The following is a 101,646-nucleotide window of genomic DNA, read 5'->3' on the forward strand; positions in this document are numbered from 1 at the left end:
CAAGAATTGCTTGCTATCCCAGCTCTAAAATTTTCTTCGGTCCATGCATGACCCTACAAGTTTCTTGGAGTCGCAGCTCTAAAAGTTTCTTGGGTTCATGCTAGCCAGCACTCACCTGCAGGGAAACAGTGCCAATACCTGGTACCTATTTTATGTAGACAATTGGATACCTGTGCTACAGATAACTGATTAATGCTAGTTCCTTACAACATACATATGGCCAAAAAATGCTTATTTTCCTCTTATAATCAATGTTTTACCAAGGAGAGGTACAGCTAACCTGTTTTTCATGTCTATTTCCTATAAACACAAGTTTGCGAAGGCAGGTGTGCTATTCACAAGCCAGACCTCTTTTTTTTTCCGTGCAGCAACAGTGTGAATCACCCCATTGCAGTGGAAGAAGGAGGGTGGAATTGTTTCCACACATTTTCAGAGACAATGCAGGTGATTGATGATGAAGGGCCTTGGCAGGTTGTTCAGTTAATCCCTGGATTGGCTTTTATCCCAAATGAAGATGTAGTTTACTGACATACCTTGCTGTGGAATACTTTCATGAGCTGTATGATGATCTTATCCATATCCTTCAAGCCTTTTATTAAAAGTATTCCCAGGACTCTTCTTCACCACAACATTAACTTGTGAGTTGGCTCTCTCTCCCTCCCTGTCTAAACTCTGCTTTGCACTAAGGCAGGAAGGAAGCATGCAATCTCAGTTTTGTAGGTAAGAAGGAGCATTAAGTAATACCTGAGCTACTCCAGCTGCCAACCTGAGCTCCCTGCACTTAGTCCCTTGTTCCCACAGAAGATAAGCACTGGAACAGGGCTGGCCACACATGAGGATTGTAAGTTTTTTCCAGGAGCCTGGACTTTGGTATCTGTCTGTGCTTACAGGGGTGGCTCCTGTAGATCCTCTCCATTTGTTTAAGGCAGGTAGCTGATAACTTCCAATGCCTGCTTGTCCATTGTTTTGGTCTGGCATCTGCAAGCTTGATTTGTTTGGCATTTGATGGCCTGGGGCAGATGGGATGTGGGGCCAACCTTTCCAAAGCAGAGCTCTGTTTACACACATGGTTCAGGTGTTGTGACATAAGTGTTACATGAAAATGCAAGTGACAGGATTAATGTACATGTTCCAGTGTGCAGATGTGTTTCGTAAGAAATAAAAGGCTTTTTTGAATGCTGGGCACTAATTTAAAATCAGAGCCTCAGAATCACTCTGTACAAGCTCTTTGGCTTTGGGAAAAAGCTTGGTGCTCATTAATTATTTCTGTTTTCCCTTTCTGACTCCTGTAGGCACTAGCATTGAATTGGAGGACCTCAAATGAACCCTTGTAATAGTTTTTAGCTGACAGCTTTGGAAGGTGAGCACACTCAGACTGAGATATCCTTGAAAAGGAGATGTTCCTTGTCATGACATCTGGCCTGCTCCTGGGGCCGAACTTGGCTTGTGCATCAATTCTCACTAGAAATAGTTGCAAGAAGGTGTGGGTATGTGAAGAATGTGAGAACATGCTGTGCATTTAGAGGTCATTGCTGGTGAGGGATGTTCAATATACTGTAGTCTGGCACTATCAGGGGTTCTACTGTTTGGTTTTGTGTTAAAGATGTGCCAGTGAACTGTAAATGGTACTGAATACAACTTACTCCCTTTGTCAGCCAGAAAAGACTGTGATTGGGATATGTTTCAACAGAAGAGATGGTATTTTATTTTTTCATACACTTTGTTTTTTACTTGTAGTCTAAACATAATAAATATTTAACTTCTGAGCTTTCTTGCTCTGATTATTTCTGTGTAATATTTTACTTGACATTCAGTTAAGCAGATGGAACATTATTGTTGGTTCATATTTCAGCAATATAGCTTTATACATTTCAGCATCTGTTCTCAAGTAGTTGTTAGAAGTAAAGAACATAAACTTCATCTCTTTTTTTTTTTTTGTGATGCCTTTAGCCCTCAAAAAGATTGATATACAGAGGAATAGTGATTGGGGAAAAATTTTACAACAAAAAAAGTGAACAAGTTGGCGTGTTCATATTGTGTTGGCATGAAGAACCAGCAGAACATTCTTGTTATGTTTATTGTTTCACTTAAATAACTTTAAAATTTGAAAAGCTTTATGTTGATCATTTTGATGAAGTAAGTAGCAAACTTGCTAGTAAACTTGCACACATGAACAGCTTAGGTGAGGAAGAGTGTGTAAATGTAGCCTATGAACCAAAATTCAGAGAAAGAAGAAGGACTGGTAAATCAACTGGCACAATTTAGTCTGTTGCTGTTTTAGGCTGACTTTTCCAGTCCTGTGTCATTACATAGGCACCTTGTCATTTGAGGAAATAACATTTTTGTTAACCTGGCATAAGCAAGCTGAATCAGCTATGACCAGATTGTCTTGTTTTTACTGGACAGAATACTGTTTCCACAGGACTCCTCTGTCTCCTTCATATCTTCTGGGATTCAAGTGGACACCTTAATGCTGTGTGAAGGGCAGTTCCTGTGTGCTGAGTGTAAACGAAACAGAGACATTTTCCAGTTCATTCAGAAGATCCCAAACCATAAGATACCCATTTATCTTATACAGGGTGGGGAGTAAGAGAAGGAGAAATATTTGAGAGACAGTAAACAGAGACAGTAATAGAAAGTAAAAGGAGTAGTAAACATAGCTGAAAAATCCTTCCTGTATTTTAAAAAAACCCACAAAATCCTCAAAACCCCACAAAGTCATTACATGCTTAAAAACATGGAATTGCTATTTAAATTTGCTTTCTAGGTTTTTTTGCTTCTTTTTTTTTCTGAAAAATCTCTCTAGATACCTTTTTGTATGTGAGTATCTGTGTGTATATATATATATCATGTCTCCTTTCTGGTGCGCCATAGAAATGTTACATCTCTTTTCTCTGTGCCTTTATACAGAGGATTTTGTAAACATTTTATTTTTTTGGTTAGATATCTCAATCAATGTTCAAAAGAATTGTATTTCATGGAACTCAATACAGTCATGACTTCCTTACTTCTGTCTTTCTAAGGTGAAGAACTATTTAAGGCAACATACTGAGGGTGACTGAAGCAAGCTTTAGGCTGGCTTTGCGCAGACATTTATCTAGAGCCCTGCTGGTACGGCTCATTCATTAGCTCAGTTTGTCTGATTTTGTTTTCGTCCATGTGAAAGGAAGGCAGATGACTGTAGTCTGCAGGAATTCCCCTACATATATTTTTTATCTCTGACCTAGGGCAGAGTTTCTTACTTCTGGGCCTCTCTTACCTTTGGGATGTTTGCTGCAGTGACCAATATGATGTGTTTCTTAGATGAAATGCACTTCTATGATGATTACATAAATCAGGGGGGAAAAAAGGCATAGAATAACCAAATTCAGTTGTCCTCAACAAACCAGTTAATCTGTTGCAAGCCTACAATATCTTATTCTAGTATCTTCTTCACACGCTACTTTTTTATCCCAGCTCTAGTTGTCATAGAATCATGGAATCATTTAGTTGGAAAAGACCTCTGAGATTAAATCCAACCATTATGTAACTGTCACATAACGTCAAACTTAGGTCCCCATGTCACCATTGTCTTTCGATATGTGGCAGGAATATGTGCACTTGCAGCCCAGAAAGCTGACCACATCCTGGGCTGCATCAAAAGAAGAGTGGCCAGCACAAGGGAGGTGATGGATGTTCTAGCCTTGTCCTTGGTCATAGTGCTGGCTCCTGCTGTTCCACACCAGGTCTCTGCATGGACCCCAGACCTGACTTGGCACCTCAAATTGCCCAAAGCTATTGGCTAAACTGCTCGGAATCACCTGTCTGGGTGCCCTGGGGAACAGCAGAGCTCCTGGGGAAAAGCATCACTTCTGCTGGAGTTGTCCTCAGGTCCTTCTGGTTGACGACTATGGATGGACCCCACCCCTCCTTCCTGCTGCCTGGAGTTTTGTGTCAGTACTGACATTTCATTTCTCAAGTGTATAAAATTTACAAACGCAAAATGAACATTATTCCATTTCTCACTGGGAATAGGATTGTCAAGACAAAAGTAACTATTCCTGCTTCATGGATCCAGTAGCTCATGGGTTTTAATTCCTATATATGTTATACATTTTGAAGCGCTTATTTACATAACACTTCTTTCTTTTTCTTCTCTTGAGATTGCACACAAGTGTTAGCAGATGCAGATACAGTGTGGTAGAGGGCTAAACAGTCTGTTTTATGTAAAAATTATACACTTGGGATGATTCTGTGATGAGACACTTAGGATTAGCCAATTCAATAGAATGATGTACATACCAGGTAAAGAAAAATAAAAAGAGCACAATTAAATAAAATGAAAACAGCAATGACAACCAGGACATATATGTAAGAACAGTACTCTAATATCAATATTACCAAGAAAATACCAAGAAAAGAAAATACCAAGCTGAAAATTCTATAATGTTCATATGCTGAAATGGAAATCCTTTTTTTTGGGTAATTTCTTTATAGGATAATTGCCCTGTTAACATCATGGTGCTGGAGAGAGGAGGGGTCCAAGAAAAAGGATTGATTTTTTTAAGGATCACCTTCTCCAAGCTCAAGAGTGGTCCATCTCCACATGCCGTCAAGCAGAGATGATCATCCCCGTCTACTCAGCACTGGGGTGGCCACAACTGGAGCAATGTTTCTGCTCTGGTCTTCTCCATACAAAAGCGATACGGTCATACTGGAAAGAGTCCAGTGAAGGGCCATGAACATGGTAAAGGGACTGGAGTTTTTGTTATACGAGGTGAGGTTAAGCCTCAAGAAGGGAAAACTTGAGGCTACGCGAGGATCTTGCTGGTGTGTAAATACCTATTTTGCAGGGAAAGATGGGAGGCAGACACTTTTTGATGGAAGGACAAGTGGCTGTGGACACAGACTGGAATATAGGGAACTCCCTTTTAACAAGAAAGCCAGAATCTCCTTTTGGATGTCTTTATTTACATATTTAGTTTGTCTGATGTACTTAACAAGCAGATTTCCTTCATTAAATGGTTTTAGAGCCTGTATGCCCTGTGCACCAATGAAAAGAGTTGGTGAAACCTCAAATATAGTTAAAATGTGTATGTAGTTGGTAAAGGGTCCTAGACCCATCCTGATCCAAAGGAACATCAGGTTCCTTTGTTCCCCTGTGTAAGACAGTCCAATATTTTCACTGTAGATTTTGTTTATGCTCCTACTTCTGTTTCCCTACACAGTTTGGTTGAAACTGGGTCCCTATCTTTTCTGATCAGCTGGCAAAAAGCTGATTTCAGAGAGTAATGTAGTTCCTGGATGTATAATGTAGTGATCGTCAAGGAGTATCAGAGGAGTGATACCTGGCACCACTATTTAAATATACCTATTTAAATATTGTGTAGCTGGGACTTTTGCAATTTCTTGTTGCTGACAGAATTCATGAAAATGTATGAGACAGACAGAGACTTTTTAGAGACTCTTTCCAGTGAAAGACAAGAGAAAACCAGTTCATTGAAGTTTCTTGGAGAAAACATTAAAATGTGGTTTATGACCTTTAAAAACCCAGATGTGGAGAAACATTTGCTAATAAAGGATTAATTAGCATAGTAGATAAAATAATAATAAGCTTTGGTGTTTGGCAGATGGAACATAAACACATTCAGGACAAAGCATGAAATCACCAGTGCCTGAGATGGTGTATGCAATTCTACCTCACTTGTTTCTTTCATCCAAAATCCTGAACAGAATGCAAAAATCATTTGGCAGAGTCTGGCTGTGTCTACATGAGCACAAAGTGTGGTGCAATAGGAGCGAAGCAGGACAGCCCAGCCATGGCAGAGCAGCTGCTGTCCACACTGCTTGTGCTCTGGGCTTTACTTTAAAGAAGCTTTAGTGTGGTGCTAGAGACTCTGTGCCCATTAACAGCAGCAGTCAGTGAGATGCACTCCTGGATTATGTGCTTCCACATCCTTTCCTGAGAAAGAAATTTATTTTGCATTTCTGAGCCACTCCATAGGGTGAACCCAAGTGCAGTTATGTGGACACTATCAGCAGCTTCACAATTGCCCTCCTCCTTTGAGCTAAAAAGTGAATATAGGCTCCTTCCTTTCTTAAAACACTGTTCTGCAGGAAGTCCTTTGCCTGGTATAAACTGAAGCATTTGGAGACAGCAGTTGCCTTTATATAAAATAAAAGTACCTTCAGTAATTTATAGAATACTATATATATATATATATATATGAAAGTGTACAGCCTTAACACCCCTACACACACCTTAAATAAATAATACCCAGGAAACATAGGGAAGTTATGGCAGTGCAGAATGCGCAACACAGTGGGACTTTGACATGTGAGTTGATGATTTACAGGTCTAATGGACTGATGCAGCACACAGCCAAACCAAAACCAATTGGGATCACTTAACTGCCATCCAGATGGGCTTGGAGGCCCTTGAGAGGTGGAGCCATGAACCTCATAGAGCTCAGCAAGGCCAAGTGCAAGAGAAGGACTTGGCCATGTTGGTTGATGAGAGGCTGGACACGAGCCGGCAAATGTGCACTTGCAGCCTAAACACGCAAGCCAAACATGTCCTGGGCTGCATCCAAAGGAGCATGGCCAGCAGGGTGTGGGACAGGCCTCTGCTCCTGCGCTGCTCTAGATTCCATCTAGAATACTACGTCCAGCTGTGGAGTCCTCAGCACATGAAGGACAGGACTCCCCAGGCAGGTCCAGAGGAGGGCCATGACGATGATCAGGAGCACCTCTCCTGTGAAGACAGCCTGAAGGAGTTGGGGTTGCTTAGCCTAGGGAAGGCTCTGGAGAAACAATATAGCAGCCTTCCATATAGCAGCCTTCCAGTATCTGAAGGGGGGGTATGGGGTCTGCAGGACAGCTGGAGAGGGACTTTTTATCAGGGCATTGATAGGAAAAGAGGTTATGGTTTTAAAATGAAAGAGGGTGGGTTTAGATTAGATCTGAACAAGAAATTCTTTGCTGTGAAAGTTGTGAGACACCAGAACAGGTTGCCTGGTGAATCTGTTCATTCCATGTCTCTGGAAATGTTCGAGGACAGGTTGGATGCTGCTTTGAGCAACCTGGTGCAGCGAAAGGTGTCCCTGCCCATGACAGACGCATTGGAACTAGATGATGATTAAGGTTCCTTCCAACTCAAACCATTCTACGATTCTGTGATAACTATCAGGCGTCCTGATTGTTTTTCACATGATAAAGCTCCAGCCGCCTCAACGTGCCCCTCAAATGCACAGCACCTCACGAAACAAATTTGTTGCAGAGGTAGGCAACAAATTCCAAAAAGGTCGATGTCCTCTTCCAACATTTTCATGCTCACCATACGTCCTTTTAGCATATTTATACCGGATGCAGATGTCCTTTCGGAAGCCGTAAGAAAGCCCTTCCTTGCAAGCTGTCACCGCAGACCTGTAAGGTGGCAGTACTGCCAGTGCTCCCCTCTGCTCCCTGTGCATCTCTGTCATTTGTGCCCGCACAGTACAGAATTTCCACCGCCCTGCCCCCGGGTTTGTGTGAGTTACTGTGGGGAGGGACAGGGGCAAGGAAGGGGGCAGGGACACGGGCAAGGGAAGGGGGAGGGACGGAAGGCAGAACCGCGGAAGGCCGAGTCCCAGCGCCCGCCGGGCGGCGCGGACGGGCGGAGGCGGAGGAGGGAGGCGGAGGCGGAGGCGGGCTCGGCACACGCACACGCCGCTCCCGCCGTGCTCGGCTTAAATAGGGCGGCGGCGGGGAGGCGCGTACAGCCGTGGTCGCTGCTACTGCCGGGAGGTGAGCGGGGTTCGGGGGCACTGCTGCCGTCGGCCCTCAGGGACGCGCCGCCGAGGGAGGCGGCCGGGCCTGCCGGAGCGGCCGCCGCGGGGCTGGGGTGGTCTGCGCGGCCGCTGTCACCGCCAGGCCGGGCGGTCCCGTCCCATCTTGCCGCCGACCCCTGTAGATTGTCTTTGCGGGGCCGCGGGGCTTTCCTTTCCGCCTCGCAGTGGGATCAGCGTCCCCCGGAACCAGCTCGGCTTCCCCTCGCACAAAAGCCTTCAGGAAAGCGTGGCTGTCTGTGTCTGGCCTCCTCCGGCGCTGCGGCAGCTCGAGCCGGCCGGGCATTGTTCGGCGCCGGCGCTGCCCTCCAGCCCGGCTCGGCTCGGCCTGGCGGGGTGAGCAGCTCGGTCGGGCCGAGCAGCAGGTAGCGGGCTGGGCAGCGCGGTGCTGCCTGCTGGTCCTGGGGCTTCGCGTTCCTTTAGCTGCCGGACCTTGTCTTCAAGTAGGTTGTTCTTTTGGGCATGAATGCAGCATGTACTTGATACAGCCTTTTTTTTTTTTTTTTTTTTTTTTTTTTTTTTTTTTTTTTTTTTTTATCTAAAGCAGTTTAGAGTGCGTATTGAAGTACAGCGTGAGCCAAACTGGCCTAAAATAGAAGGTTGAGTGGCTTTGACTTTGCAGGCCTCCTCTGCTGCTAGGTAGGACTTGCAGTGCTACAGCACAGAGATTTAGCCTGGTTACACGACGCTTTTGTTCTAGGATGCATACATTTCTTGTTCCTGTTGAACAGGAACTGCAACACTTGAAGGCTTCTAAATTCCTAAAGGGCATGTCTGTGAGCTGTCTGGAGTATTACGGACACCCTTTTGGACTGTGTAATCTAAACATATGTCTCACTTGGGCTAGTGTCTGAGGTATGATGGTCGGGTTCTGTGATAGGGAAGAACAGATCTCATCCATGCGGTGTTAATAGATTTCCTTCTTCATCCGCATTGCTTTACAGGGCATCATGCACTCTCCTGACCCTGATTGGGAGAGTTTATTATTGCCTTTTTTGCTTTGGGACGTGCTCTCAAACTCACAAGCTGAGATTTCTGAGCCCCAGGATTTGGATCACATTTCTTGGAACAAGGAATTGAGTATAAGCGGTCATTGAGTTTACTGAAAAATACATTTGTCTTCCTCTTGCAACAATAGCAGTATTAATAATGCAAAAACTGATACATGGAGTTCCTCATGGACCCTTGCTGTTGCTGCCTTTTTAAAGTTTAAGGATATGTAGCTTGCTTGGGATAGGGAAATGTTTGAAAGATAGCTAATGGGAAAAATCTAAGCTTGTCATTATAAGCAGCTGTTGTGTGTAGTGTTATCAATTCAAGGTCTTGAGCAGACAGCCTTAGCCTAGTCTGAGGACTGCATGATTACAATGAATTTACAAAGGTAGAATTTGGTAACTAATCTAAATTTGGTAGATGTTGTTTTACAGCTACAATTTGGCCAACACAAGGTTGCAAATAGGCCTTCAGTTTTTGAGAAGAAAACCCCCAAGTAGTCTTTTGCTTGAAGGGACAAGTACAAGGTTGGTATTGGTAGAAAAACAAGCCCATTAATTTAAAATGGAAGGAAAGACAACTTTGAAATACTTTTGCGGGTAAGTGACTTACCACAAAGATTTTTTTGAGCAAAGTCTTTGTAGCTGGTTCTGCTCTCTCATTGCTTCACTGGAAAGGAATATTTCATGGGATTTTTGGGAGGAGGCAGAGGTGGGTTGTACTTTCCCTGTTTTGTGTATGTTGCTCTCCAGTGGGGCAGAGTAAAAGGTTTCTTTTGTCTTTCTTATCCCTCCAAGAAAACAACACTTTTACTAATGTGATCAATAGAAGGTAATAATAGGTTTTTGTGTTTTGTTTTTCTTGATAATATGATTGATGGAATTGGGTAGACTGATGAGAACTAACAGCATGAAATTTTTTGAATGTGCAACAGAGACGAGATAGATGTTCTGGCCCAAGGGATACGTTACTTGATAAATTTGGCTTCAGGTGGTCTTATGAACAGTCTGCCTGCCATATCCTACTTCCCTGCTATGCTGATTACAAGTTCAGATCTGTTAAATATTTCACTGTGGTAAATATAACTAGTGGTAACTCCCTAGAAATCCTCATAAGTAAGAGAAGTGACGGTTTATTCATTGGTGGATGGGTTTGTAGGGGAATTTAAAATGCTGTTTGGCTCAGGGAAGCTCTGCTCTACAGTATTGACCTTTTACAGGCTGTAGACTGAACCCTGTCTCTGGATGTGGGGCTTGCATTTCTGCAGATCCCACCTGACTCCTGAAACAAGGGCACTTGATAGCATAAGGCTTCTGTTGTCTTGCTGCCTTTCATGTTGAGAGTTACTCATCTACACAGAGTAAAATACAATTCCCTGCCCTTGGCAGGGTATTTGGAACTAGATAATCTTTAAGGTCTTTTTCAACTCAAACCATTCCACTTCTTCTTTGATTAGGATTTGAATATTAGTAGTACTGGTAATTTGCTCAAAACTGATTTAAAACATCTTGCATGGCTTTATAGAGATGTAGAGGGAAAATGGATTTTGCTTTTGTAGTTGAACCATTTAAGTGCTATAGCCGAAGTGCATGATGTCCTATTTCCAGAAGGGGATTTCTCCCTTTTTTATAAATTGTTTTTTTAGTTTGATAACTGCATGTGCTGTGTTTTGGGAATTTGGCACCTGCAGCTGGACTGCAATAATAGCCTGGTAAGGTTGAATTAGTTTTCTAGGAAAGCAAGAAGAAAATGCTTACTATCACTGACTCGGAGTAGATGCAGGCATACTTTAATACGTGAGGTCAAAGGGTTGCTCTGTTTGTCATACTATTTTTTTTGGCTGCTGGTATTGGGAGGTCACTCAGTGCACCAATTGCTTCTCATAAGTACTTATTGATCTTCCAGTTTCAGAGTCTTAAGGGTTATGTTTTTTGTAACAACCTGCTGAATATAAACACTGTGTAGTTCAATGCAATGGGTCCTAGTGTGCCTGACCCACATAGCCTTCTGTGAGAGTTCAGGTATCAGAAGTATGAGTGAGTCTTTCTCACAGAGTCTCAAGGGAGCATTTAAAATGTGTGTTAGCTTGATATTGCATACTGGGCTTTCTGAATAGTAGCCTTTTCCTGGGAGCAGTAGAATGAATGAGTTGGTCTGATCTGCTCAAGCTGAGGAGATCATATCACAAGAAAGCTGTTGGCTTCTGTAGGGCGGTTTTCATCTAAACAATGTTTGGAATGACACTAGATTGACAGAGTAGTGCCATGGTGTATTTGCAAATCAGAGTTTCAGGGATACAATTCTAATGGATAGTAGTGTAGGCTGAAAAATAAATATTTGGAGGCATCTTATCTGGCTTTCAGAGATGAGAAACCAGTAAGACTGCTTAGTGCTGTGTTGTGTAGGTATAGGCGTGGGTTAAAGGTTACTTAAATCCATCATTCTCAGAAAGGTTTTAGTGGTAAGTGTTGGTTTTCCTTCATACACAGGATTACCAAATGTTGTTGGAGGACTGTAATTGCACAAAAGGCATTGAGCAGATTCTTGTCACGTGTTTCAACTCCTGAACTTGAATAAACTCCAGTGACTTCACCAGTGTGCACTCAAATTACTTACTGGACGTCACTGAGAGGCAAGAATCCAGGTGGTGTTCCACTTGATTGAAAGGGGACTGAAGCCAAATGTCTGAGGACAAGCCTGTGACTTTCCTTGTTGATGTGAACAGAACCTTGACACACCAGTTTCAGATTTAGTGCTCCTTAAATGTTGCAGCAGAAGCCTTAACTTTGATTGCATTTTATGAAGTAAGTCACTGTGGCCTAACTGATGGCTCTGAATCTAGCTTGCAGGTTGCTTCCCTCCAGTTCTGCCTTGTCACAAGTGCAGGAACAGAAACTGAACCAGTAGAGGCAACCTACACCCCACTGCATGATGCCCCATGTTTGCTGAGAGCCTGATTGAGAGAGCTGAAGAGGATGAATGGATTGAGGTGTGAATATTAAGGACCTGGTGGTTCCTGCTGCCTGGGATGTGTTCGTTATTAACAGTTCTCTAGTTCTTTGATCTTGCAGGAAGGTAAATATGTCAGTTACTGCTTTAAAAGAAAGGTTTATAGCTCTCATGCTAGGCTGGGTGAACTAGGTGATTTCTGGATAAGATAATTTTTTTTTAAGTTGGGGAGGGGCCAGGGGGTGAGGCAGAGGTGGTGGAGGAGGAGGTCACAGTAGTGGATTAGACAGTTCAATGTATTGGTTAGTTCAGACAAATCTTCTCTGGCTGAGGAGTCATATATGACTCCTCACATATAATATGACAGGCTGGACCACAGTAGGCTATCTTGCTGTCCTATTTGTTATACAGGGCTTAAACTAGGATTTCTCCTTCAGGTCTCCAATACCAAAGCTCCTTTGCTGTATCTTGAAGGTGGTTGTGGTTTGCTTGCTGATTAGTTTGGCTACGTCTCAGGTGTTGGCAAGACCTCAGTCATATTCCCCTCTGACTGTAGGACAGACAGAAAATCCTGGGAGGACTTGCTTGCAGTGTTTACAGTTTTGTGCTCAGTGTGTAGTATTACAGTAGTCCACCCTCTTCCCCAGCTGTGCTGTTGTGTTTCCTTCTGATAGCTAATTGGCTATCTGGACATTGAGACAAGAGTTATCTAGCAGAGAACTAGCATCACAAATAATATAGAAATATGGTGATTGCCAGATCACTTCCCTTGTGACTGCCTGGCCAGTGTGGAGAGGGTTGTGGGAGCAGGTGTCAGGTTGGACTGACTCAAATTTAAGGTGACTGTAAATGCACTCAGATTAGGATTACGTATTCTATTCAGACAAAAGGATTTCCCAGGTTAATAGCCAAAGCTATTTGTTCTACCTGGTTTTTTTATACATAATAAAGGGGCTAGAGCATAATTCTGCACTTGTTCATTCAAAGGCTGAGTGGAGAAAGGCTTAAGGAAAAAATGAGATCCATGGGAGCTGTGCAGTGTAACCTGTAAGAGTAAGAAAAAAACAGACTGCAGTGGCAGGTAGCTGTCAGAACAACTCAAAGGTATGTGGGTGGCTGGTTCCCTGTTTCAGCATATCATAATGAAAACATCTTAATGCTACATTGCTTATAATAAGAGGCAACTTGTGTTGTGGATTTCTCCTCCCTGCAAGAGGCTGTAGAAATAGCACAGCCTGTTCTTTTACACCATGTGATGGACCTGCCTTTATGGCAGTGCTAGTGTGTTGTTTATCTAAATATTAGAATAGAGAGAAAGAAAGGCCGTTGGTTCTTGGGGTTGTTTTCTTTGCAACACAGAAGCTGACGGCTGCTCTCCTGTTCTCTTCCGTTGCACTCGAACGATGTCTGGCTATGGATGGACAATGGGCAGGCTGCTGCCCACTGTAAATAGACCATTGTACGCCGAGAGTAGGCGCAGCAAAGAACGGCAGAGCCCTGCCAACTTGGGTCTTTGCCTTGAGATACTGGCTGTGCTGTAAAGAATGAGTCTTGGGTGCTGCAGGGGGTGTATGTGTGTGTTTGTGAGCAGAGAGCTGGCTTTTTCTGAAACTTACAGAACTCCTTAGCCAAATTGATATGGTGAGTTCCGAGGGATGTCTTTTTGGGCTGCACTGGGGGAACTGTTTCTCTGGAGGTGGTCAAGGCAGATAGTTGTCTCTGAAGCAGTTTTGCCTCGTTACCCAAACTGCTTTGCCTCTGGTCTTCTAGAAGAAAGACCAAGGTCTACTGATTGCATTGAGAAAAATGCTTTTGACCTCAAATGTCAATTCTGCTCTTTCCCCCCATATGTAGCAATCTGAGTATTACAGACTGGTATTTTTCATTTGGCATTTCCTTCCGTTTGGTCTTCAGTTGTGTCTCACATTAGGGCTTAGTTTCAGTCTGTTCTTGAGTTCCAGATCCTCCTTGTCAGAAGGAATTGCAGGAGTAGAATTTGTGAAGAGAGCATGGCTTTTTTTACTTGTTTTGAGTGAGCAATCTTAGCTGGGCCCTTCCTTGAGGAAAACAACTGAAAGCCAGATGCAAGCTCCATTGTGAAGGTCTTTGTATCTCAGTGTGAAGGCTGTAAACCATTCTTCTTTGTCATCATAAAAACCGAGTATGTCTGATGTTGGAGTACGAGACAAGTAAATACTGAGATGGCTTGAAGGCTGGAAGACGTTGGAGCCTCTTTTCTTGATGGGGTATATTTGGATGTATATGTTAAGAATGCAAATTTATTGTCTTGGTTACACCTGGCTTTGCCCTGAATGCAGAAGACAAGTGCTTGTAAGACTTAACAGATAGTGTTAAAGCTTGGAATTGCTTAGTCTTGCAGAAAATTGTGTCCTCACCTTGTTTTTTTGTGTCGATGAGGCAGAAGGAAAAATAAGAAGATATTATCTCATTATAAACATAAGCAACAAAATGTATTATTGTGTACCTGGTAACTTGTATAATTGCTCAAGAAGTTTTATGTTGCAGGCTTCACTAGAAACAACTGGTCAAAGAAATGAAAAGCAGAGGTGTGCATCTCTTTGCTTCACCCAGGCTGAAATCATAGCCAATCCTTGAGTATAATGGGACTGTTGTGCGAATTAAATGGTGTTTACTTCAGTTCTTGTTACCTGTAAAGGCATCACAGCCTCTTAAGTAATTCAAATTACATCACATTCCTAAATCACAGTGGGTGTGCAGGACACTTCATGACTAATCCAGACAGAAAAGCGGTTTTAAAAGTCAAAGGTGCTCATTGTGGAGCTTGAGGAAAGAGCTAAGTTTTCTCTTTGCTGTTACACACGTCATAGGCCCCCTTGTCTAGTTTCATAACTTGGTGTCTATGATAAATGTGGAATTAACTTTTAAGTCGAGACTTTCTTGTTGGTGTATAAGGGGTCTTTTATTTTTACTGTTTGACTGTGTGTAGTAAAAATTAAGTAGTTTTCACACTTGCATTGCAAATAAACATGATTAGGTGCATAAAAAGCAACCACATGGTGATCCTAACTATAAAGTCAATAACTGATTCCTTTTTTAAAAATGGACAATGAAGAGCTTGTTTATGTATTCAATTCATCTCTACCTTCTATTAATACAGCCTGATGTGTTGTGGATTTTGATTATATTCTGCTGTATATCACTGTGCAAATAACAAAAAGACATTTCTGTAGTGGCCCTGCACTACACATCTGTCGAGGTGATGCAGCCCTGTGCCCTAAGGTATGCCAGAAAAGTGTGGGGGAGAGAGAGCAGTGCCTGCTGGCTGGGGATTACTCCATGGGTCCAGGACTGTTCCAGAGATGGAATTTGATTCCATCCTGACACTGCCCCCATCCATGACCTTGCTTCAGCCTGTCCTGTTAACATTGTGAAAGCATGGGCCCTTTGAACTGATTTTATTACTATTTTGCTGTCTCTAGCAAATCTCGTCCAAATACTGGTTAGACTTTTTGTGAACTAGACCACGGTTCTGTTGTCTGGCTGAATAACTGATTGTGGCAGTAAAGATTTCAAGGTCAGACTAAACTAGAGATTTACCTGTAGAAATAGGAAATGTTAACCGGATATAGTTGATCTTAAAACTTATAAATGTAATTCTGCCCATTTGGGTTTCAGAGTCTCATATGCCACCATCCTGCAGGGGGGCTCCTTACACAGTATGTTTTAGCTGTTAGCTACCTCTTTTAGCATTTTCTGGGACCTCTGTTTAATTCTGTTGTCCATAGGAAATGGCTAGGACCTAAATAGCCTCAGTAAATACGCCTCTTTGTTCTTCCGGCGAGCGGGGCAGCGTTGCGACCGTCGCTGGGCGCGGGCGGCCGTGCCGGTGTCGGGGCCCACGGCGCCCTTGAGCGCGGTGGGGTGAGCGCTGCGGGCCGAGCGCTGCCGGCTGCCATTGGCCCCGCGCTGCCGGCTGCTCCCGCTCACCTCTCACCTAGTGGGCATCGGCCGGGGCGTTTGGCATGTGACAGACGTCCCGGGAGACCTTGGCTGTAGAGGAGAGCACCAGCTGAGCTGACTGCAATCCCTTTTTTTTTTTTTTTCTGCAGCTGGTTCTTGCTGTGGAATATCCTTGTCAGTGAGTGCTGGCAGGGAGCAGCCTCTTCCAGCTCTTCCTTCTGTGTGAACGTGACAAATCAAATGTGCTTCCTGTGCTTGATTGTATTGCTGCGTGCTGCTGCCTTGGGCCTCAGTTGCCACTGCTTTAGTCTGCCTCATGACCAGAGATAAACTACTGGCATGGTGCTGGGAGAAATAGGAAACTTGCTAACTACCATGGAGGAGCTAGGGGAGGAGATAGGCTTTGAAAGCAGCTTGCTGTACTGACCTTTCTGTGCATGTCTGAAGGAAGAGTAGAAAAGAGTTTATTTTACTGGACTTAAGAAAGGAAAAATTATGCTCCTGCTATGCTCCTGGGATTGGGATGCTCTCTGTTACGTGCAGGCAAGATAACATATGTTCCTGCCCTTCATTTCCCGGACTTCCCTGCTTGATGATTAACTGTTTAAACAATCTTACAGTACATCTACTCTACAAATAACTATTTTACATTCGTGAAATTCTCTTCTTTAACAAAAGGTCTTAATTTTTTTTTTCATTTGAGTGCCGTTTCTGTTGAAAGCAATACTGAAAGCCTGAAGAAATTCCCTCTTCTCAGCCCCACCTATTTTTCTAGAGTATGAACTAATAATTGCTTGCTTACTTAATTGCAGCACAGATATCTAAAGATATTGCCTGCCTAGTGGCAGATCAAGTTATTTTGATAGTGGGAAGCCAGCAGGACAAAGCATACTTTGCTGCCCTACAGCAACAGTGAATCAAAAGCGGATTTCAGATATTTTTGTGCAATTTTTTTTTTCATACCAACAGATTCCAGCATTGGAACAACTGCACTGAACTGCAATGCAAGCACATGAGTTGTTTAGATACCTACGAATGCCAGAACTTGGGGATGTCAGACAGTATGTGCGCACCCTTCCGACAAATACGCTGATGGGCTTTGGTGCTTTTGCAGCTCTCACGACCTACTGGTATGCAACAAGACCAAAAGCACTAAAACCACCATGTGATTTAGCAATGCAGTCTGTGGAAGTAGAGGTAAGTGCCACTTGGTTTATGCTGTAGTTCACTGAAATTTGAACCCTAAATGCAGCATTGAGAGAAAACAAACACTTGATTTACATTAGGGTGTGGGGAGAATACACTTCTGAAATGTGGCTTGAACTCATTATTTTGGCTTTCTGAATTTGAAAACCAGCTTTAGGGCTGAGGAAATAACTGTTGCAGGAGTAAAAGACTACTGAGACAACTGAGCTTCTGATCTCACTAGTGACAAAACTTGTTCATGTTAGAATTGGCACAGTATAGTTTTCAATTGCTGGCCACATGATGACCTGTTAAATTAGGTCTTGGAGTCAGAGTGCATATGCTGGTATATACTGATTAGGCTAATAATCTTCTGTTATTTTTAGTGTATAATAGCTGACACATGAGACTTTATATTGTGTTACAAGCATGAAGAGGGTACTAATTGTCCTCAGATGATCTGTGGAAAGAAATATTAGTCTGCCAAGAGACCCTGGGCACAGAGTAAGTTGAAATTAAACCAGCCACCTGCTAAACTCTGGATATGTTAGCTTAGCTTTTGTCTTATGCTTTTTAGAAGCAGAGTTACTTTTAGGTGGTGGCTTTTTAAAAGTGAAGTCAAATAGAGAAAGAGTCTGCCTGGGAGAAGCAGTAGCAAATATGGACAACTGATTGCAAGGCTGGTGTTTTGGGGGCTGTGGTTGTATTGATTCTCCTGCTTACTACAGAGTCAAATACTTACTATTTCAAGAATGTTCTCTTTTTTCAGGATAGATAAGGTGTTTTCTCCTTTTGAAGGAAGGAGAGTTTTGGAAGGTTGTGATCTTTAAGGGAGATACACAGAAAATGTAGAATTGGAAAGCTGACAGCTTCTTGCCTTACTCATGATAGTCAGAAACTACCACTATAGATTTTTATATATACTTGGATCTGAAGTCTCCCTTTACACTACATTTTTCTGCATGGATAGACTGCATCTAGTTGTCCTGTATCAAATGAATTAACATGACTCTAGTGCTTGAGAACAGATTTGATTACAAATGTGGCAGTTTGAAATTTACAGCAGGTCAACCTCATGAACTTTAGCAAACTCCTATCATTACTTCAAATTGGGCACTTTGTGCAATGTTTATACTATGGAGATTGAAGAATGATACATTAGTTTGCCCCTCCATTCACAGTTTATTTCCTAATCTTCTCAGTAGTGCATAGAGCAAGCTTACTGACACATCATGTTACTGTAGCAAATAGTGATCTGCTACTAGAAGTACACAAAAGGGAAACAAAAGTATGAACTCCCCAATGTAATAATTGCAAAAAAAACAAAACAAAAACAAAGAAAAAACTCCCCTGTGTTCAAGCAACATGTGTAGACTAAGGATCCAGAAGTTAGATCTCACTTCTGACATGTATGCAATGGGTAGAATACTCATGTAAACCAGCACATCTTGGTTGCTGGAATGAGCCTGCAGTGCAAGTTTTCCAGCTGTGGAGTGCCTCATTAGGCAGTGTAGACTTGAGCAGATTTTTGGGGAGCATTGCATTTTAAGATGGTAAGATAGTAGCTTGTAGCTGTCCATAAATTCCATGATGAATGCGTATTTGCTTGAGACTCTTGACAGCAGTCTCAGTTCACTGCCTTTACTTCTTCAAGTTAAATTACTTGTCACTGCTGGATTCTGAGATTGAACGCATTGTTTGGTGGTATGAGACTTCACTAAGCAACTTAATACATCATTGATCCAATTACACTAATTGGCTTTCTGATCAAAGCAAGATAGGTATAACAGCATTATTTTTCAATGCCTCTTTAGAAAATACGCTTTAATGGGAAGGCTGAATAGTAGTAAGACTTAAATGAAAAACACTTAAGCGTGTTAGCACATTGCAGTGATAAGAGCTCAGATTTAGAGAATGTCTTGAAATTGGTAAGATCTGTCCAATTTTGTTTTCATTAAGGGTTCTATCTGAACTATTAATAATGTTTCAAATGGTAATCAAATGAGAATGTTTGTTTTGAATCAAGTTTCAAGCATCTGTTGGAATTGCTACTCCTATAACAGTGACAAGAGTTTAATACAGTGCTCAGGATTTGGATTCTCGCTACATTTTGCTTAAAATTTAACTTCCATTTTCTTATGTATGTGTTAAGATGGGTTGTCACTTCTCCAGGGGGAAAAAATCAAATAATCCTCTGAAAATGTCTTAACACTTTTTTTCTGCCTAAACAATATGATGTTAAAAGGCCTGAGCAGTTGCTCCAAACAAGGCATGGCAGAAGGCATTATTTTACTATCATTTTACTCATTTTACTACATTTATCATTTGCATTTGTCATTTACCTCATTTTACCATCTTATCTACCATTTTACAGTAAGAAGTCTGAACTGGAAATAAGCTTCTACATAATTCTTACTTAAATTTGTTAGACATCAAGGAAATAAGTGAGGTCATTGACTGGAGTAGGGTTTCTACATGTTCTGATAATATATTTTCATAACTTCATATGGGAGAAAGAAGATCCTATTTATTGTTGTTCCAGGTCACTTCCCATCTCTCAAAAGTTTTGATTTGGTAGGCCAGCACCCAGTGAACCATCCTTGGATGATCATAAAGATTGCACATGTAGTTGAAAATGACTGCAGAGAGTTACTGTAGTGGCAGGGATACGTTGCACCAGACCAGGTTGCCCAGAACCCCTATCAGCCTGGCCTTGAAACTTCCAGGGATGTGTCATCTGCATCTGTGTGTTTACAGATTGCTCTTTCTTTCCACTGGTGGCTTACAGCTGAATAACTCTGGATGTTGATTTAATGTGCAGGTTGTCAAATATATTAAATCTTGCATTAAAAACTTTCATTTGTCCCAATTTAAGCTATGTAGAAAAATAGGCTAGAAATAAATATTAAGATGTCAGTATTTTCTAGGAGTAAGAGTGGATTTAACTGGCTTTTTTGTTCCCTTAAGAAAAAATAATCACATATGGAAAGAAGTATTCAACTCATGAAAACTTCTTAAGTCTTCTTACATTCTTCTGATATATTACCCGAATTCTAGCATGCCTTTTCTTTCAAGAATCACTTGGTTACACATGTGCTTATCTCCCTATGAACGATCAGTTTTAGGTGCTGTATGCTTACTTAGGGAGTAGCATGCTTAAAATTACATGGCTGGTTTGAAAACTTTGGTTTATACTACTTGCTGCTCAGAACAAGTATGTTGGTGACCTAAGTACTACTTGCTAGTTTACTTTCCCTCTCAGGTAAAGGGAAATTGCTCTTGTTTCTGAGGCATGGTGGAGCCTACAGTGTGTTTTGACATTACTGCTAATCGTGAGAAGCCTGTGTCAACAAGAAGCAGACCCATGGCTTGAACAAAAGCAGTTACTTTATATGACCTGAATAGGCCTTGATAGAGTAATATATGCTCTGTTGTAGAATAAATCTGTTTCCTTCAGATGCTGCTATTTTTAACTAATGCCAAGGTTTTACTTAATGAGTAGCACTTGATATGCAGTAGGTTAATTCCCTGCAAGTCCCTGAGCTGCTGCAAGGGCTGCTTTACACAAGTACCTAGAATGTGTTCTCAAATCAATTGGATTTTATTGCCTGGCTACTTTAAGAGCACTTATTAAAACTGACAACCCTTTTGACTGCTTATCCTTTCACTGGCCAGATCTATTAGATGCCATTCAACTAACCTGTGTGAAGTCAGCTAAACATTCCAGTCCTGGGATTCAGATACCTGGTAGTAATGGCCAGTGCTTTTTAAACAAGTCTGCTGCAAAGAGAACTTTCCCTGATACTGCACAAACATTCTGGATAAGGACCGTTTGGACTAGGTCTTAAAATAGTAGTTCTTGCTGCTTTCAAGCAAATTGTAGATGAGTTCTACTGCTTAGCAGATGAGTTCGTTTAGACCTTGCATTATGCTCCTGTTTTGACCTTCAACATATCTGGGAGTATTTCAGTGCATCAATAACATTGAACTCCTTATGGCCTTCACACAAGGAGCTCGGTGTTTTTCAGAAAAACTTTTATTCTAAGACTGTTGAAATTCCAGTTATTCTACTTTACTATGGGAAAAAGAACAAAGTAAGCAAAACTGAAAGTTGTTTGTTTCCCCTTAATGAAAACCCGTAAGAACTGATGGGAACATTTCAACAGTAGTCTGTTACAGAGTTTCTCTTTTTTCAGGACAGTGCTATCAGTCTTGTATCTAAGCAGTGTACTTTCTGATAACTCATCTTTAAATTTGGTTAGTGCCTCAGGCCCTGAAAAAATTGCTGTTGTGGTGCTGTGTAATAGGGCATGTAAACAAAACAGTAGTGGCTCACATGAGGAGAAACAAATACTTCTTGACTCTTGCTGAGGAATGGCTTAGGCTATTGTATTTCACCTGATGTAGGAATTATGGCACATCACACATGGTACATGTGATACATTGCACTTGTTGATGTTACCCGTGGCTATGGTAACAAACTGCATTGTGTGATCTTTCTTAGATTAGCTCCAGAGTGGCAACACTGGGAAAATCTGTAAGATGACCTTGATTATCCAAGATCTGAGAAACTAGTGAAATAAAGCAAGCAGTCTTGCTTTTCTTTCCAGGCAGAGACATGTACTAGTGATTCTTAATTTCCTGTAGAGTAGATGTTGGTCTGAGAGCAAGTATACTCTTGAATTTCTAATGTTACGAATTTTTAGAGGTAAGGCACTCATTAACTTGTTCTGGGTCATGTTCACAGGGTATGTTTCTGCTTACTGTCAAAGGAGTGGCAAGCACTGCATTACTCACACTGTTTTGCTAAAACAAGTTAGGCTTGTTTTAGTGTAAAAATATTTTTTCCTCTCTGTGCCTTTAATGTGCTAGCTGATTTCTACAGATGTAGGTAATATGACATCTTCTGTACAAGGTGTACATAAGGTGTACATAAACAGGTGTTTATGTACCTTATACATGGAAGAGGTGATGTCTGGTCCTCTAGGATACTTTGAAAGCAGGAGAAGAACCTGTGACTACATATGAACAGACTTTAGTTGTGAATGATAGACTAACTAAATCTGTGTCTGTATTCTCTAGGGTTTGACTTTCTGAAAGAGCCAGAAATTGATTATGCTGATAGAGAAAAATCTTAAGCAGTGTTTACTCAAGACCCTCTGTTTAACCAGCTGGGCTGTTCCTGATAAGAACTTGCTTGTAGGTGTTATCGTAATAGGACTAATTAACAACTGTGACCTAATAGTAATTGCATAACTGTAGTTTGTGAAACTTGATTGCTCTCTATAAAATGAGATTATTTAATCAGTCACTCTAAAAAATGCAGTGTTAAAACTGAAATATTAAATTCTTTTGTATTGGAAGTATTGACTTCCAACTGTAACTTACCTGAGTGCTAAACAGCTGAAAAATGGGGATTCTAACTTTCAAGATAGTATGGTCTGTACTGTGTTTAAATAAATCAACAGGTAAGTTACATCTTACAAATCTTTTTTGTAAGATGTAACTTTTAATTGGATTAAAGGATTCTCTCTCAAACACAATATTTTGCTTATGCAATGCTTGTTTAGGGTATTGGTGACCATGCTTAAAATCATTTAAGGTTTGAAACCACCTACTGAAATGTGATTATGTTCTGTAATCTTAATTAGAAAAATAAATTGGGATTTCACCACTAATATTCTGTCTAGATAGCTCTGAGTTTGGATTTAGAAAGCTTGATGAAATTTATTATGGTCTATACTGCCCTAATAGAGTAAAATATTTCTTAAGAAAAAGTGGTTTTGACAAAATGCCCTTTGTTAGTCTTTACTATTCTCATTTTTTCTGTGCTATCATTGGTAGTTGAGGAATAAGATTTTGCCTGGCAAGTTTTTGGTAATATAGGGAGCAGTTTGACTCTTGGAACAGTGTCCTGGAAAACCTTGCATAGCTCTCAAGTTCTCTCAAGAAGAATATTCCTTCAAGCAATTCCCATTCATTGATAGCCAACAAGGGTGTCTAACCTTTCCAATTGCTTTTCTTAGGGTGGTGAGCATGCTCGAAGGTCCTCTCTTCTCAAGAGCGACGAACTGTTGTCGTACTACTATGACGATGTGAAAACAGTTTATGATATTTTCCAAAGGGGTTTACGTGTATCAAGTAAGTCTAAAATTAAAGCAAATATTTTAAATATGTCAAGAACTACATACTTGAACTCTTTTGAAATGCAGCTGGACATAGGGATCTCTGTCTAGCAATATGATTAATGTATTGAATGTGAATTTTCTTGAGGACAAATTAAACTGATATTTTGTGAAACAGAATTCTGAGAATAAAGTCAGTGCTGTATTCCTTGGCCTAAACCAACTTTGTTCCCTCTGTCCTTTCTCAGCTTCTTCCCTTGCACCTCTGAAGAAACATGTGAAAGCGTCTCCTGAGAATCTAGGGTCTTAACACCAAGAGTGATGTCAGGATAGAGGAGATGGGGTTAAATTTTGAGTAACTTTTATTTTTTTTTTTTCAGATAATGGTCCATGTCTCGGTTTTAGAAAACCAAACCAGCCATATGAATGGATCTCCTATAAAGAGGTAAGCAGTCTTTCTTAGTGGTAGACTTGCCTTTGTTTGCTGAGACCACTGATACAACATCCAGTAATGTGATATAACAAATTTGAATTATTTATGTTTTAAAGTAGTAGCAAAATATTGCAGAAAGGGTTTAGTTCCTATTAATGTCTTAAAGGAAGAGCCTTAAATATGTGCAAGGGAGAGAAAAAATGGCATCTCCCGTGCTTGGTTCATGAACCCCAAAAAATTCTGAAATAAAACTGTTATCTTGGCATCTCAGTGCTGAATTGTTTAGAATTTGGGTGCAGCAGCTTTGAAGTAGTGTTCAGGTACTCAGACTGTGCTTGCTTCCAAGAGGCTCACTTTACACTAGGAGAAGTTCTATCTATTGGTGTTTGGGCTTCCTGACACCTTGTCTCTGTAGTGCTGAATGATATTGTATAGAGTGCTGGCAGATCTGCTTCTAACTAGCAGCATGCTGCTTCTTGATCCCTGAAAATATCTGTATGCAATTCTCCATTAACAGCTGTGCACACTTCTTATCCAGTTGGTCTTCAAATTTGCATAAACCTTGCCTATTGCGTACTGTTAAGGTCATTGAACACCTTCTGTGTGTAATAGACCTCACTTTTTTCCCAAGGTGACTTTGCTGGGAATTTGTTAGGTGCAACCTCTCTTGTTAAAGCTTTGCTTTTGGGGTCATGTGGGCAACAAGGTTGAAAGTCATGTGCTATATAGAAAGAATTTAGAAAATTGCCTTCCCAAGCTTTTTTAATAGAACTAAGTGGCTTTTGCCTCCTTGTTCTCCTGCTTTTTGAAGGGAGAAATGCCATTCCCATAGGCACTTAATGAAGTAAAAGGATGGTGTATGTAATGTTTGTGATTAAACAGAAATATTATGTTTAATCATTCCAGGGTCACTTCCTGGGTTTAACACAGATACAGCAAACAGCTTTTTTTGTGTATGTGTGCTGAACTGCTAAACTTACATTTAATGCTATCAAGTGTTTTTTCTGCTGCATATTGAGTACAAGTGTAATAATTACAATCAGTGCAATGTAATGGCACTGCAATGTTTAGGTTAGCAAAGTCACAGAGGGCATCCAATATAGCCTAAAAAACTTCTCTCTCATTCATACCAATTAATAACTGTTGAGGTGAGTTTGCAGTTAAGAGCTTGCTCTGACTCTTTTTGTTCTCCCTCTTTTTTTGCTCCTTCAGGTTGCAGACAGAGCTGAATATGTGGGCTCTGCATTACTCCACCGAGGCTTCAAACCATCTCATGTTCAGTATATAGGAATCTTTTCACAAAACAGACCTGAGGTAATTTCACTAATGTGTTGTGTATTTGTGGTCTGTCCATTACTAAAATGGCTTACTCCTTTGTCTCTTGGCAGTGTGCTTCCTTACTGAGAGCCCATTTGGCGTCAGGATAAGCCTAATGACTGACACTGTAGCCTGGTGAGCCATTGTAGACATGGCATCTTTCAGCTAAAAACCCAAACTGGTTGTTAACAGAATAGTTAATGTCAAGTATTATTGTGTTTTGGTTGTTTTGTTGTTGTTGTTTTTTGCCCCCAAAGCTAAATGTAAAAGGCTGGAGAGCAGAAAAAAAAATCAAGGAATTCAGAAGAACTTAACTAATTTATTTTCTGTTTCCAGGTTATAGAGGTGGCTTGTTTAAGTAGTAAAAACACTACTTGGTTTGTCTTAAAAAGTAACACTGAAGATAGTTGAAAGTGACAGGAAGTCTCAGGGAGGTGTTTAAACTTTTAAAACACAAAGAAACACTTAGTGATCAAATATTTGGACAAAAATATGTTAAATAATTCTGTTTCTGCCAGAAGCCCTAGGCACAAGTATTCTGGGAAGGACAAACTGTTGCTGAAGGCAAAAATTGGAAATGAATTTAATAAAAATGGGTAGAAAGACTGAAAGTGGCACAAATTAAGATGAGCTGAGGCAACTATGGGGATATTCAGGTTGATAGTGCCTATCCATTTTAACCCAGAAGTGGTTCTAGATTGCCCTTTCTAAAAACATTATGAAATACTCAGTAAGTATATATTCTTTAGACTTGTTTATTAGATCTGTTTAATATGACTGAATTTCTCTAACCTAGATTTATGTTTAGTAGTTTGAGCTAGTACTTGCTGCATTAAGCTAGTTCAGTGTAAACCTTTATTCAGACTGGGGACTGCATCTTACCCTTTATCCAAAGGATGCTGTCCCTCTTGATTAAATGCTCCCATTTCTGTTTGCCATTATCAAAGGACATGCACAGTTCTGACAGGCTGAGAAGTTCTGTCAGTGTCTTGGTCTCTTCTTGCCACTAAGATGCAAGCTGTATAACAAGTGACTTTGGCTTCCTTCTTTCTCTCTTGACCTACACCCTAAGAAACTCCTGAGCTCTTGGGTTGTCCTGATGGAATTCTATTTCCAAGAGCTATAGATTTATTTCTATAATAAAGAAGGCTGGAATATATTCAGTTAGGAAGCTATTACATAACATGGAGCTACAGACTCTACAATTCAGTTTCCTGGGCATGTGACATGATGAAACAGAAGTAAAACAGGGAGGCAGATGGGGTTTTTTTGTGCCAGTTTGAATTGTTTCTCTATAGATCTTTGCATGCAAGGTCTTTGCTGGGTTAGTGAATTTCTGGAGGAGAGCATGGAATTTTGCTCTTAGATCACAGAGATAAAATGCTTAAATTGCATTGCTTTGAGTTGGGTCAGGAATGAGATGAAAAGATTTGTTTAAACCAGCAATTTGAAATCTGGGATTTTCCCTGCTCAAAACTACTGGATGGGTGTTGTGACATCCCAGTCATAAGCACTTAATCCAGACAGGAGAATATGTGAAGGGTTTTTTGTGTGTGTGAAATGATTCACATTTGTTATTTCAGGGAAAAACTGCTGGGGAAATCCCCTAATGGGAAAAATCCTAGCAAAACCAAAACTTGGATTTGTAAATAAAAGTATTACTTTCTCTTTGAGTTCCTGGAAAACAGTCACCTCTTCTGGAAATGGGGAGGTTTTGTTTTGGATTGAGAAAAAGCACAACAGTGAAGTATGATTTCCCCTAACAGAAGATCAGAGCCACGTAAGAAAAGAAACTGAAAATCTGACTGTTATCTATATTTAGTACTAGTTGCTTGCTTGGGCTTTGAGAGAACTCAACTGTCAGGGCTTGATATTTATACTTACTCATAATTTTAGAAGAAAAATGGAAACAAGTGTTTTGGTATCCCAGAAAATAAAGATGCTGGTTGTACCATTGAGAATGATGTGCAACAGTTGTTGGAGGCTGCAACAGGAAGCTTTTAGCACTGTGTGCAGCTTCTGAAGTCTTTTTGTACTAGACCCCCACCCTATTAAAATAACTTCTAAACTTCTGGCTGCTGAACAGCAGCACAGCTGCCGCCTTGTTACATGTCCTAGAGGAGGCTGTTTAGCAAGAACTATTCAGTGGACCCTTTCATGGCTATTATAAATGTGCCTGCTTAGACTTATCAGTACATGCAATGACTTCATGAAAGTCTAGTTACCTGTTAGCTAGTCTTGTACTAGTTTTATAAGAAGCCTTTTTGGACAAGAGGCATGCAACTTGCCCATGGCATGAATGCTGTCAGAAAAATTTCCTGTGTTTGAGGCAGTCTGAATCTATTAATAGAATACTTTGGGAAACTGGCCCCTAAGAAACAGTTTGTAAAACTGAGATTTGGCAACTTTACATACTCTCTATTAGATGATTTATGGACTAATCAGCTGAGTCATGTTTAAACTTGTCATCATGTGTGGGTGAGGTAGCTGGCTAGTTCTGCAAAAACACTGGAAAGTGTAACAGTTTGGGGGAGGGGAAAGGAAACACGCCTGTTGGTGCCAGTCTTGGTGAATTGTAAGTTTTAAAGGTGCATGCAGTTTTGTTCCTGTCATTGGGACTGACTAAAGGTACTGAGAATTTTTGTCAGTATTTGATGGGAAAACTGGAAATGTTCTAGTTCCACTGGCCCCTTCATGTGTCTGGAGGCTCGTACTTGAGGAGTTGCATGCTATTCTGTGTTTTGGTCTAGCTAGTTGGTTACAAACTACACCCAAGAGTTATAATCAGGAAAAAAAAATTGCATTACTATCTTACCTTGATGATACTGTGGATGAAAACAGGCTGGCTGTAAAGCATAACTCACATAACACATCATAAGGCTGCAATATGCATTATGTTTGAGTACTAGCTAGCAGGTAAATCCTTCTTACTGCAGCTTGCAGGGATGTAGTTCTATTTTTTTATAGAAATCTTCATATTAGATTCCTATAAAGAAGAATGGTTAGTTGAGACATGCTGAGAAACTGTCTGGAGCTGACTTTCCAAAGAACTTTTATTTTAATTACATGTGTTGCCTGTCTGACCATTAAATGAGATGCACATAATGCAGAGGTAAGAATATTGTGTGTGTATAAATTTAACGTGTGGTCAAGACATAAGTGAGTCCTTCACTGATTCATGATAATATGGAACACTGAAAGCTTTGCCTACCTCAATAACATAAAACCAATAAAAAATACTGTAGTCTTGCTCAAAATCTTTCTATTAGTAGGTAAACTAAGGAGACAGTTAGTGTTAACTGCTTTTTTCAAAAGTACTTAATATTACTTTTAAGGATACGGTTAAATTTTATTGGATTGGATTCTTTCCTATAGCTCCTTATTATTTAGGGATTTTTTTTTTCCTCCTTCCACAGATAAAAATTGAGTAGCTCTTCCAAGTGAAAAAACAATACAAACTGCCTCTTACTTTTTAGAAAGACTTGTCCACATGAGCTGTGTCCTATTAGCTTCCTTGTTAGATTTTAAATATGAATCTTTCTTGGAGGTCTGTTACAATAAGCAAAACATAGTGACTTTGATCTCTTCTCTTTGTGCAGTGGGTCATCATTGAACAGGCATGCTATGCATACTCCATGGTGGTGGTGCCACTCTATGATACACTGGGAGCTGAGGCTATTACATACATTGTGAACAAAGGTAGGACACTTTCAGTAGCTCAGCAACTGAAAATATGATGACAGAGCTGAGTGAGGGCAGAGCTGGACCCTTCTTCAGAAAAGCTTTCCATTGCAACATACTGAACCATGTATGGATTTAGTCTAAACTGAACTTGTCATGTTGATAATATAGTTCTTTTTCATCAGCTGACTTGTCATTGGTTTTCTGTGACAAACCTGACAAGGCCAAACTTCTGCTAGCCAGTGTGGAAAAGGGAGAGACTCCAATACTCAACACCATTGTTATCATGGACTCTTTTGGTGTGGATCTTGTGGAACGTGGCAAAAAGTGTGGTGTGGAAGTCTTCAGCATGAGAGAAATAGAGGTGAGAATGCTTAACCTGCTTAACTGCTTTCATCCCATTTACTTGCCATGGATTAGTTTCAAAATGCTTAACTATCTCTTGGATTGAAGTTTACACAAAAATATGAAAAATTATAGAAGGAAAACAACTTGCTAATGGTATTTCACAATGCTCAAAGTATAATAGTGGATATGCCAAGATGACAGAATGAAAGTTTAGTCCTAGACTGAACACTAGATCTGAGTGTTAAGGCTTGCCCATGTGAAGCATAATGTGATAATTATATACTGTGACTAATATTTCAGAAATTCTTATTTCAGTAAGAGCCTGTGTAGGTTTTGGTCTTGTGAAAACTGGTGCTTTTCTGTGTACACTGAATCTACAAGGTTTTTTGGGGGAGGAGGAAAATGTCAGTCAACTTCTTACAGGATAAGGTTTTGGTGATATGGCGGAATGAGCTTCCATTCCAGCTTTCCAAGCAGAAATCATTTTAATTAACTTCCTGATGTCAAGTCTTGGTTTTGCTTGTAGTTTTTGTCTGCATAGATCTCTTATGCAAGTTTATTTCATAACTTCACTCATTTGGAGAACCCTTTCCCAGGATCAGATTGCATGAAGTCCATCTTTACTGTGAGATTATGAAACTGGATTTAGCCTGGTTTCAGCTGTAGTTCTGATGAAGGCTTGGCTCACTAGACTTTGAGGATCTGCAGATAAGTGTGCTTGCCTTGTGCAGGTGTCTGTAACTGGTATGAAATGCCTCATTTCACTGAACTTGCTTTCATAGCAGTGAAGACAGCTATGTTAATAGGGCCACCTTCTGGTAAAGACACAAAAATGTCAGCACACCTTCTTTTAAAAGGAAGATTGACTGACAAACTAGCCTCAGTAAGAGTGCCAGGTTAAAATGGAGTTAAAAGCATGAAATAGGGCTAGAGTCAAGTGATTTGTAGTTCACTGGCCACAGGGTTGAATTAAACTTAGAAAAAGAGTGGCCCAAGTGTAAGTTGTTAGACTAAGATGAGCTTCCTTCCTTGAGCTGAACTGCAGTTTTTGACACAGGAAGATGCTTTCCACTGGATCTTCTAATTAGGGAAAAATAAAACTGAGGCTAAATGTTGTCTTTACATAAGATGTTTGTATGCTTAAGTAGTGATGTTCAGTAGTACTCTATAGCTCTTATTTCATTAATGCAAACATCAGGTTAAGTAATAGGTGTCCCAGGAGCCTTTTGTTTAAATCTCTGAAGAGAAGTTAGAGGCAAACTTCTTATTAAATAATTTTAATAGTCCTTCAGTGAACAGGAAAGTTTTGTCACGTGTTTTTAAGGGGATAGAGACTCACAATATCTTCTAAAAGGTAACAGCTGTTTAGGAGCTTAGATTGGACTAGAATGACTATTTCTAGCTTTGAGTAGTTGTTTTCTGGATTTCTGGCTTGAGCTTATTGCTCAGCTCTGCATGGGTTACGTGAAACATTCCTCCGTGTATCCCCTAGAAGCCATCACCTTGGTTTCTGATGCCCAATATCTATATGTATCATGTGGTTACTTGTAGCTGAGTATCTGAATAAATGCCTCTTTAACAGAACAAGATGGTGGAGTTTTGTTCTAAGAGATCAAAACAAGTGTCTTGGAGATCTTAGCTGTATATTCACCAAATACCAGATTTTACTCAAAGCAGGTTGTAGGGAGTTACTGAGCTTGTGGTGGTACTTGAAATGGAAGTCCTGTTTTGAGCAGACAGCTGTGTTGCCATAGTGGTAAACATTTGCATAATGCACTCTTTCAAAAAGGCAAGCCTACAGGTGTGGGAATGTTAACTGTGTTTCCAGACATTCCCTTTGTCTTAAACTTCTTTGGGTAAATCTAAAAGGTACATGATGCTAAAGTGTAGAGCTCAAAAGAATGCATATGCTATTGTTGTGTACTTGGAATGTAAAGGCAGTGGTGAAGCTGGCGTCTCAAATGGTGCTTCCAAAGCTATGCTTAACAGAAGGTCCTCTTTAACTTGCATAAGCCCTTAAGATAGTATTGTTTCTAGTTTCAAATAGGCATGACAATAGTAAGTCTTGGTTTGAAACTTTGAAGCGTATAGATACTCAACATCAGCTTGCAAATATTTCCTCTTACTCAGTATATCCTTGGTGGTAAAAGGATCATTTTGATATCCTTTTCCTTCTGCCTAAAGAACCCTAACATTAGTGGTCAGGTCTGAGTAACTAAGGAGGAAGGAGGGCTCTGGATGAGAGTTTCTCCTATGTAAAAGGACTTCAAACCAGCAATGAAACTCAGCCTTTCTTGGAGGTGCTTGCTCAGATGAATCTTCCTTAATTTATTCAGTAATTTTTGGTGGCACATGTTCTGCATGAGGTGGCACATCTTCTGCACCAATGAGATTCTGTTGCCTTATCATAACCTTGAGTTTCCCTAGTGAGTGACTTCTGGTTTATTAGGTGGAGAAAGGCCCTGTGAATTTTAGATAAGTTATCTCTTTTGTATTTGTAAAACACAGTAGTTATTCTATGTATTTTTGAAATGTGCTTTAAAGCTTTTGTTGCTCTTATATAACCAGAGAAACACAGAATAGTTTGGGTTGGAAGGAACCTTAAAGATCATCTAGTTCCCATCCACCCTCCAGCCCTGGGCAGGAGGGTTGCTAAACAAGTTAAAATGCCTTAACAGAATCTAAATAATGAAGTATTATGGTGTTTACTAATGTTTGATAATTTTAAAGCAAGAAATCTACACGCTTATGTCTATACTTTCTCTTCTTTCTGCAGGAGCTGGGAAGAGCACACAGGCAAAAACCTGTGGTAAGTGTGAAATTGGTTCAAGTGAAAATGTGAAGCTGGTTAGCATTCTTTAGATCGAACTAGCAAATCCCCCTATCTCCCATAGCTCAGAAATAGGGTCCTGATGTTTTGTCCAGGAAAATATTTTTTCCTGCTATCTTAACCATACTAATACTTTCTTAACTCTCATAGCCTCCAAAGCCAGAAGATCTAGCAGTCATCTGTTTCACCAGTGGAACAACAGGTACACCTTATTACATTATGTAGAATTTATTATTCTGTATGTGCAAAATTAATTCAGAAGTCCTCCTGCTTTTTTTTCTTTTTTCCCAAGATTACCCCCTGCTGCTGCACCTTTTTGGCAAGTAGTAGCTGGGGTGGTGTTACGGTAAAGTTCCATTGGATTTTTAATATTTTTTTCCATTTATTAATACAGAGTTGCAGTATTGGGGGGTGGAGGAGTTATGTTTTTGGGCTTGGAAATCAATAATGAATTTGTGTTTCCATAATAATAAGTGCTCGGCATCAGACTTTAGACTATCAATTCTTCCATAGTTCTTTTTTTTCTTTTACTTTATCAGCAAAATTGTTACATAGGTCTAAGCAAACTTGCTGTAAGACCAAAACAGACTGTCTAGATGTCACTCACTTGATAACTGTGAAGTTCACACCCACTGGCATGGAGCATAAGGAAAGAATACAGCAGCAAGCTACATTTTTTAAGATAGATGTGGGAACAGAAATTAATCTGGATTTGGTAGTTCCATCTTCATGGAAGAGTTGAATTTTGAATGAGAAACATATCAAAAAACATGGTGATTTCTCAAGGCTTTGGGCTCCTTAAGAAGTTATGACTTCATCACAAACTGATTATTTAACTGTTGCCAGCTGTTCTTGACAGTGTTTTGTTTAATTGATACACAAAGAAATGTATTAATATCAAAGAATGCTATCACATTAGTTTTGCCACTGCTGCCTTAAGGATCTAAATTTCACTGTTGAATCCTGATGTCCTTCTTCCTTAGGAAACCCTAAAGGAGCTATGATCACTCATCAAAATGTAGTCAGCAATGCTTCAGCTTTTATGAAAACAACAGAGGTAAACTGAAAAGATAAACATTGTGGATTTGCTTGAAGGGAAATCTCATGAGTAAACAAACATTGAAATCTTTAACTTTGGTCTTAAGCTTTAGTAAGATCCAAGTGAAAATGTAACTTGACAGCATTCTGTGCCCACTTGTCAGAGGTCAATGTTTACTGGTTATTTTGTCAGGGTCAAGAACCCAACAGATTTCCAATCTGTTCTGATTTAAGCAAAGTGACATAATGATCCTGATGTGAATCTACATTGCATTCTGCCATGGGCTTATAGTGTTTCTCATTAGTGCAAGGAGTACTGTTTTTAAATTAAGCAACTGGTGTCACAATTAGCTCATGTAAGGTACCTTTAATATTAGCCTTAGGGTAAATTGGGTAAACAAACTTCCTAATCTAAGATGAAATTGTATTTTTTCAGACCAATAGTATTTGAACTTCTATTGCCTCCCTACCCTCCCAATATATGTAATAGAACTATCAGAATTTATTTCTCTTCAGAAACCTATGCATGATAAATTGTAACAATCTGGTCACTGTACTCAACTCTAAAAGATTATTGTTTCTGCCGTGTCTCTTTACTCATGCTAGAAAGTCATTGCTGAAATCTTTTTAATGAAAGAAAGACAATACAGCTTCATTACAAACAAAACTGAAGCAGGGGCTGTGCTCTGGAGTTCAGATGCTAGATTTTACTGTGTGTAACTCAGGCAAAATAGAAACTCAGTGAGAATTAAACTTTTGCTAACACTTACAGAAATCATTTATACCTTCCACTGAGGATGTTCTGATATCATTCCTGCCCCTGGCTCATATGTTTGAGAGAATCGTTGAGGTAAGCATCTGTTTATTGTACTAAATTACTGAGAAGCTTACTTTTCTTACTGAATGCATCCAGGTGAAATATGCTCTTCCTTCTTATCTCTTGTAAATGCGTGTGAAAGCTTGAAATAAGGTTCAGGAAAACAGTGTCCCATAAACAGTACATAGTGAGCACTAGACAATTGGTTTTCATGCCAATATACAAACATTAACCTTAGAGCTAGGGTTAATAAGAAACTGGTGTACTAGAACATGAGGCAATCCCTTAGCACATATACACTGCCCAGAAATTCCCTCTAATATAATTAGAGCACTATTAAAAATCCACGCCGTTCTTTAGTTTACAAACTTCAAAATTTTATTTTATAAGGAGGCATCCTGTTTGCTTACACAAAATTAATTTTAAGTTAAACTTACCACTGCTTCCAAGAAATTTCTACAGTACAGAAGGAGGGATTTTGTTTCAGTGTAATTTTTAGCCAGGAAATAGAAGTGGCCTTTAAATGCATTTCAGTGACAAACCTTGAAGTTCTGTCAGATCACTTGTTTTAGCATATAGCAAAATCTGAGGCCTAGTTTTTGAGAATGAAATGGCTGTGGTTATCCTAATGCTGGCAGTCTTGAAGTCCCCTGGGCCCATTTTGGGTGCTATGCATTACTGAAAGGATGCAATTCCCTTGTGCCTCTACAGTATGTAAGAAGTTCATTTATTAATTACTGCACTTATTGAAGTTGAATTAACACCTCTTCCTCAGGTGAGATTGCAAATACGTATGTTGAAGGTTTATAGAGGAAGCATCCATGCAAGCATGAAAAGGCATATGAAGCCAGAAATTGTTGTATAACTTCCATTAGGAATCCTAGGTTTTCTACTGAAAGTCTGAGTGTACATATATATATACAAAAATGTGTATATTTGTGTGTGTGTATCTATGCTACAAAGATTTAGAATAGTACACAACTGAGGTCTGCAGGTGCCTCTGGGCATTCAGCACTTTTTCTTCCAGATTACCTTTATCAGTTATAGCTCAGTGTCTGTTTGACTCCCTTGTCTTGCACCAGAACATACAATCTCTGTAGCTAACAGCTCTGCTCTTGATTATGCAGTAGAAACAGGATAGGAACTTGCATTTTAAAAGAAAAAATTAAGAGTGTTCAGATTGCAGTATTCTTCCACCGGTTGAGGCCTGTACAAAATCGGTGATGTAGCTGCATAAGGACATTAACCGAGATGTTACAGGTAGAAAGGAGAAAAGATCTCTTGCTGTTTGGGGTAGATGTGAACACAGGCTCTGTGGGAACCAATTTTACAGTTCTGTTTTGAAGTCCATGTTTCCCTGGTTTTGACATCATATGGAATTTAGAGGGTCAGTGAACTTGACGTGACAAATATGTTCCCACCTAGTAAAGGCAGTTGCTGCTCAGTCCATATGGATTGATATATTTGCTGGTTTTTGCAGATGGAGGCAAAATATAGGTGGAGGGGGAAAGCATGTCTCATGCAGCAAGTAAGAGGTTGGATAGTAAGGAATTAAGGATTAGATGTTACAGAGAATGCAAAAGGAATAAAAGCAGGTGGGTAAAAACTCAAGGAGAGGAGAGATGTTAAAAAGGAAACAAAATAGGAAAATAAAAGTAGGGGTAAGGTAGGTGGTGAAGCTTCTAGGCTTCTAGACAGGAAATACAGAACACAACAGTATTAAGACTGCCTACCTTTGTTTAGGTCTGAAATGACTGAGAAATAAGCTCTGGCTTTGCTAGAATCTTCTTAAGAGGATCTTGATCACATAAGAACAAGTCCTCTGCTCACATCAGTCCTGTGAAATGAGAAGGAAAACCAGAGTGCAAGGAGTGGAAATGAAGTAGCATAAGGTAGAAATCCTCACTGGCCTAGTAAATCACATATGCTGATTATAAATACAGAATTTCTAGGTGTAAAGCAGGGGACAAACAAGTCTAATATTTTTAAATAAGCTTGCTAAATATTTCAAATGGAGAAGTTCTCCTTTTCAGTCTTTTTCTGCCTCTTGAGTCATCGGCATTGCCTTTTGGACACAGGCTTTTGTGCCAAGCTTGAAAGTTTGGTTTATGTACCCCTGATGTGTCTTGCTACTTGGTCTTTCTGTTGCCATCTTAGAGTCTGAGAATGCTGCAAAACCAGTCCAGAAGTTGAGAGAATTTAAGGTCCATCTGCACTGCATAGGACTGTCATACATACAGAGCTGGAACGTGTTGTACTGGCTGCATTTTCAGTGTTTACTTTTTTCTAACAGTGTGTGGTTCTGTGCCATGGAGCCCGGATAGGATTCTTTCAAGGGGATATCAGACTACTCATGGATGACCTGAAAACACTGCAGCCAACTGTATTTCCTGTAGTACCAAGACTGTTGAACAGAATGTTTGACAAGGTAAGTCTACAGGCATGAGCGCAGGCATTTAAGAGACTCCATAAAGCTTGTGCTGACAGAGTAGGAGTACCTGCTGTGCCCTGGGATATTAAATTGGTGTGCTAATAAATGTGTGTATCTCTTTCTAAAAGAGAGCTGAAAGTGCAGGGAATAGTACTGGTTGCATTGAAACACTTTCAGGCAGCAAATACTAAGTGTTGAAAAGTCTGGCTAGGGGACTTGATTCTCACTATCTTGATTAATGTCTTAGTGTTTTGCTCTGAGCAAGCTATTTAAGTCTAGTCTATGACACGAAAATGAGGCTTGGCATCTGCTTGCCACGTTTTTAGCATCTGACTCATGGAGTGGAATTTGCAAAGCAAGGTCAGGTGTTTGCCTCTGTTTGCATGGACACATACAAATTTCCTACATGGCAGCCAGTGTGTCCTAGCTGAGAGAACTGTAAACCAGCCAGCTATGAGTGCTTGGGAGAAGGTGTGTCTGTAGCCCCACTCTCCTGTGTGTGCTGCTTGCCTGCTCAGGGTCATCTGAGATGGGAATTTCAAAGTAGATTCTTTCTTGAACTTCAGATTTTAATTGGTCTTTTGCATGTGAGTGACTGACTCCTTTTAGGGTACAACCAGGGGAGCTAAAGGATATAATAAATCCTGTGATTGCTAAAGAAATGGCAGAGCTGTCTACAATGTCTTAGCCAGGACATTTCTCTGATCATGAGGCTAGAGGAACACCAAGTAACACAAGGTTCTGTTTGACTCAAGAACAAATAGTGCCACTGGAATCCATTTGGAGGGGAGGAAAACCTGGGACCAGTTTTTAGCACTTAAAATGTAGCTCTGTCATTAAATGTTATTCTGCTCACACATTCTCTACTGGAATTTGAGAAGCAAAGTCAAAGCTTGGGACTTAGTTCTCATGATTTCCTCTTGCTTGTTTAGCCTTGTGCCCTGAGGCTTCCACCATTTCAACCTCATCCACCCATGCAGTAACCTAACATGTGAAGCCAGCAAGTTGGGGAATGGGCATGGCAGGGAGGCATAATGATGCAGTCTGCATGCCTCCAGTCATAATGCTGAGTCTTCCTTTTTTCCAAATGAACATACTAATATGTGGGTTGCTATTGAGTCTGTTCTCTGGCTTCCTGAGAACAGCTAGGAGGAGTCTTTGAAAAGTGATCTAAAGTGCAAATTTGTGTACGCAAGACAGATCTCCTTTTGGTGGTTCTGAAGTGACCTGCATCTCCTCACAACACCATGTGTTACATTTATGATAGGGTTCTTTTCAGAAAATGCTGAGGATTATGCTCAATTTGAATTTTGATGATACTAGAATAGAGAAGTAAACCATCCATTTTCATTCATACTTTTTAATGAAGAAATTGTGCATTGAAACAATATCACACAGTTTGATGGATATCAAGAATTAGTTAAGTGCCGATTTCAACTCCTGACCTGAGGTCAAAATAAAAATGTACAAGTATTTCTTACTAGAATTAAGATGCTTATCAATAAAAGTTGTTTTAATTTATTTGGCTTTCACTGTTAAGAGTCTCTATGCATGCATATGTAAGAAAAAGGGAATGGTAGTCTATTAGGATTCTAACCATAGTTCATCTTCCTTAATAGATTTTTGGGCAGGCAGATTCTTCCTTAAAGAGGTGGCTGCTGGATTTTGCTTCCAAGAGGAAAGAAGCAGAACTCAGAAGTGGTATAGTTAGAAATAACAGTTTCTGGGATAAAGTCATCTTCCGTAAAATACAGGTATGCTTGAAAGCCTCTAAGTTGAACTTTGCAATTGTTGAATTTCATACAAATACTTATAATCTGGTATGGCTTTTTCACTGACTTAAGACTACCTGGCTACTCAGAGCAAAAATCAGAGCTATCTTTTTATTTTCAACCTCATTTTTTTCAATTCCCTTAGTTCTCATAGTATCAGCTAACTGTATTAAGGAAGTCACTCTGAAATAGTCTGGTGCTTCTCTCTTACCACTTTGAAAGCAAACATTGTCCTTCTGAAGGAAGAATGCTAAGTATGACACAGTGCCACCTGTAACCCCCACTGTCTTCTCCCTGTCGGTCACTAGTAAGTCATGCCTACTATTACATCTGACACTCACTTGCAATGGCCTTAACCTTGGCTGTACAACATGCCCATGTGGCTGCTTTTTATAGCGTTCAGGATGTATGAGAAACTGATGCAAGGCAGTTAAAAATAAAGCCATCACTGTAAGGCCACGGCTTACGCTCTTTTTTGCAGAGTCTGCATTGCAGTGACACCATGTACAGATACTGTATGTTTGAGATTCTGTATCTTCCAGCTATTAATGAGACTAAAAACACTGCAAGAAAGACAGCTTGCAGTAGCAGACTAAACTTCTATTCTCTAACATTTGTGGGTGGCACTGTAGGTGAACACTGGCTAAGGGTGTTACAGAAGATGACTCTAGAAATACTTCTGAAGTGCTTTTGGTGTCCACAGTATCTTGTGTCTGTTGTAGGCAAGTTTGGGAGGAAAAGTAAAGCTGATGGTTACAGGAGCAGCACCTGTGTCTGCAAGTGTACTGACCTTCCTGAGAACAGCTCTTGGCTGTCAGGTGAGTTGCCTGGCCTTAGTCCTAAACCCTAAATATTTTAACACCTGGCTCCAGCTTTGTTAGAGCTTTTCTAGCTCTAGTTTGATTATATGGATAACTCTTTCTAGTATTCTTGGAAACTATACAAGTGTATGCTCTTTTCCTGAGTTTCTATCAGTCCCCTGAAATTTCCACATTTGTCCCAAAGTCTTAACTGAAGTAACCTGCTGACCTGTCTTAGAGGAAAGATTTTATTCATGGGCTACAGTAAGCAATAAATTACCTGCTTCATTTAATTTCTGGAGTTTGCCTTGCTTACAGAAGTATTTATAACTACTGTAGAAAATCTGATAATCAATGTGGTAATATTGTAGTGTTGCTGTTTTGAAGATGAGGCTGGGATCAATCAAATTGCACACATTGCATTTATTTTCAGAGCCTCTTCAAAGTATATGCTTGTGGGGGTAAAATTTGAACAGCAGTGGCATAGAATAGAACAAATGTGTTGAAATTAAATACATTTCAAGGATAGAAAACAAAAATACTCAAATATCAGGCTTCCATAATTTCTTTAAGTTTTTCAGTGGTGTGCTGAGAACACAGCACTGTTTTTTCATTGTTACAGTGGTGTAACAATGCATTCTGCACAGAAGAGGGAAGCCTGTCTCGTGTACAGTAATTACAGAGTTGTGATGGAGCCTAGGGATTCCATTTCTGGCTGTCTCCTACAAACCTATTTTTAAATTGTGTGAATAAAGTTGCTGCTAGTGCTATGGTTCTTAATTTCTTTCTTGCTTCCTCTGCTGCTTTGTTTTAATCTAAACAGGTGTCACATGCCATGTGAAACTTTTGAATAAATATTGGAACTGAAAGTGGAATATTAGCACTTAAAATTGTGTACTGTGATAAAACTAATATTTCAGGGATTTTTTTAGAAGGTGCTGAGGGGTTTGGTTCAAATCTAAATGATTAGAAGAAAAGAAATAAAATATTAATTGCATTTTAACGAAGAAACTGTGTTGAAAAGTAATGGTCTTAGGTTACATTTTGATTTTACCTTCTAGTTCTATGAAGGTTATGGACAGACTGAATGCACAGCTGGATGCTCCCTGTCATTGCCTGGTGACTGGACAGCAGGTATGATGTTCAGCTGTCTATCTGTCTGTTAAATTTTAGGATTACTGAAATTTTTTAGAGGTCTCCAATCACTTTATTTTATCTTCAATAACACCTATCACAAAGGATAAGATGGATTTTCTTCAAGTGAAATAAAATTCTAAAGGGATCCCTTGACATTTCTACCCCTAAATAGCAATGAATGTTCAGTAATTCAAATTTCTAATAGGATTTGTTCTTGTAAGTTGAAGTAGCTTTAGGAAAGGGGTGGTCATAGTATTAACCTTTGTAGATTCTGTCAAACACAAATCTTCTGTGTATAAAGGCAGTGCTGGAAATGCAAATGGCATTTTTTGGTGTTGGAATCAGGACCCTCAGCTGTTAATCTCCAGCTCCCTAACTGAAATAGTATTGCTAATGGAAACTATAGTGGGACTTCTGCTACTTAAATATGTCTGTAGAGTGAGGATCCTGACTATAAGCAAAAGCAAGCCTGAGTACATGGTTCAGCTTACAACATTCTTAGGGATATCTGAGAATTTAATGTTTCAGTCCTGGCAAATTCAAGCTACTGGAAATCAGTTTTCCATCTTTCTTCAGTGTGTAAGCAGCTTATGTTTTTTTTTCAGAATCTGACTAAAAAGCATCAGGCTATTCAAGTGTTACTCTGTTTAATAGGTCATGTTGGAGCACCAATGCCATGCAATCTCATCAAGCTTGTTGATGTACAAGAAATGAATTACTTGGCTTCCAAAGGAGAGGGTGAGGTAAGTAATTTCAGAAGGTCAAGATGAGCCTCTTGGGAAATTTTGGAATATGTTTTTTTTGTTCCTGAAATAACTGAGTTTAGTAAAAGTGCTAAACATGGCCTGCTACCTAAAATCTAAGATGCCTGCAAGCAATACCAGTTAATGATTCACAGAAGCAAGTCAGGAAATAGTATATGGGAAGGGAGAAATAGTAATCTGTTATCCCACAGGGTAACAGATGGTTAAATGACCATACATAAAGTTGTATGACTGAGGCAACATCTTCCAGCTGTGGAACAGCTGGGAAGTGTGGCCACTTCATACTGCAGCTACCCTTCTGCAGAATGCTGGCAGAGGGCTTCCCTCCCACTCCACTGCCAAGGGCCAGAGAACAGCTGATGCATATAGCCACCTACCCAGCTTGTGATTTGTGAGATTAGGTAATTTAAAGTGGCTGGAAACTTCTAAGAGAAATTGAGATCAAATGCCATGAACGTTGCTGATTATTTGTGATGGCTGCCTGCACATTTTTCTGAACTTTTTGTATGCAGTCTACATACAAATTGAACATACATGTTTTACAAATTGCATTTTGAGGACTCAGCTTTATATGCAATGCTATATGCTGTCTTTTAAAATATTTTTTGAAGTAAAGTATGTACAGATATAACTCTGTATATACTTTGAACAGATGTTCATGTAGCAATTTATTTTCCCCAGGCCCTGAAAACAGATTAACTGTGGTGTCTTTGATATGCTTTCAAGAGGCTGTGGGGGCAGCTGGGGGAGCGAGAAATTAAAAGTAGCTTAAGCAAGTAACTAACTTGTGGCTACAAAGGACTTCTAATATTTTTTGTTTTTTGGTTGTAATTCGTATGAGACTAGAGACAAACCATTGGGCTTTAACTCCCAGAAATACTCAAGTATTTAGTTGACCTTTGTGGTGGGAAACTGCTTGCAAGTGAAGAATAATGTCAAAATTCTTCTGTCTTACATATGACTCCATATTTAGTCTTCATCAGCAAATTTTCCTTCATGTTCAGTATGTTCTTAAAGCTTGGTCTGCTAGAGGAACCAAGTATAAATTCTTATAATGAGAAATAGTTAAATAGGTAAAGAAAAACCTCCTAAAAGTGTTTTGCTTGCATTTAATGTGAAAAAATTGCTGCACTAGGAGTGCCTTTGGACTTGAATAAAAATGATAGCCCCTTTATATATCAAGTGCTATTTTAGTCTTTCAGGCCTAACTTCCTCATTACTGTTCTATTACTATTCTAAATATAACAAAAAGTATTGTAACTTGCTTCACAGGACTCAAAGCCCATGGCTATAGAGTTGGCTTGCCTTATCCATTTGCCTAAAATATACATTCTTACTTATTTTCTTCTTTTCATCTGGGTTAAATATTTCTAGTCCCCTTCTCTGAGAATAAGCTTGCAATAGTCTCTGCTCTATCAGCCTTGCTTTTCACTTTTGCCAGTCAAGAAGAATAAATTTGTGAATAGAATTATATATGAGCATATGCATATGCAGATGAGATCTCAGTTCCAGCTAGCAGGGTACAGATAAATGGTTTGCTGTCTCTACTGGGAAAAACTGTCACCTAGTGCCTTCCTGTGGTCAAAATTAATGTTTGATAGGTCAGTCTTTGACTTGAGTGAGACATGGAAAGTTCTTTCCTTCATACCCTTCCAGATAAGGTCTGCTTTAGAACAGAAGTGACTCGCTTTGTAAAATATGACTCCAGTTTGATCCCAAGTTTGGTACTGTCTCCATAAGGTCATCAGAACCCTTGCTTATACTGTGACCTCCCTCCTACTGAGAACATCTCATGTTCATTGTATTGTCATTCACCAGCATGCTGGGTAGGCACTGAAAATTTTTCAAGAATCAATTGCTGAACTACATTAGTAATTCCTTCTAGCCTAGTTTTTGGATAGCTTTGTGTGCCATTTGCTTGATATACAACTTTTTTTATTCCTCTGCTAGTTTTAGCACAATGCCCATGCTGTTTACCAAAACTGAAATGAACATGTTGACAGGCTGAGAGAGAGTATTTCTGGATATAGCAGAATTTTTTCACATAAATAAATAATACCAAATTTCTTCTGATAGTTTCCAGTTATTCAAGTAGTGGGTAGGAACACTGCTGCTAGACTGGAAGAGAATAGATCCTTCGAATTGCTTCTTGTATTTCATACCAATGGAAAATGTTAGGCCTCCAAAAACCATGAGTAGAAGTTCCTGTACAAACACAAACTTCCTCTTGCCTTTTTAATGGGGGTTAAGAACCATTGGGGAAAGCATTTGTTGATAGTATTGATTGCTAACTTTACTTCATTTTAGCATATATTAACAAATGGTTCTTTTCAGGTGTGTATTAAAGGGGTAAATGTGTTCCGTGGCTATTTAAAAGATCCAGAAAAAACGGCAGAGGCTTTGGATAAAGATGGCTGGCTTCATACAGGAGATATTGGGAAATGGCTACCAGTAAGTTAACTTACATAGCTGGAATCATACTTCTATAGTTATGAGCAGAAATTTAATAAATATATTAGAGAACATTTGGCATTGAATAGAATTAGTTAGGTGAAAGACAAGAATTTGTGGATAATCACTGTTGTAGCTGAATCTGTGTGCATGGGCCTAAAAATGTATTGACAGTGCCAGTCCTGAGGCTTCCCCCAGTTTAGATTAGATAGATACATAACCTGTTTTGTTCTAACATTAGTTTGACAGTTCTCTGGCCCTGGCACAGTTTTACTGTGCCAGTGTGGCATGCCTAAGGTGTGTAGATTGGTTTTTCACTTGAAATGCCTCCTCTGAATGAAAGTTATTTCTGTCAACAGAATGGTACATTAAAGATCATTGACCGGAAAAAACACATATTTAAACTAGCCCAGGGAGAGTACATAGCACCAGAGAAAATAGAGAATGTGTATCTGAGATGTGAAGCTGTTGCACAGGTGTTTGTCCATGGAGAGAGCTTGCAGGTAAGTATTTTTCAGATAATTTAAAAAACTAATGTAAAAGGAGACTGCAGAAAAGTCTTTCTTTCTTCTTTCCCCCCACCCCAAACTTTGTGACTGAAATTTAAATTTTTGTTGTAAACTTTTATCATTATGCATTTTGGTTCTGATTGGATTCCAGCATTACATAGCACGTTGCTGGATTTAGTTTCACACCAGGTAATGAAGCTGAACTAATTTGTGTATTAATGATTGCATATAAATTGCTAACAGCGTGCAGTGGAAAAAACAAAAACCAAAACAGAACACCCCACACACACCAAGCAATATCTTGGGGTATATTCTGGATATCTTGGGGGTTTTCAAGTGTAAAGAGAAATGTGGGTCTTAATTCTTTCAATACAGCTTCTGAACTGCACTTCCCGTGTTCAAGTAGCGGAAAGCTGCTGACTTTACAGCAGGATCAAAAAGGCTGCCCAAAGAAATATGTAGGCACTAAAGTGTTGACTGAGGAATTTTTCTCAAGGTTTTTTCTTTTTTTTAAGGCCTTCTTAGTAGGTGTTGTGATACCTGATCCTGATACTCTGCACAACTGGGCCAAGAAAAAGGGAATTGAAGGCTCCTATCAAGAGCTATGCAGAAACAAGGTAAGGCATATATAACTGAACAGTTAGCTGTTCTGCATCGACTTTTTCAAGTTGCTGCTTATGCAAGCATGAAGCTATACAATGTATTTCTGTATCTACAGGATGTAAAAAAATACATTCTGGAGGACATGGTGAGAATTGGGAAAGAATCTGGTTTGAAGTCATTTGAACAGGTATGATGCTTATGAAAACCAAATACCTAATTCTTTAAATTTCTCAACACTAATATGATCTGATTCTCCAGAAACTGCTTTCAGTTTGTATCTGGAAGACTTCTCAAGTGATGGGCTTTGTTATGATGTCTGGGCGAGTTTTTAATAGTCTTGTCTATTTCAAGGAATACAGCTTCATTAGTAATTTCTTATTTTCCAGGTGAAAGACATTGTCCTGCACACTGAAATGTTTTCTATTGAAAACGGCCTGTTGACACCAACACTGAAGGCGAAGAGACCAGAACTGCGAAAATACTTCCAGTCACAGATAGATGAACTCTATGCTAATGCCAAAATGTAACTGCAAATGGAATGAAGAAAGTGGCACACGTCTGTCTACTGTTGGCCTTCATATCTGTATTTTGACTACAGCAAAAATAGGGAAGGAAACTGTGCAATCATTAACTTGTACAAAAATGGGTACTTGCCATAGGAACATTGAAGAAATGGAACACTGCCTTACTGTCAAGTCGTGTTGCATACTGTTTTTATGGTGACCTACAATTTCCAAAAAGAGCCTTAACTATAAATGGTAACTATATGTAAGTTATTTAATATTTCCTTGGTCAAAAATGGGACTCACCTTCACCAAGGAGCTATGGTTTTATTGCCAGCATGTTTGCTGTCTGCAGTGTGTTTTGCAGTTGTCAATTCCACAAAGGATTTGGCAGCTTTGAAAATGCCTCTAAGTATCTTGCATCCTCAGAAAAATTACTTAATCTGTTCAAAGAAACCCCACCACCCAACCACCAAAAAGCCCAAACCCTTACAGTTTGCATAGCTGGTATCACATCTTCAGTCAGACCCAATATTAACTGGGGCAAGGCATCTGAACTGCATCTCCTCTCTCCATCTGCAGCCAGTTATGGGATGTACTTCTATAAGGTAGGAGTCAGCACTCCACACATAGAAGACTGATGAACCGGCGTTCCTCAGAGTGAGCGTGCATATGGCAGTTTGCACTGTGTGGATGCAGTTCATGCAGTGGGTGTAGCCTCTGCTACGTTAGCGCGATTCTGGAGTGGTGCCAGCCCTGCAAATGAGCAGATCTCAGCTCTGGCGAGAACACTAGAGACCTAAAATCCAAATCAGGGGGCTGGGCAATGCTAACAGTCAGGGTAAATATTACACCTGTACCAGACACTTGTTTCCCTGTAATGAACTTGTATTTCAAATGCATTTGATAAAAATGTGCCAGGCCCTCTGTAAGTGGAAGAGCTTCTGACATAACCTCTCTTTTCTGTGCTTTATGTATGAGCCACTGAGTACTCTTCACTGAATAGCAAAATAGGTCAGGTAGAATGTTTTTGCCTGATGCTTTGAAGCAATTGGAATTATTTATACATGCCAACAGAACTGTGCGTTGGCCCAGGATAGGTATTTGTTCAGGGATAAAAACCTAATTCCCAGATAAATTGCAAAATAATAATTAGTTATCTTTTGTTTGAAAAATCAGCAGAAATAAGCCTTATTACAGCATAGTCTTTTGCTACCCTTAACAGAGTTGGTTTTGCATTAACATTCATTGCTGTTTTTTGAAAACATGGATATATGTAAAATACAAGCACAACAAGGTTTGCACTAAGATTTGTTTGTGACTGTAATGCACTACTCTGTAGCATAATTTCATATGTGTATGCAATTCAGGTACACAAATCCAAGTCAACTGTTAGAGCAGTAGTTTGTTACATTGAAATTCAAATGTTTGCTTAGTGTTGGCTATTTCTATGTTTTATAAAACCAAAACAATTTTCAAAACCAATGAAGGAAACCAAAATAAATATTTCTGCATTTCAATGTTGTGATGTGTTTGTTTATCAAGGAAAAACGCTGCTGACTAAGAAGCCCAGGTGTAATATTCTAACTGACAAGCTGTAAAACTCCACTGCTACAGACATACTAAATACAGTATAAATGCTGGTTGTTTACCCTTTTACTTTTGGGAGTTGACTTTTATGTTTAAGCTGCTGGCAATATTTGTAAGAAAAGGATGCATGTTGTATGTAACTTGCTCTTTCAGTACATTACTAAACAAGCAAATCTTTAGTTTTGCTTGTCTTTTTCCTGACAGTTGTGTCTTACCATCACCTCAAATGACTGAAGTGAAAGGTGGAGTTTTCTAAAACTCTGCCTGTGTTGTTGTGGGTTTCCTTATTCCTGCCCTCACACCATGCATTTGGCTTAAATCAGGGGTATGGTTTGAGAGATTTCAGAGTTACCAGACCAGGGTAGAGGAAGCACCACCACCCGGACACTATTTAAAGGTCCATGTGAATACAGATGTCAGTGCAAGATACTAAGCAAACTTCTGTTCCTACTCACTGTGGAGTTTTTCCTCTTAAGTAATTTTGTATGTTCCTTTATACACTTTTTCCATACTAAAGGAAACCTAAACCTAAAATTTTTTCACATATTGAATAACATACTGAAATCTGTGTGTATGCTGCTTGGAAAGGCAGGGAAGTGTCACCACATGTCTCCTACTGGAGGCAGCTGAGAGATGGATCGGAACTGGATCTGAGGTTTCTGTTCTTAACAACATTCTATTGAAGAAACCTTTCTGGAAAAGCCAGCTGTCGTTACAGAAACAAATTTGAGCTGTCTTATTTGACTCATGGGGGGTGGGTGCTATAGCCAGCAAATCAGAAGCCTAAAGAGAACTTACCACCTCTTAAGCCTAAAATGATTATTTCACTGTCAGAGCTTATTTGTCTGCCTAAAGCCGAAGTGGGAGGTGTGGGTGTCACCACCGGCAGTGGATAAAGAGGTCTGTGGCTTCAACAGGGCCCCTTCAGCTGACGGGGCTTGACAAACTGCTTCATCTTCTCTTAACGATTTGATTGCCAGAGATGGAATTTAAAGTTTTCGAGCTAAAGCCTACTGTTTAGTTTTGTTTAGCACGCTCTTAAAGCAGATTCTGTTTTTGTGCTGTTTAAGTTCTCAACTGTTTCTGACCGTAGCTTTAGCTTTGCAGAAGCGAGCTCTTTCACTTGCTTTTCCAGATGCACAGCGTCAGTTCGGGGGGGGGGGGGAGGGGGAAGAAGAAAGCGGGACGTTCTTGCGGTTTGTATTTAACCGGTCATTAACAGCAAAGTACGGAGCACAGCGGTGGCTAGGGGAATTACTCAGACACTGAACTGCCTCCGGCGCTGTAGCGGGCCTGTAGAGGGCTGTGCCTCTTCCCCTTCCGGCCCGGCGGCTCCGCCCCGCGCCTCCCCTTCCTTCCCGCCCGCGGCGCGCGCGCTTCCAAAGGCGGCGGAGGCTCCCTGAGGGCAGCGGGCTGCGGCACCTGCGGCGGCGGGGCCGAGGTACAGGCGTCCACTGCAGCGTGGCGCTTCGTCTTTTTCCTGTGCCCTGCTCACTTACACGTGCTATGTACATCCATATACATAAGTATATAACGCCTTTCTCGGTCTGCGCTAAAGAAGGGGGCTTTGCCGCTTTTGGAGTGAGCTGAGCATAACAGCTTGAAATAACAAAGAATAGTGTGAACTAACAAAGATTTCCCGTTCTCGCCCAAGCACAGACACAGAGAAAGCTGATTTGTATCGGGGACAATTTTTCACTAACTTCACCCTCGGTTTTATATTCGGCCTCATATACTGAACAGCAGAATGTCCTCAAAGAAGAAAATAAAGACGACTCATACCAGCTATAAGCTAGAGGTAAGTTTCGCTAAGTTGGGCAGAATTCAAACAGCCGATGTTTTGGTTTTGTAAAGAATGTTCAAAGGAGGGCACGGTGAAAGGCCTTGAGGGGAGGCCGTGTGAGGAGTGGCTGAGGTCACTTGGTCTGTTCAGCTGGAGACTGAGGGGAGACCTCACCGTGGGCTCAGCTTCCTCGCCAGGGGGATTGCGGGGCAGACACTGATCTCTCCTTGCTGGCGACCGGTGAGGGGACCGGGGGAGCGGCCTGGGAGGTTGAGGTTGGATTTTAGAAGTTTTTCACCCACAGGGTGGTTGGGCACTGGGCCAGGCTCGCCAGGGCAGTGGTCACAGCACCAGGCCTGACAGAGTTCAAGGCCTGTTTGGACAGTACTCCTGGGCACACGGTGTGACTCTTGGGGTGTCCTGTGCAGGGCCTTGTGGGTCCCTCCCAGTGCAGGATATTCCGTGATTCTGTGTCGTGTTAGTGTGCAGTCTGGGCATTGTCTCTGGAGATGGATGCATGGGGTCTAACGTAGGGCTTGCTTTCCACTGGGATCTGCTGTGCAATCCCTGCTGGGGCGCGCTTGGGGTGTTGGTGTGGGCTTTTCCTTTTTCCTTTTAGGAGCGGTACAAAATGGAGCATTGACTTTCAAACAGGCAGAAGTTTAAAAACAATCTCATAAAAGAAGGCTTAGAGAAAAAGTAGTTGATGTGTATATTTGGTACTATAATAGAAATGCTGGGGCACTGCTAAGCACTGGTAAAATTAAAAAGCTCCAGAGGTCAGTCTTTTCTGGTTATAATTCACCCTACACGTAGACACAGAGATTAGTGAGGAAAATCAGTCATACATTTTGTGAATGGCACACAACTGTTTCCACAATTGTTTCATAAACTTGTGTTATTCTCTCTTACCCTTCTGCTTTACAGAAGTGTCTCTGTAGTCCTTGATTTATAAATTCCACTTTTTTTAATAAGAAGTTACTGTATAGCTTTTCATTTTCTTCAGAAGAAAGTAATTCAATTGGATAAGGGTGGAAATTTATGTGATATGGAGATGAAAGAAGAAATGTTTTAATGCCTGAAAAGAGAAATATAGATACAGATCATAGAAACCAGGTATTAGAGTGTTATAAGATTTCTAAACTTGTACGCTTTTATGAAATAAGACAAAGCTTGCAGTAGAACACAGTATCAAATAGCAGAACATAAACATTTTATACCGTCACTTTTCTTAGAAAAAAAACCCCTGTAGCCTGAGCAAAAATATGCTTCAAATCCTTATGCCGTAGCTTAGGAGTCAGTATACATATATACATATATACATATATACATATATACATATATACATATATACATATATACATTCTGGTTAAATGTATTTCTAGCCAAATGTTCTTGAAATTCATTGTCATATTTAATCTGTTGTACACTCAAAAAGCTGGGTAAACTGGCTGTTAATTTCATACCTATGCAGGAGCACAAAGCCAACTCCAATCCTCGCTGGAAATCACTTCCTCTTGAGGAACCAGATGTCTCAAGGATATTGAAGTTGGCAGAAACAAATCACCTTGAGGAGCTTGAGGATTCCTTTGGTTAGTATTCTCTCGAGTGTCACTTAATGTACAATTTTCACAAACCAAACACAAGGGCAAAATACTTCAGGTGCTTACCTAGGAAAAGGTTTCCATTCTTTACAAGAGAAAAGTAATGGAGAGGAGAGACAGATGGGATTTTGTTATTTTCTAACATTTAGGAAGTAACAAGAATAATGCTGTAATATGTGCAAATAAAAGGCAGTGGAAAAATACTGGCTATTCCACCTTTGTGGTCTGAATGATAGAATTTCGCACATCATAATATTGCAGTTGTGTAAGATCTTACAGTTAAAAACCAAAGTTCAGTATCTTAACTTATTCTTTATTAAATACACAAATTATGAAGCAAAATTTTTGCCATTGTAGGAGATTCATGGCAGCAAACTTGCAGGGATGTTGTTCTTCCACTTTCAGATGTTACTTAAAACAATAACATAAAGCCATACAATTTCTGGTGAAGGATTAAAACTACTTCCATGTTATATATTGGACTTGTGTAATGAGTACACACAGGAAGAGAATCAATTTACATGCAATTTACATGGTGTAGATGCTCTTCTGGTACATCTATCTGGTGTTTTTTTGGGTTTTTTGGTTTTTTTTTGAAAATCAGTGTAATTAGAAGCTGTAGAGAAAATGTTAAGACTTATTTCACAGCTATAATAGTTATTACTCTGAGAAAATTACAGAAATAGAAATGTGGCTTAGGAACAGCATTGACAATGTGCTGTAAAAACTATTTAGCAGAAGGGTTGCTTGTAGGGCAAGGCTGCATAATGGAAAGCTCTTTTCCTTATTTCTGTGGTATGTATTTAGACTGTAAAAAGGCTACCCACTGACACTAATGTAAACTAAAACAAAAGTTTTGTGGCAGTGTGCTTGGAAAAAGAATTTTGTACCGTGGAAGGCATGCTCAAACCTTAAATTTCTCACAGTCCCAAACGATTTTGGTTTTATGAAATAAAACCTTCAAGAATTCTACATTTACAAATATTCTGTAGCAGCAATAATTGCCTTCTCATAGCATCCACTAAAGCAGTTTAAAATCTACATTAAAAAAAAAAGAAAGTAGTTGTTTAAACATGTAGCAGGTTTATGTATGCCATAGCAAAAAGAGACTTGAAAGAAACTGTACAAAGTATTTTGCTTGCACTGTGCCATGCTGTGTACATGCTGAACTACCTTTGGTTTGGATTCATAAAGAAATAGGTGGATGGGTACAGAAACTATGAAACCTTTCTCTTTATACTTTTTCATAATCCTCAAATGATACTTGTAACGAGAACTTCCTATTTATTAGTTAGCAGATCACAAATGTTCTAACTAAATGCTTAATGGCTGGCAGTTCTCTTTGCCTTAAAAAAGAGAGCAGTGTTCACACAGTTTATTTTTTCTTTATAGATCACCCTTTGCACAGTACTGCTGTGGATGCCTATGGAGAGGAACATTCACAAAACGAAGCACTCAGTCATGTTTCGGCACCACAAAGGCAAAACAGACGGTCTGGTGGGAAAAAACCAAAATTGTCAGCATTTAATTTAGTCTTCAGGTTTTTATATTTAAAGGGAAAAGTGTTCTAGTTAAGTTATATGTAACAAAGAAAATATTTTTTAAAATATTTTAATTCAAATTTTAGTATATTTATATGTTAAATCAAATTTGGTTAAATCTGAAATTGTCTTGCTACTTACTTCAAGCAAGAACTTCAATAGTACTCGTATGAGACATAGCTCTACAAAATGTTCCCCAAAACACAAGATTTTCCTCTGAGAAAGATGATCCTTTCTCATAGGGTAGTAGTGTATGTTTTTCTTTTCCCAGTAAAAAACCGCGTCACTCAAAGCCCTCTGATGGTGATGTTCAGAAATCCAACACAGCTGATGCTGGAGAGGAACCCCTTAAGGAGACTGTGGTACTGAAAAAGTTTCATGAGTATTATCAGTCAATTTAATTTTAGTTTACTTCATGCCATGCCTGCATTAGAGGGTGGGGGGAGAGGAAGATCTTCCATTTGTTTCTTAGTACTGTTTTAGTACTTCATTGTACTTTCATTTAGTACTTTCATCCAAAATAATCAGTCCTCAGAGTATTCCTGTGAGGTGGCCAAGTGAAATGCTTAAAGCTACAAGTCATCATGTCAACAAGGAATATAATAGCCAGCTGTTCCTGGATCCTGTAGCCTATTCTATTGCTCATTTGAGAGTATATTCTTTCATTTTTTCAGTTATCTTCTTCATATCTAGAATATATGTTCTCAAGGAATGGCATACTAGATGGAACATGAACCCTTTGTACTTATTTGGTATTGAAGCAAAACAGGTTTATGGGAAAAAGAATATTGATAAAATTAATTTTGAATATGTGTTAGAAATAAAAGCTGTTCAGTTCTGAAGGAGTGTTTTTGTACACTTACTCCACAATTAGCGTAAAATGCTTTTGCCCCACTTAGCTGCCAGACATGCAGCAGAAGTCAGCTGTCTGCAGGCTCAAGAAAGTAACCTATCAAAAAGAGGCTGTGCAGTACTTGAAACAAGAGGTTTTTATGTATTGGAATTTATTGGAATTGTACTCTGGGTACAGAGTGTTAGTCTTTCATCAGTAGGCTGGATGCATGCAGCACTCTAGTGCAAGTGCTGTTGTAGTTGTCACAAGGTCGTCAAAGTAGAGAATGGATTGGGAGAGAATGTGGGTGAAAAGGAAGGGTGAGCAGGCACTGTTGATCAGAGAAATGTTAATCCTGAGTAATGACTGTGTGAACCAAGGGTCCTTAAGCTCCTCAGGACGTCTCCAACTCTGATGGGTCCTTGGCCAGTGCAGTCAAGCAGCCACTGTCCCACAGCAGAGTGACCACTGGGCTGGGACTGGTGGAACAGGCCAGAGGAAATGTTAGTGATGCTTCAGTCAGGAAATGCTTTCTGCATCTGCCTAATTGTCATCTCTCAGGAGTTTAGATGAGTAAACCTAGGGTTTATTCTGGAAGTTAATCTGATTTTTGTGTCACAGAACACTCTGAATACTACTCAGTTCCAGGCAAAAAAGAAGAGGCCTTCAGAGGAGAACACATCAGAGCCTCCTGGTAAAGTACACTTTTTTCAGGACTTCCATATAGCTTTTCTTCATTCAAGATCAAAGTTTTTCAATGGTTTTCATTTCTGGAATGCAGCAACACAGTGCTTCTAGAAATGGAAAGGTTTAGTTTCAGTTTTGGTATAGACCCCAGTTTGATCCCCATGGTTTGCATCCCTGAATTTGCCTATTCCTCCCCAGAAGAGATAAAGCATAGGTGTGGATTATACCTCTAAGTCAGCCTGGTTTCCTTTGGAGGGAAGCCTGGAGCCATGGCTGTGAACCTGTGGGAGGTGTAGGTGTCAGTACATTCCTTGGTCTGGAAGCCTGGAGCAGCAGCTGTGGGGCAAAACTTGGAGTGCCCCTGGCTGCAGCACAGCTGTCAGTGTAAAGACCCTGGAGAGAGGGAGCTTCGAGACAGTGGCATTTTTCAGTAGGAGGAAACTGTCTCCTGTGTCATCTTGCTTCCTTTGAACAGAACCCCGTCACGTGTTAGTGACAGATTTACATTGGGGAGTGTGTGAAGAAACATGGTTTCATTTTTTGTGGAATTGGTTTATAACACTATTGCAAAATTTAAAGGAATGTATTTGTGTGTAGTGGGTTTTTGAAGCAGATATGGTATTAATAAAGGAATGTATGTAAATATAAAAGCTCATGGATCTTTGCAAGTTGCAAATTCAGGCCAATAGTTTTTTAACACAAAAAATCATGTCTACAGTACACCGTGTAGTTTATTACTTAGTTTACTGATGTGTTCCTGGGCTTGCTTGAATCAATAAAGAATAAGAATTAAGTTACATGTCATTGATCATCCCACTTCTAAGGTGTTTCCAGCTTAATCTATCACAGTTGCGCAGGCAAAGGCAGATGAAATAATTTGAATATTCTTCTTCTCAAATTTCATGTTAAAACACTCATCATTTTAGATGGTTATTTTGATGGTGGGCACAAGAGCTTTTCTGTTGTTTTACTACATGCACCTGAATTGTGCAACGCTTATGTCCATTCTGTTGTTCCAGTGGATAGCCCACAGTCTGTACAGATTTGGTGTCCCAAAGAGCTGAAGAGAACTGCTAGAGATATTACAGAACTGGATGTTGTTCTGGCCGAAGTTGAGAAAATAGCAGCAAATTACAGGTAAATATTCTGCTTTGCCATGACTAGATATTCAAAGTATTAAAAAGAAATCTCTGTGGTTTTGCTAATGGGCTCTCCTTTAGGGAGTCAGTATTGCATGGTTACATTCTGATATTAATGATGATTACATATCTATGATACAAATGTTTCTTCATCATGATCTTGACATGGTCTCCAGGGATTTGATATTTTTGCAAACATGAACAGCACATCTCAGCTGATATTTCCCAAGGTAAAAATGAAGCTATTGCTTGTTTATGAAAGATCTGCAGTTGTCTAGCTGTTTAACTTTGTGTTTTATTTATTACTCAAAGGAAGGGGTTTGGATGAGATTTCCCCTTTACTAAACCAAATGTGCTTTGTCCCTCTAACTTCTCCAGAGAAAGTATAGAATCAAACATTTGCAGAAAGGCTATCAATGACTTCTCTTCTGCTTTCAAGGACCAAATCACTGATCTTGTAAGTACACCAGAAATAAAATCAGTTTTGTGGTCAAAATACCTATAGTTTTAAATTGCCCTTTACACGTTCATTTTACAAGCTGAATCCTGAAGTGTTTGTCATATCTAAATCATTATGTAGTAAAACTGGTGAGCTGCATAATTAAAATGAGCATACAGCTGTGTCAAACTGTTTTAAAAGCTCATTGACTAGAGTTTTAAAAGGTTGATTTAATTTTTGTGCTGTCTCAGTGATTTCTGAGTAAGGCCTCTAACATATTCCAGGGAAAATCATCCCTGTTTAATTAACATTTTGAACATAACTGTAAGTGGAAGATGTTCAAGAGCCCTCTGCACACAATCCTGTGCCAAGTGCTCTAGGATGGCCCTGCTTGAGCAGGGAGGTTGCAGCAGAAGACCCACTGTGGTCCCTTCCAACCTCAGCCATTCTGTGCTTTATTGGATGGAAAGATTAAGGTGATTATGGTGAGTAAAATGAACTCAGAACTTTGCAGGAGTTTGCCAAATACCATGGCTAAGTACTAAAGCTATAGTTCTGAGTGGTTCATTAGAAGTAACAAGTGTTGGAATTATTATGATACATCTATACAAAGATACAGAAAAATTAAGGTAGGTAGTATTACAGGAATTGGTGCAAGGAGTATTACTTGCACTAACTCCTTCTGTGCAACAGTTTTCCTCTGGCATGAGGAGAGAGGAAAGAGTCAATACACAACCAGTGACGTCCCTTTGAACCAGGGTTGTTTTTTTTTAAATAAACACCCAACTTTTTATGTTATTCCAAAGTAATTCTTGCAACCATGTTCTTAGGAGGATAGTGATGAACTCAACCTGTCAACCTGTAATTCTTCTTCTCTGTAGATAGCAGGAGTCCAGGAATTAAAGAATATGAAGGAAAAAAATGCTAAGGTAAATACATATCACTAGATTGTACAGCATACACTTGTGGGCATTGGAATGTTGAGAACTTGAGTGGAAGAGATAAAATAATTGACAAAAAGTGTACTATACTCAGAATCATCTGCCTGAACAGAGGTGAGGGAACCACCTGAGGTTTTTTGGAGAAGTTCTGAGTAAATGTGGTGGGTTGCAAACTCTAGATTTATACTGCTATATGGTGTAAAAAAGAATGAAGGCTCATTAGGATGGGTAAGATCTGTGCATGTCAATTACTCTTTTGGCTTTTTGATTTGTTGTTTTTTTTTTTTTTTTTAAATGGGTAATGGTGAAGCCTCTGGAGAGCCAGTTAAATAATGAGAGCTAACCTTAAAGAAACATAAATGAATACAAAATCTAGGAGAGCAGCAAAGATAGCATTTGGAGGATAGAATTGAGGATAGAATTGGATTGCTTAATTTAAAGAAGGGAAGTCTCAGGCAGCTGCATTCCCTAAATAGAATTTTTGTTCACAGGAAGACAGTTCCTCTCTTCATTTATAACAAGTAGTAATTCGCTGAAAATACAATGGGAATGTTGACAGAAGGAGGCACTAGTGTAAGGGCAGAAAAACATTGCAGTGGTTTCATCAAGGAGAGGTGAATGCCCTACAGAAGAGAGATTTAAGAGCAGCTTAGGCACTGTCTGGATTTCTGCCTAAATTAACATCTGCAAAATTTTCAATGGCAAAATAGCTTTAACAAATAAAGTCATCATAAAGCTTATCCTTGGAAGTAGCAATTAATATGCTGAAGTCTTTTTGACTTGAGGTGATACGGTAAACTGCTCTACATGTAAAATGAGAATCTTAATTCACAGCCACTCAGATTTATCCTTAGTTTGCACCTTAGACATTTCTTTAAAATTAAACTTTTAGTTGCTAATTTTAATTTCATGATGAGTTTTGCATGTTAGATTTTTTAATTGTATGTTATATTAAAGAAAGCTTACTTAGCTATGGCAATCATCCTGAATGTACATTCATATTAATTTGCATTTTTAAACCTAAAACCTCCTAGCTTGAAATCAAAATGTCACAAACTCCTTTTATATGCAAGAAAAATTGGGGATGGAGATTAGAGTTTGACATTTTAAGCAGCTTTAAAATGTTTCAAATACAGATGTAAAATGTGGTAGTTTATCAGGTCTGGTGTCTTAGAATCTTCCACAATGACAATCAGCATAAAACCTCAGAGAAAAAGAGGCAATGAAATTTGAGTTGTTTGCCTTTGAAATTTTAGAAACTCTTTCACAGACTTTGCTCACTGTTTATTTCAGGCAATAACAAACATCAAAAAGAAAAGGCAGCAACTGGTGCAAGTCAGAGAAGAGCTAACTGGGTGTGTTTCTAACGATGCACAGTAATAGCCTGAAGAACTTAAGGAGTCTGGTATTTTGTAACTCGGAAGGGAAAGTAACTTGTTTTGTTCTCTCATTTTACTTTGAAATGACCACTGTTTTGCTTTTTGTTTTCACAAAAGCTCATTATAACCTCTCCTTTACATATTTCAGTTGCCTAGCCCGTCATTCTTGCAAGTTCTCTTAGCTAACTAGTTACTGGGAGGGTGTTTCACACCATAGGTTCACAGGAAGAACACCAGGGTTACGATATGAATTGCAAAAGTGCTGGACCATAAATTACAAAGGTCATACAGAGGACTTCTTTGGTTTTGAGATGGGAGATTGTATTTCACCTCTGCAGGTCAGCAGGAGTTGCTCTTAGTACATGGTTTATTTCCTTCTCATGTGGCCACACAATTCCCCTTCTCTAACTTGGCATTAATCTTAAGTGTCATTTAGATACACAACACAGAAATTACGTGGTTGGAAGAACCGTTAGACTTCCCCAGATCCCTTGGGTTGCTAGTGACAAGCTTTATACTGAAGCTGCATTTAACATAACACCCTGTAAGGTAACTCTGTGAGGAACCATGGGCTTGGACCCACAAAAACAGGGCAAAAACCTTTTCTCTGTGGCCACGAGAGGTGTTTTTCTTTGAGTACTATGGACAAACTTTGCTCAGAGAACTATTTGAAGCCCCTGAATGCTGTCTTCACACTTTTATATGTTGTGTTTTAGTCCTTTGATCATTTTAAGAAAGTTTTTTTTCTGCAACCCTGTTGGATGAAAATCACTGTGCTCAGTTTTTGGAGCGCTACTTAAATGGTTTGAGCACTCCGGTTTATTCAGCAGAGGTGTAGGTAGTTTGTAGATCCTCAATATGCTTCAGCATAAGCACTGAACAACGGAGCTTGCAGGCAGGGGTGTGCAGAAGCAGAACACCTCGTATTTAAGAATCTACACTTTAAAAACTTAAATGCTTAAGAAAGAGTAGCTACATTGTCCGACTCAAAAGAGGTTTGGGTCTTTTTGGTGCATTTGGACTCATGCCCCGGTTTAAATAATATGCTTGTTCTACCTAAACACTATTCTATAGTAGCCTATGTTTCATATTTCTGACCAACCTTTTAAGAATGCCTTCAGAGGAAATAGGGTCACAGTTATTCATGCAATAAATATGCAGATGTAAGCATCAAAGTCCTGATCTTTTTTCAGAGCTGAACTGCAACTGACACAACTACAAAAAGAATATGCTGAGCTGCAGGAAAGGAAATCATCCTTGAGGCAAGCAGTTGAATTAATTACTGATTTAAAGGAGCTACAGCAAGACTGTTTGGATTATAGAGAAGAAAACCCGAAACCAAAAGTGGTAGTAAGTACCTATTCTGCATGTGTTGCAATTTTCTAAGTGTTTTTTATTCTAATTTATGAGATTTATTTATTAACATCTCTTAAGTAGCAGCATTTTGTTAATTGTCTGTATGGAAGCGACTTGAGAATCACTGCTGAACTTTACTGTAGTATCTCACTCATGTTTTTGGTCTCATGTTAGAAGCTGAAATATTTCAAGAAGATTCTGCTGTCTTGCTCTCAGTATCCAGGAATTCAAAAGACATAGAAATGAAACAGTTGTCCTTAGCTGTAACTTTTTTATAGAAATTGAAGATTAACAGTGGGGCAGAAGTAATTCTTTTTTTGTGTTGTTACTGTTCCAAAGTAGGGAAGGCTCTGGTACTTCCATGTATGATATTGCTGAGAACAGTGCTGGTTTTTCATGACCAGAGAAACTCCTCGTGTAGCCTTAAAACCCGTTCCTGTTGTACCAGGAAGGTGGTACAAGGCTTCTGTGGACACAATTTACACACCTGCCCTGTGTAAGGGAGATCCTCACATTTCAGAAGATGCTCTGATTTTGGCTGTTGTTCACTTTTAAAGGTCATGCTGCGCCATTTTAGACAGAGGAAAAGTAAAAACTGATCTGTAAGTGATCTTTCCAAGAGTTAAAAATGTTGCCTTGTCATTTTATTTCCTTATCAACAGTATGGAACTTCCAGCCTCCCTGCTCTTCTGGTGGAGTCTCGGAGAATTCTGGGAGCAGAAAGGCACTTTGAGAGTATCAATATGAAACTGGAAGAGGCTCTGGCTGTACAAAAAGAGCAGAGATCAAAGAAAAATTAAGTGTCTTTTTAAGACTTTCAGACATTCAGTAGGAACAGTTACAAGAATTGTCAGTGCTTAAAGCTTGTTTAATTATTGTTACTCTATTTTGTTTCAGTGTTTAAGTCAGCAGCTTAGAGACTGTATCTTTTTATTGTCAAATAGTCTCAGAATATCAATGAAAGGAAACAGCAATCACAGTTCATAAAACTTTCGTGTATTCTGAACAACACTGGGTGTTAATCTTGTGCTATTAAAGTAATCTTGAGAGGAATATATTCATAAAGAGAACACAGACTCTGGTTGAACAAAGATTAATAAACAATTCTTTTTATTAAATTTGCATTTGAAATAAATTATTTAATCTCATTTACGAAAATAAGAAATCTGTTTTGTTGGCTTCTCAATAAAACTTTGACATACGACTAACAAAATAGAAACTGTACAGCAAAGAGCATTAAAGTGCTAAGCTTGGAGCAGCATTCATGAGGAGTTTTTAGTTCAGTTCTCTTCAGCCCCCACACAATCCTCCATGATTCCTCATGCCTGCTGAAGTTCACCCAGGTGCTTTGTCTTACAGCCCTGGAGTGGTGCTTGTGAATGACCCCGCAGGACCTTTCACACACACATGTGACACGCAAGTGTCAGTCACTGCTGGCCAGGCCTGTGCTTAGCTGCCTTCCTTAGTGCAGGGGTCTTCCTTCTTTAAAGCTTCCAAAAGAACTTCATCTGGGATTTCTTCCATGGCATAATTCAGACTATCTTCTGCAGCTTCAGCTAGTTCTACATCTTCAGCAGCTTCTAGGAAACAGGCATCATTACTTGTGTTTGCCCACTCGCTGTCTGACAACAGGAAGTCTTGAGACCAGCTGTTCTCTGAAGATACTGAGCTTTTTGACAAGCCTGCCACGTTCAAATGTGCATTTACTTCTCCTTCTGTGTGCCCCCTGTCATCCATTAGCAAGGACTCTTCTTCCTTTGAGAAACAAGAACATGACTTACTCCATTTACAAATACTCTTCATACCTTTAACTGCTCTGCAAGCTGGAAGTTTGTGCTGTCACATAGCATGGATATTGCAGAAAGCTGGCCAACACAAGATTTTCCAGCATGTTCATGTATTCCACATTAACCTGGGGAAGCCTGTTTTAATGGGAGCAGAAAATTGCTGTTTTCTGGGTGTTTTTCTAGCACCCTTCAAGTAGCCTGTTGAATACAGCTTCATAAAATAATACAAGCTTAAGACTAGCTTAAGTGTCTGTTCGAAGATACTGTCAGGACCTGAAAACACAGTTAAATGACACTTCCTGTGAAATAACACTAATAGCTATTGATGAGTTGCTTGAGTAGAGCTTAACATGCCATTCTGCTGTATGACATTTAGAGCTGTGCAGTTAAATTCAGAAGTTGAAAAATGCCAGTTCTTATTGCCTAAGCAGTGGAAAAACTTGTATGTTCAGGGTGTAGCGTCTAGGAGCACTATCAGGTCAGTTTAAATATTCTGCCTCTTTGGGGAAACATGCTGCTTTATCACTAAAACAGAGGTAAACGAATTTCAGGACTGAGGGTCACTGACTTACATTTGACTCTCACTGACTCAATTGTTCCAGAACCAGTTCTGTTTCACCTTGTGTGATGTCAGACATGCACAGCAGAGCTAAACTTGGGCAGTTTTTCTGTTCTGCATCTGGAGCTGCCTTGTGGCTTAGACATTGGGAACTGCTGTTCACATCAGAACAGAACAGGTCTTTAGCCCCAGGTGAAGTTAGACAATTCCAGTAACTTAGCTCTGCTGGAGAATGTAAAAATGAATCTATGGAGCTACCACACCATCACTGGTGCCAGGGAACCTCTTCTATACCACTGTAACAGTGTGTGGAGCTCTCCCAGCAGACTGGGATGTTAGCGGGAGTATCCAAGGACTTCCAGAGCCTCACAAGAACCTGAGCATCTCAACAGGACAAAAACGTACCTCTTTGAAAAGAGAGGGCAGGCATATCCCAGGCGGTAACGGAAGACCTAAATCAAATACAAGACATTAATTAAAGTTAACATTCCAAACAGTATTAAGTATAATTGAGATCACAGGCTACATACTTTGTGATTTGAAGTTTTGTTCTCTGCAGACAGGATCGTGGCACTTTTGATACCAGACTTCATTCTTTAGATCTACCAGAATCCTAAGAATGAAATGAATTCGTTTTTTAGTAAAAGTACATACATGAAGTGAATTCATTCCATAGGAAATTCTAACACTAAATGAACAGGTTTTATTTGTCCTCAGCTATGGCCATTGCTCTCATACTATTGGCATACTTACTGCATACGTGTTTTGTGCAATTTTTAGTAAACTTCAGGTTTCTTAAGTTTAAAGAAATAAATGTTTAACATCTGAAAGTGAAATTTAATCAAATTCATTACATTAAGCTTGGAAGAAACAGTCATCAGCATCTTTGGGCCCTTATTTTAAATACCATGATGATTACTTCATAGAATTATTAGAAATAAAAGTCCAGTTATCACAAAGTAAACTTTTGGGGAAGGATAAATAGTTTCTTTGGTTTTGTGGGGGTTTTTTTTTGTAATTAAAACCTTGTATCCCACAGAGCAAGACAGCAGAAATTGTAACCAGTTGCTGATTCTATCCAGAAGAGTTTTTTCAGCATTTCTAAAAATAACGATTGAACAGGAAAATAAAGCTGTTTTAAACTGAACAGTTAAAGAACATACATTATATTGTTACTTTTGTGAGGTCTTCCAATATTTTCACACCAACGGTAACCAGAAATATCATAAATAAGCAGTTCTTTGAGAGAGAAGTAACTCCATTGTCGTATCCCTGAGAACAAAAAAAAATTCTTTAAATTCTTTAGAAACAGTGCTGCAGAAGACTCATTTGTAAATAATAAGGTGGTTTCTTTACCTCCTTGTAGCCCATCTTTATTAACCAAAGAACGAACAAAATTATCGATTTCTGGATATGGTGAACCCTGGTAACCTTCCATGGGATCTGTTAAATCAAAGGCCACAAACACAGTTGGAGGGTTTGCCACTGAAACATGCCATTGTAACACACTTTATATACACCACAGGCAGAAAATGTACATGAATCATATCACACCCTTGAATAAAACCAGGGATAAAGCCACTGGTACCTTCTTGCACATCTTTGAAGTGCCACCCCAAGGTGCAGAGGGAGCTGGGACAAAGCAGGACAAGCTGCGGGTGCAGGAGGGGAGGGTCAGTGGCATTCAGGTGCTGCAGAGCATCCCTCAGTGCAGATGTACTCTGCCTCCTGCAGAAAGGCAGCTGAAGAAGAGCCCTCCTGGAAGTTACCAGGTGTACAAGTCACAGAACACCTAAGTTAAGAGTCTGGGGTTTTTTTCTATGCAGTAGAAAAGGCTTGAGGTACCTCTGCTGCTTCTGGTAGTTTTACTGTTTAAGAAAGCAGACATTTTTCTCTCCTCCTCTGAAAAGCCAGATGACAGAAATTTTATGTCATCACTTGCTCTGAAGAAAGGAAAGAATACAAAGAAAAGAGTATGATTCTTACAGCGTAACACATTTCAACATAACTCACTGTAACATCCCCCAGAGTGGCACAACATGACACAGCCCTGGGCCCGAGGTTGGGCCAGGAGACCTCCAGAGGTCCCTGCTAACTTTGACCAGCCTGTGATTTGCTGCTGTGCACCTTTCTGTGTCCCCAGAGCACTTTCCCTTCTGGCCTTGGCTGTTTCCCTGACTCCCACCACAGGACGGGGGTTCCTCCTCTCCAACAGCAACATTTGGTTCCTGGCCAAAGTCCCTGGACCCACCCATTTAACTGCTGGCCCACACTCCCACAGCAGGATGTGCTCTAGATGTACTATTTATGCAAATATACCCTTTGAAAGGTTCCAATTTAGTTTTTTTCTCTCTACAATGAACTGCTTTTCCTTGCCCTATAGCTAACTGGAAGCCAGATGATCACAGAAGTCTAAATTCAACACAGCAGAATTTCTCATCCACATTTACGGTGGATTCAGCTGATGCCTATGATCTGAATACACTGCGTGGTTTATTGGCATCAGTTCAGGGTAATGGACATTTCAGGATATAAAACCTGAAGTCAGAACAAATATATGTTTTCATATATAAATATTAATACTATTTTAACCTTTCTGCCACAGCAACGATTAGGATCTTCTTAAGATAAGATATGACATATCAGAGGTTTAGATAAGGTATAGAAAACTTGATTATTGTCTGTACAGGTACCCAGCCTATGGAGGGGTCTGTACCAAATGGGAAATTTGGTATGCCAAAAACCACGGACAGAAACCCTTTGTATTTCTTATCCTACTCTGAAAAATATTCAGACTTCTCACATGTAACTGACTAGAAACCTGTGAGTTTTGCTTCCAGAACTACACAGAATCTGACCAAACTTAATAATAGTTATGTTTTGGCATTTTGAGAGTGTTTAGAGAAATGAGGCACAATTCAAAAGCTGTACCACATTTGAAGGCAGGTTTAACAAAAGAAAACGACTCCCAAGAAATTTTTTTCTTCAAAACCAAGAAATTCTACCAGGAACTTCTAAGTTACACTGTAACAATGTCAATTGAATAATTGCTTATTCATAATAGTTATTTGTAACTACTACAAGAGAATTATCATTAAAATACATATTTTAAAATATCATACATTAGACTGGAATTAAGTAATTACCCAATGTTGCAGATTAAAGAGGAAAGAAAATATGCTTCTTCCAAGGAAACATCCTTTTCACAGTTGGGGATAAACTTATTATCCTCTGCTATCTTCAGAATCACATTTTTTCCTGCTTTTGATGACTTATACATCCGGAAATTTCTATTCTTTGTATAAACTCCTACAGGAAAACAGATATTTCTTAACACGGCAGTGCTGGCTAGGACTTAAAAACTGAGCAGTTGTAAATTAAACAATTTTCCTCAGGCCCAGCTAAAAGTCCAATGAATGGACATAAACTGATACTGACTAGATCACATCCCATAGGAGAAATGCAACAAGGCAAGATCATGCACACATGTACACTTTTATGTTACAGAATAATTAAGACAAATGCTCAACACCTCTACAAAGGCATTTTAATCATTCTGACATTATAATTGTTATAAGTTTCCCTTCAGTACAAGAAATTTGTTCTTTTAAAATAACTTTGTGAAATACAAAGCTGCACAATTATTTTAACCAGAAAGAACTTAATCAAACTTTCTGTTTTCTGTGGACTGCTTCACAACTTTTCTGAGATAGGTATCAGGAAAGCTTAATTCCAACCTCAAAAACAAAACAATGATCAGGTATCTTAACACTGAATAATCTATCTAATAATTGATTGAGAAGGTGAGTTTTATTTGCAGGTTGCATTTGATGTTCATGAAGAGAAAAGCACTTACAGAGCTCATACAAGAAGAACATCACAAAGCTTTCTGTCACTGCAGCCTCATGATGTAATTTAGTATTTCAGCAATTTTGACTTTATTTTTCCAATTTTGAGGTAATGTGTATAACATAAATATTGAGGATGGTTAATTTTGGGAAACTAACATCAAATTTTTAAAAAGTGAGAAAACAAATTATTTTTATTTAAATTCCATTCATGAATATGCTTGAAAGAATTTTGAACAGTAGGTGGGAGTAACCCTTCTGACTCAATAACAGAGAAGCCTGCAGTAGCCAACTTTGGGATTACATTTCAATAGATCAGACATACTGAAGATGCCCACAACAAAAGTGATCCTGAATTCCATGAGAACAATTTGAAGGAATGGGTGTTCTTCAGAAGAGTCTGAGGAAAAACCCAAGGCAAAGTCCTCAAATGTGTAACACACTGCTGTGCAAAAGCATGCTAAGCTATTTTCACATCCCTGAGATAAGGCAAAAAGAAAAAAAACACCAGATATGGAGTTAAAGAAGGGTGGAACTTTCTAGTTTAACCATGGGTTTTGTGCTCCTGGAGATTTGTAACATTTTAATACCATCACCAGGCTATGCCATGGGCCATGAAGTGCCCAACCCAATATTTCTATTATTCCATCACTGAAAGCTAACAGCTGCCATTCCAAAGAGGGAAAGAAGGCTCAATTCATACATGTAGAATAATACAGAAAGACATGCCTGTATGACTTGTTCCTTTATTAAGCAGTTTCTAATTCAACTGAAATTAGAAAAATGCAATATACACTATCCTCTTTTACTCCAAATGGGAGCACTAAACCCTTAAGGGGGAAAAAAACCTAGTCCTGTATGGAAAGAATTACTTTAAACTTCAGAATAAAATAATTATGTATAGCAATATATGAAATTCCACAGACCATGAATCTAAGACTCCTTTAAAGTACAGCACTTATGATCCCAGTTTCAGCATGTATTTGAAGTCTGACCATAGGGACAACAGTAAGAACCCTTGTAATTGAAGATTAAGGAACATTTCATTCTTAATCTTGGTTGCATCCCAAAGTTTAAAAACACTTCTACTTACCTAGATCCACAAAAAGCTGCTTGTTGCCTTCTTTATCATTTACTATTAGGAAGGAAAAATCACCATTTTCTTCCTGGTGTGGCATTTCCATATCGTTTGTTTCCTGAGCAATGGCTGGCCAGTCTTTAGAATCATCCTGAACAGCTGTGAGGTTTGTAAGAGAATCATCTAATCCAGCTCCTGCAGAACACTGGAAAACATGCCCTGCTCCTTCGGCTGGAATCACAGCAGCCCTGCTCTCCATTAATCTTATGGCAGGCTGCAAAATGGTTCTCACAAAGTTACCTTAAAAACAACCAAAAAAGGCCAGAAGCAGGTAATGTCATTTATGAGTCAAGAAAGAACTTAGAGAGTTCCTGTGCAAACATTTTTCAAAACAGCCAAGATGGAAATGGTTGAAGTTTGGGGTCTTTTTAGCCCTTCTGAATTTTTTAAAAAGAAATCTTTTGGACCAGCCCACCGTATTAAATGGTTTTGGCCAGTGACTGAGAAACCAATGCCTCACAATAATTTGTACTAAATGTCTTTAAAAAACCACCAAAACCTAAATATTAACAAGCTCAGATTTAGGATTCTGAAAAGGTTGTGATTGTCCCCCTCACTGCTGCTTTCCCTAATTTCACTTTCAGAATGACTGAAAGGTTTACTTGCAGCTTCATGGGGTATTTACTGATGTAAGAGCTTGACCTAAATTTACTCCAACTACAAATTACTTTTACAAAAGTATTTTGTAATGACTTTTCATGCTCCCAGTATTGTAATTCAACTCCCATTGTACCTCCAAGCTCTGCTAAAACTATGGCCAAATTAGTTCCAGGGAGAAAGCAAGAGAATGGAATAAATACAAATGTGGGAGAAAAACCTATGAAGTGGAAGGAATACTGGCAAGGATTCTGCACTTGTTGGATGAAGCTTCCATGAGGAATATGAATGAATATGAAATACTGTTCCTCCCATGCTACATATCAGCAGAATGACTCAGCATATCAAGCATCAAAATCATCATCATCCTCATAATTCATTACAGGACCACTGGTGCACACAAATGAGTCAAGACAACCCGAAACTGGCAATTCTCTGTGTTGGAGTTGCCGTATCTGAGAAATCCCAACTCACATAAACAATTAAAATTGCTTTGAGCTTTCTCTTAACCATGTTTATGCACGGGTAGCTTGAAATCATCTCTGTCCTGCCTTTTTGACCATGTGTTGAGCAGAAATTACTGTATTTAGAGCAAAACCAGCAGCTTTAATTGTTAAGACTGACATTAATCTGAAAATTTGGGAGTCATAGACTTGCCAGTTTCATAGAAATCGGGATTTTTGTAAATAAAACATACAGGCACAAAAAAAGTTACATCGTTGCAAACACATGCTAATCACAGGAAAAGAAAGTAGAAGATGAGAATAAATGAGGCTTAATGAAATAAGAGAGTAATTATGTGTATGCTGGGCATACGAATTTGTTTCCACATATAATTCCCTTAAAATAAATACTCCTATGGGAGATGGAACTGTATGAAGTCAAAACTTCACCTTTTGTTTCTAGGTGTAAGAGAAAAGAACACACTTACCAATATGAGTGTTATCCTTAAATACAGTCTTTTGGGGTAGAAATATTAAGTGCCGGCTAAATTTTTCATCAGTACTGGAATCCAAGTTCAAGACATCTTTTGATGAACAATTTACATCATAAAGTTCTTTTAATTTTTGGCTGACAAGCTGAAATCATAAACATTAATTGCTGTTGTTCGTGAGCAATGGCTGGCCAGTCTTTAGAATCATCTTCAACAGCTGTTGTTTTACTCTAGTAGTTGCATCTATAAAACCGAACACAAATTCAGATTCTACATTTTTCCCAAGGTCTTTTTTTTTCCCTCATTTTGAGCACACAGTTAATTTAATTCAAACTAACCCATATCAGGTTTTAACCAAGTTTGACATAGACTGTATTTCCTTCAATATACAAGTCACGTAACGCTTAACTAACAGTGATAAGCTGAGAAGACTTGCAGTTTCTGAGGTCCAAGTCTGGTTAGGAGGCTTTACCCTGCAGGTTGTTTTCCAGCACAAAGCAGTTCACACCCACAAAGTTTGTCATGCAGGCTGACCAGGAGTGGAAGATGGAGGCTGTCACCATACAAAGGACTGGTGAGTTAATTCACTGTTATGATTTAGCTAATTCATGGTGTGACCCAATAAACAATAACTAAGCGCAAAACATATTTCACTCTGAATTAGCTCTTAATAAAAACCTTTTAGAAACCAAGCTAGTGATTACTCATGTTTAGGACTGGGACTCAGAACCTAAAGATCTGGAAGCCCTGGGTTTTAGCAGCTCAAATCCCCCATCCAGCAAATCCAAAGTCCTCTTCTTAACCTGAGGAATCTCAACATTTCAGATTTGATCCACAATGGATAAATCCCTCTAGATGAAGGGTTATTTATGAAGGAATTACCTCAAATGATCTTTTACTTCTGCTCACTTCCAGCAAGAGACATGTAAGTGACAGAAGTCTCACAGACATTCACTCATGATGAGATTTTATTAAAACAGAAGCTACTCTTCTAAAAATATATTAATGCACTATTGAACTTGCAGATAGCTCATTCACAGAAAAAAATTGCAATAAAATGAAAACTGCACTATTTAATAAAATTTATAATATAAAGGTATTTAATTTTAGGTACCAAATTGGTAAATGCAGTCACATGATGCTCTCTACATCATCATTTAACTAAATTATAATGAAATTTATAATGAACTGTCGTCTAAAGAAAGTTTCAGGAGAGATTCATCTAAGCCTTTCATATATGACTGCACCATTAGGCAAAGGGAATGAACTGAGGAATATATGAATTGAACTTTTATTGATGCTACTTTAAAGAGTACCTAAACATTCTTACAGCTTTGAAGTGGCAGAGCATATAAACAATGTTCTAAACCAAACTTACCATGTCAGTAAACCTACCATGAATACAAACAGTCCAACAGCCATCATTCTTTATTTTTGTCTCTCAATTAAATGTTTTGTTTCTCACTTAGATTAAACCCCTGCTTTAATTAAAACAGTATTTTTACTTAATTAAAAATAATCACTGGGTCTGCAATTCTTTTAATTTTACTACAGCATAATCAGGATAAAGTGGTAAATAGTTTCATATTAAATTAACAACAAATTTATATGACTTTGACACAGCATGACATTGCTCCAGTTTACCTCAATTAGCTTCATGACCATATTCTTGCCATCTGCATCAGGATTCACTGGTTTGTAAAACTCCAAATCAAAATAAAGTTTGCAAGCATCTTTTTCAGGAATTACTTCATAGCAATGCATAAGACTTGTTTTGTAATCTTTGCTATGGAAAAACAAAAACAAATCACAACCTCTCATAAGAAACATTATGAGCATGATGAACAGTTGCAAACAAGGATCCCACATATTTTATTATGCAATCAACCACTCACATGAAAAAAATGTAGAAGCCCTGTAATGCTTTGAAAAATTTGTAACTAACATCAGCATCAAATATCAACAAAAATTATTTGTCTGGCCTAGAATTTAATTTTGTGAAGTATTCTCCTCTTCTCTCCAATCTTAAAATACACACAGAAATGTTAAGGATTCAAGGAACTATGGAAAGTACAGTAAAAAACTGAAATTATCACTCATATGTCTTTAGCACAAACAAAGAGATTATATAGAGTTTTTTTCCTAACTAAATTAAAAAATATTGTCATCATCAGTTTGAAAAAATAAATCACACTTTACGTATAAAAATTGACTCACATTTCTTTCACTTCATTGCCAAATGTTTTATTGTAAAAGAAACGAATGGGTAAAGTTCATCATGTGATCAAGTTGTCAATACTTGGAACTACATCATGCAAATGCAAACCCATAAATCAGTTTCCAGACATGTGCATTAACACCCACTGAAACTGCCGTATGGCTAGTGAGAGAAATGTGGTTTTGTCAACTGTTGGTACGGTCCCCTGAGAAAGCTGACAGCAAAAACAAATCTACTGTTAATAAACTTCAGTTGAACAGACAGAGTACTTAATTCACAGGAAATACCGGCAACCTGCTACTCAAAAGAAACCTGAAACCCGCTATAGAATACATTGTTTTGTCCTCAGGAAGATTTTTCCCATTGCCAAGATGAAAGCCCAGGTAACCCATTACAGCTCTGTGCTACTCAGAGCAGCAGATGGCTCCTGGGAATTCCTATCCAGTGGTAGCTCTCACTAGGTAGGATATCCACTATACCACTAACTTCTAGTAACACACAGGGTACCTTCTCAAATACTCACGTGTAATAAAACCAAAGCTGTTTATATGTTGTTACAAGGTAAAACCTCTGTCCACTCTGTGTGTTCTTTTCCAAAGCAAACACATGAACATCCTTTTTAAATGAAAACATTGAAATTTTTTGTTAGCTATATTCAAAAAAACGGCTTATGTCTTTGTAAATTCCTATTTGGCATCAGTTAAAGGTTAGTAAACACTAGATAACTATAAACAGATCACTTTTCCACGCTCAGTAGCATCTAGTTTTAATTTAGAACATCATTCTGATTTCAGTTACATGGATCAAATTTGAAGCTTTTCTTTGCTGTGCAGTAATGTAAACAGTTTTCGCTGTAAACTCTTGGTTTTTTTCTGATCAGTATGAAGTGCATCTAAAGGGAGGAGGAACAATGTCCTGAAAGGAGCAGCCTCATGGATACAATGGCAGTATAAGCTTTATGGGCAAATATTCTTCAGACATTATGTTGTTTAGATCCAAAAATGAAAACCTGAGAAGGAAATAGAATAAAAACTACTGCCAAGCCAATGAGAACCTATTTTGGAAAAAAGGTTGTCAGGATTACTTAAATACCTGAAACAGCGTGGAGAAAAACACAATACCTTCTTTAAAAATAGCAATCAATTTGAAAAGTATTAAACTGAAAAAAAAGGATACCTTTCACACAATATTTATTTTGCTAATAATTTCTAATCATCTGAACTTGCTACTCAGATGCCACAGGAGAGTTGTATTGTTTTTATTTAGTCTCTGCCTCTTCTTTATCTCCTTTCTCATTTTTTTCCTCCTCTTTCTCCCTGCCCAATTCTCACTACCTTCCCATTCTCCTGCCCACCTTAATAGCTTGTTTATCTTGAGAAGGAACAACTTTATCACTACAATGTTCCCAAAAAGCACTTTTACTGTTTGAAGTTAACACCACATATCAACTTGTATGTTAGAACAGAACTAGTACTTAGAGATATCTCCAGTGCAACGTGACCTACAAAGGTAAAAAAAAAATACTTGCTGTTTCAGGATTGGGAAGAAAAAGATCTTGCAAACTGATAAAGACTTCGCTGCCAACAGCAATTTTAAATGATGTTCCATCTTTAAAGTAAAGAGTGGAGACATTCATCTAACATATAATATACCTCTTCGCAGGTTTTTACATAGTTAAAAGCTTCAGCCTGTCGAGAAAATATTTTCCAAACAGAGGATGGCATAGAGGGTTTGGACAATCTTGGTCTGTAAACTTCAGGAAGAGGATTTCTTTCATAGTGAGCAGCGAGTTCTTCCACTTTCTTCAGTCTTTCTAGCCATTTCTCTTCATTTCTCCTAAAGCAATTACAAATAGTCAAATCAGTATCAACCCATCTGCAAGGCAATTTTAATTTGAATATATCCTGTACTCCTCACTGCTTTTGGTTTTGTTGAATGTAATTTATTAATTAACTGGGAGTAGCCAGTATTCGAAATCAACACCCAATCTTGCTATGATACTGATTTTAATATTAAATGTCTCTACACAGTCTTGGAAGTACAAGAGCTTCATAATAACACTATCAAAGATAAACACAACAGAATAAAGACAGTGAAAGGAGACCTAGGAATTTTCAGTTTTGTCTACGGAATGATATTACACTCCTCAGAAAGTATACAAACTTTGACTAGGCACATAACATTAGTAAGGAGAAAAAAAATACTAAAAGTAGAAAAATACTAAGAGTTAAAAAGTATTTTTGCTTTATGGTTGAGGAGACAAATGAGATAATTAATTTGTATGGGTAGTACAATACTTGAGTTCATAGACTTTAGCTCCAAGGTCTGTATCTCGAAGGAAAACTGAAATCCAAAATGAGGGCTCTGTTCTCCACTGCCAACATTTGCTATTGATCACTAATACTTTCACCTGCTTTAAAAGCTCATGTACTTTTCACAACCTTAAAATAGCAATCTTATCTCTTTTCAAGAAATAGAACCATGCAGTAACTCTTGCTATCTTGCAACCTTTAAGCTTCCAGTTCCATAAAGTAATCCAAATGCTGTAGAGTAATGTAATAAAGCATAAACACACATATGTACAACTATTTGTAAGTGGAACACCTGTAATCAGCACTGCCAGTAAACTGTGAAACAGGAAGAGGCAAGAGGTAAACAAACATGAAGGGGAATCTTATTGTTCTGCCCAGCATAACCCACTTGGTTCTCCTAACAGCCCCTGGGTTGCAGTGAAAGATAAAAATGAAACTGAGTGTATCAAAAGTATTCAGAACTTTAACAAGCTGGATCCACAAGGTGAATTTGAGTATTTAAATATTCTTGTGGGGCCCTGAAGCCCAAACTTTAGATCCTCTCATTTCCCCCTCCAAGTTTTCCACAGCAAAAGTTCCTGGACACTTACACTTCTGTCCACTGTTCTAAGCCTGCCCATGTCTTGATAGTCAGTGCCTGTGTAAAGTCTAAGTAACAGAACATTTTTTTCTCTAAGAGGAGTCAACCATATTATCTCTATCCCCCTTGTCCATCTTCTGACCTGTGCATTTTCTTCACTCCCTCTTTATGCTCTTAGTTTCTTCTCTGGGAATGAAAGATTAGATTATAGATAGCAATCAGCATTTCTCAGAAGAGCTAACAAAACTTTCAGTTTCATTTTGGTGCTGTTGGCTGTAAATTAACTGGTTGCAAAGGACATCCCTATATCAGCACTTTCCCACAAGGTGACCATTAAAAAAGGAAAGCAAAGGAGAAACTCCATAATTCTCTATTAATTTTAAACTTTCTGGTTATATTGGGCCGTATTTTTGCAGAAACACAGCCGGGAGGATACCTGAACCTGGGAGAAGGTTGATGACCCTCCCTTTAAACTGAAACCTATCATGGTTCTTGCAGTCCAAACACTCAGTGTCTCAGGAGTCAAACACGTCAAGTCTTTTCAAGGCAACTTCAACTCCTGTGTGAACCATAACACAACTCATCTATTTGGAGCACATACAATTAACACTTACAGACAGCCTTCTGAGTTCACTGGGAAATTCTCACTTCCTCTCTTATGTCCCACCAGAAGTCAGGGCAGTACTTACTTTTGTTTGACTTGACTGAAAGAAGTTTTGCCACTATCATGTTTGGACTTCAGTGTTATTGACTTAGCAGGATGACTGCATGGAAAGCCTGGAAAAATGTCTCCTGAGCAATGACTTAAAGAACTTGCTATTTCTTTACTTTATGGAAGACTACTTCTCCGTTTACTTCTCATGATAACGACAAAACATATTACCCACACCTGCTGACAACTGAAGCTGAGACATGCAAATCAACTGCTACTCAAAATAATATTACACTTGTTTCGTGGCCAGTGTGTATCATGCAACATAGTTCTATGGCAGAGTTCATGGTCCTTGACACGAATAAATCTGAGATTTTCTCCCAGATACTGATCAAGCCTTAGAAGAACACATTAAATTCCTTAATGGTAGTGAAAATTAGCTTGGCTATCCTTACGTCGAGCTGATGAGTGGCATATTAACACTACTCATCTTCCCAATTTTCATCTTGCCCTCCTAATAGAGGAAGTGGCCTCTACAATTACAGAATCACAGAAGGGGTGAGGTTGGAAGGTCCACAGTGGGTCACCTGCTCCAGCCTCCCTGCTCAAGCAGGGTTGTCCCCAGAGCACTTGGCACAGGATTGTGTCCAGTTGGTTCCTGAGTATCTCCAGTGGGGGAGGCTCCACAACCTCTCTGGACAACCTGTTCCAGTGTGCAATCTGTTTGTCAAATTAAGATTGCAAGTGCAAAACTCAGTACATCAGACCTGGAGATAAGACCTCATAAAGTATGTTAGTTATGAGAAGCTGGAATACATAGCTTCCAATGTCATCTGACTTCTGCTACTGAAGGTCCATGTACAAATATGAAACTAACCGACCTGAAAGTTGATGATGAAGCCAAAATCAGCCCTCAGTGCTCGAGTGCTGTTGCGCAAGGCAGGTCTTTGGGCAGCCAGGGACAGTCACTACGCAGGTGGCCAAAAACCCTGCCCAAGAGAAGGTCCTGCTGCAGTACAGGTCAGCTCACCCACAGGGATCTCGCTCGCTGAGGTCAGCAGGGGAGCTGCTCATTTAGTAGTTGTCCCCACAGATTACTCTAGCTGGCCATTTCCTTTACAAACCACCATTCTGTCAGAATTACAGAATATTGTGTTGGAAGGATCATCTAATCCATCTCCTGGGCCTGAACATGACCATCTCTAAGAGTCACACCATGTACCTGAGAAAGTTGTCCAAATGCTTCTTGAGCTCAGGCTGGTGCTGTGGCCTCTTTCCTGGGGAGCCCGTTCAGTGCCCAACCACCTTTGGGTGAAGAACCTTTTCCTAAATTCAACGTAAACCTCCCCTGACACAGCATCAGGCCATTCCCTCTGGTCCTGTCACTGTCACCACAGAGAAGAGATCAGTGCCTGCCCCTCCTCTTCACCTCATGGGGATGTTGAAGACCACAAGGAGGTTTCCCTTCAGCCTCCTCTTCTGAAAGTTGAACAGACCAAGTGACCTCAGTTGCTCCTCACACGGCTTCCCCTCAAAGCCCCTCACCATCCTCATGGCCCTCCTTTGGACGCTCTGTAATAGCTTTATAACCCTCTTAGATTGTGGCGCCCAAAACTGCACACAGCATTCAATATGAGGCCGCACCGACAGTGTAAGTGTACCAGAATGGTACTTTTGTTTCAGAAGGCGGAGGAGCTCAAGCAACAGCGCAAACCTGACAAGGTTGGTGTTACACCATTCACACCCAAGAGCAGCAAGGACAGCCGTCCTCAGCTCAGCGCTCAGGGCGCGGGGCTCGGTGGCTCAGTGTCCCGCCATGGGGCCCGGCCTGGCGAGCTACGCCGGAAGGGGAGAGCAGAGGGGAGCAGAGCGGAGCAGCCAGCCCGCGCCTCCTCAGCCTGGCCTCGCACGCCTCCCTCCGCGCCGGGTGGGCCCGCACGGCCGGGCCCGCCTTCCCCGCGCCGCTCCCGCCGGCACCAACTCACCGCCAGCGCCCGCTCCCCGCCGCCATTGGGGCGGGCCGTGCGGCCTGCGCGGGGCGGGGCCGGCGGGCCGGGCCGGGCGGCGCCGGGGCTTCCTCCCGCCGAGCAGCGCTCAGCCACGCCAGGCTCGGGAGAACGCCGGTCGGAGCGAGCAGGCAGCGGAGCGAGCAGGCGGTGAAGCCGGTGGGTGGCGGCGGTGCCGGCATGCGGCAGTACCAGGATGCGGGCGCGGCGGCGGCGGGGCCGAACAAAGCGGGGGGGAGCGGTGGGGGATGGACCAGGCTGTGGCTCTCCAGGTCCGCGTGGCCGCCCGCATCTCTCCCGGGGTGAGTCGGCTGCGGGAGCAGGAGGGGAGCCGCTTTCGCCCGCGGCGCCGCTGGGAGCGCCGCTGCCCGGCTGCCGCGGGGCTCCCGGCCGCAGGCCCGGCGGTCTGTCGGTCGGTGTGGGAGCAGATGAGCCCCCGGCCTTGCCCGCCGTGCCATCGCCCTGCCCGGGTGCAGAGCTCGGCGCCTCAGGTATTAGCTGCCCAGAAGCTTAAGGTAGCTAGTTTGTTCCCCTTCAGCCTGTCTTCTTGGAGAAGCTGCTGAAACAGAGAAAAAAAAAAAAAGTCTCTTTAGTTCTGGGCTGCTCTTCGGTGACCCCTCGTTAGACCATTAACGAACCGGAAACACGGGGTCAGAATCTGTATTGGGTTCTTCCAAAACAAATCGTGTTAAACCTCGTCGGTACTGACGCGTGCTTGGGGTCCTGGCAGGAGCTGTGACTAACTTTTGATAGCGTGTAAAGGCCCTGCCCGAGGTGTATTGTGTCCTGTCTGTTCCCTGCTGGGCTGAAGGATAGGGCTGGCCATCTACAGCCTTTTACCTTTAACTCATAGTTCTCTCCTTCAGGTATCTGCTTATCAGGTGTAGGTTTCAAACTAACACACCGTGCCCTTAGCGTTAAGGAAGCCGATACCGCTGTTGCTTGGTGATGGTGATGTGATTAATAGGTACAGGTGAATCAGTAGCTCAGGGGTCCCATCTACACTCGGAATAATTTCAGCTGCTTTTGCAGCTTCATGCTGAGTACCTAAAAGTCTGTTTGCTTTTGGAACATCCGAATGCTGTCAGGGCTTTCCAGCAACTACATCCAGCCCAGAAGTAATGGGAAGAGATGTCTCAGTATGGATGTGCTCCCATGTGTGGTAGCAGTATTTAGTAGGGGGATAGTGTCACACAGAAAATGTAATGGTATATTTCAAATGTTTTTCATTTTTTCATATCATCAGCTTCTGTATTTTCCTTACGTTATTAGTCAGACAATTACTTTTTAGCATTATACATTGTAGAAAGGAAAAGTTTTAATTTGTATGTCTGCAATAGTATCGTGATATCTTATGTATATCTTCATGTACAAAAAATAACTTCTTTGAATGCTTGACATTTTCTCCTGCAGTCATGTGAGGTGGAGAACTGCTCTTTTCTAATCTTTAAGGAGATGTTTTACAATATTGATGTCTGTTTTGAACATGTGTTTTAGTAGTGCTACCCTCATTGCTGTGTAGCAGCAGATATATACTGAACATGTTTGTCTCCTGTGGTTTGCATATTTCAGGATCCAGTTGGTAACTAAAGACAGTTTAACTATTTGCTTTCCCCTGTCTGAGAAGCTGTGGTATTTTTATCACTGTACCCTTCATTTCTCTTGTTGGTTCTCATATTAAATAAATACTGCTTTAAAAAGAAATTGGATGACTTTTATGGCAACGGTGACACATGATCATGTGAATTTATTTTCATTAGGTCCAGTAGAATAAGTGAATCAAGGCTGGGACAGAGTAAAAAGTTGTTTCATTTATTTTTTCCCTATCAAAAGAAGAGCATTGGAACAACTGCATTTATGTAGGGAAAAAAAACCCGTTTTTACTTTTATTGCTGTACAGAGAGACATTGGTCATATTTTGGTAGCTGCAGAGCATAGCTTTGGACCTTTTTGACCCAATTTATTTTTTACCACTTAGTATATGTAAAGATCATTGTAACATCATCTTTATATTTGCTGCCTCTGTCTCATTTTTTTAATTGTATTTTTTCAAATACAATATTATAAAATAAGCTTCCTAAAATCTACAGAATATATTTTGCTAGATCATAAAAATGCAGTTGCTCTTTTCAAGAACCTTTTTTTAATATTTCCTTATACTTGAAGCCTCATTTTACCTAAGCTTTCAGAGAAAATAATATCAAAGAGCAGAATAAAAATTTGTAATAAATTTTTAAAGCACTGCTGTGCTTTCTTCCCCCTGCACCTCCCCCCGGGATGAGATCATCCTCCACAGGGAAGTGCATGGCATCACTGCATTACCTCAAGCAAGATGAGGCAATTCTCAGTGGCCTGTTAGAATCAGCAGCATCCTCCCAGAGCATTGCTGTGACCCTGCCGGTGCTTTAGAGCACAAAAGACCCTGCTGGCTCGAAGGCGCATTTGAGTGCCTAGCAACAAGAGAGCTGTCTGTCTTTGTGGGTGTCTTTTGTTCTTTAAGGAAGTGCAGGTGACTTGGTGCCTGAGGGTGCTCAGGAATTGATGGATATTAAAAGTGAGTTACAGATTGTGTTCTGAAAATAAACCGTACAAATTTCAAATACTTAACGTGTTATAACCAGTTTTTCTAGACAATCCCTATACTTTCTGTAAAGTCTCTCAGACAAGCTCCAATTATCATGGAGTGCAGGAAACTAACACTTCATTAAACAATTGAAACTGAAGGCTGTGAACTAGGCTTGCAGAGGCCTTAGTAAGAAATATTTTTATGATACGGTATTATAAGTTGTGTTTTACATTTTTCAGAAAGAAACTAATATAGTTTGTTGTAGTTGTAGGTTTTGCTAGCTACTTCTTCCAATTTCATTGTTTCTTTGGTGCTGGATCAAGGACAGCAGTTTCAGAGGTTTAAATTTTAAGGTCACAAAAGGGTCAAGGAGATAAGTCTTACTTTAAGGTCAGTTAAATGTTGAAGATCTCTCTTAGTGTTTGCATCCTGCCCTAACGTTTATGTTGTGGGAAACATTCAGAGTTCGCAGCCAGCTGGGTCTGCAGTGTGCTTAGCCAAGCCTGCTGCTGTTCAGCAGTTTGGGTGGAGCACACCTCAGGGCAGCCTGATGAGCCACTAACCCTCCCTGGTGATTCCAAGGGTTCCTCTGTTGGCCAGAGTGTTAGCTTTCCTGTACCTTGGCTGAGTCTTTCTCCACATAGCTGTTGGTAGGTGGCTCATCTGATGGACAGAAGCTGGCCACAGCTGATGTAAGTACACATTTACTAGTTTACACTCCTTCATGTACTTGCAGCACTGGCGCTGCAGAACTTCACGGTGCCAATCAGCTGGGACAAACACCTGGGCTTTAGCAGAAGTTGATTTCTGTGCTGACATGGCTACACTGCTGTCAGTACACTTCCTAGCTGGTTTTGATAATAGAGTTGGCACATGATGCTGTGCTTTTTTGTATGGTGTGGCTGTTTATTACTGTTGTCAGACAAAGAACAGATGAAGGAAGTTAACCATTTCCCTGTCCTTCTTATTAATCCCAGCCACACTGAGGCATTTGGGTTGTGCCCTTGCACATAGCCCTTCTCCAGGAGAAGGAGCAGTATGAGTTGCATCAGAATCGTGGGTAGGTCTGCTTGGATGTTTCCCAACAAATTTTGCTCAGGCTGAGAGCTCAGGAAAGCTGAGAACCAAAGTCAAGCATGATTGTAGTAGTTGAAAAAGTCATAGAAATCCCTGAAGCTGGGCTGTGCTGGAGCAGAACTTAGAGCATCCTTGACAATGAAAGCCATTCTTTGCAATTGCTGGGGAGCAGAAGCTTTGCTCTTCAGTGAGGGCTGGGTGCACACCCCAGTTGTCACTGTAGAATAGACTTTGCTGGCAGTGCTAATGTTCCCTGCCATAGGGTATAGGCTTGGGTCACTGTCATGCCCCAGGTCATAGGTATTTGAGTGCCCTTTGGAGCTGTTTGGCTTTCTCTTCCCACAGGGCACTTCTAATGAATTAGACTTTGAAGTTAGGATGAATGAATCCAGATCAAGGTGCTAGGCAGTCAAGTTCTGCATTGTAGGTTTAGTTCATACCCCATGATACTGTCTTTAAAGTAAATTTCTTAAAGATAATAAAATGTATTTTAGACTTTTTGTTTCTAAAATACCAAGCTTGTTTAATATTTTGGTAATTTGATTTTCAGGAACTTTCCTGTTTGCTACGTTGCATAATACAGTTGTCAAGTCTGCAATAATTTGGTGAAGAGTAAGATTTAATTACATCAGTGCTCTGAAGTAATATTCAGAGTAACATTGAAGATCTTTTGAAGCCACTAAAAATGTAAGTAAATGTCTTCCTAGAAAGAAGTTAAGAAAGAAGGTTATACTTTACCAAATTAGTGCTTCTGATGCATTCTGATGTAACTGTTGCCACAAAAATGCCTGCTAGTGTTGTACTAACAAGAGTATAGATATAAAGACTTAATATAATAATAATAATATCATTATTTAAGATGGCAAATATAGTTTGCCCCAAAGAACTTAAGGCTTAAATGAGAATCTTCATCATATCTGACCAGCGAATCTTGCTGCTTGGTCTGGTTACTTTTACCTTCTTATTTACCATAAATATATCTGCTGAAGTAAGTTTTTGTAAAATTCTTGCCTTGTAATGCCTTGTTTGGCCTTCTTGAGGTCTCAGCACATCTAAGCATTTATTATTTTGTGCTATCTGGTGGTTTAAACTTATGATGCGTTGTTTTCTGAAACTTGAGTTTAAGGTAACTTTTGGTAGTATGTTCTAAGAGAACTCACAAAGTAACTGTGGAGAAGGTTTAATGCTTCTAAATTGATTCCTGATTTGATAGCAATTATAATTTATTGGCCTGTGTTCTCATAAAAGTAAATAGCCCACAGCATAGGGTTCATTTCATCAACTGTTTAAAGTTATATTGTTGTGATTTTATTTTAGTACTATTGCAATTGCTTTCACATTCCCAGTTGGAATCGAATTTGAAATGGAATGCAGAGAAATTACTCAATTCTCAGACTACTGTGACCTAATTTCTAATCTCTGTTAGTCTTTACACATATCTAATAATGTTGTATTGCTTGATTTTGATTCCAAATTTCTAATGCATATGGGGACATTGTAATGTTTTAAAGATTGGTTTTGATTTGTTTGTCTCTTACCTTGCTTTTTTAGGACTTTTCAATGATTTGGTCACAGGGATCTGCAGACTTTTTCCCAGAGAAGGCAATAATTTAGAAAAATATTTCATGTTCTTATTTCAAATATAATATTGGTAGGGATTACTCAGAAATGCTTTTTTTTGTTTGTTTCCTGCTATTAGCCTAGGCTAAAGTTATTCTGTGAACTATCATAATACTTCTATTTTCTTGTATTTTCAAGCTGATAATTGAAAGCAATAATGACAGACATAGGAGATGGACCACATTTGAGGAAAGATCAGGCAGATGCAAAATCTATTCCAGATTTTAAAGGGTAAGTGAGGTACCTTTGCTTTTAAGTCTTCAATTTAAGTCAGGTCAACAGTTTATGTGTAAAGGATTCTATGGGCACAATCAATCCTTTACATCAGTTAGGTAAAATTTTAAAGTTTAGCAGGCTATCAGTTGCTTACCAAGAAGCAGTTGTGGCAAGGCATCCCTCGGCCTCGAGGAGTAACCAAGAGAGGCATCCCTGCTCGCGGGGAGGTCCTGCTGTGCAGCCTGCTGTGTGTGGGGTAAGACAAGTGACTTACAGTCAGACCTGCATGTGAGCCATATTTTGGGATGGTGCGTGCTCAGCTAACCCTTAGATGTTGGAGAAGACTTCTGGCTCTTAGCTATTGTGTTAGCTATCTCCCGAAAGTCCAGCTTCATCCAGACACAGCCATCACACCAGTGGCTATTGCTTATGCAGAAAAAGAGCACACATCTTTTTAGGCTTTGAATGTTTTCTTGTGAAAATTCAATGATAATAGCTTTTGTTTAGAATTCAGAACAGACTTGCTTTCTCAGAGCTAACCTTTTCTCCAGGTACATAGATTTCAAAAGATGATAGTAAAAAAGCCCAGCTTGATTTCTTGTTGATACAGTAATTGGCATGCTTAAACTAAGTTTTCACAGTTTTCATATTCTCCTGTGCAGAGGCATTATAATTTTAAGCACTGTTTTTCCTTGCTTCTTTTAATTTCAAGCTTGTTGCAAGTTTCACAGAAGGTTACTGCAAATGCAACCTTACCTGTTTCATTTGGCTTGCTAAAATAGCCTATTATTATCATTATTTTGAAAAGAGGGATGAGAAATTAACACCTAAATTTTGTCTGGTTTCAATACAGAAAGAACCTACCTGCTAGCAAGTCTATGGACTCTGGAATTCTGCCAGACCACAGTTACAGAATGGATTATCCAGAGATGGGGGAATGTGTAATAATAAACAATAAGAACTTCGACAAACGTACCGGTACCACTCACAAATTTGACTTTTTTCCTCGATTTAGATGAATTAGTGCTGTGTGTTATTTTTCAAAATTAAATGTGCAGACCAGTTTTGATTAAAATTAAGTCATGGGTGGGATTCGTTTCGGTCCATTCTTCCAAATGTGCATAAAAGGAACACATTAGGGTATGTAGTAATGAGGAGGAAAATTGTTCAGCAGTACAAGTCTTACCTTTTAGTCATGATTGTTATTTTGCAAATGAAACTCTTCTTATGTCCTTAAATAGCTAAGTAGATAGAAAAATAAGTTACAGATAAATCTACAATACAGGTACAGAGAGTGGGAGATGGTGTGCCCCTGTAACAGTGCAATGTTTTCTCTGCTAGAGTGGATCTGGAATAACGGAGTATTTCAGACCAATAACAGCTATAAATAGGAGAAGAATTAGGCTCAATTAAACCATGCTATCTATATAATATAAAAAATAACACATTTCTCTTATGTATAGGGATGGCGTCACGTTCAGGTACAGATGCAGATGCTGCAAGTGTTAGAGACATTTTTATGAAGTTGGGATATAAAGTAAGGATCAACAATGATCTTTCATGTAAAGACATTTTTAGAGTATTGAAAAATGGTAAGTTATTATATGTTTAGTGTGTGCATTAAGTCAACCACTGTTTCCAAATACATCTCTAGGCCTCACATCTCTTCTTTCTGGGTTCTTTTTGATGTTATTTCACACCTTCTGGTGATTTATTGCTATGGATGCCATGTACATCATAGCTTCTATGTTTATTCATCTTAGCTGTCTCTTCATCTTTTGTGCCATGACTGTTGTCTCCATATCCTTTCTCATCTTCTAAAGAAGGATGGAAAAAAGGCTGAAACTTGAATGCTGACTGATTTATATTCTGACCTTGGGATCACTGAAGCTCTGTGAGTTGGAAAGAAAATGGTTAGATGGGGTAGAGGGGTTCTGTGCTTAATGCCTAGTGGTGTGGCCCAAAGAGGGGTTCTGGCTGAGGGGCCAGAACTGCAGGTGTGTGGACTGAATTTTCTTTTGGATAAACAACTCACATTTTGTTTAACTTGTGAAACAAAACACCTTTCTCTCAAGTGAGAGCTTTATACTGCTGTGTTAGTCCTGCTTTGCTTGGACTTGGCTACATCTAGAGGTGCCTGGAGGTATCAGTAGCCCTGGAACACAGGCCATTCTAGTTAACTTTGGAAGGTTCTCTGCCATGACTGGGACTCATGCCCACTAGTGCTCTCCCAGACTGTTACAGGCCATACCTAAACAGTGAAAGTGTTCCAGTGATTATTCCCAACAGCAGTTAGCCTGCAGCAATCTTGATCTTGGATTTTGTGTTTGGTTTTGTTTGGATTTGTTTGTTTTTGGCTTTTGTTTTGGTGGTTTTTTGTTTTAGGTTGGGTTGGGGTTTTTTTGTTTTTTGTTTTTTTATGAAAGTGTTTGCTAACATAGATGTAGGTTCTTTAGAGCCAGTTAATGTTTATGCCAGAAAATGTTCCCAGGCATGGTTAATTCATCAGTATTGTTGCAGCTGGTCTGTTGACAGTAACTGAAAATATGACTCTTCTAAATGCAGTGCTTATCCATAAATTGTAGAAATGCCTGAATGGACATCACTTGAGTAAAGTTGAAACAATTAATTTCTTCCAGAACAGAAATTCAGTGTTTTGTTAAGCACTAAACAGTAAGACTTCAGATTTAGGGACTGTTTTCATTTTCATCTACACACTCTTGCATCTTTTTGAGTTACCATTTATAATTTCTTTTGGATCCTTTTTTTTTTTAAGCTTGTTTGTATCGTTTCATAAATTTGAAAAAAATCATCTTGGTCCTCAAGTACATTTCCCACAATGTCAGGCAACAAAAGACATTGGAGAATATAAATTCTATGCTATTTGGATACCACAAGATGAAAAAAAGTATAAAACTACAGACACTTTATATCAAGCTTAAATAATTAAGTACAAAATTAAGAGCATTCTTTCTAGACCTCACTACAGGTAAAAAGTGAGAGAGAGAAGTGTACTGCTAGTACTGCAGGAACAACTATAACTGTCATTGTTCCTTTAGTTCCCATGTAATCCAGGTAGCTGAGGCATCCCAAGTTGAAAAGAGAGGTAGGACTGCTCCATTCTTTCCCAAAATTCAAGATATTCCATCAGTCCGATCCCAGGTCAGAAGATTGACCATTATTGCATCAATGAGGTGTATCATTCAGACTTTCAGACACCGTAGGAATACCCTTTTTTGTCTCCTTAGAGTATTCCTGGCCTAGTTCTGTGTCTTCCAATGGGTAGGGTTGGATCTTAATTTGGTGTTTTCTGTGCCCACCTTCCAGAGGTAAAGTAGGCAGGCTTCTTCTGTTCAGAAGTGAAAACTCTTTGGAGGTTTCTAAGCATGCAAATTAGTTCTTAAAGACTTCTGTCTAAGACATAGAACTAAGAACTAAGACTAAGAACTAAGACATAGGAAGAATCAAATGTTCCAAACTTTTAGCGAGTACAGGAAGTTAAGATAATTCTCTTTTTTTCTTTCCAGTTTCTGAGGAGGATCACAGCAAGCGAAGCAGTTTTGTTTGTGTGTTGCTAAGCCATGGCGAGGAGGGATTGATCTATGGTACAGATGGGCCTCTTGAGCTGAAAGTACTAACAAGCCTTTTCAGAGGTGACAGGTGCAGAAGTTTGGCAGGAAAACCCAAGCTCTTTTTCATTCAGGTGATGTACAGCTGAACAATGATCATCAAATCAGCTAGATAGTTTTAAAAAAATACAATTTCCCACTAATTATTAGTGCAAAAAGTTAATCCTTTCTAATATAGATTTGAATGTAATTAATTCCAGAGTAAGATTCTCTTCAGGTCTCAAGTGGCAGAGTTTTCCCTGTTAGGTAGGCTGTGTTTATAACAGCTGATGTTGCATTATTCTATGTATTTAATAAAATCTTAGGTAATATTTTTAATGAGTTTCTGAGTGCACTTTCGAATTAATATCTATCTTACCCAAACTGTGTAGCTGACTTAAATAAATGTTACTACTTTTCTTCTGAGTCTTTCTAATGGAAATGTGAAACCTAAGTTCTTGTTATTCTTGCAATTTTTAAATCATGATATTATAGTCTTTAAAACACAAATATCAATGATTTTATAATGAGCACTGCCTTTATTTTTCTATTTTAATATTATTTTCCGTTCTTCTTTCTACCAAAATAGGCTTGTAGAGGGACAGAGTTGGATTCCGGCATTGAGACAGACAGTGGATCAGAGGAAACAATGTGTCAGAAAATACCTGTAGAGGCAGACTTCCTCTATGCCTATTCTACAGCTCCAGGTGAGGGACTGTATCCATGTCAGCCTCTACTCGTGCCATCAATTACAACTTGGAGTTGGACCCAGTCAGGAGGTGACTTCACTCGTGTGGATGTCCCTTTGGTCAGTTTGAGTCAGCTGTCCTACTTGTGTCCCTTCTCAGGATCTTGCCCAGTCTCAGCCCCTTGGTGGGAGGGAAGGTTGCAACACTGCCAAAGCACCTTTCCAGCTACCAGTGCAGAGCACAGCACTGTGAGGGCTGCTGTAGGAAAACTAATTCCTGCTCAGCCAGACCCAATACACTCCTTCATGGAAATATGTATTTACTTCCCTCAATCATGTCTTTTAATTTGACTTGATTTCTTTCTGAGGTAGTTGCTATTCTCAGTTCCTACAAAACCCCTACCAAACCATGACTGTATCATTCTCACTAGCAGGCCCTCAAATGTTCATTTGCTGGAAATTGGAGCTGTGCAAATAATTTCCAGCAAGAGGACAAGATATTGTTCTGAGAGAACAAAACAATCAGATACACAGAAGTGGATGATTAGTACCAGCATATTATTTGTCTAGAGACTCCATTTGCATTGCATTGCAAGCAAAATTGGTAGTGGCAGAGCCCTTCATATGGCAGAGCCCTTTACATCTCCACTTAGCAGAAGTAGGTTCAGTATTTAATTCTGCACATATTTGTGAAACTAGTGACACTAAAACCCATTTTCTATCTGTACTGTCACCTCTTCTTTGTATTCGTGCACCCCATGAAAACAGTAAGTGGTTAATGACTAAGATTGCTGCAGCAGAAGATAATTTTCCTGCCTTTTGATTTTCTTCCTACTTAAGGTTTTCTTAGATTATAAAAGATGACTGGTTTAGAAAAAAAAAATAAGTTGGAACTTGTGGAGATTATAAAATCTAAATGTCATTGGTTGGTGGTTTTGAGTTTTTATTTTAAAACGTTGATTGCTATGGGAAACAATGCATTGTTCTTGTAATTGCTGACCTGTCCTGTATCAAAGGCTTCTCCATCTGATCACTTTGACTTTGCTCTCTTCCACAGGCTATTACTCCTGGAGAAATTCAGCTGAAGGGTCATGGTTTATTCAGTCACTGTGTAAAATGCTGAAGGAACATGCAAGGAAACTTGAACTCATGCAGATTTTAACTCGTGTCAATCGCAGAGTGGCAGAGTATGAGTCCTGCTCAACTCGACAAGATTTTAATGCAAAGAAACAGATTCCATGTATTGTCTCTATGCTCACCAAAGAATTTTATTTCCCTTCCTAAAATAGTTTTTCAGTTCTTTTTTTTTTTATCTGCATTTTATATGCAATATTAGTACAAAATACCACTTTTAAATCTGAATAATATTTCACTACTGTGTGTGACACAATGAAGTGTCTCAAAGTTAGGTATATGTCTGTTGTTAGAAGTAAAACAATATGGCTGTGTAGAAATGCAAAGCTGAGTAACTGAAGCAGATTTGAAAGTAGTGCTGGGAGTATTGCAAACAATTAGGAAGGCAAGACTGAAGAAAGATCAAATCATTTATTGGAGCTATTTGGTGCTACTTTTCACTTTGCTGAAGGGACAGGAAAGAATCTTGTACATAGTTTGGCTTCATTTCTTACGAAGAAGATTCAAAATGTCAATGATGGTGATATGATAGTAGTGGCATTACGTTTTTCTTCTTAACTCAAGTTCTTAAAGTTTAAGTTATAAACTAACCTAAACTATTTTTACACTTTGGGGCATAAACTGTGGAAAACAGCCATTCCTAATTTTACGTACAATTGTGACACATGTTTAGAGTACAGTCGGTTATTCCTGATAATTTAATAACTTTGTGTATGGAATATTAGATAAAACAACATGGTAGCTATTTCAAAATAAATTTTGCATTCTGACCTTGAAGCTGAGTACCCAAGGGACTAGTCTTCTAAAATGTCTTTTTCTGCAGCTCCCTAAGGGTGGAGCTGTTGGGGCATACTTGGGGCTATAAGAACCAGTGCAAAAGGAAGTTTGCATTCTGAGCAATCTGCCTTCCTCTTTTTAGCCTTAGATAAGAGTGGGTTGGCACTGTGTGTACCACGTGTAATCTGTGTGAACACCTAGATTTGTGGTACTGGAGAAATTTCACTTCGTAACGCTAATTCCACTGAGTTAATTACAAACTTTAGCTAAAATATGTTAACAAATAGTAAATTTATATCTCTTGAATCTGAATTTTGTAAAACAGACTTACAAAATTGCAAAACATTTTTGCTGATGTTTCAATTTGTAACAGTCTTTTTAAGATCAGTGGGAGACAGAATATGAAATTACCATAGGTGCTTGCAAAACAAGACTTGAAACTCTTTTAAAATTGTGAAGCAAAAACAATGTTGGCAAATTGATGTTCACTTCCAGAGTCATTTCGTACTTGGGGTTTTTTTTAATTAAATGCTGCTTCCTAGATTGCATCATGTTTTTCTATGTGTGTTATTTGTTTAGGATCCGATAGCTTTTGCAGATTAATTTTAACTTTAATTATATCCTTTCTTCCTCAAATTACTGTTAGTTCTTTCTTCTCCTTCATTGGCCTTACCACCTGAAATTGAAAAGAATCCACTCTAGAGCGTTGTATGCCATTGTACAGCAAGGTAGTGGAGTAGGGCCTGAGACCTGGGAAACGCAGGTTCAAAAGGGATGCAGAGGAGGCAGTTTTAAACATTGTAGATGAGTTCCCTCATGACTGCCTGTTGGATAGGAGCAATCCTGTCTCTCTCTTACAGAAATGTTCTGTGGGAGAGGATTGTTCTATTTTAACTCATTGAAATTTCAGTTCTGGGCAGATTCTTGCCTATGCTCCTGTTGAAAACTTAAATAGGCCTCCTGTTCTTGTAAGTTGTGAATTACAACAAACATTTGCAAGGTTATATGTTGTAAATGACTGACAGGACTTCTCTTAATCTGCTTCAGAGCAATGGAGCATAGTTCCATGAATTCTTGGTCATTTTGCTGTGAAAAACTCCTGTCACAGAGTTTGCTCTTCCCTTAGATGTAATAAATTCTGGTCTTAATTCGTCTTCCTTTAAAGGAAAATTATTGTACAGCTTTTGCTTAAAATAGAGCAGAACAAAACCAAAGCTAGGCTACAATGAGTAGCCGGTTGGGGGAACTCATGCTGTCTGGTTTACAGCAGGTCAAATACTTCTGGCTAAGCAAATCCTTATTTTGAATGCAGTCAGTCTGCCTTCTTCCTATAACAGCCTCTGAGAGTACCGATTTCAAATGAGTTTGTTAAAAGAAAAAAGGCAAGTCAAACACTAATGCTTGTGAGCTCCATTGAAACAGTCTTTCCTTGAGAACAAAATCCACACTTTTAGTACTCTGCTCCTTAAGAAAACCCATGGAACTTACTCAAAATACAAATTTGGGGTTGCTCAGTCTGGGGAAGAGATGGCTCCAGGGAGACCTTAGAGCATCATGTCAGTATCTAAAAGGGGCTGGGGACAGTTTTTTGCAGGGCTTGTTGCAATAGGACAAGGGATTATGGTTTTAAACTAAAAGTGGGTAGATTCACACTACATTTGAGGAAGAAGTTCTTTTATGATGAGGGTGGTGAAACACAGGAACGGGTTGCCCAGGGAGTGGTAAATGCCCCATCCCTGGAAATACTGAAGGTCAGGTTGGACAGGATCTGAGCAACCTGGACTAGTGGCATGTATCCCTCCCTGCTTGATGCAGGAGGGGTGGACTAGATGGCCTTTAAAAGTCCCTTCCAACACAAAGCATTCTTTGTTTTTATGATGATACGATTGTTAACAAGTACTGGGTCTCCTTTTATACATGATGCATTGCTCTTGGGAGTTTATATGGTTTCTCCTTAAATTTTAAACTGCATTACTATACATTCATTGGATTACTATAAAATTACATGCAATTCATAATTTTAACTATAATATCAGTTGTTTTTTGCTAAAACCAGGCGGTATGCATATGAAATCACATCTCGTGATTAGAAATATTAGCAGTACAAGTAATAGCAGCTAAATTAAGACTTGTCATCTCATATTTTATAAGGAATGGTACTCGTTACCAGGAAAAACAACTTTTCGGCTGATTTTCATCCTGCTCTTGGTTGCAGACAGCAGAACTGTCACAGCAGGACTCTGGTTTTCTGAGGCGCCAGGATCAGAGGTAAACTACTGCTTCATCACCACCGGGTGTCACTGCAGATAGCACAATAATCTCCAAAGCTGACATTAATGAGTCATGCAACAGGAAATCCAAAAGCCTGCTGAATGAAGCAACGCTTTCACAGCTGTCAGTGGTTGTTTGCTGTCAGCTCGTGTGTTTATCACATCCTGGGACTTGCATCCCAACATATGCGAGAGCATCGTACTGCAGCTTTCCAAGAAAGCCACCCTGTCATATTGCATATCAGAGTAAACAAGAACCAGCTGATCTTGAGGCAAAAAGGGTTGTCTTTGCTGCCCTAGACCTACACAGAGGATACTTCCAACTATGGAGCATGTCCTCCTGCAGATCCCTGTCATGCCACTGATAGTCCTGTTGCATTTTCTAAAAATCCCCCAAACAGGTTTCTGCCATATCTGTGGTGATGGTCTGCAAACAAAAGATTGATGCAATAGATTGCTTTGCCTGCATCATGACAGTAAATTAATGGAAACAGAGAGAAGAAATCCTTGTAAGCACCTAATTTTAATTTTATGTCTTCAAACCAAATTCTGAAGTTGAGATTTTCCTGTGTAATCACAAACCAAAAAACTGGGATCTGTCTTCTACTAACAAATGAAACAATGTTCTTTTCTTCCTAGAGACCAAGATGTTCTGTCATGAAGACAGTTGCGTAACGGAAGTGCCTCAAAAGAAAACAGGATGCACAGTAGTCCTTTTCCAAAAGTGATTTTGCTTAGTGTTAGCAGGCAAGATTTGGTATCAGGTTAAATAGCTCAACAGTGCTGCCCCCAATGTTAAAGGACTGGCAATGGTGCTCTGCTTTTGGCTGCTGAGCACAAGACCAGAATATTTCTGTCTAGCTGAACATGGTGAGCTTTACAGGGACTTACCTAATGAATTCCATAGGATGGGGTGTGTAGAAGACCAACCTAGATGATCTAATGGGCCCTCCTGGTTTCAAATTGTATTCAGAAAGGTACCTTGCAAATCTGTCTACTGCCTCTGAAAGTAACACATTTCCAGAGTATGCATAAAGCAGTAGTAATATTGTCTGAGGAGTCTGAGAGTATCTGATGCAAAGATGTACCAAGCACAGTACTTCATGACCATTAAAAATGTTGGTTCTATTTATTTAACCACAAGACCTTTACTAAGAAATAGTGGAAATCACTGTGCAATTTACCGCCATCTGCATAAAAATGGTGATGTTGGTAAACATTAACAGGGTGATTTAAATTTGTAGGATCCTTCTTAACAGACACAAACATTTCCTCTTTCAGTCTATTTCTGATACTGAACACAGAACATTTTGTGTTCGCTTTTACTCCATTCAGCTAAAACTCATTTCCTCAAATGTACAGCTCATACCTCTCCTGCATGATGCAATGCAAAAAGGTTGGTTGGAGGCAGGAGTAACCTCCTCTGCATAGAGTGCTTCTCCTGCTGATCCTCCTCACTCTTCTTTGCCTCCTCATCCTCAGCTGGCTCCCCATGCTCAGCACACTCCCACCTTGCCTCGGTTGAGGCTGTGAGCTTTCTGGATGAGGGATGACCTTGAGGTGAGAGGAATGCTGTGGCTGCAGGAGGTCCTGAGCCTGGACATGCACTCTGGAGACTGTGGCTTCCCAACCTGATACGTGGTTCCATTGCCCAGACTGTTGGTAAGACTGGTGACCTCACAGGTGTTGCTTTCTTCATTCACCCTGCCTGTTATGAAGACCTCAGGAAGCCAATAAAAAACTCCAAGTGGGCTTTGATCTCTCTGCTCTTCATGCTTGACATTTAAAGGCAAGAGTCCACAATTCTTGGTTAACCTTTTCTTTCCCAGGATGGGATCTATGTAAGAATGCATGCACTATTATGATAAAATTGTCTCCTGAGATCTATGGAAGATGAGAGAAGCACCAGAAGAAGGATCTAGTTTTACTGAGTCTCCAGCAGCACAACAGGAGCCCAGTCTTATGTTTGGTAGCTTCTGCTTGCTGAAATGCTGCTGGGTGAATATTTTGGAAGGGACCTTAGAGACCTTCTAGTTTCAACACCCCCTGCCACAGGCCTGGACAGCTTCCACTAGACCACATTGCTCAAAGCCCCATCCAACCTGGCCTTGAACACTTCCAGGGATGGCATATCCACAACTTCTCTGGGCAGTAGGAAATTTCTTCCTATTATCTAATCTAAATTTACATGCTTTCAGTTTGAAGGCATTTTCCCTTGTCCCATCACTACATGCCCTTGTAAAATCCCTCCTTCAGCTTTTTAAGAACCCCTCAGGTATTAAATGGCTGCAGTAACCTCTACCAGGGCGACCAACCCACATCCAAAGCCAAAAACCCAGATTCTTCCACCCCTTTCACTAGTTCCCATATTTTATGCTTGCATATGGTATATAAACCTCTCTGGCCAGCACCCCGCTCTAGTGGGGCTTCCTTGTAGCCCACCTCTAAGGCCAGTGGTGCACAGGGCTCAGTGGCCCAAAGGGCTCCAGGTTTCTGTAGGGAAGCCCAAAGGGTGGCACTCACTTTTCTAAGTAAGTTACAAAAGAAGGGGGGGGGGGGTTGGAGTCATACTGAAGTCAGTTCAAAAACAACAGGTGCCTTAGCTGCTCAAAGTGACCTGGCTCTGTGGTGATGACAGAGCAACAGCCTGAGCAGCAGGGAGGGACAGCAGCAGGGCAAGCATGGAATCTGTGTCACAACTGGGTGCTGCAAGGGCTGTATCCCCTCAGGGCCAGACACAGGCTGGGTGGGCTGGGGAGACCCTGCTGGGGAGTAGGGAATGCAGGCTTTGCCTGCTGGGCCGTGTCAGCACAGGCAAGTTTTGATCAGCTTTTCCCAAAGGTACCACTGTGGGAGGCAGGGGGGAGGGCAGGGGAAGCAAGAAGGGCAGCAGTGAGGTGGGAGGCCTGAGCAGGGGTCAGAAGGTGGCACCTCGGACTGCAGCCTTGAACTACTGACCAGCAGCTCTGGAAACCTCTGGCAGGGAGGAGGCTTTGCACAGAGTATCAGCTACACTGAGTCTTTTAACTGGGATGTTGACCTCAGGAATGTAATCAGAGGGCTGATTATAAATAGTCTGTGCAGTTGTTGATGAGGTTAAAATGTTCTGCAGCAGGCAGTTGGAAGCAGAGTGTTACTCCAGTGTCTGCTTAAGATGCTGTACCTCCGTCATCTGTGGCTGCACAGCAAGTCTGAAAAAGGGAAGTGCTAAAAAAACACTCAAAACATGGTCCCAGGCAGAGGGGAAAAGAGGAAGCAACCTGGCTTACAAAACTGAGGGTGAGCAACAAGAGGAAACGGGCCAGGGAGCAGAGAAAATTAAGGAGGGAGAACAGTCACTGTGAGAGATCCAAATCCAGGCATGGGCCAGGCTTACCTCAGAGTTAAAACCCAACAATAACCTGCAACAAAACAGACTAAACCAGCAAAACCCGAAGTTAAGGGAATGCCCTAAATATTAGAAGTAAAAACTTCCAGGCAAACCATCAGTGCTAATTGTGTTCCAGTGGCAGCATTTAATGGAGCTTGGCAGAAACAGAGGGAAAGGGAGGTAGGGGAGGAGAAGTGCAAGCTGTAAGTGACCCAGCAGCTTGAGGCACCTGCTCTAGCTGAAAGTCATGCCCAGCCCTGTGAGATGGGCACAAAACATACCCAGGAGCAGCTGAATCTATCAGCCATGAGTTTGAGCAGCAGTTGCTGCCAGACCTGTGCTGTTTCAGAGAGTGGAGGAAAGCTCCAAGAAAGCTCCCCAGAAAGGCCCAAACTTTGCAACCTCAGACTTTGGAGTCATCCAACTCAAACTCCTCCACTTTGGAGTCATCCAACCCAAACTCCCCCACTTTGGAGTCATCATCCCTGGAGATGTTCAAGAAAAGATTGTACATGGGGTTTAGTGCTATGGTCTACTTGACAAGATGGTAATCAGTCAAGAATTTGACACGATGACCATAAAGGTCTGTTCCACCCTAATTGATTCTGTGACTTCACAAGCAAAGGAAACAGCAGGCAGGACCAGTGGGGCAGAAAAGGAGGCGAGGAAACGATGCCAGGCAGTGTAGAAAGAGACCTGCTGGGATTGTTTTAAAGCTGATACAGAAGAATTTTAAGGAGTAATTATAGAGATGCCAGGGGTTTTGCAGGATTCTGCTCTAGAGCATCATCCAAATGGGGGTGGCAGGTGTGAAAAAAATGGAGGAGCACTTGCTGGGCAGTGGGACAAGGATGGCCTTGGTGGGCATTGGGTCCAGGAAAAGCCTTGAAAATGGACAAGCAAGCTATGTCAGAAAACCCTGTTTGGAAGAGAACAATGAAGCAGCAGAGAGATGCAGAGCAATGGCCAGTGCTGGGCTGGGAAACCACCAGTAGAGCCAACAGTACAGCCACCAGTACAGCCACCTCCAGGAAACTGTCCGTGGGAAAACCACCTACGGGAGGCCCAGCAATGCACTGGCCACCGCCACTGGCCAAGTTGGGGAGCCCTTGAGCAGGAGTTGTAGCTGTGAGGATGCCCTGCAAACGTCAAGGATCCTCTGCAGGCCAGCGTGCAGGGAAGGTGAGCTCTGCTGGTGTCCATCACAGGCTGCTTCCAGGTTTGGAAAGCTGCTGAGGTCTCCCCGCACTGTTTCCCTGCCAGGTCACAGTGCAGGAAGACCGATAGAGAGAGAGAGATTATTCAGGACAGACTGAAGCTGCAGATTTCACTCTCTCCTGCCTCTGAGTACAACCTGGTTTTCAGTTTGACAGGATAATGGATCAGCAGCACATGGGATGAATTGGAGTTTGTGTCTGTGAATGAAGAAATTCCTGAGGATAGGTGAGTCAGGACAAAAGGAGGAGAAAAGTATGGAGTGTTTCTCATTCACTGCTGAAAGTTGGTGTATTGGGAGTAAAACAGCTCATCTGTGAAATTCATAGATTGGAGAATTTTGCTGAGAGAAGCAGAAGAAGTGTTGTGAAGGATTAAAAAGAGTGCTCTGAGAGATGCTACAACACATACCTTTACCCCTCTTACTTCAAAACAAAATAGTAGTTATCAGTCTTGTCCTAGTGGCTGAAACACATGCAGCTACTGAAGGCTGCCTTTATTACCAACACTGAGTCCATGCACAAGGGACAGCAGCAACATTCACAGGTGCCAAGCTCTACAAACCCATTTAAAGCAATACAATATTCCCATTGATACAGTCTTCCTAAATTCTGGCTGAAGCTGTGTCCCTATGGCTGGGTTTCAGCATCCCCTGGTGTGAATCTTTAGAGCTTGGTATTACCAGGTTGTAACACTACAGGAGGCAGAAAAAAAAGCAATCCATAACCTAAAGGGATAATATCTTGGATATGTTTCTTACCCAAAGTCTAAACAGAATGTGAAAGCGAACACTCTTTACTGACATAGGACATAGCAATAGAACTAGAAAAAAACCCAAAACCTATGAATAGACATACTTCAGTTGTCAAATTTCCTGTGGCTTTATGCTTCCTGTTTATGTTCCTTTCATGTCACACATATGAAGGGGTGAGCTCTCATCAAGGTTTTTTGGGGGCCTGTGGCAAATGACTCCTGTGCATGTCACCAGGGATAAGGTGAGTGGCAGCTGCTGAGGGTGATTTGTTCTTGCACTGATCATCACAGGCAGATGGCCCAGAGACAGTGGCCCAGAGACTAACAGGGTGTTGAAACCTGTGTGCAGCTGAGCAGAATGAGAGCAGTGCAAAAACATTGTGACCTCCTACAATTCCTTCATTTTAATGATGGAGGTAATTTTAAAAGAATCTACATTTCACAGGACTGATAATTTCCCCACTAAACTTGCCACTATCTTGATTTAGGTTATGAAGTATGAAGCTTTGGGGAGATTTGCTGGGAGCCAGTTCACTCTTCGGCCTTACTCTGGATTTGAGCTCTAATCCATGTCCCTTGGAATCACACCTGCAGTTGAATCATGATACCAAGGGAAAAAAAAACTATGGTGGTATCACACTTAAGCTGGGAAACGAGATTCCAGCATGGATTTGCATGTAGATGTGGCACTGAGCAATGGGATATTTTTGGGCAAGGGCCCTGCAAAAGATCAGAGCAAAATGCCATGAACTTCTGCAGCCCAAAGATAAGAGTTGAAAAAGTGCAAAAATATAGAGGCAAGCTTCCTCTGCCTCAGGCTTCTTTTTTCAATTGTGTCCCGATCACTCCATAACTGCAAGAGATAAGGTATCTGTAGTAGAGTTCACCATTTACCTCCTTTCTAAAACAGAGGATCGTTTGTTTTGCCGACTTGAAAAATATTGCAAAACACTCCAAACACTGATTGCAGGCATAAGTCAACAGCATTGCAAGTGCCGCCCATTTCCAGGCTGGCTTTGCTCCATATCTCGGAGGTGTATACGGGAGACAGTGGGACAGCCACTGCCAAACTCCTCAGCTCAACTCACTGAGGTCTCATGGGGATCTTGGTTGGGAAATGGGAAAACTGAAATGCAGATCTAACGAGACAAAGTGAGATCCTGAGTGGGGGCAGGGGGAAGGGGGGGATGGGAGAAAAGGCGTTTAAAGGCACAGGCAGCCCTGCCAGCCTCATTGGCACAGTGCTGGGCAGTGAGGGGAGGCTGTATCTGAGCTCTTACCTGCCTGCCCTCGCTGACTGCTGTGGTACCTGGCAGTGCATCAAGCCCTGCTGTCTTACAGAAGTTTAATTTCCAGCAGGATTAGCTGGCTTTGGTCTGGTAAAATCCAGACAGTCATGCTGGGTCAGGTGGGCTGTGGGCTGCACATCCACTACTCCCAGTTTTCCATAACCATGGAATAACAAAGGTGGGTGGACAGCAGTCCTGTGATAATGGACACTCAATGAGCCCTCCAAGCCCTGTGGGTTTTGTCCTTTTGGCATTTCCTTTAAGTTAGCAAAATAACCAGTCTTAGTGTGCAAGCACCAGCCTTGAAGTTCTGGCACAAAGTGGGAGATGAGGATCTGAAGAGCACTGGGCCTTTAGGGAAAGGTCACGTTTTCACCATAACCATGAACAAAGTGGGACAAAGGGGCATTTTGAGCAACCTGTCTTTTTTTTACCTTCCTCATGTCTTCATCTCATCAGGACTACCACAACTACTGCATCAAAAGCAGTGTGGCCAGCAGGTCAGAGGAGGTCACTCTGCCCCTCCATTCCACTCTGATGAGACCCCCCATGTGCAATATTGAGTCCAGCTCTGGGGTCCTCAGCACAGGAAGGACATGGACGTGTTGGAGTGAATCTATAGGAGAGCCACCAGGACGTTTAGAGGGATGGAGCACTTCTCCTACAAGGAAAGGCTGAGAGAATTTGGGTTGTTCAGCCTGGAGAAGAGAAGGCTTTGGGGTGACCGAACTGAGGCCTTCCAGTAGCTGAAGAGTAACACTACAGGAGAGATGGAAAGAGACTTTTTATGAAGACATGTAGTGACAGAACAAGAAGGGATGGCTTCAAACTGAAAGAGGGCAGGTTTAAATTAGATGATATGAAGAAATTCTTTACAGTGAGGTACTGGAACAGGTTGCCCTAAGCAGTTGTGGATGCTCCATCCCTGGAAGTGTTCAAGGCCAGATTGGATAGGGTTCTGAGAAATCTGGTCTGATGAAAGGTAGCCCTGCCCATGGCAAGGGTGTTGGAACTAGATAAATTTTAAGGTCCCTTCCAACCTAAGCCATTCTATTGATTTTATGTATCCAGACCCCGTGACTTAAGGAGAAAAAGCAATGGTGTATCTTGATCAGTTCTGGTTGGTATTACAGTTTATCTGTGCTGTCAAGTTGAGGGACAGGAAAGAAACAGTATAGCTGAAGTTCTTGACATGAGTAATCAGATGTGATGATAGGCCACGTAGTGAAGCTCTTCTCAGAGCCATCTTCCATGTCTGCTCCCTTTTGCATGTGAAACCATTTAATGCACCAGTATTTGGCTCTGGCCAAGGGAGAGAAGTCATTGACTGGACAGGCTGTGACTTCTCATCTGGTGAAGTGAAATTTGCTGCTGAGAGTGCCAGGTGCTAAAAGTTATACTGCTTTGGACAACTGGTCATGGACCAACACCAGCAGTACTTGCAGATGAGCAGGAATGTTCTTTCAAGAAGAAGAAGATTCTCCAAACTAGGAAGGAAGGGAAGAAATTGTCATGAAAACCTAAATACACAATTCAGTTGGAAAAGAATGGGGAAGCCTGCATTAACACTACCAGCAGATCTGCTAACCGCTTTTGTGTAAATGTTCTCTGCAACCATTCCACAAACTATTTGCAACAGGTTTATGTGCATTAAGATTTGGGTGGCCAAGCAGTGAAACACTACCCTTTCTTTGAAGCTGATTGGGAACTATTAACACCTGCTTATCGGACATTTACGTATGCAGCCCAAGGTGGAGTTTTGTAAGGCTTCCCATACAGAGGACTCTTGACTCTTTAGCCAGATCCACTTCACAAGTGGAATGGCAGTGCGGGAGGAAAAGAAATGCAGTGAAATTATACATAATAGCTTTTTCTTCACCTCTATTATACAGGGAGCAGGTGAGTCAGCATTCCCATGGAACTACTTTACTGTGAAAGAAGGAACTCTGCCCCAGCCTGGTAGCTGTTTACTCTTGCCTCTTCTTTTGCTATCTGCATACTAAAATTTTCCTACAGGGTTGCTTACTGCTTATGAACATCATAACATGCATACCTGTGGAGTAGTCCTTTCATTAGAAGGAGGATTTCCCACCCCACATGTAATCACTGAAAGCAAGGTGCAAATAGTGACCACAAGCACCTGACTTATTTTCAAAATAGCCCCACTATCGTAATGTACTGCTGAAATCCATTTGGGTTCAGGTGTCATGCCATTACTTAGAGAACTAAGGATTCAAGCCCTCTCCTAGCTTTCAATTGCCTAAATTGTTGCTTCTGATTGTTGCTGATTTATTTGAAATGCTAAAAACACAAGCACAAATTAATTGCGCTACTGGAGGACCACCATACAAAGCAACATTATTTCTTGTAGCACTGTACAAGAGCAGGGTTCCTGAGACAGAGAGACACTTTTGTACCAGATACTGTAACACTGAGTAAGAAGAGACAGCTGTTATCTCTGGGAACTTATCATCCACATAATCTGAGAGAAATAAAAGTAATGAGGAAAACTCACAGCAGGCAGGTAAGACTGGGAAGGTAACTTGAATTTCCTGAGTCTGAGCTGGCACTGACTCCACTAGCCTACCTTACGAGACAGTCCCTCTGAAGATCAAGGTTGACTGATCTCATGGTTATTTTTTAATTTTAGCTCAGCCTCTTCAAAACTCCCCTGCATGGCAATGGCCTTTTGTCTGTGTGCCTCTCTCTGATCTTCGCTCGGGAAGCCAGCAGGTAGAGTGCATCACGAGCCTTGCTTCTGTATTGCATGTCACTAATTAAAGACGCCATCCAAAATAAAGCTCCTACTCATGTTCTCTATTAATAGCCAGGAGTTTTCCTCCACCCTATCCTCCCATGACCTCTTCTTTTAAAGTGATAAAGCAGCCCTGTCCATGGTTTTGAGATCATTTGTGCTCAGATACCAACTCAGCGTTTTCCCAGTTGCATTACAGCAGATCTCTGGAGAAGTCAAGGCAGTTTTCTCAAAAATACACCACAAAATATCCCTGTAACCCTATCAAAATACCAGTAGCAATGGAAGATTCTGGGAATAGATGACTTAAAATTGATGGCAGCTTTTACTGTGCCATGAAAGGTTTCTTGTTCAGACCCTGACACTGATTATCCACTCGCTTCTGAAAGCCTCAGTTATGTGGGCTTAGCAAACCTGAGAGCAGGGCAACGGCCAGAGGGGCAGAAATGACTTGTCAAAATAGAAGTGCAGTGAGATGGGCTGCAGGAGAGATGAGTCATGGCTGAGCTACACTCCAGAAACAACTCAGCAGGGCCAGCTGCTGCCTTTCAGAAAATTAACTTGACTTGAAAAGCTATGCTGAAGGTGCAGCAGAGGAGCTCAGCTTCAGTTAGTCTAGTGCATCCAGAGGATGCTGCATCTGCTCTTGCTTTGAGAGGATGGTCAGCTGGATATGCAGAGGTTATAGAGAAGCACTCTGGAGATCAGTGTTGCCATGCCACATACAGGAAGGAAGTCAGCAGGCAGGACTTGTTATCCAAAAATTACTCTTTTGTTAATAATTAAACACTGATCAGGAAAGGTGAAAGAGACAAAGCTTTGAAGAGAGTGGTGAGTTGGAAATGGATTTGTAACTTTTAGTGACCATTTTAACTTCAGATAGAAAAGCCTTAAATGAACAGTTTATAATTGGGTCCCTCTTCTTTTTCTCTTTTTGTGGTCACATTGGGTGGTGTTGCAGTATGAACTGGAGACTGTACCAAGGAGGAAAGCCTGGAGCTATATTTAATAGCCTTGCAAAGTTGTATCACAAGAGCCTGCTGCAGAGTCAGAGAAGCTGGGGGGCACACAGAGAATTACCTGTTTTGTCAGCAGGAAATCTCCTAAGGAGGACCCCCCTTATTGGCACTCCTATGCCTCCTTCACTGTTGAGAGGTCAGTGAGGTGGCCATGTCCCAGGACCTCTTGCCTCTCCTTCTGAGATGGGCAATGGTCCCTGATAACCCCCATCCTTAAGGAAGAATATCATGTGCTTCAGAGAGTGATTGATGGGGCAAAGTGCCTGGTGAACCTTTCTGCAGCGGCTATCCCTGGAAAGTCTCCCTTTATGTGAGAATCCACTACAAACAGGAAGGTGGAAGGAGAAAAGTGTCTTTACCCTCTACAAAAAGAATTGAGCTATTTTTAACAATAAGTAAGTTTTGAATTAATAAATAAAAGGATATGTTTATATATGATAAGAAGCAAAGCTCTTAATAGCTGATTATTATCCTGAAGAAACGTATTCATTCTGCATTGTCAAGCCAATAGGCAACATATCACTTATCTTGATATTCTACCTCAGTTTCACTGGGAAAATTGGCATAAAATCTTCCACTTCACTGAAACACTCTATTGAAGCAGGGCTAAGTAGGATCACTTTCAGGTGTGATCTGCTGGAGCAACCTGGCTCCCATCCAGGCTTTCTCTGCCAAACTCCACTCCAGCCCTGAAATGTCAAGATGGTGTACGTGTTTTTAAAGGATTTCTTTCTTCCCTAAATTTTGCTGCAAGGGCCAAGAGATGTGAGTAACCGAAACCATCTCACAATGCTGGTAAGCAAATTCCTGTTTCCATTTTTTGTCTCCTGTTAAGCAAAGTGAATTGTGTACAGCAGCTGAGCTGGCAGAGCAATGGACTGAAGTACTGCAGCCAAATAAAAGCAGTGACAAGTAACATGAGCAGGCACTAGAGTCCTCAATAGTGTTCTTCTATGTCATGTATTTGCTTTGGGCTCAGGAAACAGGTTCCTCCCACTTACCTGTCCTGCTGCAGCAGCTGGCTGCAGCCAGACCAATAAGATTAAGAAGGTATAACAAACTCTTAGTAGAATAATGTCTGTCACAGGTTATTGTTTTATCTGGCTCGTTCTCACGGAATTTGCTAAGGGCTGGATAAAACAACACCTTTGTGAAGACACTTGGCTTTCCTGAAAGTATAAGAGGCTTTCAATTGCAATGGAAAAGTTTTGGTTTGCAGTTTAGGGAAGTTAGTCTTTAGAAATCTGGCCTGAGCAAATAGATTTTTCTATCTGGAACAGTTTTCTGTAATTATTCCCTAATTATTAGCAATAAAAACAAAGCCACACTCCCACCATCTCATTTCTTAGCAATCAGAAGAGCAGCACAGCTGGAATATGAGAGCTGAGAAGTACTCACTAATTTAGACACCCTGTTAAGCCTCTCATAGGTAGGTGTCCCTGCTGGCACAGCCCAACCATAACCCAAGGAAATATCTCACGGGCGGATTTGCTCCGAAAGGCGTTCAGGAACTTCCCTCTGTGCTGCGTGAATAGCGCTGGGGAGGTACTCAGTGGTGCTGCTGCCCAGGGGGCTCAGCCCGGGCTTCTGTAGCTGGAGATGGCCCCGCTGCGCCCTGCATGCCATAGGAGCAGCCAGAGCCAGCTGCACACTTCTGTGGGGCCATTAAGGGAAGAAAAAAGGGGGAAGGGCCACAAAAAGTAGAAGTTAAGGAACCTGGACTAAATGAAGGCAAAGAAGGAGGGTGGGAGGCTCTTCCCATCCACACTTCTGTGTGCACATGGACTTCAGATGCATGAAGGCTCTCTCTGTACTCTAGAGGAATTGCTCATGTCCTTTTATTTAAGGGCTCAATTAAGACTTAAGTGAGTTAATTTTTTTCCCTCCAGAGGCTGAGTAAGGAAGAACAGACCCAGCTGTATCTCCAGGGTTCTAGCAACAAGCTTTATTTTCTATGAATTTTAACATGAGAATAAATACTTTCAGAACACTGCAGAAACACCAAAGCCCAGACAGTCCATTTATTTACAACAGTATACGCACGAAGTAAATGAAACAAAAAACCCCCAAACAACCAACCCTCCAACAAATGAAACTGATTTCAGAGGACAAATTAATTAGAACTTAATAAAAGGTTAGTCAACACTTTTCCATAATACTTTGGGTGGTTATTTGTGTTACAGTAACATGTAAATACTTTAAATTCTTAGCCCTAAAAATCTTATGAGTTTTTGGTTTGTCAGTTATTACTTTTTTAATAAGAAAGATGTCATTACTATTTAGTATCTAAAAATATCAGTGCAAAAGATTACATCAGCATCAGAATGTTTTTCACAGAACAAATTAAAACTGAAAATAAATTTAACTGTGCATCATGTTTAAAAATGGGTGTAGGCACTCAGAAAGATGTGGGTAATACTATTAAAGTAAGAATTATAAGACTCTTGCAATTGATTTATTTTCTTGATACTGGCCTGTAACATAAATTAGCTTTCCTACTTTAACATATCAGAAAAATAAACAGGTCAGCTGTTGGTGACTAGTCAAGCTTGAGTCCCAGCTCCATGAGAAAATTCAGCTTCTCCAGTTCTACATAGGAGTAGTCCCAATGCCTGTGACAGTGATTTTAAGGACTAAAATGATAGTATAGCCAGCTCCACATGAAGAAAGAGAAAACCCACAACAAAAGCAGAAAAAATGGAAAATGTCATAAATGTTATTGAACTTTTCAAAAGTATTATTCAAATTAAAAAGGAAAAAAACCCCATAAAGATGGCTGGCATATTGCACATTTATTTACCTTCTGGAACTTAAGGGATTCCCAGTTGGAAGTTTTTTCTCATAGAAATGAACTTCAGGCTAGAAAAAGAGACTCATTTGTGAAGGAAAGGCAGGATGCTAATGGAAATAACTGATTCCAGTAGCCAGATCCCT

General features: G+C 40.2%; 4 protein-coding genes across 12 annotated transcripts; 3 read left to right on the forward strand and 1 right to left on the reverse strand.

Moving 5' to 3' along the window:
* Positions 1 to 7,607: 7,607 nt before the first annotated feature.
* Positions 7,608 to 45,953, forward strand: ACSL1 (acyl-CoA synthetase long chain family member 1). 2 transcript variants are annotated; one of them, XM_063402127.1, is made up of 21 exons: positions 7,608 to 7,764; positions 16,659 to 16,886; positions 22,901 to 23,015; positions 23,380 to 23,444; positions 24,645 to 24,746; positions 28,349 to 28,448; positions 28,616 to 28,794; positions 31,555 to 31,587; positions 31,759 to 31,810; positions 32,592 to 32,665; positions 33,419 to 33,496; positions 35,757 to 35,891; positions 37,514 to 37,648; positions 38,389 to 38,484; positions 39,528 to 39,600; positions 40,258 to 40,346; positions 42,702 to 42,818; positions 43,178 to 43,321; positions 43,843 to 43,944; positions 44,046 to 44,117; positions 44,317 to 45,953. In XM_063402127.1, exons 2-21 carry the CDS (start codon positions 16,692 to 16,694, stop codon positions 44,455 to 44,457), a joined length of 2,097 nt encoding a protein of 698 aa, XP_063258197.1. In that variant the 5' UTR covers positions 7,608 to 7,764; positions 16,659 to 16,691; the 3' UTR covers positions 44,458 to 45,953. The 2 variants fall into 2 exon arrangements, with proteins under 2 accessions (XP_063258197.1, XP_063258198.1); XM_063402128.1 differs by lacking the exon at positions 7,608 to 7,764 and adding an exon at positions 13,364 to 13,388.
* A 1,397-nt stretch (positions 45,954 to 47,350) lies between these two features.
* On the forward strand, positions 47,351 to 58,842 carry CENPU (centromere protein U). 5 transcript variants are annotated; one of them, XM_063402135.1, is made up of 12 exons: positions 47,351 to 47,464; positions 47,683 to 47,821; positions 49,281 to 49,398; positions 50,803 to 50,950; positions 51,223 to 51,313; positions 52,405 to 52,477; positions 53,490 to 53,607; positions 53,988 to 54,066; positions 54,930 to 54,977; positions 56,283 to 56,344; positions 57,562 to 57,718; positions 58,387 to 58,842. In XM_063402135.1, the coding sequence occupies exons 2-12, from the start codon at positions 47,771 to 47,773 to the stop codon at positions 58,522 to 58,524; spliced, it is 1,083 nt and encodes a 360-aa protein (XP_063258205.1). In that variant the 5' UTR covers positions 47,351 to 47,464; positions 47,683 to 47,770; the 3' UTR covers positions 58,525 to 58,842. The 5 variants fall into 5 exon arrangements, with proteins under 5 accessions (XP_063258205.1, XP_063258204.1, XP_063258206.1 ...); XM_063402134.1 differs by having other exon boundaries at positions 47,354 to 47,464; positions 47,678 to 47,821; XM_063402136.1 differs by having other exon boundaries at positions 47,354 to 47,464; positions 47,678 to 47,821; positions 50,803 to 50,926.
* A 142-nt stretch (positions 58,843 to 58,984) lies between these two features.
* On the reverse strand, positions 58,985 to 74,413 carry PRIMPOL (primase and DNA directed polymerase). Of its 4 annotated transcripts, none has more exons than XM_063402129.1 (13): positions 74,335 to 74,413; positions 70,458 to 70,641; positions 69,329 to 69,420; positions 68,232 to 68,373; positions 66,585 to 66,732; positions 65,012 to 65,296; positions 63,217 to 63,379; positions 61,916 to 62,013; positions 61,427 to 61,513; positions 61,234 to 61,342; positions 60,601 to 60,683; positions 60,476 to 60,522; positions 58,985 to 59,479 (listed from the first exon to the last, which is right to left on the reverse strand). In XM_063402129.1, the coding sequence occupies exons 1-13, from the start codon at positions 74,358 to 74,360 to the stop codon at positions 59,174 to 59,176; spliced, it is 1,770 nt and encodes a 589-aa protein (XP_063258199.1). In that variant the 5' UTR covers positions 74,361 to 74,413; the 3' UTR covers positions 58,985 to 59,173. The 4 variants fall into 4 exon arrangements, with proteins under 4 accessions (XP_063258199.1, XP_063258201.1, XP_063258202.1 ...); XM_063402131.1 differs by lacking the exon at positions 74,335 to 74,413 and adding an exon at positions 74,064 to 74,316; XM_063402132.1 differs by lacking the exon at positions 74,335 to 74,413 and adding an exon at positions 73,231 to 73,452.
* On the forward strand, positions 74,376 to 86,589 carry CASP3 (caspase 3). Its single transcript, XM_063402139.1, has 8 exons — positions 74,376 to 74,514; positions 78,549 to 78,685; positions 79,757 to 79,849; positions 80,688 to 80,812; positions 81,298 to 81,426; positions 83,362 to 83,537; positions 84,032 to 84,149; positions 85,188 to 86,589. The coding sequence occupies exons 3-8, from the start codon at positions 79,776 to 79,778 to the stop codon at positions 85,412 to 85,414; spliced, it is 849 nt and encodes a 282-aa protein (XP_063258209.1). The 5' UTR covers positions 74,376 to 74,514; positions 78,549 to 78,685; positions 79,757 to 79,775; the 3' UTR covers positions 85,415 to 86,589.
* The last annotated feature ends 15,057 nt before the right edge of the window (positions 86,590 to 101,646 follow it).

This window comes from Prinia subflava, chromosome 7, assembly GCF_021018805.1.
Source record: "Prinia subflava isolate CZ2003 ecotype Zambia chromosome 7, Cam_Psub_1.2, whole genome shotgun sequence".
NCBI classification, from domain to species: Eukaryota; Metazoa; Chordata; class Aves; order Passeriformes; family Cisticolidae; genus Prinia; species Prinia subflava.

Excerpts from the sequence above, each read along its gene's own strand:
- CENPU (XM_063402135.1), top strand. The coding sequence starts at position 47,771 with ATGTCCTCAAAGAAGAAAATAAAGACGACTCATACCAGCTATAAGCTA. Across the intron at positions 50,951-51,222 it reads GCATTTAATTTAGTCTTCAG|TAAAAAACCGCGTCACTCAA; the intron begins GTTTTTATATTT and ends TTCTTTTCCCAG. Across the intron at positions 52,478-53,489 it reads GAACACATCAGAGCCTCCTG|TGGATAGCCCACAGTCTGTA; the intron begins GTAAAGTACACT and ends CTGTTGTTCCAG.
- ACSL1 (XM_063402127.1), top strand. The coding sequence starts at position 16,692 with ATGCAAGCACATGAGTTGTTTAGATACCTACGAATGCCAGAACTTGGG. Across the intron at positions 23,016-23,379 it reads AAGGGGTTTACGTGTATCAA|ATAATGGTCCATGTCTCGGT; the intron begins GTAAGTCTAAAA and ends TTTTTTTTTCAG. Across the intron at positions 31,588-31,758 it reads CACACAGGCAAAAACCTGTG|CCTCCAAAGCCAGAAGATCT; the intron begins GTAAGTGTGAAA and ends TAACTCTCATAG.
- CASP3 (XM_063402139.1), top strand. The coding sequence starts at position 79,776 with ATGACAGACATAGGAGATGGACCACATTTGAGGAAAGATCAGGCAGAT. Across the intron at positions 80,813-81,297 it reads GAACTTCGACAAACGTACCG|GGATGGCGTCACGTTCAGGT; the intron begins GTACCACTCACA and ends TCTTATGTATAG. Across the intron at positions 83,538-84,031 it reads CCAAGCTCTTTTTCATTCAG|GCTTGTAGAGGGACAGAGTT; the intron begins GTGATGTACAGC and ends CTACCAAAATAG.
- PRIMPOL (XM_063402129.1), bottom strand. The coding sequence starts at position 74,360 with ATGGCGGCGGGGAGCGGGCGCTGGCG. Across the intron at positions 70,642-74,334 it reads GCGGGGAGCGGGCGCTGGCG|GAGAAATGAAGAGAAATGGC; the intron begins GTGAGTTGGTGC and ends TAATTGCTTTAG. Across the intron at positions 61,514-61,915 it reads AACTACCAGAAGCAGCAGAG|ATCCCATGGAAGGTTACCAG; the intron begins GTACCTCAAGCC and ends TTGATTTAACAG.